At 40.5% G+C, this 144,179-nt stretch overlaps 10 protein-coding genes and 1 pseudogene across 11 annotated transcripts; 7 read left to right on the plus strand and 4 right to left on the minus strand.

The window, feature by feature from the left end:
- Positions 1-21,479: 21,479 nt before the first annotated feature.
- Positions 21,480-22,421, plus strand: LOC307111069 (olfactory receptor 1J4-like; the record flags this gene model as incomplete). Its single annotated transcript, XM_079790772.1, has 1 exon — positions 21,480-22,421. One exon carries the CDS (start codon positions 21,480-21,482, stop codon positions 22,419-22,421), a length of 942 nt encoding a protein of 313 aa, XP_079646898.1.
- Positions 22,422-36,162: 13,741 nt separating this feature from the next.
- LOC307111275 (olfactory receptor 1J21-like) lies at positions 36,163-37,161 on the plus strand (the record flags this gene model as incomplete). Its single annotated transcript, XM_079791059.1, is given in 2 exon segments — positions 36,163-36,213; positions 36,217-37,161. Coding segments are annotated over 2 exon segments (996 nt in total).
- A 1,465-nt stretch (positions 37,162-38,626) lies between these two features.
- Positions 38,627-39,885, minus strand: LOC307111070 (S-adenosylmethionine decarboxylase proenzyme-like; annotated as a pseudogene). The gene is made up of 3 exons: positions 39,750-39,885; positions 39,016-39,409; positions 38,627-38,776 (listed from the first exon to the last, which is right to left on the minus strand). The product of its transcript is annotated as an S-adenosylmethionine decarboxylase proenzyme-like (transcript).
- Positions 39,886-48,442: 8,557 nt separating this feature from the next.
- On the plus strand, positions 48,443-49,381 carry LOC307111290 (olfactory receptor 1J21-like; the record flags this gene model as incomplete). The annotated part of the gene is made up of 1 exon (XM_079791075.1): positions 48,443-49,381. One exon carries the CDS (start codon positions 48,443-48,445, stop codon positions 49,379-49,381), a length of 939 nt encoding a protein of 312 aa, XP_079647201.1.
- A 6,629-nt stretch (positions 49,382-56,010) lies between these two features.
- Positions 56,011-56,952, minus strand: LOC307111288 (olfactory receptor 1J1-like; the record flags this gene model as incomplete). Its single annotated transcript, XM_079791073.1, has 1 exon — positions 56,011-56,952. One exon carries the CDS (start codon positions 56,950-56,952, stop codon positions 56,011-56,013), a length of 942 nt encoding a protein of 313 aa, XP_079647199.1.
- A 10,494-nt stretch (positions 56,953-67,446) lies between these two features.
- Positions 67,447-95,517, plus strand: LOC307111071 (uncharacterized protein; the record flags this gene model as incomplete). Its single annotated transcript, XM_079790773.1, has 2 exons — positions 67,447-68,381; positions 94,575-95,517. 2 exons carry the CDS (start codon positions 67,447-67,449, stop codon positions 95,515-95,517), a joined length of 1,878 nt encoding a protein of 625 aa, XP_079646899.1.
- On the minus strand, positions 84,118-85,064 carry LOC307111285 (olfactory receptor 1N2-like; the record flags this gene model as incomplete). Its single annotated transcript, XM_079791071.1, is given in 2 exon segments — positions 84,118-84,140; positions 84,143-85,064. Coding segments are annotated over 2 exon segments (945 nt in total).
- An 8,259-nt stretch (positions 95,518-103,776) lies between the features above and the next one.
- On the plus strand, positions 103,777-104,721 carry OR1Q1 (olfactory receptor family 1 subfamily Q member 1; the record flags this gene model as incomplete). The annotated part of the gene is made up of 1 exon (XM_079791072.1): positions 103,777-104,721. The coding sequence occupies one exon, from the start codon at positions 103,777-103,779 to the stop codon at positions 104,719-104,721; it is 945 nt and encodes a 314-aa protein (XP_079647198.1).
- Positions 104,722-111,969: 7,248 nt separating this feature from the next.
- Positions 111,970-112,941, minus strand: LOC307111284 (olfactory receptor 1f45-like; the record flags this gene model as incomplete). Its single annotated transcript, XM_079791070.1, has 1 exon — positions 111,970-112,941. The coding sequence occupies one exon, from the start codon at positions 112,939-112,941 to the stop codon at positions 111,970-111,972; it is 972 nt and encodes a 323-aa protein (XP_079647196.1).
- Positions 112,942-125,725: 12,784 nt separating this feature from the next.
- On the plus strand, positions 125,726-126,697 carry LOC307111308 (olfactory receptor 1L3-like; the record flags this gene model as incomplete). The annotated part of the gene is made up of 1 exon (XM_079791092.1): positions 125,726-126,697. The coding sequence occupies one exon, from the start codon at positions 125,726-125,728 to the stop codon at positions 126,695-126,697; it is 972 nt and encodes a 323-aa protein (XP_079647218.1).
- Positions 126,698-142,778: 16,081 nt separating this feature from the next.
- LOC307111310 (olfactory receptor 1L4) lies at positions 142,779-143,720 on the plus strand (the record flags this gene model as incomplete). The annotated part of the gene is made up of 1 exon (XM_079791094.1): positions 142,779-143,720. The coding sequence occupies exon 1, from the start codon at positions 142,785-142,787 to the stop codon at positions 143,718-143,720; it is 936 nt and encodes a 311-aa protein (XP_079647220.1). The 5' UTR covers positions 142,779-142,784.
- Positions 143,721-144,179: the final 459 nt, after the last annotated feature.

Below are 144,179 nucleotides of genomic sequence, written 5' to 3' on the forward strand. Positions count from 1 at the left end.
CACCCATCTCAGCTCCATGTTTCAGTTACCTGTTTTGACTGTTATTACTATTTGCTTCCCATGAACCCAGTGGCTACTTCCAGGCACAGACTCACCAACTGTGCTCTTTGAACCAACTTCTTTTTGCTTTAGCTTTTTATTTTTTGTTTCTTTATGCTTCTATAAGCCTTGGCATCTGATACATACAATAGCACCATTATCTCAGTTGTCTTTAAAGCACCCAATTTCTTTTAAGTCAGGAGTAGAATTTATCATCCTTTACAATTACAGTATTTCCTTATATTAATTAATAGACAAAAAATCTTGCTTTGATACATGTTTCCTCTTTAAGGTAAAAGAAATTTTGACTGCAAATGTATTTGGTGTTTGAATTTGTTAGGCATTCTTATAAGCTGTATCCTCTCATTCTCGAAGTTGAAGAATATGGAAAATGTCTAATGTGATGTGGCTTGGATATTTTTGTAGTGTTTATGTGGACATCTTATATGAGTTTGTATCAATACTGTGTAACTCAGTGGTGTAGATATTCGAACACTTGAAATGGCTGCGTAAGAATTAATCATAATCCATATTTCAGCAATGGGATCCTTAGTTCCACCCTCAATTTGTCAAACATGTTTTTCCAGATCTAGGAATCTCAATTTAACTCCAAAGTTTAAGGTAAGGACATTCAGAATGCTGGCTTACTGAATGGAGCAGCTGACTAATTAAATGCTTCTTATGGTTTCCTAAAATCTAAACACAATACAAAACTTCTGCCAGATTACTCTTATGTGAGGCTGAGGTTGAGGTCATTTAAATTAAGCGATTAAGAGCAACACATGTAACTGAATCAAGATGCATGTCCTGAAAATAAACATCTACACCTACACTGGGGATTGCTATAGATAACTGATATGGAGGAAAATTCTGCCAAAACTTTGCAAATAACTGAAAGAACTTCATATCCTTGGGAGCCCTGTAGATAATGCAATGTGGACCAAACATAAGGAATCATCCCTTGAGAAAGCGATGGAATAGGGCAGATGTAACTCTGATCTCCAATCATTTGGATGGTGACTGGATGGGAAAAGCTTATTCTTCCAAAGGAATCTGCTCTGAAAAATAAAGATGGAGAAAAATAATATTTCTACGTTAAATTCTGCTGTGAAATACATTTGTGTGGAAAGGCTTCCTTGGTGTGAATTGTGTTAATTAAGATAATGAGAAGTGGTCTCAATGGAAATGTCTCTGATGTCTGAGGGGACCCCTGCTTCTTTCTTATTTCTTTCATTTTTAATAAATTTTTATTGCTGAAAGTATTATATATGTCCCTTTATTCTTTTTCATTTACAGTTTTATTGACATAGTTTTAAAATGTTAAAATTAATGTATTTGATATATACATGTGAAACCATCACCGCAATCATGACAATGAACATAACCTCAAGTCATCCTGAAGTTTCCTCAGATGTTTTTGTAAGCCTGCCCTCCCTCCCCTTATTTCTGACAGTAATTTGTGTCTTTTTTTTCTTTGGTTAGTTTGCTTTATCAATTTTATCATTTTTCTGAAAGAACTAACTTTTGGGTTTATTGGTATTATATATTGCCTTTCTATTTTCTATTTTATTTATTTCTGCTTTTCTCTTTATTATTTCCTACTATCTATATATATAAAGAGCCAGGGTCCATAACGTCCGTAACAACCAAAGCTTTCCCAAACACTGGAAGTCAGTGCTGTGTTGCTGTGGCGACCCAGCACTGACTGCAGCTGTTGCAGTGCAGCAACCTAGCACTGACTCCCAAGGGGGCTGCAGATCAGGCCCTGAGAGAGGCCTTCAGAGAGAGAGGCAGGGTCTGATCCGAAGCCTCTGTGGCAGCTGTTGATCAACCGTTGCCTCTCTCTTTCTCTCCAGGTTTTGCCAGCAACCACGCCTTTGGAAATGTCTCTGACATTTGTTTCTCTCTGGGCCTGAGGCGGGGGAGGGGGGTCTCCTGATCAGCTTCACCTCTTTGATCAAGCCCAGAGATAGGCCCGGAGATGCTGACTGGCATAGAAACCAACCAATCAGAACCAAATCTGGGTGAAGTGCCAGGAACCAATGGCTGCCTATGAGGTGGAGCTTTTGACACTGACTGGCATAGAAACCAACCAATCGGAACCAAATCTGGGTGAAGTGGGAGGAGCCAATGGCTGCCTATGAGGTGGAGCTTTTGACACTGACTGGCATAGAAACCAACCAATCGGAACCAAATCTGGGTGAAGTGAGAGGAGCCAATGGCTGCCTAGGAGGTGGAGCTTTGGACACTGACTGGCATAGAAACCTACCAATCAAAACCTAATCTGCCGGGTGATGCTAGATCCTGGGTCCGGGTGAGGCCGTGTGCCCCTGGATCCGGGTGATGCTGGGTCCCGGGTCCGGGTGAGGCCGTGCGCCCCTGGATCCAGGTGAGGCCACGCGACCCTGGGTCTGGGAGAGGCCACGCGCCCCTGGGTCCGGGCAAGGCCGTGTGCCCCTGGATCTGGGTGAGGCCACGCGCCCCTGGGTCCGGGTGAGGCCATGCGCCCCTGGTCCAGGTTAAGCTGAATCCTGGGTCTGGGCGAGGCCGTGTGCCCCTGGATCCGGGTGAGGCTGGGTCCCGGGTCCGGGTGAGGCCGTGGGCCCCTGGATCCGGGTGAGGCCACACGACCCTGGGTCTGGGAGAGGCCACGGGCCCCTGGGTCCGGGTGAGGCCACGCGCCCCTGGGTCCGAGGGAAGCTAGATCCCGGGTCCGGGTGAGGCCGTGTGTCCCTGGATCCAGGTGAGGCTGGTGCCCGGGCCCGGGTGAGGCCACGTGCCCCTGGGTCCGGGTGAAGCTGGATCCCGGGTCCGGGTGAGGCCGTGTGCCCCTGGATCCGGTTGAGGCTGGGTCCCGGGTCCGGGTGAGGCCACGCAACCCTGGGTCTGGGAGAGGCCACGCGCCACTGGGTCCGGGTGAGGCCACGTGCCCCTGGGTCCGGGTGAAGCCGTGCCCCTGGGTCCGGCCGAGACCAAACCAGAGGGAGTATGACCTGCATTACCACCATTTGTCCACCATCCAGAGCTGAGGGGTCAGTGCCGACATGTACACATGAGGAACCGGTGGACATTGATATTGGGTCTCAAAAGAACTGTTGGTCCAGAAAGAAACTCACTACAGACTGATTCATTTGCCTGTCAGCATAACTATTATTGCTCGTCTCACATTCAGTTCTTATAAGTATATCTCTAGTGACACATGATTTCGCTCATCTAGGGGAAATGATGAACAACATAGACTGATGAACAACAACAAAACCAGAAACAAGGAGGCATCGATCGGACTATCGGGCCTCAGAGGGAGGATAGGGGAGGGTGGGGGGAGGGGGGAGAGATCAACCAAAGGACTTGTGTGCATGCATATGAGCCTAACCAATGGTTAAGTTCAACAGGGGGTTGGGGCATCCGTAGGGAGGGGTGTGGGATGGGAATGGGGGGATGAGGACAAATATGTGACACCTTAATCAATAAAGAAATTTAAAAAAAAAGAATTGTGAGAAATTATAGAATTGTGGTAACTAAATGCCTAGAGTATAGCAACTTAATTTTTGAGAAAATAAAATGTTTTCTCTTAAATAATTAGGAATTCAAAACATGTTACTTCTTGGTCTGATTTAAAAAAGAGAATTAATTCTGCGATACAGTTTAAATTTAATTGATATTCTTTAAGATAATTTAAGTATATAATCTTTAAATCATATATATACATATATATATTATATGTTTGACCGTTCCAAGGTATTTCAAGGTTTTGAGAATAGCTTTTAAGACATTTCACAGGCCCTTAAATGTATTTCAAAAGTCTATTCTCTCTTCATGGAAAGCTTTATAAAATAATGAAAGTTTTTGCCTGTAAGAAGGGCAAAAACAATATATTTAAATATAGCCAACATTTTCAACAGCAGTAGAATTTCTAAAAAGACAAAAGCCTCAAGCAGCCTACATTTTTGGATCGGCTGGAGGTGGGACAGTGTTTATACTTTTGGATCAGAACAATAAAGTATCAAATAAGTTTACTGAATAAGCTTCTTTGCTTTTTTAATTAAAGATACCTACTTAAGTTACTTTATAAATTAGACTTTTTAAAATATAATCAAAGTCTCATATAAATTAAGTTACATGAGAAGCCAATGTTTTTATAAGTAATTGAATCCTAACTTTATGTAGCCCCCTGCATTTTTAATTAAGCTAGAGGTGGGGCAACATATTCGGCTTGTGAATTCAGACGTAAATTTGCTTTATTTTTTAAATGAAGATACCTACTTTAATTTAAAAAATTTAGCTTATTAAATTATAATCAAGGTTTTCAGCTAAATGAAAAACCAATATTTTATTTTTGACTTTCTTTTGAAAGAACAAATTGAGCAGCCACCTTGATGGCCACGTGGCTTACTGCCCGCCATCTTGCTCAGATTGGGACCCAGGCAACATACAGAGAATTGGCCCAGCTCAGATCGGAAAGAGACCCAGATAACAGAGACTTGGCCCAGCTTAGATTGAATTCCAGGCAACAGAGAGTTGGCTGTGATGGCAGCTGCCCTATATCAAAATCCAGCCTAAATCCAGAAATGCTCAGGGCTTTCTCAAGGATGCAAAATAATCCTTTTCATTGATATTTACAGCGTAAACTAAGATTGTTGTTAGAGTATTAAATTTGACAGTAAAATAGTCAAGTTTTCAGGTTAATTTAAATTGGCTAAATGAAATAAGTGAATATTTAAGAAAATTTAATTGTACAAAAAGCTGTTCCTAAAGTATTAACCAAAATTTCTATTGGTAGTTTATTTCATGGTAAAATTGCTTAACATGCAATGAACCTAAAGCAGTCATATTTTTGTGCAAAAAAATTTAAAGTTATCAAGACTGCATTATAAAAATTTTCCAAAAGCCTCCTAAAAATTAAATAAAAAAGGGGGGTGGTGGAAAATACCATGTAAGAAAAAATATCCTGTAAGTAAATTACATCTAGAAAAAATTTTTTACTTTGAAAATTACTTTTCATACAGCAGGACACCCATGAAAAACATATATGGTGTCAAAATAAACCAAAGGAAAATTGTTTGGGCAAAAAATAAAGGATCCCAAGTAAAATTTATAGAAAAGATTCCTTTATTAACTTTTGGTCGAGAATGTGTTTGTATATTTTCAGAAAACAACTCCTAGACCATGTGGATTCCTGCAACAGAGAGGAATTAACAGGAATGCTCCAGCCATGAAGACATTTGGCCCTTGGGCATTTAGAAAAATAACCGACCTTGTAAAACAGCAAATAGATTCAGCTTTAGCAAAACCCATCCAGGTTCACTATCAACGCCTAGAAATGGCCGAAAAACCTCCAGACCCAGACTCGCTCCTTCCCTACGGGGACAGCATCTTAACCAGAGGGATGCTTACCTAAGCTCTAGCCAGAGCCAGAGGTATGGGTATCAAACCGGGTGCAGAGCAAAGCATTGCAAGGGAAGGTTCAAACATTTTCAACCTCCTCTGGATTTCCCTGAGAGTACACCTGGTTTGCATAGAGGTTGACATCAATAAAAATAATGGCTCTGCCTCTCCTCCCCAAAAGATGTCAAGAGCCACACACGGTGGGCATACAACGCCCACGGGAGGAACCAGGTCAATGTCTCCCCGGTTGGTTAAGGCCCACTCCCTTCTCTTAAACAGAGAGGGAGGAGATGTCAGGAGCCAAGAGTTGGTCAAAGGATTAACTCTGACCTTCAGTAAGTTACTGAAACAGAAACTCACGGAAACTAGGCCCACTTCCTCTTGCCTGAGGACAAAGCATTCCTTCTGTAGCCGCCCTTCAACCGCCACACCCTTTATCTATAGTCAGCACCCTTTAGGACTTTAGCCAATTATCTAAGTCCACATGACCCGTTCAGCCCCCACCCCTCCTAGGCATCTCCCCTTCTAGAAACCACATATAAGGAACACTGTAAGAATAAAATTTCGAGGCTTGATCAGAAAAAAAAAAAAAAAAAACACCTAATCTGGGTGAACTGTGAAGGCAGAACCTAAGGTGGGGGCTGAGGGGGGGTTTTAAAGGCAACAGCTGTTTGGTGTAAGGAATGAGAAAGCGGTTCCATTTTTTAATGACCGTTTTGGCAGTATAGTACATATGGTTGGCTATCAGTCCAGATATAGGGATTATGTGTTTTTTTCTGCCAAGAGCATCTCCTCCTGATGAAAAAGGCTCCCTCCCCCCCCCCCCCCATTTAAGCAATCCTATCCTATATAATCTATCCATACTAATAAAAGGGTAATATGCTAATTAGACCAGGTTGACCAGCCATCTTCCGGATGTCCGACTTCCTTCCGGACAAAGCCATGGTGGTGGGGGCCGAGACAGAAATAGTTAGGGGTGATCAGGCCAGCAGGGGAGGACAGTTAGGGGCGAGATCAGGCCTGCAGGGGGTTAGGGGCAATCAGGCTGGCATGGGAGGGCAGTTGGGGGCGAGATCAGGCTGGCAAGGGAGGGCAGTTAGGGGCGAGATCAGGTTGGCAAGGGAGGGCCATTGGGGGTGAGATCAGGCTGGCAGTGGAGGACAGTCAGGGGCGATCAGGTAGGCAGGCAGGTAGGTGAGCAGTTAGAAGCCAGCAGTCCCAGATTGCGAGAGGGATATCTGACCACAGGTGGGATGGGGCCTAAACCGGTGGTCAGACATCCCCCAAGGGGCACCCGATTGGAGAGGGTGCAGGCTGGGCTGAGGGAACCACCTCCCCTTCCATGCACGAATTTCATGCACTGGGCCACTAGTATTATTATATTTGCTTACTTTGGACTTAGTTTGCTCTTCTTTTTCTAGTTTTTATAAGGTAAAATCTTAGGTAACTGATATGAGACCTTTGTTGTTTTCTGTTACAGGCATTTAGTGATATAAATATCTTTCTAAGCACGTCTGTTGGTTTATCTCACAAATTTTTATATATTCTGTTCCATTTTCCATCAGCTAAAATAGTTTACTTAGTGTATAATTTCATTTCTAATTATTTGGATATTTTCACTACATAATCTTATTAATTCTTAAATGAACTCCATTTTGGTCAGAAAGCACACTTTGTATTACTTGAATACTTTAAAACTTAGTAAAACTTGTTGAGTGGCCCAACATATGGTTCATCTTGGTAAAATTACATATACACTTAAAAATGTATATTCTGTTATTGTTGGGAAGAATGTTCTAGAAATGACAATTAGGACAATTTTGTTGATAGTGTTGTTTAAGTTTTGTTTATTATTAGTAATTCCTCTCTAGTCTTTTTTATTATTGAGAGAGGACAATTGAAATCTGTTATAATTATAAATTTGTCTATTTCTTCTTTCAGTTCCATCAGATTGTGCTTCTCTTTTAATTCAAACCTGTTATTAGGTGCTCATATGCTTCGAATTTGTATGTTCTCTTGATGAATTTACCCTTTTATCATCATGAAATGATAGTCTTTTCCCTGAAAATATTCTTTGCTCCTAAATCTAATTTAATATTAATGTTGCCACTGTAGATTTTTTAATTAGTGTTTTCATGATATATTTTTAATCCTTTAACTATTAACTTATTTATGTATTTTCTTAGTTTCTATTGAAATATTTTACTTTTAACTGAATTTATTGGGATGACAGTTAAAAAATTATACAGGTTTCAGGTATACAGTTCTACAATATATCATCTGTATATTGCATTGTAAGCTTACCCACCCAACTCAAATCTCCTTCCATCACCATTAATCCCCCTTTTCCCTTCACCTACCTACCTCCACTCCCTTCCCTCTGGCAATCACCATACTGTTGTCCATGTCCATGAGTCCTTTTTTTCCCCTTTGCTTAATCCTTTCACCCTTGTTTCAGAGCCCCCAACTCCCTCCCCTCTGACAGTTGTCAGAAAGGTTATCATCAATAAATCAACACACAATAAGTGTTGGAGAGGATGTAGATAAAAGAAAGCCCTCATGCACTGTTGGTGGGACTATAGATTAGTGCAGCCACTGTGGGAAACAGCATGGAGTTTCCACACAAAAATTTAAAGATGGAACTGTCTTATAACCCAGCAATTCCACTTTTGAGAATATATCCAAAGAAACCAGAAATACTAGTTTGAAAGAATATATGCACCCCTTTGTTCATTGCAGCATTATTTACAATAGCCCAGATTTGGAAGCAACCCAAGTACCCATCCATAGATGAGTGGATAAAAAGCTGTGGTACATCTACACAATGACTACTACTCAGCAGTAAAAAAGAAGGGAATCTTACCTTTTGGGACAGCATGGATGGACCTGAAGAGTATTATGCTTAGTTAAATAAGCCAGAGAAAGACAAGTACCATATGATTTCTAATGAACCAAATCAGTTATTTATGTCTTTATGTTTAAAGGGGGGAGGGGTTATTATGAGCTGCACATATTTGGATCTTGCTTTTTATCCATTTTGAGCATCTGTGACTTTTAATTTGGGTTTTCAAATAGCTTAATTCCATGTGATTATTGATAGGATTTGGTTTGAATCTATTATATAGGTATTTGTCTTCTATTTGTCTCATCTGTCTTTTTGTACATTTTTCTCTTCATCTCTGCCTTATTTTGGAATAATGGAGGCATCTTTTATGGTTCCACTTTATCTCCACTTTGTGAATGATTAGCTTGGTATATTCTTTGGTTGTTTTGGAGGTTACTGTAAACATTTTTACTGTATCACACTGTAATTCAAGAAATACTACACTACTTCTAGCATACGCAACTTACAATGTAGACTTCCATTTCCACTCTCCTAAACTTTGTGGTATTGTCCTATTCATTTTACTACTGCACTTGTTATAAACTCCACTATAGATTTATTATTTTAGATTTAAACACCTAAATATATATTTAATGTGACTTAAAATTAAGAGCATTTGTTTTATATTTATCTACATGTGTACTGTTTCTGATATTCTTCAACTATATTTTAATTTAATATAGTTTTATTCTGCCTGAAGGCCTTTCTTTACATGTTTTCTGTTGATGAATATTTTCAGCTCTTTTACATCAGGAAGTCTTTATTTCACCTTCTTTACCTCTTCATACTCTAAAAGATGTTGTTTCATTATCTTCTGGCTTGAATTCCTTGCAATGAGAAATATGATGTTATTCTTATCTTTCTTTAAAATGTACCCTTTTTCCTGAGTGTGCACTCAAGGTTTTCCTTTATCATTGGTTTCAGTTTCACTGAAAGTTTTTATTTATTTATTTATTTTTAATTTCTTTATTAATTAAGGTATTACATGTGTCCTTATTCCCCCATTGCCCTCCCAACCCCCCCATTCATGCCCTTACCCCCCTGTGGTCTGTGTCCATTGGTTAGGATTATATGCATGCATACAAGTCCTTTGGTGGATCTCTCCTCCTTACCCCCACCCTCCCCTACCTTCCCTGAGGTTTGACGTTCTGATGGATGTTTCTCTGTCTCTGGATCTGTTTTTGTACATCAGTTTATGTTGTTCATTATTTTCCATAAATGAGTGAGATCATGTGATATTTATCTTTCTCTGCCTGGCTTATTTCACTTAGCATAATGCTTTCCAGCTCCATCCATGTTGTTGCAAATGCTAAGAACTCCTTTTTTACTGCAGCGTAGTACTCCATTGTGTAGATGTACCACAGTTTTTTAATCCACTCATCTGCTGATGGGCACTTAGGCTGCTTCCAAATCTTAGCTATGGTGAATTGTGCTGAAACCCACTTTATTGAAGTATGATCAACTATAAAAAGTTGTATCTATTTAATATATATAACTTGAGAGGTTTAGAGATAAGAATACACCTGTGAAATCAACACCACAATATAGTCCATAAACATATCCACCCTCCACAAATATCAGCAAACCAAATTCTACAACACTTAGAGGACCATATACCATGATCAAGTGGGATTTATTCCAGGGCTTCAAAGGATGGTTCAACATCTGCAAATCAATCAGTGTGATTATTAACAAATTATTGGCACATTAACAAAATGAAAGATAAAAATCACATGACCATCTCAATAGAGGCAAAAAAAAAGCATTTGACAAAATTCCACATCCACTTTTGATTTTTTAAAAACTCAACTAAGTGGTTATAAGAGGGATAATAGTTCAACATAATAAAGGCCATATATGAAAGGTCCACAACTGACATCATACTCAATGGTGAAAAGCTGGAAATTTTTCTTCTATGATTAGGAACAATATGAGGATGCCCACTTTGGCCATTTTTATTCAACATGGTATGGTTTGGCAGTCCTATGAACAATTAGGCAAGAAAAAGAAATAAAGGGCATCACATCAGAAAGGAGAACATAAAACTCTCACTGTTTGCAGATGACATGATTGGATATATAGAAAGCCCTAAAATTTTCACCAAAATTCTGTTCAAACTAATAAATTCAGTAAAGTTTCAGGATACAAAATCAATATACAAAAGTCCAATAAAAAATCTAATAACAAACTATCAGAAAGAGAAAGTAAGAAAATATCCTATTTACAATTTCAACAAAAAGAATAAAATACCTAGGAATAAATTTAACAGGTCAAAGACCTGTACACTAAAAATTCTAAGAAATTAATGAAACAAACTAAAGAAGATATAAATGAACAGAAAGATATCCCATGCTCATGGATTAGAAGAATTAATATTGTTAAAATATTCATATAGTCCAAAGCAATCTACAAATTTTTAAAAATATATATTTTTATTGATTTCAGAGAGGAAAGGAAAGGGAGAGAGGGATAGAAACATCAATGATGAGAGAAAATCATTGATCGGCTGCCTCCGGCACACCCCACACTGGTGATAGAGCCCGCAACCTGGGCATGTGCCCTAACTGGGAATCGAACCGTGACTGCCTGGTTCATAGGCTGATGCTCAACCATTGAGCCATGCAAGCAATCTACAGATTTAATGCAGATTTAATTATTAAAATTCCAATAGCAATTTCCACAGAACTAGAACAAATAACCTAAAAATTTACATGGAACCACACAAAAAATCTGAATAGCCAAAGAAACATTGAGAAAGAAAAACAAAGCTGGAGGTATCACACACCCTAATTTCCAAAATATATTACAAAGCTATAGTAATCAGTATTGGCATAAAAGCAGACACATGGATCAATGGTACAGAATATAGCCCATAAATAAACCCATGTATATATGGTTAATTAATTTACAACAAGGAAGCAAGAATATACTATGTGGAAAGGACACTCTCTTCAATAAATGGCATTGGACAGCCACATGCAAAAGAGTGAAATTGGACCACTGTCTTACACCATACACAAAAATTAACAAAAAATGCAGACACTATGGAAAACAGTATGGCGTTTCCTTTAAAAAAAAAAATAGAACCAGCATATATTCCAGCAATTCCACTTCTGGGTATTTATCAAAGAATATGAAAATACTAATTTGAAAAGATATATGCACCCTTGTGTTCACTGCAGTATTGTTTATAAAATAGCCAAGATATAGAAACAACTTAAGTGTCCATGGATGGTGAGTGGATAAAGAAATGCAATACAAGAGTAACAAATTTGACAGTAAAATAGTAGTCAAGTTTTCAGGCAAATTTAAATTGGCTAGTTGAAACAAGCAAATATTCTAGAAAAATTAATTGTACTGGACAAAAAGGTGTTCCTAAAGTGTTAACTAAAATTTTTATTGGTACTTCATCTCATGATAAAATTGTGCACCATGTAATGTCCCTAAAACAGTAATACTATAGAGCAAAAAATTAAAATGTAAAAGCCATCAAGACTACATTATAAAATTTTCAAAAGCCTCCTAACATTTAAATCAAAAAAGGAGGGTATAGTAGAAGAATATCATGTAAGGAAAAATAACCTGTAAGTAAATTACATCTAGAAAATTAATACTTTAGAAAATTAATTGTAAGGCTAAAAGCAGGACACCCATGAAAAACACACAAGGTGTCAAAACAAGCCAGAGGAAAATCATTTGGGCAAAAAATGAAATAGGATCCCAAGTCAAATTTATAGAAAATATTCCTTTATTAACTTTTGGTCGAGAATATGTTTGTATATTTTCAGAAAACAACTCCGAGACCATGTGGATTCCAGCAACAGAGAGGAATCGACAGGACTACTCCAGCCATGAAGACAGAAGAGAAGCAGTCCAGAGATGGAAGACGCTGACTTGGTCTTCCCATACTAGCAGTTAGCAGCTGTGCATCACTGCAGGTTGCCCAGGACCAAACCAGAGAAAGTCGGACCTGCATTACCACCATTTCTCCACCATCCAGAACTGTAATGTCAGTGCTGATATGTACACATAAGGAACTGTTGGACATTGTAATTGGGTCTCAAAAGAACTGTTGGCCCAGAAAGAAACTCACTACAGACTGATTCATTTCCTATCACCATAACCATTATTGCTTGTCTCATTTTCGGTTCTTATAAGTGTATTTCTTTTTTTTTTTTAATATACTTTTATTGATTTTTTACAGAGAGGAAGGAGGAGGGATAGAGAGCTAGAAACATCGATGAGAGAGAAACATGGATCAGCTGCCTCCTGCACACCCCCTACCGGGGATGTGCCCGCAACCAAGGTACATGCCCTTGACCGGAATCGAACCTGGGACCCTTGAGTCCGCAGGCCGACGCTCTATCCACTGAGCCAAACCGGTTTCGGCTATAAGTGTATTTCTAATAGCACATGATCTCACTCATCTAGTGGAAATAATGAACAACATAGACTGATGAACAAGAACAGACCCAGAAACAAGGAGGCACGGATCAGACTGTCGGGCCTCAGAGGGAGGGTAGGGGAGGGTGGGGGTAAAGGGGAGAGATCAACCAAAGGACTTGTGTGCAAGCATATGCGCCTAACCAGCGGTTGGGGACAACAGGGGAGTGGGGGCATGTGTGGGGAGGGGTGTGGGATGGGAATGGGGGCATGAGGACAAATATGTGATACCTTAATCAATAAAGAAATTTAAAAAAAAGAAATGCAATACAAATATATATGTGTATGTATTATATGCCATATATAAAATATACATACATTGAAATAGTATCTTACCTTATAATAGAGAAACATGCAAATTGACCGCACCTCCGCTATGCCCACGATTGGGCCGGCAGGAGGCTGGGGGCGGGACTCCGGGTGGCATATCCGCCGTTGAGAAGTTCAAGATGGCGGTGCCAAGTGGCCGGGCCCATGCCGCTCCCGGGGGTGCCTGGGGCGATCCGCACCCTGGGGGGGCGTGGCCGGGCCCATCAGCACCCCGGGGGGGGCGTGGCCGGACCCATGCCGCTGCTCCCGGGGGTGCCTGAGGCCATCGGCACCCCAGGGGGGCGTGGCCAGACCCATGCCGCCACTCCCCGAGGTGCCTGGGGCGATCGGCACCCTGGGGGGGCGTGGCCGGACCCATGCCGCCGCTCCCGGGGGTGCCTGAAGCGATCGGCACCCGGGGGGGGGGGCGTGGCCGGACCCATGCCGCCGCTCCGGGGTGTGCCTGGGGCGATCGGCACCCCGGGGGGCGTGGCTGGGCCCATGCCACCGCTCTGGGGGGTGCCTGGGGCGATCGGCACCCCGGGGGGCGTGGCCGGGCCCATCGGCACCCCGGGGGGGCGTAGCCGGGCCCATTCAGCCGCTCCTGGGGGTGCCTGGGGCGATCGGCACCCCAGGGGGGGCGTGGCCCGGCCCCTCCCGCCGCTCCCAGGGGTCCCAGGGGCCGAGGCTTTCCGGGCCTTGGGCACCAGCGGGGAGCCTGCACCGATCGCAGGAAACCACTGGGGGTCGGCTCCTGTGATCGGTAGCAGGGACGCTGGGTGCGGCGAGCCCAAGGCCAGGAAAGCCTGGGGCGGAGGCTTTCCCGGCCTTGGGCACCAGTGGGCAGCCTGCACGGATCGCAGGAAACCACTGGGGGTCGGCTCCTTCGATCCTTAGCAAGGATGTTGGGTGCCGCTGAGCCCAAGGCCACCGCCCGGGGCCAAGCCCCGACCCTGAAAAAGGCAGAAGGCGGTGGCCACAGCCAAGGCCTGGGTCCCTGGTGCCGGCAGAAAACTGGTGCAGGCAGCCAGGTGAATGAAGGTCTATTGCACGAAGATTCAGGTGAATGAAGGTCTATTGCACGAAGATTTTATTCTTATTATGGTGAAACTAGTAGCCCGCTACTAGTTTCACCATAATAAGAATAAAATCTTGGCTTTTGCAACAACATAGATGGACCTTGAGGGCATTGTGCTAAGTGAATTAAGTCAGATAGAGAAAGACAAACTCTGTATGATCTCATTTATATGTGAAATTAAGGGAAAAATATGCACATAGGCACAGAGAATAGATTGGTGGGGGCAGGAGGTAGGGTGTGGGCAAGATGGGTGAAAGGGGGTCAAAAGGCACAATCTTCCAATTATAAAATGAATATGTCATGGGGATGTAATGTATATAACAATGACTATGTTAATAATAACTGTATTACATATTTGGAAATTGCTAAGAGAGTAGATTTTTAAAGTTCTCATCACAAGAAAAAGAACTATGGTAATGGATGTAAACTAGATTTATTGTGGTGATCATTTAATAACATATACAATTAACCAAATCATTATGTTGTACATCTGAAACAAATATAATGTTATATGTCAATTATACCTCATTTTAAAAATTTCATTAAATAAACAAATATGATAAAGAAAATTTATTGAAATATCTTTTAAAAAAAACAGATTTCATAGTAACATTTTAAAGATTTTTAAGGAGATGATTAATGTTATTCACTCTTATTCCCAACCAAAGCCTTGATATTAGTAGGAAAACTTGTGGTGTTAAGCATTTAATTCATATTGTAACGTTATAATCCTTACAAAGTAGTTCTGTCATGATTCTCCGCCGTGGTTACATTATGGACACATGAGATAAAGAGAAATGTTTTTATTTAGGGCACTCAGAGGCACTCTGATGCTTGTCCTTATTTAAGGCTTTGGGTTTTATTTGTTTGTTCATACTGTTTGGACAGCCTGAATCAGCTATCCCACCAATCACACTGTATTTTTGTTGCTGTCTCACATCTCTATGCCATAGTATGCTATCTCCCAATGCTTTGCTCCATCTCTATTCCATATCCAGCCACCACCGGTGATAATTTCAGCAATCAGAATGCTAACATATCACAGAGATCAGCAGTCTCCTATTCCCTTCTCATTGTCAAAAATGTGATTCGGGTGCTCTTTCAAATACATGAGCAACCCAATCCCAGAATCCTGTTTTTAGAATCTATATCAAGGGCAATGCACAGTATCAATTATTATATTATGCAGGGTCCTGACAGCAAACAATTACACACTCAGATGTTGAGAAGCAATTACCATCCATAGTTCTGAACACAAGCATTGTCAGAATACGCATGAGAGTTCTAACTGTGAGCAGAGACCGCTTCAGGTTAGCTATGGCTATAGGTAGAGAAATGTAGACAAAGCAAATGTAGACAAAGCAAACCCTAGCCTGGTGGGGAAAAGGGAATTTTGACCTCAGGTCTCCTCTCTGACCTAACAAGAACCAGAGGCCCAGGAATTTAGAAACAAGAAAACCCTAGGGTTTAAATAATGCTGAAAAAGAGTGAATGAACCTAAAAATTACTGTGTTTTAGAAGATGGAATATATATATATATATATATATATATATATATATATATATATATATATATATCTCCAAAAATTCAAAGAAAAGGAGGAAAGTCCTTGGTAGTAGTGTTAAATGATTTCACATGAAATGTAAAACCATTGAAAGCAAATGAAAAAAAGGGAAATGCTCAGAAGGAATTGTTACAATCTACTGCATAAATAATATCTGCTATAAACTGAATGTCTGTGTCCCCGCCCCACATAAAAACAAAAATTCACATGTTGAAAACTATCCCCCAATGTGATGATATTTGGACTGGAGGTAATTAGGGCACAATATTGGAGCCCTCATGGATGGGATTAGTGCCCTTATGAAAGAGACACAAGAGAGCTCCTTTGCCCCTCCTGCCATCTGAGGGCATGAGAAGCAAGAAGACAGCTATCTATGAAGTAAGAAGCTAGCCCAAGCCAAACACCAACTATGCCAGTACCTTGAATGTAAACTTCTTAGTCTCCAGAACTGTGACAAATAAATTTCTGACCTTTGTAAGACCACAATCTATGGTATTTTGTTGTTGTTGCAGCCCAAACAGAATAAGACAGGTACCCTGTGAATCTCCATCCAGATGCCCCTACAAGTACCCATTCAACTCCTGAAGGGCATCTTGGTTGCTTCCAACTTTTGACAATTACTGCATGAATAAAGCTGCTATTAAACACCTGTGTGTTGGTTTTTGTGTGGACTCTAGATCCTTGCCAGTTTTTGGTGTCAGTGTTTTGGGTTATGACTAAGGTTTTACCCACCTTGGTTTATAGGAAGGGAGCTGATCTATTGACTACATCAATTATTAAGCCCCTTCTATGTGTGCAGACATGTGTTAGGCAGTTAGGCAGGGAGAAATATCAATTAAAGCTCTCTTTCTTTGGCATGCCTACAACTTTTGGGGTAAAGTAAATGAGCCACATTATATTTGGGGGCTGAGCCTGGCCAGCGTGGCCCAGTGGTTGACCATCAACCTATGAAGCAGGAGGTCACGGTTCTATTCCAAGTCAGGGCACAAAGCCAGATTGTGGGCTCAGTCCCCAGTGTGGGGTGTGCAGGAAGCATCTGATCAATGATTCACTCTTTTCATTGATGTTTCTATCTCTCTCTCCTTCTCCCTTCCTCTCCTAAATCAATAAAAATATTTTTTTTAAAGTCCAAGGTATATTTGGGGCAGATATTTGTTTCAATATTGATATTTTGGGAATCTTTTTATATTGAGAGAGAGCTTTAAACAAGATCTAGAATATCATGAATTTTTGAGAGGTGGAGAGTGTCTGAGGCAGCCAACGCATCAGTTACAGTGGTGGCAACTATGACTGTAGGCTGACATTGAGAATGATTATGGCCAAATGTGGATTTCATACATTAGTCAATTTTTCTGTGGATTTAATAAACTATTTGGTGGAGTGTGAAGTTTCCCCTTCAGATAATAAAAGGTTAATGAAAATATTCCCATTCTAATGAACTATTTTAATTCATATCTCATCTTCTCAGGACACCTACATTGACCACCCTATTAATTCTTAATTGCTTCTTGTCCTTTTTGTACCCCTTCCCAGCTTTGTTTTACTCCATGACTCCTTTCACCAACTGCCATGTCATGGATTTTACTATTGTGATTTTTACGGTTTTGTTCTGTTGTGTATTGATTGGTTTTATTTTTTGTTTACTTCCTCTCCATAAAATGTAGCTCTACCAGATGATGTATTTCTATTTTATTCATTGCTGTGCTCCCTCAGCTTAGACTGTCACATTTAAGAAGTCTTTAATAACTATTTATAAAAAAAGAACAAATAAATTAATTAATTCACTTAATTTCCCAATGCTTATTAAGTGCCCTGTCATTATTGGTGATATGCCCTAATATTTATTGGACATTTGCATGTATTAGGCACTGTGATAAGAACTCTAATAAGCATTGTCTCATTTAATTCTTACAATAACCTCATAAGGAAGGTACTATTCTTATCACTTTACACTTAAAGGCTCTGAATGCTGTAGAATTGAATTAAATTGTTCAGGAGCTCACAGTAAGTGGCAGAGTTCAAATTCAATTCAAGACCCTATAGACTCCATCCTTTCATTCTCCTACCATTTGAGTGATGCCCAGCCCCTGCCCTCCAGGTGCCTTTGCAGGTAGCAGGGAGACCTGCTGAGCTTCAGAGGAGGCTTGTGCAGGAGCTACAAGAGCCTTGCTTATGATAAAGGAACAGGCTTACTCTACAATCATGTATAATTGAGAAGCCCAGATTGACCTTGGCTTCTCCTGCCACCCACCTGGAACTACCAGATTAGATAGAAAGGAGCCCAGAGCGCTCATTTCAGAGAAAATCGGAGACACTGCTTTCAGAGACTGCAGTGGCTCAGCCCCTCTGGCCCTTGTACAGGCTCCTCCCCAAGAGGCCAGCAGTAATTTGTTCAATTAGTTCACGTTGGCTGTTTCTCTATTGAAGATCCTAGGTGTCTTCTCCCCCGTGTCTTCTTTCTGCTATAAATAAACCACTCTTCCCCATTGTTCTGTTGCTGATAAACAGACAAGCAAATTTTGAAAGTCCTTGGGCCATGGAGGCTGCATCTTGTCCTATGGCTCCCCAGTCTCTTGGACAGAAAGTGAAGACTAAGGAAACAGCGCAGAGCAGAAGGTATTTGAGATTATCAAAGACTAGCATAGGTTAGAATGGGCCAGGATTCTGCCCCTACAAACATGTGTGTGGGAACATGAGACTAGGTATGTGTTCTGTATATTTCTATCTGTGTCACTGACACACATGGACAGTCTCCACCTGGATGTGCACTGATCAGGCCAGGCTGGAAATCTTTGAGCAATGCGTGTGCTTCAGTGGTTATGTCTATGCTGTCTGTGTGCTGTTTGTGTGATTCTGTATGTTGTGATCTGAATATCTGTGACTATCTGTAAGTGCCTATATGTATGTGCTTCTATTATATGTTATCCTTAAGTTCTTTGTATGACTGTGTATTGTGAGCATTTTGCGCATATGATTATTTATGAACTTGTCTGAAACAGTTCTGTGCCATTGCCATTTTCATCTAGGACATACATTTATCAGGAAGAAAAAAACAGCAAATCATCCTTCAACAATATGTGTGCTGGGTGTGTGGGTGAGAGAAAGAGAGCAAGAGAGCGAGAGAGCAAGAGATGGAGAGAGAGAGAGAGAGAGAGAGAGAGAGAGAGAGAGAGAGAGAGAGAGAGAGAGAGAGAGAATGAATAGAGAAACTGAGCATATGTATAGAAGTGTGTATATTGTTTTTAACAAACTCACACCTCTACTAATTTGGGTTTGAGTAGAAGAGATAGGGAGAAAGTAGAAAGTAAAGGCTTGAAACTCTAAGAGCATGTGTGTGTGTGTGGGGGGGGGGGTCTGTATATTTGCCCATATATGAAATAGTCTCCCTTTCTGATGTTCCTTTGGACTCAAGACCAGAACGTAGACAGGCACTTACAAACTGGATCCACATTAAGCCCTATTGGGGCCATTGGACTATATGGGTTGAATGTTCCAGTATTGCCCCAGTGCCCTGGGTTCATATTTCTTACTCTGGCCTTTAGCATTACCCATATTTATACTTAGGGAACATGGCAGCCTCATTAAGTATCCTGGTTCGGGTGCCCTCGAAATCTGCTAGTTGTCCTCCAATAGCTTTGTGGCTTACATTGATCTCTCTGAGGCCAGAACCTTAAACATAAATGAATAATAATAGTGCCTGTACATACTGCTGGCAACAGTTTAATACATGTCAGACACACAGTAAGCAACCAGTCACTGAGTCCAGTGTATACCCTTCTTCAGATGGAGGCTGACTTTCCTGACTGCCCATCCAGGTAGCTCCACATGAGAGAATACACTGTGTCAGCTGGGACAGCAGGCCTGTGCCAAAATCCTCTCAAACCTTAGTTTACGGCTTCATCACTGAGCACAGGTCACACTACCATTTACACACAAGATGAAGGTTCCCTTCCCACTGACAGGCTCCCTGACACCGCAGCGCCATGCCTGCACACATCAGGTTTTCTGGTCCCCCAGCACCCCCACATCACCTCCAGAGAAGCCAGAACTCTTAGTTGATGTCTCACCCAGCAATTGTCAATGAGCAGCGAGGCCTAGTAAGAGGTGAGGTCACCAACTTCCTCCTACTGTCCCATTGTCCCTGAGAATCACCCTAGTCTGGAACAAGAATCTACTATCAGATGTGAATTCCCATGTCTTATGTCAGTTTCCTCTTCCAGGCATCATAAAATATGGGTATTTTAACTCTATCAGCCACTCCCCTGCAAAGAAATGGGAAGTGACTGTTTCTAATGAGAAGAGCATTGGGAGACTTCTCTTTGACATCAAATTCTATGACCAAACACACTGTGTAAGTGACTTCACTTCTCAGGTTAGTAGAATGAAAAAAGAAAAGTCTCTGTCTTCTCTCCTTCTCAGACACAAAATGTATATTGACTGCTTGTAGTTGAAAGTATGTGAAAGCTGTTTGCAAACTATAGGCTGTAGGCATATAAATGGCTGTAGGAATGATTGATTGGCAGACATCTGAGCTGGTGATTAAGGTAATATTGAGCATAGAGATCCTCTTTCAAACACTGAAATAACATGCCTCAAAGGCCTGACTATGTTGATTAAATACAGTGAGATAGATCATGTTCAATAGGAGCTTAGACAATAAAATAGACACAATGGAAAAAAATGAAGACTAGTGGTTACTGGCCATATATATGATGATGAGCTGATTTATTAACATTTCTTAGTTTCAGCATGCTTGCATGTGCACACATGCACACACATAAACTACATAAATATATATATATATGCAAAAATCCCTTCCTTTTGCCTTCCATAGAGTTGAATACATGTTCAACAAATGTCAATTACATTAAGATTGACATAGGGAAATAGTCACATTAATCAGGTAAATATTAACTCTAATAGGCATCACCAATCTTATAGCATCTATCAGTTCTCAGGTCCCTAGGTGCCTTACTGAAATCTCAGATATGAGCTAATTGATTCACTTAAGATAGACTCAAAGAAATGACCAAAAGTAGGTAAAGAAAAATATTTTAATCCAAATTAAACAAATTTATAGATTAACACAACTTTTAGATCAGCCACCTTCTCCTTTCTAATGCCCACCTCAAATTTCTGGTATATCAGATTCCTAAAGATCAACCCAATATTTAAAAAACAACAGCCAAGATTTATCTGGACACTCACACTTGCCTGAAGATGTCAAATGACATAGCTGTGCCCTTACTACCTAAAGAACTCTGCTATAATATCGCAACTCTCATGGGATCATTTAATTATTCTACAAACCCTATGGATGGAATTATCATGCTTATTTGATAAAGATTAAAAATCAGGCTAGAAGGTAAGCTGTTGAAACCAGCTAGAAAGTGGTGGAGTCAGAACCCACTAGAAGTCTAGATTCAGATACTCAGAACCAGTTCATGAAGAGGCGATTCCTTAAAATGTGAGCTCCTAGAAGGAAGGGACTTTATCTGATTTTCTCCAGAAAACAGTTCAGTGTCTAACATGTTAGATAAATAAATAAATTTCATCTGGTTTACACTGAAGGGCATTTTGTGGACCACTGGATGTCTGATGGCTCCCTCTTTATCTCCCTACGATGTGAGAGCGAGGATTCCGGCAATAGCATGTGAGAAATACCTGAGGAATTTCTCCATAGAAAACAGATAACCCAACAGTGTTGGCCATTATCACTATTTATCATCTGAGACATTTCTAATATTCCTTCAATCTATGCAAAAAGAAGGGCAGCATGAGAAGGGAGAACCAGAGCAGCGTGTCCGAGTTCCTCCTCCTGGGGCTCCCCATCCCGCCAGGGCAGCAGGGCGTGTTCTTCACCCTGTTCCTGGGCATGTACCTGGCCACGGTGCTGGGCAACCTGCTCATCATCCTGCTCATCAGGCTGGACTCCCGCCTGCACACGCCCATGTACTTCTTCCTCAGCCACTTGGCCTTCTCTGACGTCTCCTTCTCATCTGTCATTGTCCCTAAGATGCTCATGGACATGCAGACTCAGGATCAATCCATTTCCCATCCAGAGTGTGCAACACAGATGTACTTTTTCATATTTTTTGGTAGTTTTGATACCCTTCTCCTTGGAGTGATGGCATATGACAGGTATGTGGCCATCTGTCAGCCTCTACATTACACCACCATCATGAGGGAGGAGCTGTGCATGTTTCTGTTGGCTGGATCTTGGCTCCTCTCCGGTGGCATTGCCCTGTCCCACACCATCCTCCTGGCTCAATTATCCTTCTGTGCTGACAACATTATCCCTCACTTCTTTTGTGACCTCGCTGCCCTGCTTAAGCTCTCATGCTCTGACATCTCCCTCAATGAAATTTTTATCTTTGCTACTGGGGGATTGATCACTATCCTGTCATTTACTGGGATTCTGGTCTCTTACATCCGCATTGGGGTATCCATCCTGAGGATCCCCACTACCAAAGGGATCTGCAAAGCCTTGTCCACCTGTGGCTCCCACCTCTCCGTGGTGTTTCTATTCTATGGAACAACTATGGCTCTGTACATTTTCCCATCATCAAGCAACTCCAATGACAAAGACATAATTGCCTCAGTGATGTACACAGTGGTGACCCCCATGCTGAACCCCTTCATCTATAGTCTGAGGAACAGAGACATGAAGGGGGCCATGGGGAAACTTTTCAGGAAGGAGATCCTTTTCTCCAAGTGACAATTACTTCTCCTTCTCAATTCTTTTTTTGTTTTGTTTTTTGTTTTGTTTTTGTTTTTGTTTTGTTTTTTAAATAAATCTTTATTTTTCAGATTATTACAATTGTTTCTCCTTTTTTTCCCCCATATCTCCCTATCACCCGGTTCCCTCCCCCCCCACCCCCCGTTGTCCTTATCCATAGGTGTATGATTTTTGTCCAGTCTCTTCCCATACCCCCCACACAGACATCCCTTTCCCCCTGAGAATTATCAATCCACTCCCATTCTATGCCTCTGATTCTATTATGTTCACCAGTTTATTCTGTTCCTCAGATTTTGAATTCACTTGATTTTTAGAATCACTTGTTGATAGATATGTATTTGTTGTTCATAATTTTTATCTTTACTTTTTTCTTCTTTTTCCTCTTTTTAAAGAATACCTTTCAGCATTTCATATAATACTGGTTTGGTGGTGATGAACTCCTTTAGCTTTTTCTTATCTGTGAAGCTCTTTATCTCCTTCAATTCTGAATGATAACTTTGCTGGGTAGAGTAGTCTTGGTTGTAGGTTCTTGCTATTCATCACTTTGAATATTTCTTGCCATTCCCGTCTGGCCTGCATAGTGTCTGTTGAGAAATCAGCTGACAGTCGTATGGGTGCTCCCTTGTAGGTAACTAACTGTTTTTCTCTTGCTGCTTGTAAGATTCTCTGTCTTTTGCCCTTGGCATTTTAATTATGATGTGTCTTGGTGTGGTCCTCTTTGGATTCCTCTTGTTTGGGGTTCTATGCGCTTCCTGAACCTGTAAGTCTATTTCTTTAACCAGGTGGGGGAAGTTTTCTGTCATTATTTCTTCAAATAGGTTTTCAGTATCTTGCTCTCTCTCTTCTGGCACCCCAAAAATTCGGATATTGGTACACTTAAAGCCATCCCGGAGGCTCCTTATGCTATCCTCACACTTTTGGATTCTTCTTTCTTTCCACCTCTCTGGTTGGGTGTTTTTTTCTTCCTCATATTCCAGATCTTTGGTTTGACTCTTTGGGTGCAGTGGTCTACTCTGTATATTCTTTATTTCAGACAGTGTATGCATAATTTCTGACTGGTCCTTTTCCATTTTTTTGGTATTCTCATTTAGGTCCTTGAAGGTCTCTTCAAGTTTCTCAGCGGTTTTTAGAAGATTCTTGAGTAACCTTATAAATATGGTTCTGAACACTGTGTCATCCATTAGTTTGCTTTCATCTATCTCTCCTACTTGTGACATACTTGAATGTCTCCACATTTTGGCTGCCTCCCTGTGTTGATGGAGTGGCTTTGTGTGGTCGGTGACCTATAGGGGCCGGTAGCTCAGCTTTCCCAATCACCCTAGGTGGTCGCTCTTGGTACACCCCTTTGTGGGCTGAGTGGAAAGTCTTGGTGTAGTTAAAAGCCCTGATTGCTGTTGGTACACTGGGAGGAATTGACGTCCGATCCAATTCGTTGTGAGGGCCTGCTGTGTCTATAACGGAAGAATTGCTGTGCTGGAGACACAGTAGGGCTTTGGTGCTCACTGAGTCTGCCTCTTGAATGTGTCCCTTATGAGAGTGGTTGAAATCTGGTGTCGTCCACACCGACAGAAAAGTCACTCTCACTCTCCGACCAATGGCCGAGAGTCCCGTAGGCGTCTGGGTCCCCCGCGTGTCCCCAGAAACTGGAGTTCAGAGTGGTTGGGATTGTTGGTATCACTTGCGGGAATTGATCTCCAAGCCAGTTGGCTGTGAGGATCAGCAGTGTATCTGCTGGGAGAGCTTCTGTGCTCAGCTTGGATGAGGCAGAGTCTCAGGGTGGCGCAGACAAGCTTTGGTTTCCCGTCTGCTCCGTTCTAAGAGGGGCAGTTTCTCCGTGCCCGAATTAATGGCTGCGCGCTTCTGAGAGAAGGCAGCTTTTGAGCCTCTCCCGCTGCCTAACAGACCAGTTTCTCCCCTGCTGGGGCTGGATTTCAGTGCAGACCAGAGGTTTTGTTTTTCTCCCGAACGAGAAATCCAGCCACTGGGAGGGCTGTGCTCAGCTAGGATGGGGCGGAGTCTCAGAATGGCGCAGACAAATTTGGTTTCCGTCAGCACCGCCCTAAGAGGGTCGGTTTCTCTATGCCCTAATCAATGGCTGCACGCCTCTGAGAGAAGGCAGCTTTCGAGCCTCTCCCGCTGCCAAACAGACCAGTTTCTCCCCGACCGCAGCTGGATTTCAGTGCAGTCGGGAGGTTTTGTTTTTCCCCCAAACGAGAAAACTAGCCACGCAGGTTCTGCTGCCCTCCCTCTCAGCGCGCTGCGAGCAAGCCTGCCGCGTATTCAGCCGCCCGCCCTTTCCGCGCTCACGGATCTCCACACCTCCACAGCTCCTGAGGCTCAGCGTCCCCCTCTCTTTTTTTCTCTAGTTGTAGGTTTTCCACTCTGCCAGCTTTCCGGTGGTTCTGGACAGTGTGCGCTCTGTTTTCCAGTTGTAGTTTCAAAATTGTTGTGGTAGGCAACAGTGAGGTGTTTACCTTATGCCGCCATCTTGGTTTCTCCTCATTCTCAATTCTTAGTTCACCAAAAGTCACTGTGGAAAACTATGCAGGGGATTATCCTTGCTACTGACACACCCATCTCAGCTCCATGTTTCAGTAACCTGTTTTGACTGTTATTACTGTTTGCTTCTGATGAACCCACTCGCTTCCTATAGGCACAGACTCACCAACTGTGCTCTTTGAACCAACTTCTCTTTGCTTTAGCTTTTTATTTTTTGTCTCTGTATGCTTCCATAAGCCTTGGCATTTGATACATACAATAGCACCATTATCTCAGTTGTCTTTAAAGCACCCAATTTCTTTTAAGTCAGGAGTAGAAATTATCATCCTTTAAAATTACAGGAAATACTGTAAAATTATTTCCTGTAATTTTAAAGGATGATAATTGCTACTACCATAACTTACTAACCACAAAGCTATTAGCAATGCCTATTGCACTGCTCCAATGGCTTCTTAACTAGTTTCATCAAAACCTTTTGTGTTCACTCCAATATTTTCTCCACATAGCAAAGAGTGGGATTTTAAGTGCAAATTTGATTATTTCATTGTCTCAATCTCATTTCTCTTTGAGCTCCCTAATTAGTAAATCAAATTTCTTAACATTGCCAGGTCCCTGCCTAGTCCTCTTCTATCTCATATTCTACTCTCCTCCCTCACTTTATTCCAGATATACTGGTCATCTCTCTTTCCCTTAAACATACCATGTTGTATTCTGCCTGAGGCATTTGCCCATGTTGGTTTATCAAACCAACCCCCATAATATAGCTTATTCCTGCTCATTCTTTAGATATCTTAACTATCACCTTTGATTCTGATACCTTGGAAACTAGATTATGTTCTTCATTATACAATTCTATAGTACTCAGTGCTCAGACCACTAGTAATTATTTAATTACATGTTTCTTCTGCTGCTAAAATATAAACGTTGTGAAGGAGGGAATAGTGATTGTGTTGTTAATTGTTGTGTCCTCAGTACCTCGCATATTGTAAAACTGTTGGAAATAAATTACATGTATCAATAATAAAAATAAAATAAATAAAATAAAATTACAGTATTTCCTTATATTAATGAATAGACCAAAAAAATCTTGTTTTGATACATATTTCCTCTTTAATGTAAAAGAAATTTTGACTGCAAATGTATTTGGTGTTTAAATTTGTTAGGCATTCTTATAAACTGTATCCTCTCATTCTTGAAGTTGAAGAATATGGAAAATGTCTAATGTGATGTGGTTTGGAAACTTTTGTAGTGTTTATGTGGATATCTCATGTGAGTTTGTATCAATACTTGTGTAACTCAGTGGTGTAGATCAGTGGTCGGCAAACTGCGGCTCGCGAGCCACATGCGGCTCTTTGGCCCCTTGAGTGTGGCTCTTCCACAAAATACCACGGCCTGGGCGAGTCTATTTTGAAGAAGTGGCGTTAGAAGTTTAAGTTTAAAAAATTTGGCTCTCAAAAGAAATTTCAATCGTTGTACTGTTGATATTTGGCTCTGTTAACTAATGAGTTTGCCGACCACTGGTGTAGATAATTCGAACACTTGAAATGGCTGCATAAGAATTAATCATAATCCATATGTCAGCAATGGGATCCTTAGTTCCACCCTCAATTTGTCAAACATGTTTTTCCAGATCTAGGAATCTCAATTTAACTCCAAAGTTTAAGGTAAGGACATTCAGAATGCTGGCTTACTGAATGGAGCAGCTGACTAATTAAACGCTTCTTACGGTTTCCTAAAATCTAAACACAATACAAAACTTCTGCCAGATTACTCTTATGTGAGGCTGAGGTTGAGGTCATTTAAATTAAGCGATTAAGAGCAACACATGTAACTGAATCAAGATGCATGTCCTGAAAATAAACATCTACACCTACACTGGGGATTGCTATAGATAACTGATATGGAGGAAAATTCTGCCAAAACTTTGCAAATAACTGAAAGAACTTCATATCCTTGGGAGCCCTGTAGATAATGCAATGTGGACCAAACATAAGGAATCATCCCTTGAGGAAGCGATGGAATAGGGCAGATGTAACTCTGATCTCCAGTCATTTGGATGGTGACTGGATGGGAAAAGCTTACTCTTCCAAGGGAATCTGCTCTGAAAAACAAAGATGGAGAAAAATAATATTTCTACGTTAAATTCTGCTGTGAAATACATTTGTGTGGAAAGGCATCCCTGTTGTGAAATTGTGTTAATTAAGATAATGAGAAGTGGTCTCAAAGAAGATGTCTCTGATGGCTGAGGGGACCCCTGCTTCTTTCTTATTTCTCTTATTTTTAATAAATCTTTATTGCTGAAAGTATTACATATGTCCCTTTTTTCCTTTTCATTTACAGTTTTATTGACATACTAGAGACCCGGTTCACAAAATTTGTGCACGGGGGGTGGGGAGTGGAGGAGGGTGTCCCTCTGTCCAGCCTGCACCCTCTCCAATCTGGGACCCCTCCAGGGATGTCCAACTTCCCATTTAAGCCCGATCCTGGTTTGATGAGGCCTAAACGGGCAGTCGGACATCCTTCTCACAATCCAGGACTGCTGGCTCCCAACCACTTCTGCTTGCCAACCTGATTACCCCCTAACCACTCCCCTCCCAGCCTGATTGATGCCTAGCTGGTCGCCTGCCAGCCCGCTAGCCCCTACCTACCCTCCCCTGCTGGCCTGGTCACCCCTAACTGCCCTCTCCTGCCAGCCTGGTTGCCCCTAATTGTCCTCCCATGCAAGCCTGGTCGCCCCCAACTGCCCTCCCCTGCTGGTCCAGTCACCCCTAACTTCCCTCTTTGCCATCCTGGCCGCCCCTAACTGCCCTACCCTGCCGGCCAGATTGCCCCTAACTGATCTACCCTGCTGGCCAGGACACCCATAACTGCCCCCCTTGCTGGCCTGTTCTCCCCTAACTGCTCTCTCCTGCTGGCCTGGTTACCCCCAACTGCCCTCCCCTGCAGGCCTGGTTCCCCCCAACTGCCCTCCCCTGCAGGCCTGGTCCCCCCCCCAACTGCCCTCCCCTACAGGCCTGGGTCCCCCCCAACTTCCCTCCCCTACAGGCTTGGGTCCCCCACAACGGTCCTCCCCTGCAGGCCTGATCACCCCCAACTGCCCTCCCTTGCAGGCCTGGTCCCTCCCAACTACCCTCCCCTGCTGGCCTGATCGCCCACAACTGCCCTCCCTTGCAGGCCTGGTCCCTTCCAACTGCCCTCCCCTGCTGGCCATCATTGAGGGTGGGGAAGTCAATTAGCATATTCCCTCCTTATTGGCTGTGGGTGCTGCCATATTTGAGGGCGGGCAGTCAATTGGCATATTCCCTCTTTATTGGCTGTGGGGGCTGCCGTTTTTGAGGGTGGGGCAGTCAATTAGAATATTTCTGGTCGAGCAGAAAATGGCGACGGAATAAACAGACGTGTTCCAAGCCTTGTCCCAGAGCAGAAAGAAAGAACAGCTGAGGGTCTCACGGGGAGTGTTTGTTGGCAAATTAAGGGACAGCTAAACTCCAGGATTAGGTGGGGGTCTGCTGGACGGGGTTCCCCTGACCGGGCAGCACCCACTGCTGCTGGGTCCCCTACCGGAGCTACAGGTTCGGATGCGGAGACCGTGCCATCTTGAAGGGGAAAGTGGATCTTTTTTTTTTTTTTTTACTTTTTTTTTTTATTGAGGTATTATATGTGTACATATCTTACCATTCCCCCCCCACCCCATGCCCATACATGCCCTCACCCCCCAGAGTTTTGCGTCCATTGGTTATGCTTATATGCATGCATACAAGTCCTTCGTTTGATTTCTTATCTCCCCCACCTCTCCCTAACTTTCCCCCTGTAATTTGAAAGTCTGTTTGTTGCTTTACTGTCTCTGTATCTATCTTTTTGTTCATCAGTTTATAATGTTCTTTATTATCCATAAATGAGTGAGATCATGTGGTATTTTTCTTTCATTGACTGGCTTATTTCACTTAGTATAATATTCTCCAATTCCATCCAGGTTGCTGCAAATGATGAGAATTCCTTCTTTTTTATGGCAGCATAGTATTCCATTGTGTAGATGTACCACAGTTTTCTCCTGAAAATCCACAACTGCGGCAACCACTGAACAGCTGTGAGCCCCATAACACCGGTCCCCAATTGGCACAAACACACGGATTCAAAGGAGCTCTTCACTCTATCACAGAAAGGTCAGATTTCACCTGGGATAGGTGAGGTCTCTGGTCCCCGCAGGAGAGAGAAACGCATGCTTTGCGGGAACTGGAGTACCGGGGAAGTCTGTGCCTAGAAAAATCCATGGCTGTGGGGGCTGGTGTGATCTGTGAATGCAGAAGGGGGTCCTCAGAGCTGCTAACAGAAGGGATCTCTAAAAAGCAACCTATTTTGATCTGACGTGGAGGGAAGACTAAGAATTTCAAAGGTGTGCTGGCTGCTTAGACTTGCGTGCAGACCCATTGTTCGCACACTTGGGCTTTTTCCTCTTCAAATCCTTGCTTCTGATGACTAAGCCCAATACATAGGATCACCAAGTTGGGGACACCCTGGGAGACTGCAGGGGAAAGTTGTTTTTCTGGAACCTGGGGATCGGAGCAGGGAGTAACCATAGGAGAGCCAGCTCTGAGGCAGCCCACTCCCACAAACCGGTATTGAGTGCCACAGGGAAAGAAGGATCTAAACACAGCCTAGACAGGCCAAATAGATCCAGAAGTCAATCCAGACACACTGCCACCCAGGGGCTGAATCACAAATTGACTCTTGTGTAATCAAAAATAAAGGAATATGAGAAATTTAGACACCGCCTGCTTAAAAATCAGGACTGGCTTACAACACTGAAGAGCAGTGGAATGCAAGGAACTGCAATACTGTCCGGACTGGGAAATAGGTGTGCCAAACAGAACAATAAAGGAAGTGAATAACCTTCACTACTGCACATTTTATTTTTTTGTTTTCATTTTTTGCATCTTTTACTTAAGAAACTAATTTTTTTCTTTTTTCCTCACTTGATTTTACCTTTTTAATTATTATATTTTTATTTTCAATCAGTATTATTACTACTACAATTTTACCTTTTTTTAAGTGTCATTTTATTTTCTCTTTATTTTACTTTGGGATTAGTGTTCTACATTCTATTTTCATCTTTCCTTTAGCATTGTTTTACTCTATATCAACTCTACCTCTATGCCATCACTCTCTTCCTAACCTTTCCCCTTTTGGTGTCCTGTTTATCTTATCCCTTTCCTGCTTTAGATTTTCCCTATTCTTTCTGTTTACCCCCTGTTATATATATTCTTTCACCCTATTTATATATATAATTTCCAATCCCCTGCTTCAAGTCCATATACACCTTTCTCTTCGCTGTCTTAACTATCCAAAAAATTGTTTTTCTCTCTGTCCTTTTGTTGTTGTTTGCATGAATGTTGATTATATCGAATTTTTATGCCTTTTTGTGAGATTGTTTTGCTTATTCTTTTTGTTTGTTTGTTTGTTTTTGTTTGCTTTGTTTTTGTTTGTTTTTTGCTTCTGTTTTCCCTCACCTCACTTGATATTAGTTGGTATTATAGTTTGTATTAATCACCAGCTACTTGTTGCTGGCATTTACTGGGATTAGTGGTTGTTCTATTGGAGTTTTCTCCCTATATATATACTTTATTCCCCTTTTCTTTCTTAGGCTCTTTCTCATCTCTTTTACTTTTTTTTTCCTTTTCCAATTTCATTTTGGCACTCCTTATTTTTTTCCTTCTTTTTCCTCCTCTTCTTTCTCTCCTATCCTCTAATATGCCTTTCTCTGTTGTTCACCTTTATTTTGGGTTATTAATATCGTGAATACATATCTCTTCAGTGCCTTGTGTGTTGTACCTGGTTGTGTTGTATTTTTTGCCTTTAAATCAATGCAGGAGAGAGAGAACCACATAACCAGACACCCAGAGAAGAGAGACCATGGGGAGACAAAGAAATAGCCTGCATATAACAGAAAAGCAGGCATCACCAGAAAAGCAAGTAAATGAAATGGAGGCAAGCAACCTGTCAGAGAAAGAATTCAGAGAAATGGTCATAAGGTGGCTGAAAAGAATGGAAGACAAATTCGACAATATGAGTAAGAACCAAGAGGAAATGAAGAAAAACCAAGAAGAAATGAGAAATGACATCGCTGCTGTAAAGAACTCAATAGAAAGCACCAAGAGTAGACTAGAAGAAGCAGAGGACCGCATAAGTGAACTAGAAGACAAGATGGAAAAAAATACCCAAATAGAACAGCTTCTAGAAAAAAAAAATTAGAAAGCATGAGGAGAGCCTAAGGGAACATCGGGACAACACGAAACAAAACAACATCCAAATAATAGGGGTACCAGAAGGAATGGAAACTGAGCAAGGAATAGAAAACATGTTTGAAGAAATAATAACAGAAAACTTCCCTGATATAGGGAAGAAAAAACCCACACAAATCCAAGAAGCTCACAGAGTCCCAAGCAAAATGAACCCCAAAAGACCGACGCCAAGGCACATTATAATTAAATTGGCAAACACCAACGACAAAATAAGAATCTTAAAAGAGGCCAGAGAGAGACAGTTACATACAAAGGAACCCCCATCAGACTAGCAACTGATTTCTCAACAGAAACTCATCAGGCCAGAAGGGAATGGAATGAAATATACAAAGTCATGCAAAGGAAGGGTCTGAATCCAAGAATACTGTACCCAGCAAGGCTATCAATCAAAATTGAAGGTGAATTCAGGAGTTTCACAGACAAAAAATAACTAAGGGAGTTTATAACCACCAAATCAGCAATGCAAGAAATTCTAAAGGGTCTGCTGTAAAAAAAAAGAAATAGGAAGCGAAGAAGGAACACAGGAGTAAAGAATAAAAATGGCAACAAATAAGTACCTATCAATAATAAATTTAAATGTAAATGGATTAAATGCCCCAATTAAAAGACATAGGGTAAGAGATTGGATAAGAACACATGACCCATATATCTGCTGTCTACAAGAAACCCACCTCAGAAAAAAAGACGCACACAGACTGAGGGTGAAGGGATGGAAAAAGGTTTTCCAGGCGAATTGAAGTGAAAAAAAAGCTGGGGTAGCAATACTTATATCTGACAAATTAGATCTCAAAGTGAAGGACATAACAAGAGATAAGGAAGGCCATTTCATAATACTAAAGGGAGCAATCCAACAAGAAGAAATAACTCTGGTAAACATATACACACCCAATACAGGAGCACCCAAATACATAAAAAAAAAAAAAACTCCTGGAGGACATCAAAGGAGAGATTGACAGCAATACAATCATAGTAGGAGACTTTAATACCCCACTATCACCATTGGACAAATCCTCTAAATAAAAAATCAGCAAAGAAACATCAATGCTAAATGACTCACTAGACCAGATGGAATTAATTGACATCTTCAGAACATTTCACCCCAAAGCCACAGAATATAAATTCTTCTCAAGTGCACATTGGTCATTTTCAAAGATAGACCATGTATTGGGTCACAGGCGAAGTCTCTTCAAATCCAAAAAGATAGAAATCATATCAAGCATCTTCTCAGATCATAGTGGCATAAAACTGGAAATCAACTACAATAAAAACATTCCCAAAAAATCAAACACATGGAGACTAAACAGCATGCTATTAAACAATGACAGGGTTACCAGAGAGAACAAGGAAGAAATAAAAAACATCACGGCAACAAATGACAATGAAAACACAACAATCCAAAATCTATGGGACACAGCGAAAGCAGTCTTGAGAGGGAATTTCATAGCTCTACAAGCCTACTGCAAAAAAAACAAGAAACAATTGTAATAAATTACCTAACCCTACAACTCAAAGAGTTAGAAAAAAGAGCAACAAGAAAAGGCCAGCGTAAGCAGAAGGAAGAAAATAATAAAGATCAGAGCGGAGATAAACATCATTTGAATTTACCCATGAGCTCCTTCAAATCCTGCCTCTCTGTCTTCTATTAAAAGGAAATGAATAGCCTGATTTTTATGCTTATGATTTCACTAAATTTCTACAGTTTCATTTTTATGTGTACACATCTCTCTCTCTGTTTCTGTCTCTCTTTCATTGCTTGTAAATATGCATATTTACATATGTATGCAGGAGACCAGGATTTATAGAAACCGTGGCCCATTCCCCAGGGTCCCATTGTGATGGTGGGATATAATGCCCCTCAATCTTTTGTTCAGAGAGTGAAAGTATTAGCGTGTTTCTGGTATTCTTGAAATAGCACTGGGTTCAGAAACAAGAGAGATTCACTAACACACTCAACTTCCAGTTCGGTTTGTTATGAACTCGGAATTGCATTTTCCCTGATGTCAACTGAGAAGACAAAAACCTTTTGGAATCACCATGTCCCAGTAGCTGCTTTGTGGTTATTATCATTGTTCCTCCAAGGATGAACTCTCCAAGTGCCTGTTATCAACAAACAGTTTTCCCCTCAAGGGAACCAAAGGCAAAAAAGCAATTATTCCAGTTTGTCTCTAATTTGGAGGGGGCGGTGTAGAGTTGGCCACTCACCACCCCCTGGGTTTTCTCCTTAATCTATTAAGTTAGAACCCACACCCATTGCTCAGAGTGTTAAACAAGTGTGTGTCTGCATATCTTTCCCATTTGGGTTTGAACCAAGAATTCTTCTCCCTGCTGTGATGTACTTTGAAACCTGAGAGGCTCCACCTGCTTCACTGTATTATATGTCTTCTAGAGAGAAAAAGTGGAACCTTCCCATGCTGCAGCTGAAGGTGTAAGTGCTCATCACCTAAAAGGCAGTATCAGAGCAGGAGTGGAATTCACTATTCAGTAGTGTGATTGCATGTGTCTGTGTGTTTGTGTGTGTCCAATGTAAGTTACTGATCTCTAGCCTGTCCCTGCAGCACCTCACACCAAAGTATAATAGAGAGCTCCATGTAGATTAATTTTTTATCTCAAATTGATCCTCCATCTAATTTTTCATGGAATAGAAAAAACATACTTCCTCTTATCATTCATCCCCCATTAAGTCTTATTGGTTTGGCCTCCAATTTTATCCCAATTCTGTAATGATCTTCATCTTCTGCCATAATCCAGGTATAAGCAGGTAGCACTTTTATACCTGAACTACTGCTATATCATCCTAATATTTCTGCTTACACTCTTGCCTTGCTATAATCTGTTCTCTGCCCAGGAGCCAGCATACTATTTAAATGTCTGCATTCATTCCTTTCCTTAAAGATTTTCATGAGTGTTCTGTTGCTCTGAGAATAGAATACAAACTTTCCATTATGGCAGAAAAGACCTTACATAATCTGGTTCCCAGATGAATCTCCAACCGCATAACGTTCCCATGCTGATATGCTCCTGAATTTTCTCTGTTCCTCAAACACCATAGCCCTGTCTTCTCCACTTAACTAGAATGACCATTTTTATAATCTCCACGTGACATGTGTTATTTTTCAGGACTCATCTTAAAAAACACATAAGATAAGGTTTCCTCACCACCTTAGCCTCTTGTAATTGGACAATATCTATCAAAATTGTGAATGTACATCCTCCTATTCCATTTCTAAGTTTTATCCTTCAGATATACACTGAGTGGCCAGATTATTATGATCTCTGAATGCATAATAATCTGGCCACTCAGTGTACACTGACCACAGAGTTGGGATTTTAAAATAAGGTTTTCCATGTATAAGAATTGCATTGGGTAGGTAGAAATAAGCAGAGGACTTACTAGCCAGAGGCTTGGGGCCACTATCTCCTGGTCCCTTAATATATCAAGATTTGCAAGCTTTCCCTTATACATAAGTACACTGAGTGGCTCTAACTTAAATGCATTCAGAGATCGTAATAATCTGGCCACTCAGTGTATATACTAATGGGAAAATGGCATATGAAGAACATTATTGGTGAAATATTGTTAGACACAGAAGAATATTAGAAACAACCAAAATTTCCCTCAGACAGATAGCTAGTTCTTTCATTGTGGTAGGTAAACTGATTACTATTAACATGGGAATGACTAGCAAAACTGAATGTGCAATTCATCTCAGGTAACAACATTAAATTAACAGGACTTTTAATATAATAGACTAAAAATGTATGAATTTTAGAGATAATTTCAGTCAAATTGGGAGAATTGGTAGATAATGTAAACTTTAGTTAACCCACAAGATGAATCATGAGTCCTACAGTGAGACACTTTCTCGGCTCTCAAAGAGAAGGATCTTTAGATTGAATATTTACATAATATGTGGATTCTATTTTTTAATAGATAGATCATGCTGTTTTCTTTCCCTATTATTTTGTGAGTGTTCACATGGGCAAGTCTAAGACTAATTGACCTGAAAAAAAGAGAGAGAAATGATAGTATTGGCAAAGTATAAGAAGTGTTAGAATCTGACAAGAAAAATATCAGTTATGAATCACTGGCATAAAACCTAGGGTAGGAACCCGAAATAAAGGTGGGCACTTACAAACTTTATTCTTTGGCAGATCCAAGATATGACTGGGGAATTTCCTGGTGTTCTGAGAACTTAAATAAGAGTGATCTGGTAAGAACTATGGGAATAAGGTGGGAATTTGGAAGAGGAACAGACATTTTTCTCCACATTCCATGACGATTCATTTAGAAAGAGTGATGCTAGATTGAAAATGTTGAGGAGTGGAAAGGAATTATCTTAAAGGAAGGACTGATGGCTATGTAATAAACTATTTCTCTAGATTTATTATGTTATTGACATAGATTCTTCTCCTTAATACCTTTGTGTTATATGTGATGTTTCCACCAAGCCCTCAAATTCTGATTTCTGGGAGATCCAGGGTTGTCTAATCTTAACCCAATCCAAGGAAATAAAGCATGGTATAAGAAGAACTAATGAAATAATTTCTGGAGATAGAAAAATATAATAAAAAGCCAAAGCATGTGTGAGAAGCATAAGAAGGTTAAAAAAGGAAAAGAGCCTCTGGCATGGCCTCTATTATGTTTCTAATAACTGGTTACTGACCTAGCCTTGCCCCTAATTTACTAATCTCAGATTTCTCTCATGAATTCCTAGACTTCTCAAATTTGAACCTGACCTGACATAATCATCATTCTGATGGTTCGTGGTTTTTCCAGAAAAGATTGCATTGGTTTCTAGGTGGACATATACTATCCTGATATCAGAATACCATTATCCCGTTAGTGGGCAAAAAGTATGAGTTATTTGGGTTAAAATTCATTTACTGACTAATTGTTATATTTCTATTATGTTGTAGTCATAATGATTTCACATTTTTTCACATCTCCATCTCTTTTTTCATCTACAACAAAATAGAAGATCATGAGGAGGAATAATCAGAGCAGTGTGTCTGAGTTCCTCCTCCTGGGGCTCCCCATCCGGCCAGAGCAGCAGGGCATGTTCTTTGCCCTGTTCCTGGGCATGTACCTGACCACGGTGCTGGGCAACCTGCTCATCATCCTGCTCATCAGGCTGGACTCTCGCCTGCACACACCCATGTACTTCTTCCTCAGCCACCTGGCCTTCACTGACATCTCCTTTTCATCAGTCACAGCTCCAAAGATGCTCATGAATATGCATACTCAGGATCAATCCATCTCCTATGCTGGATGCATTTCCCAGGTGTATTTCTTCATATTTTGGGGGGATCTTGATAGCTTCCTTCTCACCTCAATGGCCTATGACAGGTATGTGGCCATCTGTCACCCCCTCCACTATACAACCATCATGAGTCAGAGCCGATGTGTTTTGCTAGTAATTGTGTCCTGGGCCCTATCTTGTGCTAGTGCCCTTTTGCACACCCTCTTCCTGGCCCGTCTTTCTTTCTGTGGAGACAACACTCTCTCGCACTTCTTCTGTGATCTCTCCACCTTACTGAAGCTGTCCAGCTCAGACACCACAGTCAATGAGCTGCTTATCCTCACCGTGGGAGTGGTGATCATTACTGTGCCATTCATATGCATCCTAGTTTCTTATGGCCGCATTGGGGCCACCATCTTGAAAGTCCCCTCCACCGAGGGCATCTGCAAAGCCTTGTCCACATGTGGCTCACATCTCTCTGTGGTGTCTCTGTACTATGGAGCAATCATTGGGCTGTACTTTTTTCCTTCATCCAACAACTCTACCAATAAGGATGTCATTGTGGCTGTATTGTACACCCTGGTCACTCCCATGCTAAATCCCTTTATCTACAGTCTGAGGAATCGGGATATGAAAGGGGCTCTGGGAAATATACTCAGTAGAGGAACATGTTCCTCATGATATGCACTGTTTCTCCCTATTGATTGGATATATGATCTGCTCATCCTGCACATGCAACGTGAGCATCCTTTCCTCTCCAAATAGCTGCTTCGTAGTGAATCTCGAAGTGGCAACCAATCTTCTGTCTCTGTTTCAGCTTGGACTTAGTTTTCTTCTCTGTTTAGTTTTCTTGTTCATTTTGGAATCATGCAAAAGGTATATTAAAAACATACCTGCACAGCTATCCTTTCCTAAATGTCTTTTTTAAGTTTTCATATGATATCCCTTGTCCTACAAATAGTGTATATAGTCACAGCTTTATTTTTTATATTCTCCAAACTTTATATAGACAACACAAATATTTATTCTGGCAGTTTCATGACTTTATTTGAGTGTTTAATTTTTAATACATTTGGAATTTATTTTTTACAAATGATATTACTTAGAAATTGAGTTTTATTTTTGTTTCTAGTTTCTTATCACTTGTCCAAATTTGGGTTTTCAGTTATGTTTTTAGATTGACATTTTAAGCTAACAAAATAACTTAAAACAGTGTCAGTGAACTTCTCTGGGTTTTTTAAATTTCCAATGGAGTTCAGGAAGTTGTGGGAGCATTTGTGGTTAGTCCAATGATTGAATCTACTACCAGCATTTAGTGGTCAGTGGCCAGTAATGATGAATGGTTTGAAATGCACAAGAAATCTTGCCCAACAAAGAACTGCCCTATTCAAAGTGTTAAGAGTAACCCACGGGAAAACACTGATAGCCAAACATGCAAATATTTCCCCATTTTCTTATGATCACTTTCCTTTTCTTTTTAACAGTGTATTGCTTTATTGGGGTGGGGTTGAGAGGGGAGAAACCATAGTGAGGAACGAAATCAATTAAAGGAATACTAACTCAGGAAGCATTAATGTTAAAATAGTAGTACACAAAATGGTTAACTGCAATCACTTTCTTAAAAGGACATAATTCGTGCAAGAAAAACTTTAATTGCCATTGCAAAAAACATCTGGATGAAGTAGAAATTGTTTTCAATAACACTGGTAGAGAATATGTTCTAGAAATTGAAGGTAACTGGATGTAACATGCTGGCAGCAATTTAATAGAACAGTCCCAGATGGTTAGGTTGAGGCCAACACCTAATGAGGACAAAAGCCTTGTCTATGGGGAATTTTGGATGAAACCTGGAGAAATATTACACTGTACATAAAACAAATTGAAGAGTTGCCCCAAGTGTTGTAAAGTTTCATATAGTAAAAGTTTTTTTCAACATGCACTTCAATTTCACAGTAAGAGTGGCATAGGATGCCTAAACACAGAAGAAAGCATTCATGCAAGATACCTAACTCCTTGATATAATAATGCATACAGTTCAAAATGATTACACTATCATTACATCTAGGGCTTTCTGTGACTACAATGGGGTGGATATGGAAAGCATGGCCCCCGGTATCAACATCTAAAAAGCAGCAACCATCTTCTTTCATGTGTGTTTCCTTTTTGTGTTTTTTTCTTCATTTTTTCTTAAGCAACTCTGCTGCTGTTGCTGCTTCTTAGCAAAACTAGTAAAAACAAAGTTGTAATCATAGAGCATAGCACTCTGGCAATCAAGATATTTAAAACCTTCAATCTTCTAGGGCAATGGTCGGCAAACTCATTAGTCAACAGAGCCAAATATCAACAGTACAATGATTGAAATTTCTTTTGAGAGCCAAATTTTTTAAACTTAAACTTCTTCTAACGCCACTTCTTCAAAATAGACTCGCCCAGGCCATGGTATTTTGTGGAAGAGCCACACTCAAGGGGCCAAAGAGCTGCATGTGGCTCGCGAGCCGCAGTTTGCCGACCACGGTTCTAGGGCAAAGAAAGCACTGTGCGACATTTAAAACTCTGGTTTACAAACAAGGTGGTCACAAATTTTTCTGGCTTGAAGACGTCCAAACTTTCCTGATTAAGTCTTCATAGGAGGTCTGACTTAAGTTTGTTTCAAAGCTAACATAAGAAAATTTTGGTTCTGGAGTGATGTGAATTGTCCAATACGTTCCATTCAATTTCATGCCATTCATCGAATACCCACAAAGATTGAACATTGTGGCATCAATGACAGAACCTGGTATCAGTTCACAAATTCCACTCTCATGAGTGACATCCTTTGCAGTAACACCATCTTTCATGTAGAACTGGTCCATAACTGCTGGGTCAAGCTCACTCATCAGAATTTCCAGGGTTTGATCTGGCTGACTGATTACCCTACTCTCTGGGAAGTCTAAAGTACCAACAGTCAGAATTCATACGTCCCATGCAATATGCTGCTCCATTTGGGAAAACTGCATTAAGAAACTCTATTTCTTCCTTGAAATTCTGGTGTGGGCACCCTTGGTGAGAAGCTTTGAAATTCTTACGAGAATAAAAGAAGCTTTGAATTGAGTCAAACCCACTGTAACCTCTAGCAAGTTTCAACAGGGGAACCAGTGCTTTCAGCAAGAGGGTGGTATCACATGTCTTCAAAATGAAACATCTCTTGGAGACAAACATGTTACTCTCACTGAGTCCACAAGCTTCCTGCTTGTCAGTTTTTGTCACACTTAGGATTGAACACTGCACACCCTTCAAAAGTATGTCCCACTCGGATCTTGGGATGATGTGAATATCCCCAGATTCTGACTTACATTGAGTTGCTGCTTGGAGAACCAAACCTCCAGTAGCTTCTCAGTCCCTTTGAAAAAAATGTGCAGCTTCCATCACCATGAGACTAGCGAACAACTAACTAACCACCACAGAAAATCACTAAATTAAATCTCTTCTCCCGCTGCTGCGGATTGTTCCAGCTTCCTTTTTTTTTTTTTTGGCTACAGTTTTATGTTAACTTTTTAAAAAATAATAATTAATAAAATTTTCCCAGCTTTGTGTGTGTGTGTGAGTGAAAAGTTGAATGTGAGTCTGTTGGAAAAAGCTGATACACTTCAGTCTCTCATAGTTGGCTGTTTCCCCGTTAGAGAGAGCAGAGCGAGCACTAGCTAATACTGTGGAAGCACCTTAGGATCACTTTCAATGTTTCTTTGAAATACATGGTAGATTAAGTTAATAATCTTCATAAGATATCTCAAAAGTACTTGAAAACAAAACAGAAAAACACATGATGACCATGATTGCTCTGGAATGTATTTTTATTTATATTAGAAATATAATGTTCCAAACTCACAATTAGTAGATATTTGGATCTCCATTATAAGATCATTATGATGATCCAGAAAATGCTTATAATTTCAGATCACTGAAATGAAAACATAACTTTAAAGCATTTCTCAAAAGAAGTGAAACATACTGTATGTTGTGTTAAAACTAATTATTCTGAATCAGGGGTAAGCAATGTCTGGCTCATAGGTCATAAAAGGCCCACAAAATCATTAGGTCTGGCCTTGCCAAGGCATTAGGGGTGAATTAATTAAATGTTTGACCACATATAGCAGGCTAATTTTTAAGTTGATAATTTTGTATGGTCCACAAGTGGTTATAAATATCAAAATGGCAGAAAAAAGGTTCCATACCCCTGTTCTAAACAGGAATGGCAGGGTAAGGAACCTGGAATATACCTACCCTGACAAAAAATAAAATACCAAAAACTCCTGTAAAAAATCATTTATTTCCTGATTTTTTCTAAGGACATGGGAATGATTAGATGAATTGTGGCCTCCTTGAGCCTGGAAACCCAGAACACTTGGAGAAAAATACTAGATGAAAAAAAATATACAGTGAATTTTAAACTAGAGATCAATAGTAGAAGCATAGCTAGAAAATCTCAAAATGTTTGGAGATTAAACAAGACATATCTAAATACCACATGGGTCAAACAAGAAATCACAAGACAAACTTAAAATATTTTTAACTAAATTAAAATTAAAACACAAGTTATGAAAAATTATGGGATGCACCAAAAGCAGTGCTTCGAGGGAAATGTATAGAATTAAAAATAAGGAAATAATAAAGCTCTAAATAAATATTAGGAAATAAGAAAGTTCTAAACTGATAGTACAGGCTTCTACCTTAAATAACCAGAGAAAGAAGACAATATAAACTTAAAACAATAGACAAAAAATAACAAATATTGGAGCAGAAATAAGTAAAACTGAAAAGAGGAAATCAACAGACAAAATCAATGAAACCAAAAATTGATTATTTGATAAAATTGATAAACCTCTAGCTAGGCTAATTAACAAAAATATGGACTTTTACAAAGCACAGCAGGTGGCTCAAGGAAGTTGTAGGAAGGCCAGAGCATCAGGCTTGGGGCATTGGAGCTGGAAACAGACCCAAACCACCCCAGTTCCATAAGCTACAGGCTGAGGTGCACACAGGCCTTGTGAAGTCTGGGGAGGGAAGGACTCTGTTCCTTCATCTGTAAGACAGTCATGGAGCACCGACAGCATGCCAGCAAGGTACAGCAGACACCACCCTCGCTGTTCTCATAGAGTTTATGTTCCAGTGGGGAGGAGGTCACAGGATGCCAACAGAGAAGTGCCTCAGCCTTACTGAAGAAGGGGAGGGGTGGTCAGACCCTTTACCAAGGGTTCTCTGTGATGGAGACTCTCTGTCAGCCCCTGCTCAGTAACCAGGTCTGCCACTGCCAGGATAGCAAGACTTGGGGTCTGGGTATGAGGCTGGCCTCTGGATGGGCAGGAGCTGGCACAGGAGCCCAGCCCCTTGCAGGCATGTTGTGGGAGAAATGTGTGAAAGGAAAGGCCAGGCCTTTGACTCAGCATCATCTCCTCCATCCTAGGCACCTTGCCGGACCTCATTTCTGTCAGCCTCTGCACTTTATTGACATAAAGCCCTTGGTGATTTATGTGCATCTCAGCCTGCCCAGATTGGACCTGGAGCACCACACCTATCATCTTCTGGCCCAGCTGGAGTATCCAGAATCTACTGAGGCAAAGCCTGAGGGACAGGAAGAGTGAGGGATTTGTAAATGTGTGCATTTGAGGGGAATTAGGGAGGGGGGTTATGCCACACTAGGAAAAGCCTCCAGAGTCTGGAGCTGGGCCAGGAACACCCTCAGACAGCAGATAGCAGTCTGAGAATGTTTCCTGGGGTGGAGACTGGGCTGAGAGTTCTCTTAAAGGCAGTATAATGTTTTTCTGTAAAAAGGCAAATGGAAAGCCATTTGTCTTGGTTAATCTTTCTCCTCCTCCATTTTCAGTGCCAGGTTTAGAACATTGTCTATCACCAGTCCCAGAGCTAGAGCCAGCTACTGTGCCAGTTTCAGCAGCAGCAGCAGCAAATCTAGAGTCAGTCCACAGCTAGAGCCAGCTCCAGACATAAGAGTCAGATCCAGTACCACCAGCTCTGCCACCCATTCAAGTTGGAACTAGCACCAGTTTTAAGTTAGAGCCAGTCTCAGAGCTAGAGTTAGCTCCATCGCCCTCTCTAGCACCAGCTATAGAGCTTGAGCAGCGCCAGTGCCAGAGCTGGAGCCACCTCCAGAACTGTTTTCACTTATTGTTATAGGGTGTGGGGAAGAGGAGAGAGAGATCAACCAAAGGACTTTTATGCATGCATATAAGCATAACCCATGGGCACAGTCAGTAGGGGGGGTGAGGGCATATGCTGAGAATGAGTGGGGAGAGGTCAATAGGGGGGGAAAGGATTCATATGGAATACTTTAAACAATAAAGAATTTTTTTTAAAAGAGAAAGATAGGGGGAGATCAAGATGGCGACCAGCAGGAAGGTAGGGAGGGAAAGAGTGTGAGAGAGTGAGGAACCCATAGAGGAGAGTGTAGATGTGTGTGGTGTGTGTGTATATGAGCTAGGGACAGTTAGATTCTGCAGGTCCTCCAAGGGGCAGTCTTAGTCGGCAGAGCCCCTTGCACAAAACGGACACTTCTGGGCAGCCAGTGCGGGCACGGAGACCACGCCATCTTGAGAAACAGAGCTGCTTGAGACTAGGATCCTGGCCTCAGACACAAACCAGGACCCTGCAGCCACTGGGGACAGAGAACTGCAACCACAGCTTCAGACCAACAGACAACAAGAATCCAGACTTCCCGGCAGCAGATTTCTGTGAGTCAAAGAGCCTATCCCCCTCCCCGCAGGCAACTGGATAGCGCCATAGTAACTGATAGACCCGCCCCTCGCCCAAGCTGCAACGCCCCTACTGGGAACTTGAGAGCTGGCAGCATGGGAAGCAGCTTCCCTTCTGGAATTTGGCACCCTGGACGCAGCTTCCCTTCAGGGAATTTGAGTGCACGCACAGGACTCAGCTCCCTTTCAGGGAATTTAGCACACGGGACTCAGCTCCCCTTCAGGGAATTTGAGTGCCCTTTCAGGGAATTTAGCACACGGGACTCAGCTCCCCTTCGGGGAATTTGAGAGTGCGCGAAGCCCTAGCCGGTTTGGCTCAGTAGAGAGAGCGCGCACGGACCCCAGCACTGCTACTGGAATTTGAGAGACTGAACCTGAAGCCCAAGCAGGGCAGCAGTGCCACCTGACCTTGACTCTGGACAAGCACACACAGAAGTCAGATTTCCACAGCGCAGGCACACCACAGAGCTATTGTGCAACCCAGTGAGCACCACCGACTTGACTCTGTTTCTTACCGTGTGCGCCTGGGATCCCTGACTCACAGCGCATTCACACTAAGAGCCAGTGACTCCAATTCTTGGTACATGCACACACAGGGACCCTGATTCTCAGCGAGAAGCTGCACGAGGCAACGGAGACTCTGACACTCGATTCTTGGTGCAGACAAGGGAAACTCTGACTCCTGGCATGCGCTAAGGGACTCATTTTCGGCACATACCAACAGTGTGGTGCAGGCAGGGTCCCTGATTCTAAGTGTGCACACGAGACCACACTGAACACTGGGGACACTGACCCTGGGCAAGCCTGGTTCCCACCAACCCACGGCAGTCACACGTCCTAGTGTCAGAGCACTTCAGTGAAACTTGGGTGGTGAGAAGTTCCCATGGCAAATTGAAGGTTGAACCTTCTGGTGATAGTCAGAATGGGGAGACGACACTATCCACAGAGGGGGAAAAATGAGGAGTTACCAAGAAAGGAAATTAGTGAAATTGAAGCATGCAACATGACCGAAAAAGAGTTCAGAGTAATGGTCGTAGAATTTATACATCGGATGGATGAGAAAATCAACAAAACTACTGGAAGATATCAAGGGAGAGATCACCAATAACACAATCATAGTAGGGGACTTTAATACACCACTGACATCACTGGATAAATCCTCTAGACAAAAAATCAGCAAAGACACAGCAATCCTATATGACTCAATAGATCAGATGGACTTAACTGACATCTTCAGAACATTTCACCCCAAAGCCACGGAATATATGTTCTTCTCAAGTGCACATGGGACATTTTCAAAAATAGACCACATATTGGGTCACAAGCAAAGTATCCCCAAATTCAAGAAGGTTGAAATCATACCAAGCATCTTCTCAGACCACAATGCCATAAAATTAGAAATAAACTACAATAAAAACAATCCAAAAATCTCAAACACTTGGAAGATGAATAGCATGCTATTAAATAATGACTGGGTTACCAAAGAGATCAAAGAAGAAATTAAAAGCATCCTGGAAACTAATGACAACAAAAACACAACAATCCAAAATCTATGGGACACAATGAAAGCAGTCCTGAGAGGGAAGTTTATAGCTCTACAAGGCTACCTCAAAAAAAAAAAATGGTAGTAAATCATCTAACTCTACAACTCAAAGAATTAGACAGCAACAAGAAAAGCCCAGAGTGAGCAGAAGGAAGGAGATAATAAAGATCAGAGCTTAAGTAAATAACATAGAAACGAAAAAACAAATACAAAAGATAAATGAAATCAAGAGCTGGTTCTTTAAAAGGATAAACAAGATTGATGAAACTCTAGCCAGGCTCACCAAGAAGAATGTAGGCTATTTAATTTTCTTTCACTTTTATGAGTTAAAAAAAAACACAACACAAGAGTAATATGTGGTGATAAATATAAGAAGATTTACCTCTGGAGGAAATTACTGGGAGAGGCATGATGAAGGATTATTTCTCTATTTGGCTGCTAATTTCAGGAATGTATTTCTTTGGAATTCATCAAACAGCACTTAATGCATGCTAATTTTTCTGTATGCATGTTATACTTCCATTAATAAATATTTATTTTTTTAAAGAATCATTTGAATCTACCAATGAGCTCCTTCAAATCCTGCCTGTCTTCTCTTAAAAGGAAATGAATAGCCTGATTTTTATGCTTATGATTTCACTAAATTTCTACAGTTTCATTTTTATGTGTACACATCTCTCTGTTTCTGTCTCCCTTTCTCTGTGTGTGTTTATATTATATTTATATATGAATGCAGGAGACCAGGATTTATAGAAACTGTGGCCCATTCCCCAGGGTCCCATTGTGATGGTAGGATATAATGCCCCTCAATCTTTTGTTCAGAGAGTGAAAGTATTAGCGTGTTTCTGGTATTCTTGAAATAGCACTGGGTTCAGAAACAAGAGAGATTCACTAACACACTCAACTTCCAGTTCGGTTTGTAATGAACTCGGAATTGCATTTTCCCTGATGTCAACTGAGAAGACAAAAACCTTTTGGAATCACCATGTCCCAGTAGCTGCTTTGTGGTTATTATCATTGTTCCTCCAAGGATGAACTCTCCAAGTGCCTGTTATCAACAAACAGTTTTCCCCTCAAGGGAACCAAAGGCAAAAAAGCAATTATTCCAGTTTGTCTCTAATTTGGAGGGGGCGGTGTAGAGTTGGCCACTCACCACCCCCTGGGTTTTCTCCTTAATCTATTAAGTTAGAACCCACACCCATTGCTCAGAGTGTTAAACAAGTGTGTGTCTGCATATCTTTCCCATTTGGGTTTGAACCAAGAATTCTTCTCCCTGCTGTGATGTACTTTGAAACCTGAGAGGCTCCACCTGCTTCACTGTATTATATGTCTTCTAGAGAGAAAAAGTGGAACCTTCCCATGCTGCAGCTGAAGGTGTAAGTGCTCATCACCTAAAAGGCAGTATCAGAGCAGGAGTGGAATTCACTATTCAGTAGTGTGGTTGCATGTGTTTGTGTGTTTGTGTGTGTCCAATGTAAGTTACTGATCTCTAGCCTGTCCCTGCAGCACCTCACACCGAAGTATAACAGAGAGCTCCATGTAGTTTAATTTATCTCAAACTGATCCTCTGTCTAATTTTTCATGAAATAGAAAAAACATACTTCCTCTTGCTTATCATTCATCCCCCATTAAGTCTTACTGGTTTTTCCTCCAATTTTATCCCAATTCTGTAATGATCTTCATCTTCTGCCATAATCCAGGTATAAGCAGGTATCACTTTTGTACCTGAACTACTGCTATGTCATCCTAATATTTCTGCTAACACTCTTGCCTTGCTATAATCTGTTCTCTGCCCAGGAGCCAGCACACTATTTAAATGTCTGCATTCATTCCTTTCCTTAAAGATTTTCATGAGTGTTCTGTTGCTCTAAGAATAGAATACAAACTTTCCATTATGGCAGAAAAGACCTTACATAATCTGGTTCCCAGATGAATCTCCAACCGCATAACATTCCCATGGTGATATTCTCCTGAATTTTCTCTGTTCCTCAAACACCATAGCCCTGTCTTCCCCACTTAACTAGAATGACCATTTTTATAATGTTCACATGACATGCTGTTATTTTTCAGGACTCATCTTAAAGAACACATAAGATAAGGTTTCCTCCCCACCTTAGCCTCTTGTAATTGGACAATATCTATCAAAATTGTGAATGTGCATCCTCCTATTCCATTTCTAAGTTTTATCCTTCAAATACATATACTAATATGAAAATCGCATATGAAGAATGTTATTAGTGAAATTCTGTTAGAAACAGAAGAATATTAGAAACAACCAAAATGTCTATCAGACAGATAGTTAGCTCTTTCACTGTGGTAGGTAGGTAAACTGATTACTATTAACATGGGAATGACTAGCGAAACTGAATGTGCAATTCATCTCAGGTAATAACATTAAATTAACAGACTTTTAATGTAATAGACTAAAGAATGTATTTTAGAGATAATTTCAGTCAAATTGGAAGAACTGGTAGATAATGTAAACTTTAGTTAACCCCCAAGAAGAATGATGAGTCCTCCAGTGAGATACATTCTCGGCGCTCAAAGAGAAGGATCTTTAGATTGAATAAATATTTACATAATATGTGGATTCTATTTTTTAATAGATAGATCATGCTGTTTCCTTTCCCTATTATTTTGTGAGTGATCACATGGGCAAGTCTAAAATAATTGACCTGAAAAAAGAGAGAGAAATGATAGTATTGGCAAAATATAAGAAGTGTTAGAATCTGACAAGAAAAGTATCAGTTATGAATCACTAGCATAAAACGTAGGCTAGGAACTGTAAAAAAAGGTGGACACTTACACAGTTTATTCTTTTTCAGATCCAGATATGACTGGGGGTGAGGAGTATTTCCTGGTGTTCTGAGAACTTGAATAAGAGTGATCTGGTAAGAACTGTGAGAATTTGGAAGAGGAACAGACTTTTTCTCCACATTCCATGACGATTCATTTAGAAAGAGTAATGCTAGACTAAAAATGTTGAGGAGTAGGCAGGAATTTTCTTAAAGGAAGGACTGATGGCTTTGTAATAAAATATTTCTCTAGATTTATTATTATTGACATAGATTCTTCTTAATGTCCTTAAGTTATATGCAATGTTTCCACCAACTTGCCAAATCCTGATTTCTGGAAGATCCTGTGCAGTCCACTCAGTTGTCTTATCTTGATCCAACCCATGAAAATAAAGCATGGTATAGAAATAATGTTATTAATTAAATATTTCTGGATATAGAAATATATTAGAAATATGCTTTGGCTGAGAGTCATGGGAAGGTTAAGAAAGAACAACAGGCCCCTTGGAGGGCCTCTAGTAGTGCTTCTAATAACTGGTTACTGACCTAGCCTTGCCCCTAATTTACTAATCTCAGATTTCTGTCATGAATTCCTAGACTTCTCAAATTTGAACCTGACCCGACATGATCATCATTCTGATGGTTCATGGTTTTTCGAGAAGAGATTGCATTGGTTTCTACGTGGATATATACTATCCTGATATCAGACCACCATTAGCCCAATAGTGGGCAAAAAGCATGAGTTATTCAGTTAAAAGTTATTCAGTGAGTAAAATTCATGTACTCACTAATTGTCTTGTTTCTATTATTTGTAGTCATTAAGGTTTCACATTCTTTAACATCTCCATATCTTTTTTTCATCTACGGCAAAACAGAAGATCATGAGGAGGAATAATCAGAGCAGTGTGTCTGAGTTCCTCCTCCTGGGGCTCCCCATCCGGCCAGAGCAGCAAGGCATGTTCTTTGCCCTGTTCCTGGGCATGTACCTGACCACAGTGCTAGGCAACTTGCTCATCATCCTGCTCATCAGGCTGGACTCTCGCCTGCACACACCCATGTACTTCTTCCTCAGTCACTTGGCCTTCACTGACATCTCCTTTTCATCAGTCACAGCTCCAAAGATGCTCATGAATATGTATACTCAGGATCAATCCATCTCCTATGCTGGATGCATTTCCCAAGTGTACTTCTTCTTATTTTGGGGGGATCTTGATAGTCTCCTTCTCACCTCAATGGCCTATGACAGGTATGTGGCCATTTGTCACCCCCTCCACTATACAACCATCATGAGTCAGAGCCTGTGTATCTTGCTAGTAATTGTGTCTTGGGTCCAATCCTGCGCTAGTGCCCTTTTGCACACCCTCTTCCTGGCCCGTCTTTCTTTCTGTGGAGACAACACTCTCTCGCACTTCTTCTGTGATCTCTCCACCTTACTGAAGCTGTCCAGCTCAGATACCACAGTCAATGAGCTGCTTATCCTCACCGTGGGAGTGGTGGTCATTACTGTGCCATTCATATGTATCCTGGTTTCTTATGGCTGCATTGGGGCCACCATCCTGAAAGTCCCCTCCACCAAGGGCATCTGCAAAGCCTTGTCCACATGTGGCTCCCACCTCTCTGTGGTGTCTCTGTACTATGGAACAATTATTGGGCTGTACTTTTTTCCTTCATCCAACAACTCTACCAATAAGGATGTCATTGTGGCTGTATTGTACACCCTGGTCACTCCCATGCTAAATCCCTTTATCTACAGTCTGAGGAATCAGGATATGAAAGGGGCTCTGGGAAATATACTCAATAGAGGAACGTGTTCCCCATGATAAGCACTGTTCTCCCTAATCATTGGATATAAGATCTGCTCATCCTGTACATGCAACATGAACATCCTTTCCTCTCCAAAATCTGAAAGATTAAAAAGGATCTGCCAGTAATTTAACTATCTACCAGAACAAAACTCAGCACCTTTAAAACTAAAATATACTTTATACTAAATGAATCTTTCAAAATTTCCAGTAAACATTGAAAAATTACTAAACACGGTGGAAACCAAGATGGCGGCATAGGTAAACACCTAAACTGCTGCCTCGCGCAACAATTTCAAAACTACAACTAAAAGACAAAACGTCTATCACCCAGAACCATGGGAAAGCTGGCTGAGTGGAAGTTCTACAACTAGAAGGAAAGAGAAAAGAGCACTGAAACGTGCACAAGCGCTGAAAAGCTGAGGTACGGAGGTGCGCAAATCGGGCTGGCGGAGGGCAACTGGGTGCGCTGCTTTTTTCAACCCGAAGGGAGACAAGCTCCCAATTACTCTGAACACCAGTTTCTGGGGAGAAGCTGGGGACCCAAACTCCTACGGGGAGAAGCTGGATTATCTGCCTTCAGGTCGGAAAGTGAGGGTGATTTTCTTGTAGAGGTGCACCCAGCAATCATTGTTTACTGTGCTGGGGCGCAGGATGTGGGGACTTGGAAATGCAGAGACACAGAGACGGCTGACTGGCAGCCATGGCTGTTTGCCATTCCCTAGTCTAGTGACTCCCTGAGACCCCGCCCCTCACAACCTACAAACCCACCCAACTTCCACAGAGCGGCTTTAGCATATAAATGGCCTGCCCTATCTCAGCTTAACCTAACAAACTGCAGCTCTGGTCAGACAGCTCCAAAACCTCCAAACTCCAAGCAAAGAAGAGAAAACTGTAGTTCTCACTGTAGCTCCTGCTGGGTGGCCTCAGACAGTAGCTGACCTGCACCCCATTGGAGATCCAGAAGCTAGTGTATCTAGTGGTCAGTGTGAGATGACACCAGATTTCAACTACTCACATCCATAAGTGACACATTCAAGAGGCAGACTCAGTGAGCACCAAAGCCCCACTGAAACAAGTCCTGCCCCATAAGTGTGTCTCCAGCATAGCAGTTCTTCCATTATAGACACAGCGGGTCCTCACAGCCAATTGGCCTGGAGGTCAATTCCTCCCAGTGACACCAACAACAATCAAGACTTAACTACAACAAGGCTGTACACACAGACCACAAAGGGGTGCACCAAGTGTGTACACCTCAGGTAACTGGGAGGCCGACCCATTGGGCCATATAGGACACCTAGCACACAAAGCCACCCTACCAACTCAGGGAAGCAGCAAAAATGCGGAGACAAAGAAACAGATCACAAACAAAAGAAATGGAGGAAAACAAACGACTGGATATAGAGTTCAAAACCACAGTTATAAGGTTTTTCAAGAATTTCCTAGATAAGGCCAATAAATTTAGCAAGACCCTCAAGGATATGAAAAAGGACCAACTAGAAAATAAACATACACTGACTGAAATAAAAAATATTATACAGAGACCCAATAGCAGACTAGAGGAACACAAGAATCAAGTCAAAGATTTGAAATACAAAGAAGCAAAAAACACTCAACCAGGAAAGCAAAAAGAAAAAAGAATCCAAAAATTTGAAGATAGTGTAAGAAGCCTCTGGGACAACTTCAAGTGAACCAACATCAGAATTATGGGGGTGTCAGAAGAAGAGAGAGAACAAGATACTGAAAACCTATTTGAAGAAATAATGACTGAAAACTTCCCCCACCTGGTGAAAGAAATAGACTTACAAGTCCAGGAAGCACACAGAACCCCAAACAGTTAATTACCTACAAGGGAGCACCCATACGATAGTCAGCTGATTTCTCAACAGAAACTATGCAGGCCAATGGGAGTGGCAAGAAATATTCAAAGTGATGAATAGCAAGAACCTACAACCAAGATTACTCTATCCAGCAAAGTTATCATTCAGAATTGAAGGTCAGATAAAGAGCTTCACAAATAAGAAAAAGATAAAGGAGTTCATCAACACCAAACCAGTATTATATGAAATGCTGAAAGGTATTCTTTAAGAAGAGGAAGAAGAAAAAAGTAAAGATAAAAATTATGAACAACAAATACATATCTATCAACAAGTGAATTTAAAAATCAAGTGAATTAAAAATCTGAGGAACAGAATAAACTGGTGAATATAATAGAATCAGGGGCATAGAATGGGAGTGGATTGATAATTCTCAGGGGAAAAGGGGTGTCGGGGGTACAGGAAGAGACTGGACAAAAATCGTACACCTATGGATGAGGACAGTGGGGGGGAGGTAAGGGTAGAGGGTGGGGTGGGAACCGGGTGGAGGGGAGCTATGGGGGGGGGGAAGGAGAAACAATTGTAATAATCTGAACAATAAAGATTTATTAAATTAAAAAAAAAGAAAAATAGTCCTGATCGTGTAAAGTACAAAAAAAAAGAGAGAAAAAGAAAAATTACTAAACACATGAAGTAAACAAAAGGGCATCATGTCAAGAAAGGGTCATAAGAAACAGATCACAAGAAAGCATAGATACTGAAATTAACCAAAAAAATATGTAGAAGCAGTTATCATAAGTATGTTCATTACATAAAAGAAAAATGGTTATAATGAGTGGGGCACACAATTCATGTAAAAACATAAAAACTCAACATTTCTCAAATTTGGTTAAAAGCATCAATTTACAGGATCAAGAAACAAGTTAAGCAAACTGAAAGAAAGATAAATGTGAAAAAAAGAAATGCACCTACACACATCATAACTAAGGATAAAAAGAAAACCAAAGGCAAAGAATAAACCCATGAAGATGCCAGAGAAAAAGGATACAAAATGCCTTAGGAAGACTGTTAAGGAATTAGGCAGGATTAGGGTGAGAAGGCTGAGTTGTGCAGATACAGGATCAGTTTCTATCTTTATTTACATTTTATTATTTTGTCAATCATATATTTTTGTATTAATTTTAATTTGGTAAAAGGATGCACTGAGTTCATCTTAATTAAAAATTAATCTTTAATATTTGCTTTAATTATTGAATTTTTTAAATGTCTCAAATTTTGCACTTGAGGCCAATTTTACACATATGCTTCTTTTGCCTCACTCTAGTCTCACCCTAATCAGCAGCACCTTTTTTAAAAATCACACTTAATTTGTATGTAAGTACTAGAACTAACTCTTAGCCTTCTCCCAAAATATCTTAAGCTAACCAAATAACTTAAAACACTGTCGGTGAACTTCTCCAGGTATTTTAAATTTCCAATGGAGTTTAAGAAGGCGTGAGAGCATTTGTGGTTAATCCAATGAATGAATTTGTGGTTAATCCAATGAATCTGCTACCAGCAGTTTAAGAAGGCGTGAGAGCATTTGTGGTTAATCCAATGAATCTGCTACCAGCATTTAGTGGCCAGTAGCCAGTGCTGCTAAAGGGCTTGAAATGTACAAGACATCCTGCCCAACGAAGAACTGCCCTATTCAAAGTGTTAAGAGTACCCCCACTGAAAAACACTGATAGCCAAACATGCAAATATTTCCCCATTTTCTTATGACCACTTTCAATGTTTCTTTGAAATACATGGTAGATTAAATTAATAATCCTCATAAAATATCTCAAAAGTACATGAAAACAAAACAAAACATGATGACTAAGATTGCTCTGGAATGTATTTTTATTTATATCTACTAGATGCCCAGTGCACAAAATTTATGCATGGGGTGGGGGTGGGGGGGGCCTCAGCCAGGCCTGCACCCTCTCCAATCCAGGACCCCTCAGGGGATGTCTGACTACCGGCAGTCAGACATCCCTCTTGCAATCCGGGACCACTGGCTCCTAACTGCTCACCTTCCTGCCTGCCTGATAGCCCCTAACCACTCTGCCTGCCAGCCTGATCTCCCCCTAACTGCTCCCCTGCCTGCCTGATTGCCCCTAACCGACTCTGCTTCGCCCCCACTACCGTGGCTTTGTCTGGAAAGATGTCTGGAAGGATGTCCGGAAGATGTCTGGTCTAATTAGCATATTACCCTTTTATTAGTATAGATTAGAACTGGACTGTTCCAAGCTCACAATTAGTAGATATTTGGATCTCCATTATAAGGAAATTGTTATGATGACCCAGGAAATGCTTATAATTTCAGGTCACTGAAATGAAAATAGAACTTTGAAGCATTTCTCAAAAGCAATGAAGTACACTATATTTTGTGTTAAAACTAATTATTCTAAGCCAGGGTGAGGACTATCTGGCCCACAGGCCATAAAAGGCCCACAAAATCATTTGGTCTGGCCCTGCCAAGGCATTAGGGGTGAGTTAATTAAACGTTTGACCAAATATAGCAGGCTAATTTTTAAGTTGATAATTTTGTATGACCCACAAATGATGTTATAAATATCCAAATGGCTCTTGGCAGAAAAAAGGTTTCCCACCCCTGCTCTAAACTAACATCAACAGGAATGGCAGGGTAAGGACCCCGGAATATACCTACTCTAACAAAAAATGAAATATCTAAAAATCCTGTAAAAAATAGTTTATTTCCTGATTTTTTTCTAAGGTCATGGGAATGATAAGATGAATTGTGGCCTCTTTGAGACTGGGAATCTAGAACACTTGGAGATAAAATACCAGATGAAAAAATCTACGTATTTTTTAATTCACAGAAATATTTACTTGTTCCATCCAACATACATATTTCTTTTTACTTTTGAGTGATCAATCCCTCACTCATAAAAACCAACCCTTTTTATCACTTCTTTCTGCCAAGCAAGAATCTGAGATCCAGAAAGTTGTCAGAATGGCATATTGTCTTTTTTCTCATTTTTCTGAAGTCTAGTTGCATTTATTGTACCCACCTTTGTGGTGATGGGGCATAGGAGCAAGAGTGAGAAAGGGGTGACAATAATATGCTTCTTTGGTTGCTACCATATTGAAGAGGTTTGACTTCTCTCCACCTGGATGATGGTTAAAACTAATTCATTCTTATGTTATCACTTCCAGGCCAGGGGATATTCAGAGATTTCCATACTAGACTGCCTTCCCAAAAATCCTCTGTGATACAGCTAAAGTATATTTTCTTCTGTGACTGTTTCCCCTCATAGCCCCTGGTTCTGGGTGGTGCATCCCCTACAGATCTCTTACTCTTTCTTAGAATCTCCCAGACTTTCTAATGGATTTTCTTGGGAATAACTGAAAATGGTTGCATATCAGTTCTCTCTCACACATAATCCACCTGTGGTTCATAGGAAACATTTGTGCTTTTATTGCCCCACTATGAAAATAAGTGAAGGTGTTTCTCAAACATAATTCATTCTCTTTCTTGCTCACTCTCACTCTTGCTCTCCTCCCATTTCATCTTTCCTATTGCTTTTCACATTCATTAAAAACAGGGGATATATATATATATATATATCAAACTCTCTAAATGGTGCTGTTGAAGCTTCTCCAAGTTTAAGGTGAGGAGGAAGGCACATCCCCCCAAGGGAGATTTTGGGGCTCACTGCTCAGCTTTATCCAAAAGAAATATCTTTACAAGAACCTCTCATCTTCTCCATATCTTAGCACTTTAGATCCAGATTCTGAGGCTCAAGAGTTATGAAATTGATTATTGGGTATTTCCTATAAACACCTTTATTATGTGCCTTACAACTCCCTTTGGTATCTGGTGTCTCTGAAATCATGGTGCCTCCATTGGAACTTCCAGTTCAACATCCCGAGACATGCTGCTCCCTTTGCCTTGATCATCAGGATGAGAGAAGACTTTGTGTGTCTGAGTAATTCTGATTTGTTAAGTCTCTGGTAAAGCAGCACCTTCTCTGGGGAGTTTTTCATATATCCTCTGCCACTGGGCTGAGCTAATTATTCCTCCTCAGGACACAGCGTTCTATAGGATTATCATTCTTGGCTGAATCGCTGTGGAGTCAGACAGCCAAGATTCAAGTCTTCCTTTCACTAACTGCAATTCTAAATTGTTCTTCACCTCTTTGAGCCTGAGTTTTCTCTACATATCTCTTAGGGTTGTTCTCAGGATTAAAGTAGATGGCTTTAATGCATATTAAGCTCTCTGACTGGTACCTGAGACAATGGATGTGACATTTATTTTGTTGCTGAATATCTGCATGTGTTGGGGAGAAAGGATGTGTGAGATATATTCCTAAAGGACAAGAAAACAGTGTGTTAATTATTATGTAAGGAGTGTAAAATTTAATATGTTATAGAAGGGCTCAGAGTCCCTAGATGTGTAGGTACCTGGGGGAGCAGAAGCCATATCATCACCAAAATGAAAAATTCTTTCAAAATGAAGATGTGAAAGGCCAAACACATTTTACAACTTAAAAATTGGGGGAAGGACCAGCCCTGGCAGCTTCTATTTAATGATACCAGCCAAAGAGACATAGTATCCTCCAAGTATTTTATAATCCCCATTATTTAAAAAAAAGAGCAAATTAAGTCCTATAAAGCACATCCTGTGTTACTATTCCCATAACAAGTCCAAGAATAATGTCAGCCAAGGTTTGTGATCGATAGCTATAGAAGGAAGACAAGTGAGCTCTGTTTTTAATAAATTGTATTTACATGCTATTAAGGAAATATGATCACATGGGTGTTTTAAAAAGAAAGGTAGTATCAGCTGGAATAATATGTTTTCTTATGCAAGAATTTCCTCAGTGCCCCTTTCATGTCTTTATTTCTCAGGCTATAAATAAAGGGGTTTAGCATGGGAGTCACCACTGTGTACATCAATGAAGCGATTATGTTATTGTCATTGCTGTTGTTGGATGAAGGAATAAAATATAGACCAATAATTGCCCCATAATAGAGAGTCACTACTGAGAGATGAGAGCCACACGTGGATAGGGCTTTACGGATGCCCTTGGTAGAGGGAACCCGGAGGATGGTGGCCCCAATATGGCCATAAGAAACCAAGATGCATAAGAATGGAAGCATAATGGCTGTGAATCCTGCAGTAAAGATTACCAATTGGTTGAGGGAAGTGTCTGAGCAGGACAATTTGAGCAGGGCAGCAAGGTCACAGAAGAAGTGTGGGACAGCGTGGTCAGCACAGAAAGACAGACGGGCTAGGAGGAGGGTATGCAAAAGAGCACAAGCAGAAGCAATGACCCAGGACCCAGCCACCAGGATGATACAAATGTTCTGACTCATGATGGTGGTGTACTGAAGAGGGTGACAGATGGCCACATACCTGTCATAAGCCATTGATGTGATCAAGAAACTGTCCAGATCAGCAAAGAGTATGAAAAAATATGTCTGTGAAACACAGCCTTCATAGGGGATAGATAGGTGCTGGGTTTGCATGTTCGTGAGCATCTTAGGGACAGTGACAGATGAAAAGCAGACATCAGTAAAGGCCAAGTGGCTGAGGAAGAAGTACATGGGCGTGTGCAGGCGAGAGTCCAGCCTGATGAACAGGATGATGATCAGGTTGCCCAGCACCGTGGTCAGGTACATGCCCAGGAACAGGGTGAAGAATAGGCCCTTCTGCCCTTGTGGAATGGGGAACCCCAGGAGGAGGAACTGGGACACGCTGCTCTGGTTCTCCCTCCTCATACTGGTACCCTAGCTGGAGCAGACTGGTGGGAAAAGCTGAAGGAAAAGGTGGAATTTCTTGGAATTAAAAAAAATGATAGCTGTGACATAGCATAATAGAGTCATTCTTTTGATTTAGAGAATGTCTTCATATTTTCTTACATTTTATGTATATTTTGCTGAATAAATGTAAAAGAAGCATAGCTTAGGATATACAGCCACTTCCTTTCTCAATGTAGTCCCAGTCTCTGTAAATAATAATACTAACAGTTAATGTTTATTAAATGTTGTTTTGTGCCCTGGTCTAATAATTTATATGCAGTAACTGGCTCAACAACCTTAAATATATGAATTAGATTGGTACTGTTATTATTTCCACTCTTCAGATGAGAGAGCTGAGGCAGACACTCTCACAGCGGTAAGAAAAGGAGAAGCTGGGATTTGGACCCAAGCATTTTGACTCCAGAGTTTGTCCTCTTGAAACAAAGCAAATTATTTGACATCAGAAATCTCATCAGCCTTCATAATTTTGTGTGTAATGATCTGTTTAACTCTGTATCCCCTGCTTGTCTACATATCCCATAATTATTTCTAATTGGTTCATTGGTTGTAGAACCAGAATCTATCACAGATAATCCATGCATACACAATATAAATTTGCTGATCAAATAAAAGATGTCTCATCCAATTAAATTCATCATGTCAGTCCATTTAAGAAACTTACATCAGGCCTTATTCAAGACCCCGGTTTAGTCCTAATAATCCTAATAACATGACATCACAAAGAAGTGCATCTAAAAACCAAAATAATTTTAAAGAGGAATTCTAATCCTTCCAGTGTTTTTAAATTAGCCTACAAGAGATTTACTTCCTAACCCAGATCATTAATTATTGGAATATCACTATATATAAATTTTAAAGGTAGGAATTAACTATAACATATCAAATCTTACTATACAGCTACATTGATTACAACAAATAATGTATTTTTACAAAGGTAAACCAATAAACCAGTGGAGGAAAATGGAGTGCCTAGAAACAGACACATTTATAAAGAGGACTTGGTAACTGACAGAGTGGCACTATAAATCAGTGAAAAAAATATAGACTCTTTAAGTAATGGTGCTAAGGCAGTTGTCTTTCCATAAGGGGAAAATAACATTATATCACTACCTCACACCATACATAAAAATAATCCCAATAAAAAACTTAAATGTGAGAAGCAAATTTTCAGAAACATTAGAAAAATTTTGTAAATTATAATATGATCTTAGGGTAGTAACAATTTCTTAATCAAGACTCCCCAAAGCATACTACATAAATATAAATTTGATTGCATTAAAATAAAGTTTCTTTAGTACAACCACTACCACCGCAACGAAGCCACAAAGAGACAAGCCATGGGTGGAGAATACGCACTGCCCAAATCAGTAAGAGATTAGCACTCAGGATACATGCAGGATTCCTATGAATTAATAAGGACAAGACAAAAAGCTCAATCAATATGAGCTAGAAATTCACAGAAAAAAATGAAGTCAAATAGTCAATAAGTATATTTAAAAAGGACTTACTTTCCAAGTGATGACAGATGCAAATTAAAATAATGAAATATCGCTGATAAAAATTTTTTAAATATATATGAGAACATCATGCAATGACAGGAATGTGAAAAAAAGAAACTTTCAGGCATTGCTATTGATTATTTAAAGTAGTTCCTCTATTTTGAATATATCTTATAAAGTTGAAGATTTATATTCTCTTTGATGTAGTTGTCTTTCTCCATCTATCCTGCAGAAAAATGCTCTCACTTCTTCATAAGGATAAAGACCTCATAATTATTTGCAACTTTTTAATAACAAAGAACTAAAACAACTAATTTCCCAGTAGTAAAAAATGGATAAACTCAGGTTAGTTTATTCATGCAATCAATCCTATCCATCAGTAAAACTAAATGGACTCAATACCACATGGATAGATCTCTAAAAATTAATTTTGGGTTAAAGTAGATGCAAAATTATGCCTACAGATGATATATCAAAACACTCAACAATACTGTATTATTTATGGTATGTATATGTGCTAAAAGTATAAAATGCATAAAAAATATTAAAAGACATAAATTAAAAACTTCATGATAGTATTTAACCCTATAGAGAAGGAAGCAGGAGATAGGAATGGGTAGATGGAGCTTTGGCTGTGTCTGTACCATTCTGTTTTGTTTATTTTAACTGTTAGAAACAAATGTAGCATATTCTGAGTGTGGGTACCTGAGTCATATGTTTTATTTATTTTTAAATATTAAATAATCAGAATATTGCTCTAAATGAAAAAGAAACACTTCTAAGGTCACATTCTCCAGAAAATGTTACTGGTTGAGAGGGTAAGATAGAGGATGGAGGGTGAGGTATGTTCAAATGTAGGAAAAATCTGTCTGGGTAATAAAGTGCCATCAGTTTGATTAATGCACTGTACAGCTGGGTAATATTTACATCTTTAAAAGAATGGCTTCATAATAATCATAATAATCAATGTTAGGAAGGCAGTGTCTCCCTCTATTTTTCCTCCTCAATTTCCATGATTCCTTTAATCCTATGCTTTCCCACCAGCAGTTTAAATAAGTTTTACTATTAAAGTTTAATGCAAGTACTTTGACCAATACCTATAGCCAATGGGCAATTGTCAATCCCAAAGGCCTGTGGCAAAAGCCAAATATTCTACTCCCAGGCCAGCTAGTCAATACTAAGAAAATTATTGTCATAAAGATGCTATAAGGAAGCAGAGAATCCATACCCTGGTAATTCTCTCCCATTTAAAGAAGGGGCAAAGATTGCTTGTTTCATTCCCACCTAAACATACACTATCCAACACGATGGAAGGAAGCAGAAGCAAGAAGATAGTGTCTAGAGGTCTCATCATCACTTTGTCAACTGGATTCCGAAGGCCACCATATGCCACCAGACCTGGTTTCCCACCCCAACTGAGTGAAAGGAAGAGTATAGTTATGAACCAACTTAATCCAATAAGGAAAATTTCATTTCAAATGATAACTTTCAATGACTACAGCAAAGCAGCTGACTGGCTCCCTATATATCTGGGACCAGATATCAAATCAGTATATTAATGAATGCTTAATCATCAGGTCCCCTAGAAATAGGTTAAGATGGTTTGCTACTTAGCCCCAGAGGCAGAGAAGGCTTTCTGCACAGATTCCAACCCTCGGACCCAAACCTGATCCCACAATCTTCATGGGTTGTGGGAAATGAGTAATGGAACATACTCTTAAATTTCTTGAGATTCTTCAGATTATCTGGGTCAGTTTTTCTCAGGGGACATGCAGAACAATAGCTGTGTGGTGTGGCTTCCAGAGCATGGAGCCTTCCATATCCCTTCCCAAAACACCACCCTCAATAGCCTGCAGATACCTTAAATTCAGCAAGAGGAAAAAAGCTTTAAGGTCCCAACTACAGACTAGGTTTAACAGTAAGTATTCCTGAGAGACAGTCCTCTGTACAACACTCTCACTAAGATAGAATGGCTGGGAACCATATATTTGGGGCAGGGGGGAGCAGGTTTAGAGGGCTGAACAAGGGGTGAGGAGGGGTAGAGGTGAGGGGTGGGGGTTACAGGTAGAGTGAAAGCAGAGGCTGTAGACACTGAAAGCAAATTTACTATCATTCCAATTTGACTTAGATGGCTGCCAATGAGATGACTGTGATGGGGCTAGAAATAAATAGTCACAATTGTCAATAAAATAGGATTTAGCACCTAATTTGGACAAGGTGCTTTTCAAATACTGCTCACTTCTTCCCACATAGGCATCTAATTCTCATGTTATGAGGAGAAAATTGGGACTCAGTGATGAAACTAACCCAGTGTTATAGCACTAGTATATGGTGAACGTGGGATTTGATACTAGGTCTATCTGGCTTCAAAGACTAAATTCTTCCCACTGTATTACATGATTTTATTAACTATATTCTCAAGGAAGACAGTGCTTGCTGCCTGAAAGCACTTTAGGACTTTAGGAAATAAATCAGAAAGTTTGAGAATGAATGAAAACCTATGGTTTCAAGATATGTGCCTAGATGGTAATATCAATAATAATGACAATAACAATTATAATAAAGACCATTTATTAATCACATATTTATTGTGGAATATATGCCAACTTCTGTGACATATATTTTATATAATATCAGCCTAATAGGACCACAAAAAAAGGCATTATTCTTATTTAACCATTTGGAAACTAGGACTTAGAGAGTATAAATAATTTGCCTAAAATATTCAGCATGGAAATAGGAACAGGTCATTCAATCTCAGATTTATCAGATATCAAACCCATGTTTCTAACCACCATATTATATTTTCTCTAGCAGAGCATAATTTGACCCAAAAAAAAGACATCTGCTCCTCATTAAAGAGCAGAAGATGGGATTTGTAATTTCCCAAAAGCTTTTGGATAGATGTATTGCCTCAGTCCCTAATCAGATGACCAAAAGTGAATAGAGAAACTAGAATACCAACTACTGAATTTAAAAAGACAACTGCCCTCTGAGGTAGGGGTAAAAGGGAGAGATCAACCAAAGGACTTGTATGCATGCATATAAGCCTAACCAATGGACACAGACAACAGGGGGATGAGGGCATGAGTGGGGGGATGGGGAGGGGGTAATGGGGGAATAAGGACACATATGTAACACCTTAATCAATAAAGAAATTCTTTTTAAAAAGACAACTGCCTGCTCGGCTGGCATGGCTCACTGGTTGAGTGTTGACCTATGAACCAGGAGATCACAATTTGATTCCTGGTCAGAGCACATGCCTCCGTTGCAGGCTTGATCCCCAGTGCGGGTTGTGCAGGAGGCAGCTGATCAGTGATTCTCTCTCATCATTGATGTTTCTATCTCTCTCTCCCTCTCCCTTCCATTCTGAAATTAATAAAAATATATTTTAAAAATAAATAAATAAAAAGACAGCTGCTTATGAAGTGAATTTCTTGGGGCTCCAGGTCAGACCCTGGTCAATGTTTTCGATGGACTACCTAATTTCAGCCAACAACGGAAAGTTTAAGGCAACCATGGTACATATCCATTGGAAATAATATTATTTAGCCAATGAAATGAGTTCATGAAAAGCATATGTTATAATATTTGAAAGAACATAATAAAAAAAATTCTATACATGCATATTTACAATTATTTGCAAAAACCACAGACCACTGTTTTAAACCTGGAAGCTTGTGCCCATAGTTTGGATGCAGGCCAAATCTTCAGCAAAAATGTAAAAGAGATCATACTTTCCTAGAGATGAAAGTACAAACCTCAAGGAATTATAATTATTACATCCATCTAAGTTATTCAAGATGACACAACAAAATTATATAAAGTGTTTGACATAAATCATTCACATACACACACACACACATACTGCTGACTGCAGCCTATAAGAACTGCCCTTACCTAGCTCAGGAGTAATAAATTCAAATACTGTCAGCTCTAAGATATGCACTAATATTTCATTTTCTCTCCAAAAGGTTTAGAGCTGGGAAAGAAAGAAAAGTCACAAGCTCAACCCTGAAGTGGGAAGAAGGTACACTCTCTCTTTTAAACCAGATCTAGGCAAAGACAAGGGTATCCGTTTTTACCAGCCAGGGACAAGGAACAATTTGGGAGTAATTACTGCATTTCCTTAACCACTCCCAGTGGAGATGTGCCTTAGCCATATACTAAAGACAGTCAACTCCTTTGGGAATATAAATGAGAACTTTTATATTTGCAGATTCATTTTTTATAAAGAATATTCACACCCATGATCTCATTTAATCCTCACAATAATTCTTGAGTTAGATAGATTTTCACCATTTTATTGCATTTGAGAGTTAGTCAAAAGAAAATTACCAAAGGAGGATTCAAACCCAAACACATTAGCTTCAAATGTAAAGTCTAGTTCCATTGCACCATGAAGCCTCCCTTGTAACAGTGGGCTCTGTAGCATATGGACTTCTTCCTTCTCATATTCAATCTGGAACTGGGAGAAGAGCTGCTGTTAATCCCTGGGGAATAAAACACTTATCAAGGAATACTTGGGTTTCTGTTTCTCAGAAACAGAGATTTTTTTTCTTCCTGAAGAAATACCTGAATGCATGCAGGAATATTTTTTCACAGTTATGACACACTAGGCTCGGTGCATGAAATTCATGCACGGGAGGAGTGGGGGTCTCCTCAGCCCAGCCTGCACCCTCCCCAATCCGGGACCCCTTGGGGGATGTCTGACTGCCGGTTTAGGCCAGATTCCCAGGAACTGCCCCCAACTATCCCCCTGCTGGCCAGGTCACCTCCAACTGCCCCCCCCCCCCCCTGCCTGCCAGCCTGATCGCCCCATGCAGCCTGCTGTTCGGTCATTACTGTGACAGAATCCTGGACAATTTGTATATTCCTCTATTATTAGTATAGATAATAACAGTTGGCACATCCTCAGGGTTCAAAATCTATTCTTTAACCATACGAATGAGTGTGAGAAGCCTCTGAAACCTATTTTATTAAGACCTGCAAATACAGAGAAGAGTTACAGAATCAAGGGGAGGAGATAGCATTTTATTAATTGTTTTTCAATAATTTATTCATTCATTTACTCATTCATTAAAATAGCATGTACCTATTATGTAGCAAGAATTTTGTGAATACTGTGAGTCTATATTTGAAAACACAGGGTTGTTTTTTCTTTAAAAGAGCCCAATCTAATGAGCAGGACAGACAAAGCAGTGTGTGCTATGGGAGCAAAGAGGTGGGCTATATCAACCCCAAATTTAATGGGTGAAGCAGGTAGGCTTGTAAGATATTTACACATAAGCAGACACTCAAGACAACCAAAACAAGTAAAAGGTGACTGGACTGTGTAGAAGAAGGACATTGGGAAGGGAGAAAAATTATCACCCACGTAATGAAGCTAACTCCACAGGGAACACTAGAATCCAACCTCAAATCTGTCCACCCCAGCAGTGAGTGCACTGAGGTGTTTATGTGCCATCTCCTGTCTGTATTTAACAGAGGACAACTGGGGGTGGTAGTAGAGGGTGAACAGTATTTCTAGCACTTCTGGCCGGCTGAATGTATAAGCAAATTGAACTTCAGTGGCCAAAGAAAGTCCTCCTCAAAGAAGTAAAAACAGTTGTCATTGGGGTTCTAGCCAAAATGCACTGAAATGGTACGTTAAACAAGTATGAGCTGGGAATTTGCCTCCTGCACTGTTCAGACCCTCTCTCATGTCCTGTGACAGATTCTCCAAGATGGTGGCCATAGGTGCAAACTGAGGGATAGACATTGATGTAACATAGGTAGATGACATGAGGGTCCAGGTTACCTGGTTCTGAAATTTACTTTGGCTCTATCTACTAAGGCTTAATATCAAATTTGCTGTTGGGGCTACTGACCTTATGACTTTTTGTGCTGGGCAGCACTTACGTAGCTCCAGTCACTTAATGGCCCATAGTTAGGCATTTGGACTCTACCGCCCAGCAGCTTGGCAGCAGCTCCTACCTCCAGAAGCACAGCATTGAAGCTCTTCTAACTGAGTCTGTTGGAGGCTCCATGGGGTGCCATTATCTACCATGGATACTGCCAGCACCATGGGTTCCGTCAACTTAGATGACCCTTGGACCACAGTTTGAACCAGCCGCAGAGCCCTCTATTGCTCTATATCCTACTTAAAGCTGGCAGTCTATCAAGTCATTTGACAAATTGGCGAGATCAGTGTTCCAGGTGTGGTGGTGGTATGTCTCCAAAATCTTAAGAGGCCTACAAAGTGCTGTGAAAGGTGCAATAACTTGTCCTTTGCTTTCCAGGTAGAATCCTCTCTTTCGTCTATCCCATTGTAAGCTCTTCTGTCTATCCCGCACGGCCTGCCACAGGTCTTTCCTCTGACATTAAGTATGTCAGATCTTACTCCAAAGTGTCTCCACCCTGACTCATTACTCAATCTGTCCAAACCCCCACACACACCTTTGTCTGTGAATTGCCATCTGCTCCTGTCTATACTGCTTACTTACATCACTTCCTGTGTCTAGTACCTGAGTTCCCTAAATTCTGTATCCAAGCCTTTTTGTCTGTTCGACCTACCTACTAGCCCCACCATGTCCTCTCTGGGGCATGTCTGGTCTGTCTTTGCCAGGGAATCCAGTGCCTATAGCCAATCTAGCTTATGGCCCACTTTGAGTTTGCTAAGCTGCTACTGGCTAATATTTGGAGAATTTTCTTCTCTGGCTTTTGCCTAGAATGCTGTTGGACTTCAACAACTCTGAGTTGACAGTCTTTCCCAAGTCCTCTGCTCCGAGGTCTAAAACTTGTAGCAGTAATATAGTCATCACAGCTAGAAAGAAGCTCTGCAGGGAGAAGCTTTGCTATATTGACTACCTTTCAAACTCAGACATGAAAAAGGGCAAAATAAATACCCAAAGAGGATTATCTCAAACTATAAATACTTATTTGTTGTCCTATATATCTCACCCCTAAGAATCACTAATGATACAGCAAATTATCATTTTCTCAAATGGTCAATTTCAAAGAACCTGAAGCTTTTCAATTTTAAGAGATAAATTTTTATGGGTTGCATGTGTCAACTTTTTTTTCTTATTCGCAAGTTTGCTTTCTTTGTGGGTTATTTTTTGCCTATTTTTCAGCCTCTTTTCCTTCCTTCATTCCTTTTTCTTGCTTGAAAACTATTTTCATTTGATGTAACCAAATCTAAATTTGTCAAGAAAGCAATAAAACTTCCCAAAAAAGGTAATTATACCTGTCTCTACCCACTTTGCATTTAATAATTATCACTAGATAGAAAAAATACAAGGTTACCTGGTGGGTAGGTACCCAATGAGATCCCTTTGAATGGGATATGGTTCTACCTAAATCCTTAGAGGCCATTTAGTCTTTTGGCTTTCTGTTTGAACCTGGTTGGAGCCAGTCATTTTTTTTAAACCTCTCTGGAGTTTGACCTATGGGAAAGCAGAGCCTGGGACAGAAGGAAGACTAACGGTGCCTTGAGAGCTTTCTCTGTAGGCTCATTCTCTAAAGTTCCAGGCACAAACATCTCTCCCACAGGACACATTTCTAAAAGAATCAAGGGGAAATTGGACAATTAATCCAAGTTGATAGGTGTCTTCAACAGGAAATTACAAGTTCTTCTCCCTACCCCCTAGGGTTCTCTCCTTTGCTAGTTATACTCTTCAATTCATAGCTCTGGGACTAATCAACAGAAGTAAAAATTTGAGCTTGTAGATTCTCTTTTGATGCCCAAGAACGTCTAGGACCTTGCAAGCTGATATTTAGGTCTCCTAAAGAGAATCTCCAGATACACCCACCAAACATCGGATTATAAATGCAGGTAAGGTCAGTATTATGAATGGAATGGGTACTTTTTTTCTCTCAGCAATATATGAGTTTATATATGGGTATAGAAGAGGAAGAATCAGAAAGATTATTTTGGCATGGAAGAGGAAAGAATGAAAAAGGGGAAGGGAGGGGAGAGGAGGGAAAAGAAGAGACATGGGGTGACAGGAGAAAGAAGATACAGAGGCAGAGAGTGAGATGGAAGGAAGGAGAAAATGAGAAAGATAAAGTGAAGGGATAGACAGGAAGAGAGAAAGAGGTGAAAAGAAAGAAAAGTGACTCAAGGGATAAAGACAGAGACACAGGGAAGCAGTCTTTCAGAAGGAATCTCCACTTGCTGGATCCTAACATAGAAAACCAGGTCTGGACAGCACAGAATTTAAGCATTCCAAAACTGTTTAGGTAGTTAAGCCAGGAGTTTAAGGCAGGCTTCTTACACTTTCAAACTATTTCCCTCACTGCAGGAGGGAGAATGAATTAACATAACCCAGAGTTTCTCAGGGATCCTTTACTAAATTGAAATAAATATATATGTATATTCATGAGTTTTCTTTAAGGAATGAGGTACTATTCTTTGTAACCTTTTATTTAAATTTTTGCCTCTCATATGAAATTTAAAAATGGATACTGAAGTCAAACTAAAAGTTGTCATGCCATGGCTGATGGTTTGGAGCCTCACAGAGCATCCTTGGGACAATAACGTGGCTGAGACATCAGATTCTATAATCAGGTCCCCAATGCCACAGATGCACAAATTCTGTTTTGTCAGTGAACTAAGAAAAGCTGGCTCACATTAACATACCTCACTGACAATTTTTCTAATTCCCTTATGTGCCAACATATAAGGAATATATGAAAAACGGGTTAAGTTTCCCAGTTTCTGAAACAAAACATACATATTTTTCATATGACGGCTAAAAATCATTACTACAGAGTCCTTAATATTCTTAACCATATATATGCATATCCCATGGACACAGACAATAGTGTGGTGAAGGCCTGGAGTGGGGGGTATGGTGAGCTAGAAGGGGTCAATGGGGGAAGAAAGGGGGACATATGTAATACTTTCAACAATAAAGATTAGTTTTAATATTCTCAACAATTCTTCATCCCCAACAGACAGAGGAGGAGCATGAGGCCTGAGAACCAGAGCAGCGTGTCCCAGTTCCTCCTCCTGGGGCTCCCCATCCCGCCAGGGCAGCAGGGCGTGTTCTTCACCCTGTTCCTGGGCATGTACCTGACCACGGTGCTGGGCAACCTGCTCATCATCCTGCTCATCAGGCTGGACTCTCGCCTGCACACGCCCATGTACTTCTTCCTCAGCCACTTGGCCTTCACTGATGTCTGCTTTTCATCTGTCACTGTCCCTAAGATGCTCATGGACATGCACACTAAGTACAAATTCATCCCCTATGCAGGGTGTATTTCACAGATGTATTTTTTCATATTTTTTACTGACCTAGACAGCTTCCTTATTACATCAATGGCATATGACCGATATGTTGCCATCTGTCACCCTGTTCAGTACACCATCATCATGAGGGAAGAGCTGTGTGTTTTACTAGTGGCTGTGTCCTGGATCCTGTCCTGTGCCAGCTCCCTTTCCCACACCCTCCTTCTGACCCAGTTATCCTTCTGTGCTAACACCATTCCCCATTTCTTCTGTGACCTTGGGGCCCTACTCAAGCTGTCCTGCTCAGACATCTTTCTCAATGAGTTGGTCATGTTCACAGTAGGGGTGGTGGTCATTACCCTGCCATTTATATGTATCCTGGTATCTTATGGGTACATTGGGGCCACCATCCTGAGGGTCCCTTCAACCAAGGGGATCTGTAAAGCATTGTCCACATGTGGGTCCCACCTCTCTGTGGTGTCTCTATATTATGGGGCAATATTTGGGCAGTACCTTTTCCCAACATTAAGCAATTTCATTGACAAGGACATCATTGTGGCTCTCATGTACACGGTGGTCACACCCATGTTGAACCCCTTTATCTACAGCCTTAGGAACAAGGACATGAAAAAGGCCCTTGGGAAACTTTTCAATAAAGTAACATTTTTCTCACAGTAATATCTGTGACTTTTATTTAAATCAAACTCATTTTTGTGGATCTCACAGATCTTATTTTTTTCATTTGAGTATGTCTGAAAATTTTAAGACTACTGGAAACATAAGCCCTAAGATAAATGATGGTATATTGGATGTACTTGGTAAAAATTTGTTGATCTGAACTTCATTATCTTATTAACAATGCTCTCCTTTATTAGTAGCTTTTGGTTAGCAAGTGTTAGAACAATTTTATTACTGATTTCTGCAACTTGGAGGCATAAGATATATAATAATATACAGTTTGGTTATCTGTTATTAGAGGAGATTTCTTGGAAACTCTTATATTTTGAGTTCATAATCTCAAGCTTTATCCTAAGAATATAAAGAATTTAGCTACATTTCTCTACACAATCTTATGCAAAATAAACAGGTTTTATTTTCATCTTTATGGGCCTATTGAAAGCAAGGAATCCAAACTACTTGTCATTTATATAAGAAGAAATGTATTACCCTCCAGCAATGATATAAAATGTTATAACTCTGAGATGAAGGTCCCCTTAGGAGATCAAGACTGGTCACGGGACCCCTTTGCCGTACTGTGTGGTTGATATTGCTTAGCCCTCATACACAATAATTAATGAAAGCATGCTTCATGCTGTCATCCTTTGTAGATACAGATACATACGATCACATTACAGTGCATACTCTCTGCACACATCATCACTTTCCTATAAACGCCACTCCAGTTCCAGCACTGACTATCCTTCATGGACATCCTGCCTTCCCAAATGAAGAAAGAAAGCAAAGCTTCCCAAGGTTTAGTGTGCACAGGAATTCCTGGAGAACTTGTTAAAACACAGATTCCTGAAATCTACCACCATGAAGTCCAACTCAGTAGTTCTTGGATGGGGTCCCCAAATTTGCACTTATGATGCCCCCAGATAATGCTGATGCTGCAGATCTGTGAACTCTGATTTGAAGAGTCTGGAGTAAAGAATTAAATTATGTTGGTATGGGATGCAAAATTATAAGACCTTACATGAACTCTGGGAGTGGGGAGAGTGAAACAAGGGAATACTTAAATTATGTTAGTAATAGAGAAATCTCTGGTTTGTGTTGTTATTTTCAGATTGATTCTGCCTGCAGTACATTTCTTTTCCAATCTATAATATCAGAGGCTCTTTCCTGAGCTATTGGGTTTTCTTTTGTCTTTCATATATAACATAGATACATCAGATACTATATATCATGCTTTTTATTATCACAGCAGACTATATGTTCTATGCAAATGAAGCCAAAGCTTTGAAAAAAATTACAACCTATATCCATTAGTGACTTTTTGTATTTATGAAGCCTTGTGGGATTTCAGTGACACTTGTAATTTTGCTAATGTCACTCAAGCATATTTTGATATTTTAACTGATAATTATTTCACACACAATGCACAATAAAATATACATTTGTTATAAAGCACTATTGATTTCCAAGTACCTATATCCACAAAGGGACACTTGAGTTCTTGACAAGGCACTGAACAATTTTATGTTATAGGATGTCATTCGTGTCTAAAAGTCCTCATTTGACTTGCCATGCTCCTCGACACAGTCCACAATATAGCATTTGTCATGAGTCCCACCCATATTATTGTCATTATGGGCATCAAGCTTTCACCCCAATCTTTTTATCTCTTTTTTGTCTGCCAGATGCAAAATGCATTATGTTTACCCAACTTTATACATAAGTATAAGACTTATTACTACATAATCAGCAAAAAGAGTGACATTTAAGGTTATAGTGATGCCCCAAACTCTAGTCTGTTTGAGGCATAAAGTTAGAAATAAAAACATTTGAAAGAGTTTAATATGTAATATATGTGTTGAATATTAAATAGCAACTTTCCCCTTATTATTTATTTACTTCATTCCATAAACTTTCATTTAGGCTTATTGAGGTAAAATTGACATATAAACATTGTATGTTTTTAAAGTGTACAATCTAATGTTTTGATATGTATACATTGTAAAATGATCACCACAATCAAGCTAGTTAATATGTCTATCACCTCCACATAGTTATCCTCTTATTTACTTTTGTGTGTGTGATGAGAAGACTTAATTTAAGATCCACCCTCTTAGCAAATATCAAGTGTACAATACAGTATTGATAACACAGTCATCATGCTGTACATTAGATCTCAAGAATTATTCATACGTAACTGAAACTTTGTACATTATGACAAGTGAAATAAGTAAGACTCCAAAAGGCAAATAGTATATAATCTCACTTATATGTGGAATCAAAAATAGTTAAATTCATAGAAATGGAGAATAGAATGTTTGTTTCCAGAAGATGGGGGAGGGAAAATTGAGTGATGCTGGGAATTTCTTATTTTTATGAACTCTTATAAGATATTGGCTAATATCTTATAAGAGTTCAGGGTCACCTTGGCAGATAAAGGTTATAGAATTAGGAACTCTATAACCTTTATCTGCCAAGGTGACCCTGCTAGCGGTTCTCAATCTGTGGTTGAGAACCACAGGTTTAGAACCACTGCTATAGAGTCTAAGACCACTGGAAAACACAGATATTTACATTATGATTCATAACAATAGCAAAATTACAGTTATGAAGTAGCAACGAAAATAATTTTATGGTTGGGGGTCACCACAACACGAGGAACTGTATTAAAGGGTCGCGGCATTAGAAAGGTTGAGAACCACTGGTCTAGAGCCTCCTGTTGCCCCCACCAAATTTGGTGACTTTCTTATTTAATCTCTTTATTATCATCTCCCTGAAAAATCAATTCTACTCAGCTTAGTGACCCCAGGTTTGTATTATGAGTCCAACTAATCGAACTTGTCATCCAGTGAAGGATCAAATGGTTCTCTTTTTTCAGGCTGTACTTAAGAATAAACAGGATTACAAATATTTGTGAGACTCAGATGTAGCTGTGTAAGAGGAGAATTTGGGAAAGCTGTATCTATCAGTGTGTGTGGCCTCAGGCAATTTACTTAACTTCCTGTGCCTCAATTTCTTCTGTGTAAATTGAAAAACATCTAATATATTTTTTATTTCAAATAAGTGAAATGCTAAATTTTGCTTAGCATTACAATTGACCAAGAATAATGGATATTAGCTTTTCCTTCCTATGCATCAGAGGTGAATTTTGGAGAACCTGCATAGATAGCTCCTGAATTAAGGTGACCATGGGAGCATGGCATGTAAATTATAATCCCAACTCAAAGGCAATCAGCTGTCCTAGGATCTAGCAACACATCTTCCCTGGCTTGAGCTATAACCAAATTACTAAGGAGCAATGGATGAGTGAGTCAGTACGTGGGTAGCTGAGGAAAGATATCAGAAGAGCATTTTATTCTCTTTCCAAATATTCACTCAGAGAGTTGTCCTGACCTTGAGCTGAGGAAGCTGCCTTTTGGCATCCCAGCTTATTTTGCGGAAAAACAAAGAATGTCCTACACCCCCACTAAGCTCCAGGCATGGAGTCTCTTTGTCTGCAGGCTTAGTCTCAACCAGTCCAGAGCCAAAACAAAACTTGAATAGGGTTGGAGACTTTCTTGCTAGTCTAGAGGAAGCATGCTTTGGTTGGCCTGCACACACCCGTGATTACTTGGCTCAGTTTCTTTGGTTGCACTCCAGTTGTCTGGATACCTGATCATTTGCTGAGCCCTGTCAGGCCCATCCTCCAAAGGAGTAACACTGTCGTTCACAAGTTTAGCCATGGGTTGGTGACATTGCTCTGAATGGATTTTTCTCAAAAAATGTGTAGTCCATGTGCCTGTTGGGAAGTGTTTTATCAACACCTGCCCTGCTAGATTGGCTTTCCCTGGTTATAGATAGCCCAAGCCCAAAGCAAAAGTTCTGTGATTTCAATATGTACACAGAACTTTTGGAAGTTGTTTTGGAAGTATGCAGTTTATTTGGGCATTTCCCCTCACCATGCCAGGGTTGTCTCATGACCTTCCCCAGTGATCTCACTGGGTTTAGAACAAAGTTTGCTACATTTTTTAATAGCATGTGCAATGTGCTCACAAGTTTACAAATACTTCTGGAAGTTAGTAATCACTGACATTGCAACTGACCAGTTTGTATCCTTCTCAAATGTTGAAGGTAACATTACTCTTTCTTTTTATAAAAAGAATTGATATACAATTTATTTCCTCTTGTTTGTTTTTGATAAATATTTAGTATAACTAGATTATTCAGTTCGAAGCAATCAATTTTTATTTTTTTATCTTCTTTTTTTTTAATTGAATTTCTTGGTGACATTGGGTCACCATACAGATTTTAAGTGTACAATTCAATAAAACATCATCTGTACACTGTTTTATGCATCCATTGTAATTATTCAAAGTATAGCAAAAGACATTCTACTCACATTATACCATCAAAATGAAAAGATTTATAAATAACTTTATCTAATAAAACTTGAAAAAAATATAACAAAATATTAAGAGTAGCTATTCCAAGATGATGGAATTATACATGATCACTGTTTTTTCCTCAACATCAATTTTTAACTTATATTTTCCACAATAAAATATTATTTTTATAATCATAAATTTAAATATATTTTTAATTGTATATCAACTTATTTTAGCCAATACCTATCCTTTGGTTATCTGGAATTTGTTCTGAAGATAGAAATCAATCTTTCTCTTCTTTATGAGAGAATCACTAAGAAAGTCCATGCTGTCAACAAAAAGATACTAGATGATGTTATATACTCTGCTACCAGGGAGAAAGGCAGAGGGCTTATTGGAGAAAATTAAGTACTTAAAAAATAAAAGTAATTTTCCCTTTTGCATTAGAAATCAGTTGTGATTTCATTTTGGACTAAAGGAGTTTTCTGTCTATCCACATGAGTATAAGGGACCTGGTGTCATAATTATTCCAGGATTAAATCTACATTTTATTGTATATTTTATTAATCAAGGTTCTGGGTGGGGGGGGGGGAAACCATCATTGTTATTTGAGGCAAAAAGTAAGTTAAGTCAGGTAATTAAGTGTCAACAAAGTCATTGAAAGTGTTATATAGAATCACAGGCTATAGGATAAGTCCTCAAGAAAAATAACCTTAAGAAAAAAACAGTCTGACCCATGTAAACAAGGGTTTACACAAGGTTGTGGTGGCAGGAAGCTGTTCAACTCTACCTGAACTTCAATTTCTACATGAACTTTTATCTTCAGAGCCCAAAAGAACTGGCTGAACTCTATATCACTAACTCCAAGTTTGGAAAAGACAACCCAACTGACTCAGTTTGAATCAGCTGATTCCATGTTTCAGTCGCCTGTGTTCAGAGAGCCCAGGTCATATTTCATGCAACTTATCAGCTTGCTCATTATTTTCCAGCTACACTGGTCTTTTCATACTAGCCAGACCCTTTTTCCCATAAATCTTGGGACCTTCACCTGTGCTAGAAAGTTTATGTTGCTACTCTTCTTTCTTCTATTCCTGATATAGCTGGTCACTAATCCAGGTCCCAAATTATATTTAACTTTCTCAAAGAAGTTTTTCCTGAGCTCTAATCTAAATTAGGCCCTCCAGTTATAGTTTCTCAGTGATACCACCATTATCTCTCCTTTCCAGTACCAATCAGAGTTTCTGACTATATGTTTACTTGTTTGTTTATTGTCAGTCTCCCGAATTAGCTTGTAAGCACAGAGACTGTACCTGTTTTGATTAACTTTAAATATCCCATGCCTACTGGCATTCCTGGCATAAGATAAGCAATCGATAAGTATTTGAATATGTGAAAAATTACAAACATGGCTCCCTATACCCACTGTGGAGACATCTAAGAATGGATCTACTTCACAGTTACGTTCCCAGAGTAGTTGATAAATATCTATAGCACCCATGAGAAAATAAAGGTCTGCCTGCTTTAGAAGGTGGAATTGCATAATGGACTAAGCTCCAGGTTGGGTAGAAGAGAGATCTTAGTTTGGATATTGACTTGTCCTCTTATTAGCTATGTGATCTTAGGCTGGTCAGTTAACTTCTTGGAGCTCTCTGTATCCTTATCTGAAAATGTAAAGTAAATATACTTGGCATATAGGTTGTATGGATTAAATGATAGATGTCATTGACACATTATAAACATATCATAAATGATTTTTATATCTATGATCCTGCAAATGGTCCCTGAAATCTTTGCCTTTTTCATTCTCTCACTGCCTAGGAATAACGCAGAACTATTCACATCTCTGGCTCCTCCCCTCTTAATCTCCTATGTTTCCAGGACATTCCCAGGATTCTGCCATTTGAGAATTATAGAGATCACTTCCCTGATTCTTTTAGCTACATAACACTTAAATGGCACCTGTTGATAAAGAAAATGGCCTAATTCTTTCCTGTTTACTTCAGAGAATTTTACTATTTGTACCTCTAAGGGTGCAGATGGAGAAGTGGAATCCTTTTTCTCTAGAGCCTAGATCCACCACTTATGGTTCCTTGGGCAAGTCACTAAACTTTCTAAAACATAGCCCAAATTCACTCTGAATCCCATATGTGTTTCCCTACTCCCCAATAGAATTCTTGTCCCTGAAATCCTTCTCTCCACAGTAACAGAATGATCTCTCCATACCATAAGTCAGATGGTGACTATATGCTGCTTAAACACCCATCATGCCCATAGGTCTCTGTACTGAGAATCTGCACTCCATGGTCACATGTGACCTGCTCCTGCTCACCTCTTCAATCTCCTCTCCTATCCCTCTCCTTTGCTCACCAAACTTGAGCCACATTTGTCTTCTTTCTGCTTCTCGAAATGCATGTGCTCATCCCATATTTGTATTTACTGTTCCCTATATCTGAAATACTCTTCCACCCAATTCTTTACTTAGCTAGCTGTTCTTATTTATTCCTTCATAATGAGTTCTTTGCTGACAAATTTAAAGTAATCTGCTAGTCATCACTATATTTTGTTTTTATTTCAGCACTTTTTGTTTGTGTGTGTGTTTATTGCATGACTCCTCTGAGTTGAATATTATCTACATGAGTTCAGAAACCTTACTGTATTTGTTACCATTGTTCTGGTACTTACAGCAGGGACTGGCACATAGTAAGTATTCATTGAATGTGGAATGAACAAATGAATTAGTTTGGATGCCTCCTCAAAGCCAGATTAGTAAAGAGGTTAAGGTCAAAGGCTCTGAAGTCAGAGTTTCCAGATTTAAATGTTACCTCTGTCTCTTTCTAGAAGTCTCAGTTCCTTCATCATAAAATTGGCATAATAATAGCTACCTCATAGAGTCAAACTTCAGTGAGATAATGCATAGTTATTGATTCCATCTTTATTTTATGCCTGTGTTTTCATCAAGACAATATTAGGGCAAGAACGGGTTATCCCTTAGTTACACCAGTGGCATGAAACAGGAAACCACACATTCTGTGTCTCTGAATTCCTCCTGGGCCTATCTGAGCAGCAGGGACAGCAGCCTCTCCTCTTTGGCATCTTCCTGAGTATGTACCTGGTAACCCTGATGGGGAATGCTGTCATCATCCTGGCCACTGGATCTGATCCACACCTTTACACCCTCATGTACTTCTTCCTGGCCAACATATCCTTCACTGACCTTTGTTCATCATCTACCACGATCCCTAGGATGCTAGTGAACATCCAGGCCCACAGGCACACCATCACCTACGCTGCATGCCTCTCTCAGATCTACTTCTTCCTGTGGTTCATTGGTCTAGATGTTTTCCTCCTGGCAGTGATGGCATATGACCGGCTTGTGGCTATCTGCCACCCCCTTCGCTACACCTTAGTCATGAGTCCCAGATGCTGTATCCTGCTCATGGTCATGTCCCTAATCCTCACTCATTCATACTCTCTAACCCACACCATTCTCTTGGCTCAACTATCCTTCTGCACTGACAACATCATCTCTCACTTCTTTTGTGAACTTCTCCCCCTGTTGAAGCTATTTTGTTCCAATACTTATGTCAACCAATGTGTGCTGATATACTAGTACTGGGGAGGGGCATTAACCATCTCGATCCCCTTGCTAATCATCATTTCTTATGTCCGCATTGTGACTGCCATTGTGAGAGTCCCATCAGTTACTGGGAAGTGGAAGGCCTTCTCCACCTCTGGCTCCCACCTCTCAGCAGTTCGCCTGTCCTATGTGTCTGCCATTGGGGTATATTTCATTCCCTCTGCTGGTGATTCTGCCCACAAGGACTGAATTGCAGCTATGATGTATGCTGTGGTGATCCCTATGCTGAACCCATTCATCTACAACTTGAGAAACAAAGACATGAAGAGAGCTTTGGGGAGGCTCCTGAGCCGAAGGAATTACCTACATCCAAATCCTGCACCTGCTATTTGCTAGCTTCCCATTCTAGAGCAAATTAAATAACCTCATTGAGCCACAATTTCCTCACACATAAAAGGAGGTAATAAAATATTCTCTATTATGCAGTGTTTCTAGGAGGGTTAGGAGAAAAATCCTATATAATAAAAGCATAATATGTAAATCAACCAAATGGCCAAACAACAGAACGACCATCTGGACGACCATCCGGGACCATGCTATGACACCCACTGGTGCCAAGCCAGCCAAGGTGGGTGTGATGCAATTGGTCAGGGGCCCAGCCATCGCCCCATAATCACCCCGCAGAGGGAGGCCCAGGCCACCAGCCAACAGAGCAATCAATTGGGGGGCTCCACGATCACCCCAAAGAGGAAGGCCCAGGCCACTGACCGGCAGGCTGTGGTGGGTGGGAGGGGCCTCCCTCTGCGAAGGAAGCCTGGGTCCTGGGTGCCGGAGGGAAACTGGTGTCGGCAGTCGGGGGAAGGAAGGCCTACTCTTGCACTAATTTTGTGCATTGGGCTTCTAGTATCTATATAAATATGTAAATTTACTTCTTCCAGGTCTTATGCTTACTAGTATATCTTCATTATCTTCAGGAATATTCAACACATGCCTTTGATGTAAATACTTGCATTATACAGAAGAGAAAACAAAGGCTCAAAAAGGTTAAATTATTTGCCTGAAGTTACACAGCTAATAAGAGGAAAGCCAGAATTTGAACACAGATATCTGATCCAAAATGCATACAGTTAATGGTTACTCCGTGCCTAAATGGGCATAAATCCACGTACTCCTCTCAATTATTTGTTTTCTCTTTTCTTGCTTCCCTCCTACTGTTTACACACACAATTCCAATCAACAACTTCTTCCAATACCAGCAAATGACTAGAAGTTGAGGCGAGGCAAATAAGAAGCTAGAGGAGGGAAGAGTAAACAGCCACAGAGATTCTGGTATCCCTCTCAAGTGAGCAGGCCCTCTGCTTGAACACAAATTTCTAGTAGATATTCTGAAATGACTTATGTATCAAGCTACATGATCAGAAAGAAGGGTACTTGGATCACATTATTTGAGGTTCTCACCAAGTTTATTTTATTGAACCATCATTTTTCAGAACTATGCCATCAATAGACAAGTGGATAAAAAAGCCGTGCTACATATATACAATGGAATATTACTTGGTCATTAGAATGAGATCTTGCCTGGCTGGTGTGGTTCAGTGGTTGAGTGTCAACCTATGAACCAAGAGGTCACAGTTCAATTCCTGGTCAAGGCAGATGCCCGGTTACTGACTCAATTCCCAGTGTGGGGCATACAGGAGGCAGCCGATCAATGATTCTCTCTCATCATTTATGTTCTCTCTCTCTCTCTCTCTCTCTCTCTCTCTCTCTCTCTCTCTCTCTCTCTCTCCCTTCTTCTCTGAATTCAATTTAAAAAATATTTTAAAGAAAGAATGAAATCTTACCATTTGCAAAAGTATGGATGGACCTAGAGGATATGTGCTAAGTGAAATAAGGCAGTCAGAGAAAAACAAGTATCATATGATTTCACTTATATGTAGAATCTAAAAAACAATATAAAAAAACAAAATAGAAACAGATACAGAGAACAGTCTGATGCCAGAGGAGAGGGAGGTTGCAGGGCAGGGTGAAAAAGGTTAAGGGATTAAGATGTACAAATTGGTAGTTACAAAATAGTCATGGATGTAAAGCACAGCATAGGAAATATGGTCAATAGTCTATATATATAAAAGCCTAAGCAACCGTTATGACCAAACGACCAGAACGACCGGTCGACCAGTCACTGTGACACGCACTGACCACCAGGGGGCAGATGCTCAACACAGGAGCTGCCCCTGGTGGTCAGTGCACTCCCACAGGGGTAGCATTGCTCAGCCAGAAGCCGGGCTCACGGCTGGCGAATGCAGCTACGGTGGCGGGAGCCTCTCGCGACCCGGCGGCAGCGCTATCGAGCAGCGGCACCCAGCCCCTTGGAGGATGTCCAACTGCTAGGACCCCTCCCCCCCCCCGTGCATGAATCCATGCACCAGGCCTCTAGTATTATAATAATTATATGGTGTCAGGTGAGCACTGGAAATAATCAGGGGGAACACTTTGTAAAGTATATGATTATCTAACCACTATGGTGTACACCTGAAACCAATACAAAATAATACTGAATGTAAACTGTAATTGGAAAAAAAATTTTTTTAAGAAAATCTGGCTTATAATTTGATCATAAGAATTTGGGGAGCATAGCCCTAGGTCTCCTATTCTAAATTAAGGGTTCTGAAAGAGAAAAGGTGGAAATGTGAGACCTATCATTGGGACATTTAGATAGAGTTATTTGAATCTCATACTCCTTTAAATCCTACAGATGGGTGGAAGCATTCCACTTTCCCTTGGCAGACAAGAGTAGGGGCCCACTGCCTGATTGCCATGAAAAGGTTCGGTGATAGATTTAGCACTGGCTACAAATTCTTTCTCTCTGATTCTGCATCCTTGAGATGTGACTTTGTATCTCCTCCAAAGAGGTAAAATTTGCAACCCTAGAATATGGATTGGCCTTACATCTTCCTTTTGCCAATAGGGTAATAGCAAATTTAACACAAGCAAGGTATTGAAAAATGTTTGTTTTCTTGCTGTTCTTGGAACAGTGGCGACATGTGAACATGCCTTTGCCAGCCTGTCCTATGATGAAAGGCATGTGATCCTATATGCCTCCCACTGTTTCAGTTTAAAAGCAGCCAGGCTCCAGGAGCACTGTCACCCAGTCGATGGACTGCTGACTGCAAACACATCAGTGAGCCTACCAAAACCACTAAGAGAATTACCCAGGTGAGCTGAATCTAAACAGCTAACCCATGGAAAAGAAAACTAAGTAAATGGTGGTTGTTTTCTAAATACTAATTTTGGAGTTGTTATGGAGCATTTGATAAATGAAAAAGTTCTCCCCTGAGGTGGATTATGTGCAAGGTGATGTTTGCCTTCTTAAAATGCCTGCCTCCCTCCCTCATTTCTCTAGATCCATAACTTGAGACAGATTTAAGCATAGTCCCAACAAGGGGACAACAGTCCTGATTACATAAATATTTACCTGATTCATCAAAAGGAAGGCATATTTGGAAGAAATCCCACTAATAACTGGAGGAATGAATAACAAGTGGAGGTGGATCCTCAGGGTGCTGGACAAGAAAGTTATGGAACATAAGGCACATAAGGCTAGATAGGGTAAATTTGTTTGATGTGGGAGCCTTCTCATATGAGGAACACCTAGAACGAGTTCTCCTACACAGCTGGGATCCTTGACAGGCTTGGAAATAATGGCAGCCTACAATAAATGAAATGCAGATGCTAGAACCCCTCGGTAAAGTACTGAAGAGGTCAGAATCTTAGGTACATGGCCATATGAGAATGCATTTATTATAGGAGACCAGAGAATCCACCAGCTACTATGTTCCCCAAGAAGGAACAGAAGATACTCCCTTCACTAAAGCAATAAAGAATACAGCAATAAAGAATTCAGTGATTCTGAGGTCATCAGAATCACTGAAAAGTTGACTGGGGGATCTCTTCCCTAGGACAGACTGATAGGAAATGCTAAAATGGAGCTTGGCTCTCTGGTGTCAACAGGGATAAAGTTTCCTGGGGCATCAGAAGCCCAGGAGGCAGCACTTAACCATCAAAGTATGTGACTGAAATGGCAAATACCAAAATGTGCAACAAGGCCAGATCTCCTATAGAGATCTGTTGTAATGGCTAATACACTGTGGTATTTCTAAGGCTGAGGTAGATGAGAAGCCAATGAGGGTATTGCTTTAATTATATAATAAAAAAATAAAAAATAGTATGTGGCAAGCTGATGGTAGCTTTTGAAAAAAAAAAAAAAATCATGATCCATCACCCAGTTTTAAACTTGAATCAGGGTTTAAACAAGCAATCATACAATGGAACTATAGAGTGTCCCCAAGAAATGTATACAAACACTTTGAATAATTATAAAGGCAGTGTTTACTAAAAGGCATTTGATATTCAAAATTGAGCTATCAGCTGTTACAGAGTGTATACATTTTTTTTTTTGAAAACTCTTTGGAAGTGACAAATGCCTTACGCTGATATTATTGTTAACATAATCCTATCTAATAAAAGAGTAATATGCAAATTGACCATACCTCCGCTACACCCACAAGCCACGCCCACCATCCAATCAGGGGCAAGTATGCAAATTAACCCAACCAAGATGGCTGCAGCCACGGAGAGAGCAGGAGGCTTGGGTTTCCCCAGCAATGGAGGAAGCCAAGCTTTCTGCCTGCCCTGGCCTGCCTTGGCCTCCGCTTAAGGCTATAAAGTTTCAATTATAGAAGATAAATAAATCCCAACAAAAATGGCAGCAGCCACGGAGCTGGAGAGAGCAGGAGGCTTGAGTTGCCCCTGGCGATGGAGGAAGCCAAGTTTCCGCAGCCCTGGCCTGCCTTGGCCTCTGCTTAAGGCTACAAAGTTTCAATTATAGAAGATAAATAAATCCCAACAAAAATGGCTGCGGCCACAGAGCGAGCAGGAGGCTTGGCTCCGCTCAAGGCTACCAAGTTTCAATTATAGAAGATAAATAAATCCCAGATACCAGGGCCTCCACTTGGGTCGCCGGAGGGCATGGCCAGCCTGCAAACCACCACAGGCCCCTCGCCCAGGCCGCCCCACGCCCCAAGGGAACCCCCACCCTGATCCGGGACACCCTTCAGGGCAAACCAGCTGGCCCCCACCCATGCACCAGGCCTCTATACTACCTAATAAAAGAATAATATGCAAATTGACCATCAATCCAACATACAAGATGGCTGCCCCCATGTGGTCAAAGGTGACTGCCCCCATGTGGACACAAGATGGCCACCGCAAGATGGCCAGCAGAGGAGGGCAGTTGGGAGGGACCAGGCCTGCAAGGGAGGACAGTTGGGGGCGATCAAGCCTGCAGGGGAGGGCAGTTAGGGGTGACCAGGTCGGCAGAGGAGGAAAGTTGGGGGCGAGGGGCCTGCAGGGAAGGGCAGTTGGGGGGGACCCAGGCCTGCAGGGGAGATCAGTTGGGGGGGACCAGGCCTGCAGGGGAGGGCAGTTAGGGGTGACCAGGCCTGCAGGGGAGGACAGTTAGGGGTGACCAGGTCTGCAGGGGAGGATAGTTAGGGGTGACCAGGCCTGCAGGGGAGGGCAGTTAGGGGCAAACAGGCTGGCAAGGGAGCAGTTAGGCATCAATCAGGCTGGCAGGGGAGTGTTTAGGGGGTGATCAGGCTGGCAGGCAGAAGCGGTTAGGGGCAATCAGGAAGGCAGGCAGGAGAGCAGTTGGGAGCCAGCAGTTCTGGATTGTGAGAGGGATGTCCGACTGCCCGTTTAGGCCTGATCCAGGTAGGGGATTGGAGAGGGGTCCCAGATTGGAGAGGGTGCAGGCTGGGCTGAGGGACACCCCCACCCGTGCACGAATTTCGTGCACCGGGCCTCTAGTTAAAGCATAATATGCTAATGATATGCTAAGGCCACTCAACTGCTCGCTATGACATGCACTGACCACCAGGGGCAGACGCTCCGACTGGTAGGTTAGCTTGCTGCTAGGTTCTGGCCGATCAGGACTGAGCAAGACAGGCTGGACATGCCCTGGAGCCCTCCTGTGGTCCCTCCCCGGCCCCAACCATGCACAGGTGGGGTCCCTTGGCCTGGCCTGCACCCTCTCACAATCCGGGACCCCTCGGGGGATGTCGGAGAGCCGGTTTCAGCCCAATCCCACAGGCCAGGCCGAGGGACCCCCACTGGTGCATGAATGTGTGCACTAGGCCTCTAGGTTAAAATAATACGTAATAGTGAAATAAATGTTATTCAGAGGTAGAAAGTGTATAGCAAGTCCCAAGAATTTTTCTGGAGAGACAGAGAATTAAAGCAGACAAAGAATTAAAAACTGAACTAGGTGTAAAAGGATCAAGCCAGGATTAAGTATTTAGGAACTTCTCAGCGCTCTATTCCCACCCCCACCCCACCCCCAGTAATTTTTGTCTTCCTAATTGTTACTAGGGTAAACCATTTACCAGGTATTTTCATACCTTATTTCATCTGTCCTTTTGCTGCCAGGAAGAAAATCCCACAACAATATTCTCAAACCTGGTTGCACTCGAGTTACCAGTTTTATCATTTTGTTTTTATGAAAGACACTAGGATCTCTTCTCTAGAGAGTTCTGAAGCCCTAGGAAATACTAATCTGCAACTAGGATTCAAAAGCATTGACAATAGGGAGAGAGAGCCACAAAGAACAGAACTGACCAAGAGACTTAATGGAAACTGAACTGGTAAAGAAAGGCAAGACCCACCTTCAGAGAGATAACAGCTGCAAACATTTCCAAAGTTGGACTGCAATGGCTCCAAGAACAAGCATGACCCTCTGTAACTAGCCTGTCCCTATGGAATCTTTCTTCATCAATTCAAATGAGCTCACACGTTAAACCTCAATAAAATGTCAACTCATGGGTAAAACTGTACCTGGCACATTTTTTTCTTCCTTTTGTGCTCCAACACTTATTATGGAAACTATCACTACCTGATTTGATTAACAATAAACAGAACATGTTTCTACCATGTATAAACATGGACAGTATCTTACTTATTTGGACATTTTGTCAGTACTGTATAGCATAGTACCTGGCCTATGATACTACTATGTACATGGTAGGCACCAACATATACATATTAGCTTTAATATGAATATTTCTCTTAGTACAAACATTAGCATTGAGCAGCAGGATACTCAAGCATGTAAGAGTGTGGACTCCTGAGTCAGACAAGAAACAAATTTCAACCTTCTCTTCCACTTATAACATAGTTTCCCCATCTGTAAAATTTGATCATCATAGTACCATATCCAAGATGATTATAATTAGGGAACTAATAGTAAATGGCATAATACATTTAGAGAGATAATAAAGTGGAACAAAGTAAATATTAAGCTTTATGGAAAAATCATCACGATTGGACATATATTGTCATTAACTGCAACTATAAGTGCAACTACATAGCACATGGGGAGGTGGATTCAGTATTCCCTCTGCCTGACACAGTATCTGGCAAATGAGAGAGATTAATAAATGTTGAGTTGCATGTTTAAAAATTCACACTTTAATTAGGACAGTAAATAAATGAAGTTTTAATTGGCCTTTACCCCCTTTAGCTGAGATCACCATTCAAACCAAGGAAATAGTGACAACATTTATCATAGTATATGTCCTTTATGAAATATGCTGACTTACATACATTGTAGGATTTGGAGGGTTTAAGAGAATGATTTCTAGATCACTCTTCTCTAATAGCTAAGTAAATGTGATAGAGGATCATATTTCTTCACAAACACAGGGTTTCTTCAGAGTGTAACGTCAAAATACGGATACAAGGTTAGAGTGCCTGGGAAGAGAGTTGTGAATTCCAAAAAGCCTTCTCAGTGCAGTCTTCATGTCATTGTTCCTGAGGCTGTAAATGAAGGGGTTGAGCATGGGAGTCACCACTGTGTAAAATACAGCTGCAACCTTGTCCTTCCCCCCTGAGTGTGATGAAGGGGGGCACAGATAGACACCAATTGCTGTACCATAGAACAAGAAGACCACAGTGAGGTGGGACCCACAAGTGGAGAAGGCCTTTTGCCTGCCAGAGACAGATGGGACCCTAAGGATAGAGGAGATGATGTGTGCATATGACAGGATAATCAGGAAGAGAGGGCCAGTAAGTATCATGGAGGCCACAGTGAACAAGGCTACCTGGTTGGTGCTGGTGTCTGAGCAAGAGAGCTGCAGCAGAGGGACCACGTCACAGAAGAAGTGATGGATGGTGTTGCCTGCACAGAAAGAAAGCCTAGCCATGAGCAGGGTGTGTAAGAGGGCAGCGAGGATGGTGAGAACCCAGCATGCTATGAGAAAAAGCACGCACACAAGAGGACTCATGAGTGTGGAGTAGTGCAGAGGCTTGCAGATGGCCACATAGCGATCATAAGCCATCACCCCCAAGAGGAAGTCGTCCAATGCCCCAAATGTCATGAAAAACTGCATCTGGGCCAAGCAACCCCCATATGATATGGTCTGACTATGTGTCTGGATGTTCACCAGCATCTTGGGGATTGTGGTGGAAGAAAAGCAGGCATCGGCAAATGAGAGGTTGGCCAGGAAGAAGTACATGGGGGTGTGAAGGTGAGGGTCAAAGCTGATGGCCAGGATGATGAGCAGGTTCCCCAAAACAGTGACCAGGTACATGCCCAGGAAGATGCCAAATAGGAGAGGCTGCTGCGCTGGGCTCTCAGAGAGACCCAAGAGGAGGAATTCAGTGACACTGGACTGGTTAATTCTGTCCATGCCACCACTCTTTCTAGGAAGAGAAAAGAGATACAGGAAACTTGCACAAAAAGTAACACTTGTGGGTCCTCAATGATATAGTCATATTTTATTCAGTAGATTATACTATAAATGTCCCTAGACCCTCCCTCCTGGATCTCCCCTAATTCTTCCCTATTCTTCAGTTTAGCTGATAAGAGAGAGCAAGTAAACAGAGAGATTAAAACACAAAAGCAAAGTGGTAGGTATTGGTTGGGGATGTGAGTTCCAGGTTACTTCCATGCATGCTATATAGCACATGGGCATAAAGAGCTGCCATTTGCTGAACCGAAAGCACTATACATTGCAGCATCTAACCAAATGCTCTGTGTAGTGCATGCTTTTGTTATCTGACGTCACAGATAGTTACACAAGGCTCAATGAAATTAAGTCACAAAGTCACAAAGAGGAAATACAGCATTTCCACGTCCTTAAACACCCTGCATCACGGCCACCTCTGAGCTGAACCTCTTCCTCTGCAGGAGGCAGACCTAGGTGACTCAGTTCCCACTGCTCACCTCAGGATGTCTGGGACAGTGCACAGGGATGCTGACTGCGATCTTTGTGTGTCTCTGAGGGAAAACACAACCCTGCCTGCCCCTTTCTTGCAGCACTCACCATATTACTCTGGCCCAAACAGCATGCACCCCCAAAGGAGCCCACCCTGTTCCGGGGTTCTGCCTATGGTCTCAGAGGATCATGCTTTAAGCATGCAGGGTTCTTCTTAGCCGATAGCAGTTGAGAAGGTTGAAAGGAGCCGGTGAGGCTGGTTTCATTGAGCCAGCTGGAGAGCAGCAACCCTGACTGCAGTGATGGGTGTTAGACATCCTTTGTGCACCTTGTCACGGGAGTATTTCTAGGTTCAGAGCCTCTGGAGTATGATTCCCCTGGCTGATCCTCAGAGACAAACATGAAGTAATTGCTCTAGCCTCATACTCTGGCTCCCTAGGCCAGGCTCACCAAGGAGCATGGGAGGAGTGCAGAGCATACTAGGGTGGGGGGCGGAGGGGTTACATTTGATCAGTTTTGTGCCCAGGGATGAGAGTGTCTTTGATCTCAGGGTAGTGGTTGCTCTGGGGTATCTCCTCGGAAAGCTGGAAACTAGGGCAGAAGGAGATCAGGACAGGAGGTAGAATATAGCAAACTTTGACTCCAAACCTGGCCAAAAGGTTTTCTGGCCCCGCTACCTTGGGGGAGAGGGGGTTGTTTGACTTCTCTGAGCCTCTGGATTTCAGGTTGTTGCTAAAAGGGTCATTAGCTTAGGCTGCTGGTTCCTACCCACCAAAACAGTCCTTGAGAAACTAAGGTAAACAAAATAATCTAGGAGAAACCCATGAGGGAAAGGAAGACAGTTATGAGCTGGAATAGAATGTGGGGCAGAAAGCTAGGTTGAGAATTGGTCTAGGGAAGAGGTCTATTGCTACTCTGTGAGAGGATGTTGGTGCGGGGGGAGGAATTAATTCAAAGACCCTGACTCTGAGGAATATCGGGTGGGGAGAGGAACCATGGTTGTCTTATGGCACAAACAATTATGAAAAGTGGCCCTGATGGCTTCTTATCCTGACTCTTCCTGAGGGGCCAGAGGACATCATGACCCTGCTGGCTTAATATAAAAGGACTAGCAGTGACTCTGGGTCCTCTTAAATGCTAAAAGGCTACCCTGCTACCAGAATATGTCCTGGGTCTGTAAAGCCAATAAGGTAGCAACGATGGGGGATTCCCCAAATCCTAGTGATATAGATTGGGACTGCCTGGAAGAGGAAGCTTACCACCATGAACTGGGTCCATCCCCCTTAAAGTATGTCCTATAACAACTCAAAAAACAACAATACATGGTAAGAAACTGAAACAGAGGTCCAAGATTTGACTTGATTGAAAATTACAAATTTATTAAAGATTTTATGTAATTAGCAGATGAAAAGGTGTGCTAACTGGTTCTCCCCATATTTCCTGCTATTTGCTAAGCTCCTAAGTCTGGATCCAGTTGCATTTGGAGACAGAGGAGAGAGAGACACCAGAAAGGAAAGAATCTGGGCCTCACCTTTATAATTCTGGCTCAGAATTACCTTTAACTTCTTGCAAGATGTGCCAATTGGCTTGCATATCTCATGATCCTCAAATGAATATTGAATCCCCTCAGATTCTTAAGTAATAACAGGATCCATTAGACGTATGGAAATGGTGTGCAATGTCCACCCACCCCAACATTCCCAGGCTCATCTCCAATCTTTTCTCTGCTCTACTGGGTATTCGTGGCATGAAAAATAGCCCATGCTGCTGCTGCAGTCATTAGTGCATATGTCTCCCCAAATAGAAAACTGGAGAAGAGGGCATCAATTATTGAGGAAAAGTGGTATGATACAATGGATAAATCACTTTGCTGAGCACCCCAATGGACAGGAAGCACTAGACAGTCCTGACTATCACTAACACTTATACCTGGCAGTTATTCCCCTGGGAGCACCAGCAAATTCTAAGTCTTCCCTATTCCCTTTACTTAGTCAAGCTCTTTGGAAGGCTGCTACTTTTTAATCCTTCAACTGAATATCCCCAATCAAGGATGGAATATAAGGGTCAGCACAATTGGCCAAACCCCAGGCAGTCATTTTGGCATTGGAAGATGCCCCAGGAAATGGCTGGCCTCAATTACACATCTTCAGCAATTAGCCATTGTGATTTGGTCCAGCCAATGACATCGATTTCTCATTCAGGGTTGCCCGCTTTGAGGTAAAGAACTTGGGAATTCTTTGTTGTCAAATATCTGACAGAAAGGGAAATTTGCCTACAAAAGAACAGTAGTCATATTCACATTAGACTTCTTTTTTTGTTAGTTTTTTTAATATTGATTTCAGATAGGAAGGGAGAGGGATAGAGAGAAACATCAATGATGATTGAGAATCATTGACTGGCTGCCTCCTGCATGCCCCACACTGGGGATTGAGCCCACAACCTGGGCATGTGCCCTGACCAGGAATCGAACCATGACCTCCTGGTTCATAGGTCGATGCTCAACCACTGACCTATGCCGGCCGGCCGGGCACATCAGACTTCTTAATAGCTACACTGAATGTAAAAAGACACTGAAATTTTTTAATGCATAAGAGGGATACAACTTTGAACCCATAATTTTATATCCAGCAAGTTGCCATTCAAATGCAGACATATTACAAATATTCTTAGATATATAAAGACTCGAAAGGTTTGCAACAAAGAGACTCGTAGAAGAATCACTTAAATAAAACGATAAACATTTTTAGGAAATAATATAAGATATATGGAAATGGAAAATGGTCAAATATCTTGATAAAATTTTTGGTTTTTTAAATACTTAAACTAAAAGAAAATGAGAGAGTATATCTATTAAATCAGAATTAAAATTCCTACAAATAGTTATCAAAAGACAATCAACCTGCCCCGAACAGTTTTTCTCAGTGGTTAGAGTGTTTGCCCACAGACCAAAGGGTCTTGGATTTGATTCCCGGTCAAGGGCACATACTTTGGTTGTGGATTTGATCCCCTGCCCCAGTTGGGGTGTTTATAGGAGGCAACCAACCAATATGTCTCTCTCATGTCAATGTTTCTGTTTCTCTCTCTCTCTCTCTCTCTCTCTCTCTCTCTCTCTCTCTCTCTCTCTCTCTCCTTTCTTCCCCCTTCCACTCTGTCTGAAAATCAATGGTAAAAATATCCTCAGGTGCGGATTTAAAAAAAAATAAAGACAGCCCAGCTGGTGTGGCTCAATGATTGAGTGTCAACCTATGAACCGGGTGGTCATGGTTCGATTCCCAGTCAGGGCACATGCCCAGGTTATGGACTCAATCCCCAGTAGGGGGTGGGCAGGAAGCAGCCAATCAATGATTCTCTCTCATCATCGATGTTTCTATCTCTCTCCCTCTCCCTTCCTCTCTGAAATCAATGAAAATATATTTTTTAAAAGAATAAAAATGGGTCAACTCTTTCTATAAAGAATGTGTAGGAATGACCAATAGGTACATGAAAATGTTTTCAACATCATTAGGAATTGGGGAAGTGTTCATTAAAACCACAAGATAACACTCCATATGCTCTAGAATGACAAAAAAATATTTTTAACTCTAATATTTCTATTGTGAGAGAATATTTTGTTTTCTGGTTTATTTACTTGAGAAAACCAAAGTCCAGAGAGGATAAGCAAACCTCATAAAGTCACAGAGCAGTCATTTAGAGTTTGAGGATTGGGACTGGGCATGAACCAAGTTTTTCCCACAATGGATACTTTAGAGACTGGTATTCCCAGATGTCTCTGAAACTTCCCTCAGAGAGCTCTGGGGATTGTGCTAGAAGCTGCATGTTTTCCTGGGATCCTAGTCAGGCTGACTGACTCAGGATCTAGGATGCTCTTCTCTCATTTCTTCTTCTGTAGAGTAGATGGGGCTTCCATATACCAGGGGTCCCTTCTGCCTTAAACATAGGGGAAGATGCTATCTTTCCATTTGGTCATCAAATATGACTTCAGTCTTGACAACTGAGAACTGAGAACAGAATAATCAAACATCTACCTTAACATGAAGAAATAAGCAGCTCTTCTTGGCCCAGCTCAGGACTGACAGTAAGTCATTGGCCATATGTCAAGAGAAGCAGAATGGTCCACTGTAAATTGTTTCAGGAATCTGTTTTTGGTAACAGGTGTAGTGTTGAACTTGAACAGATTGCAGCAGCTCTTTGAGGTCTGTTTACTCGTTCATAAAATAAGACAGTTGTATTAGATGGCTTAATGTCCTTTAAGTTCCTAAAGGGTGGGGTGGTTAGGTAACTTTGATCCAAAGGACTACTGTCCCAGATTATTAATTTAACCCTTTGTTCCCTGAAACCACCGTTTCCTAAACTCCATATACCCCTGAGAGGGCTTGACATGTGAATGGAGCACATCAGATCATGTTGGCTGTTTTCAAATATATAAAAGCAAGAGAATTGGTGAACATTTCTCAGCATTGGGAAGGGGCATATGAAGATATGCTCACATTAAATCTGAATTCCAAGCATTAATTTCTTGTGCATCTTTTTAAATTAAAACAAAACAATATTTAGTTCAAATGTAAGATATAAACAAACCATGAATTCAGTACTTGTGAAAATACACAATTGATTACTAATTCAACAACCACAATACATTTCTTAAAATATGTTTTTATTTACTTCAGAGAGATGATGGGAGAGGGATAGAGAAATAGAAACATCAATACTGAGAGAGAATAATTGATCCACTGCCCCTTGCATGCCCCCTACTGGGAATAGAGACTGAAACCTGGGCATATGCCCTGACCAGGGATCAAACCATGATCAGGAGGAGATCAGGAGAATGTTCATGGGTCAACATTCAACCACTGAACCACACCAGCTGGGGCATTTTTTCATTTTCACAAACAATTTTGAATACCTTCTATGTACCAGAACATAAGCTAAGCAACTGAAAATCTTCTTTAAGAGTCATCTGTTTTATTAACTATCTCTGTAAATAAAAGGCAATGCTGGTAGCTAAACAATAACACCATACAGTTTCACTGTAGCTTAAAATGTCATTTTACTCTCTACCCATCCATTGATTTATTCAATAGAAAATTACCAAGTACATACTAAGAAGAAACAAGATGAATAAAAATGAGTCCCTGGCACTGAGGACCACACAGTCTAATGGAGATAAGTAATTATAAGGCAATGTATTAAGTGTTCTACCAGAGACCCATATACAGGACTGGGAAGCACAGAAGATAAAGCAATGAACTCCAATGTCTCCAGGTGTTAACACCTGCCTGAGCTCTTGCCAGGTGGAGCAGAGGAGGAGACATTCAGGGAGGTGGAATAGCTAAGCAGCAAAGGCATGCAGGAAAAACATGATGAGTTGTTTGAGGACTGTGAGTGATTCATGGGCAAGAATGTGGAGTGGCATGGCATGCGGGGGAAGTGTCATTGGACAGACAGATGGAGAAGGAATCCTGAAGGGCTGATTATGTCATGATAAGAAACAGCATCGACATTTTCCTGATGTGAGGCAATAAGGAACCTCCCAACAGCCTATGACACAGACTCGGTTATCCCTCTTCACAGAGAGGGAAACTATGGTTCAGAGAGGCTAAATGAATTATTCAATGCATATTAATAGGTTTGCTATAGAAGATGAATCAAAATTTTTCTTCTTTACTCTATGCAACCTAAATATTCTCCTAAGAAGCACATAAATGAGTCTAAGGCAGAGGTTTTAAGTGTATAGATACCGTGACAGTTCCATTTTGAGGGGGAGCATAGGAAATGCCCCCCATGTTATTGTGACACACTCCTCCAGCCTAGACCCTTGGCTAGGGTGTTAGACCATTTGCCATAATAATCAAATTGAACCCAAAAGACATAGTTTTCCCAAAAGTTAATTGTTTTACATTTTATTAGTTTATATGCCCAGAATATCAGAAGAATCAGATTAATTCACTTTGCACATTTTCATTTGGAATCAGTGTAACTGTTTATAATGGGTGATATGCTTCTAGTGAATAATGAGATTCCTGAAGGTTAAGTTACCCTTGAGCAAGAAAAGTAAAAACTGGAATAAATGTTCATTTATTTCCAATTTTCACTATAAATGTGATACAGTTGGATGCATATAAAAGAACATATCACTGTATTTCCTGCTATTTGCTAAGCTCCTAAGTCTAGATCCAGTTGCATTTGGGGACAGAGGAGAGAGAGACACCAGAAAGGAAAGAGTCTGGGCCTCTCATGTAAAAACCATGATTTGAGGCCTTAAGCTTTGCAAGTATAGAAACTGGATCTTATCCAAACATTGGACAGAATGGACTTATTTACATCAATTCACACTCACATAAGATTGATGCATAAGCCAATATTACAAAATATCCTCATTTGCCATGAACTGGAACTGCCCAATTGAATGAATATTTCAATTCTCTAAGGTGATGGATATGTTAATTAACTTGATTGTGGTTATCATTTCACAATGTATCTGTAATTATGCACTAAACATATTAAAACATCACATTGCACCCCTTAAATATATGCAATTTTTATTTGTCAGCTATAGCTCGATAAAGTTGGAATGAATGAATTTGCTGATGGTGCATTTTCTCCTTATTGAACATATGCAGGAAGCTGAGCTAGAGTTAGAATGTGGTTTGGTGAACACTGAAAAGCAGCATAGCAGATCAGAGAACTTAGGCTTTTGATTCGGACAATTTAACTTCAATTCCTAAATGTGTGGCTTTTTGCAAGTTTCTTAACCCCTCGGAACCTCAGTTTCTTAATAAAGATAATCACAGCATCTCTGCACAGTTATCACTTAAGAGAATCTAGTGGCCAGCACATGGCTCGTGCTCAGCAAGTGTTATTATTACTCTGACTTTTTCATTAACTCAGAGCAATGGATATGGATTGGTTAAACCTAAAATCCAATATTTAGTTATGAGGTTAGTTATGAGATTCCTGATGTATCCGAAATATGGTTGCTATGGAAAATAAAGATACCTGAGTCTCAGATCAAAACATCCTCTTCTCTGAATGGGGCTGGAAACAAACAGGTAGTTTGGGGGACGAACTAAGGATTTGACACCTTATATTTAGTTTTGCAATATATCAATCTAAATATAATAAAGCCCTGTGAGAGCAAAGGAGTCAGAAGCAGGAATATAATGTCTATTAGATTTTTAAATACAGATGAAGAGGTTCAAAGTGGGTGGGAAAGCCAGATGAGTGAGAACATCAATGTTGTCAGAGAAAAAGCACAATGATTCCCAGCCTTGTCAGAGGGAATGGGAGCAATATTTTATGTGTTTCCTACAGGCTTTTCTTCAGAAAAGTTGGGAAGATTTGAAAGGGCCTGCATGGACTGGGCTATGATGACAAATTCCTGCTCCCTCACTTGTTCTTTCCTTCACACAGGGTCAGAGGCGTTTGATTTTTGTTCTCCTACTCACTTGTCAGAGCTGCCTTTCAGAGAGTACACCCTGATCAACTTGACAGAACTCCCCCAATCTCCAAGTCTTCTGGATGGTCACTTGGATTAATTCAATGAATCAATCACATCCTTCATACTTTTAAAAGAATTTTTTCATTACAAAGATAATACATTCTGGGACGGTGGGGTAAGGGGGAGAGATCAACCAAAGGACTTATATGCATGCATATAAGCCTAATCAATGGACACAGACAACAGGGGGGTAAGGGCATGAATGGGGGGGGGGGTAATGGGGGGATAAGGACATATATGTAATACCTTAATCAATAAAGAAATTAAAAAATAAAATAAAATGTCCTAAAAAAAAAACAAAACGATAATACATTCTGATAAAACTGAGTAATGCAGAAGGTGGCACCCACAACCTTCTGACACATACTCACTTCTCAGAAGAAAATACTATTGACCTCTACACGTGTTTATTTCAGTGTCCTTACTCATATACCAACATTTATGTTTTAACTTTACAAAAATGAAATTATGAATATACATGCTGTTCTGAAATGTCACCTTTTTAAAAAATATTTTAAATAAATTGTATGGTTATTTTATTTATAATTATACTAGAAGCCCGTTGCACGAAGTTTCGTGCAATAGACTTTCCTTCACCTGGCTGTCAGCACCAGTTTTCCGCCAGCACCAGTTTTCGTCTGGCCACCCGCGGATCCGAGCGCCTCCCAAAGGCTGAAGGCGAGACTCAGGAGGCGCTCCGATGGGGGGGGGGGGGGGGGGTTGGCCAGAGGAAAACTGGTGCTGGCGGAAAACTGGTGCCGGCAGCCACGCAATAGGCCACCCCGAATTCCACCACCAGCGTCTTCCACCGGCCCCATGGGTCCTCCCACAGCACCGGCCGTTTAGGCGGGCGGGAAGAGCTGGGGGGGGGCAGGGACTCACGAGTCCCCGCCCCCCGCTCGTACCGCCAGCCAATCGGCCACCCTGAGTCCCGCCCCCACGCCTCCAGCCAGCCCAATCGTGGGCGTAGCGGAGTGATGCAATTTGCATATTACCTTTTTATTATGTAGGATATGATCAATTATTTTAATTAATTATAATTAACCCTTTCCACTCGCTTGCTTTTTTCTCGATTCCTTTATTCTAATGCTAACCGTGTCGAGTCACACTCGACATCTGAGTGCAAAAGGTTAAGCAAAATGTTACTTAGTTAATGACATAACTATTCAGGAAAGTTATAATTATTCAGTGTGCTGATAGGATGAGTGCCATCCAGAGCACCTTCCATACTCCCTGCCATGTTTCATGGGGACAGCTGAAATTATTTGAAGGAGCATTGGATATCTGGTCAAGTGCTGACACCAATCTATAACTTTACAAATCATCTGATCCAAGTGGTCTTTCCTAATGTGCATAGTTATAAATTCAAGCTCTCCCAAAGAGAATTGTCTAAAACACAGAACTTTTGTAGGGGCTCAAAAATTTTTAACACAGCTATATTTTACTTTTTGCTACTTATACTTAATACAATTTATTTCATACAGAATTCCAGACATGGAAAGAAGTAACCAGACCAGCATCTATGAGTTTCTTCTCATGGGCCTCTCTGAGCAGCCAGAGCAGCAGCCTCTCCTGTTTGGGCTCTTCCTGGGCATGTACCTGGTCACTGTGCTGGGCAACCTGCTCATCATCCTGGCCATCAGCTCTGACGTGCACCTCCACACCCCCATGTACATCTTCCTGGCCAACTTGTCCTTCTCTGACATTGGTTTCATCTCTACAATAATTCCCAAAATGCTAGGTAATATTGGCTCAGGGAATAAGCTGATTTCTTATGGTGAGTGCCTTACACAACTCTATTTCTTTGGCCTTTTTGCAGATCTAGACAACTTTCTCCTGGCTGTGATGGCATTTGATCGCTATGTGGCCATCAGCCACCCCCTCCATTATGCCATGACCATGAACTCCCAATGCTGTGTCCTTTTGGTGGCTGGGTCATGGGTGGTCACTATCTTCCATGCCTTAGTGCATACCCTCCTAGTGACCAGGCTTTCTTTCTGTGGCCCCAATATCATCCCCCATTTCTTCTGTGATCTGGTCCCCCTCCTGAAGCTAGCCTGCTCCAGTACTTATGTCAATAGCCTGATGCTCATCTTTGTAGCAGGAATATTGTTAATTGGACCCTTTGTCTGCATCCTTACATCTTATTTTTACATTGCATTGGCTATTCTAAGAATTGATTCCCCAAAGGGTAAGCAAAAGGCCTTCTCCAACTGCACCTCCCATCTGTCTATGGTCTCTCTGTTTTATAGTACAGCTATTGGGGTCTATTTATGTCCTCCATCATCCACCTCAGGTGGAAAGAACAGAGTCTTCTCAGTGATGTACACAGTGGTCACCCCCATGCTGAACCCTTTCATCTACAGCCTGAGAAACAGGGATATGAAGGGGGCTCTAGGAAAGCTACTCAGAAGAAAAACACTCTAACACTCTTTTCAGGACCTTAGGGTCCTGACTCTCAGAACTGAGAGTCGAAAATGGGCCTCTGGAGAGCCCAACAACTGTAACTTCTCTAAAACTGAGACTCCTGTTTTTCTCGTGTTTATATTTCACAGTGCAGATTGACATCTGAGGACAGGGAGAGAATCTGTGATAGCCAATCTCCAACCATCTTTGTGAAGTGGCCATGCTTTGAGTAGTGTACTACACATTTCCACAACAGTTCTTATTTTTACTGGATGACTAAGAAAAGTCCACCGGTGGGGGCTTGTATACATATAAAATGAAAATAAAAGTCCAAATTTTTTGTTTAGCTCACGTTATAAAGGAGCTATAGAAGATATATATCTCTAGCTCAAGAATAAAAGATTCATCATGTCTGGTAGAATGAAATACAAAGGAAATGACCAGATACTTTACACTTAAACAGGCAGTATTCTAGAAAAGAATAAGAACAAAGCTTTAATTTAAGTCCTGGGTTCCAGTGTTGGCTTTGCCATCAATGAACTGTGCGACTGCTAGATAATCACTTAATGTCTCTGAGACTTGGTTCCCTTATTTATAAGTTAAAGTAATTGGATTATGTTAGTCTAAGCCCCTCCACACATATACCCACCCTAGTTCTAATTATATTTAGTATTTTAGTGACAAAAACTCAAGACTTGATGTCAGAAGTTACAAGTCAGAACCGAAAGTCCACCACTTTCATACTATGTAACTTCAGGAAAGTTCTTTGTCTCAGTTATGGTTTCTTTTTCTGTAAAACTGAAAGAATAACTACATCATTGGATTCCTCTAAGTAGTAAATAATATGTTAACTAACTTGGATCACAGTAAATGCTCAATAAAAAACACCTAGGCTGTTTCCATGTCTTGACTGTCCTAAATAATGCTACAATGAACATGGGGTAACTCATATATATGGTTACTGTGAGGATTAAATGACATACAAGCATTTGAACACTTTAAACAGAATGCCTGACACATAGTAAACACTCAATATATGTGAGCTGTTATTATTGCCAACTCTGTCCATTCGATGATGCCGGTGTTCATATGTGTTTCAGATTTTTGAGCACTGACTGATATGAAATCTGATAAATGTCACACTGCCCTAGTGGGTTTGGCTCAGTGGATAGAGCGTTGGCCTGCGGACTGAAGGATCCCAGGTTCGATTCCAGTCAAGGGCATATGCCTGAGTTGCAGGCTCGATCCCCAGTAGGGGGCGTGCAGGAGACAGCCGATCAGTGATTCTCATCATTGATGTTCCTATCTCTCTCTCCCTCTCCCTTCCTCTCTAAAATGAATAAAAAAAAAAAAAAGGAAGGAAGGAAGGAAGGAAGGAAGGAAGGAAGGAAGGAAGGAAGGAAGGTTACACTACTTCCTAGGGAAACTAATGATTTGTGTTCTCAGAATGAACAGAGCATAAGTAAAAGAAAAAAGTGTCCATCCAAGCTGGATACTAAGAATAGTTAGAGAGTTATGAGTAAGATCAAGAAGGAAAGCCTAAGAGAATATCTCTTTACCCCACTATGACCCTTATAAATAAACAAAAAAACAACAACATAGCAACCATATAGAAAAGTGAGCAAGGATATAGTTGGAAAATTCAGAGAAGAAAAGCTAAAATAGTCAAAAAATTACCCCGAGCAATTAGGAAAATAAAAAGTAAACCTCTTGTAGTTTATTTTTTTTTGTCATTAGGTTGGGAAACAGCAAAGAGTTTGCAAATGGTGCTGTCAGGTCATGTGGAAAGGACACTCTCATATGCCCTTAAAGGCTGTATAAATTGGTTTTAACTTTTTTGAGGACAATCCAGTGGCACTGATGAAATTTAAAATACACATATACTTCCATCTAGCATTTTCATTTCTATAAAAATATATGTACATGAAGAGCCTGTAAAAGAATATCCATGTACCAAAACCGGTTTGGCTCAGTGGATAGAGCGTCGGCCTGCGGACTCAAGGGTCCCAGGTTCGATTCCGGTCAAGGGCATGTACCTTGTTTGCGGGCACATCCCCAGTGGGGGGTGTGCAAGAGGCAGCTGATCGATGTTTCTCTCTCATCGATGTTTCTAACTCTCTGTAAAAATCAATAAAATATATTTAAAAAAAAAAGAATATCCATGTAGTGTTTCTTTTGTAATAACTTCCCCAAAAAAGGAGATTAAGTGGCATGCGTAGGGATATTTTATAAGTTCTGGCACATCTAATAATCTAAAATATACTTTTAAAATAATGAGGTAGGCCTGATGGTGACATAGGAGGACCATGATATATTGATGAGATAAACAAAGACAGCTCCAGAACAAATGAACTCATTTCTGTGGAAACAAAATTGTACATATACATATGTGTACAGGACAATGTGTTAATGGGTACATGTCAAAACATTAACAGAGATCACCCCTGGAGAGGAATGAGAAAAGTGAGAAACAGTATCTCAGTTTTCAATACATGTTTCACAGCTAATTTTTTTAAAAAAATAAGAATGTATCACTTTAAAGAAGACTACATCCTCCAGGACTCAGGCAGGGAGACACCCATCCATGCTTTGACCATATCAAAGTTTTCCTGAGCTTTCTTCTCAGTGCCACAGTGTGGAGCTCACATCAGAGAACCCCATGTCCAGGCTGGTCTCCCAGGTCCTGGCTGCTCTCCTGGGATCAGCTGAGATGTCAAGCCACGGTCACTAACAGTGGAAGCACTGCCTCATGGGCCCCACTCCCCAGAGAAGGCAGTGAATTCGGCCAATGACACACTTGGGAAACTGTGCTGTGGGAAGCAGGGGATTCATGAAGAAACATGCTCAGTCCTCCCAGTGCTTTACCGGACACGCTTTCCTGCCTCTGACAAGCAGAAGCACCCCCAGGTATCTAGCTGTTCTGCCCTTCAACCCCTTCCTGATACCTTACTTCCTTCTGTGCTGGGCAACTTTCTCTGTCTTCTCTAAGTGGACTGCTCCGTGCTGCTGTCAAAACAAAACATGATGACATGTGCTGCCTAAGGGAGGATGGACGTACCAGTCCCAGCCCATTGCAGTCTAGTTGGGGGTCTGCAGTAAGGTGAGTGCCTGCGCTTAGGGCTGCACACCTACACAGTGCTTTCTGAGCACCTTAGACTATTCCTACATAGGCTCCTAGTAATTTCTAGAGGGAAGACCATCTTTCTCAAATATTATGCATCCTGTGAAGTTTGTCTCTGACTCCCTAAGTCATCTTCCTTTTTCTCTTTCTTTCTTTCCCTTCACAGTGCCTCTTCCCTACACCATCCTCAGATATGCTGTGTGTTCATGGACTCTCTCCCCTCCCCTTATTAAAACTTAACCACAAAAAAGAATGAATAATTTAGTCAAGAGTGTTCCACTCAGGGACATTATCCTGATTCAAAAAGAAAATATCCAATGGGATTTCAGAAAGCATCAATCAGTTGGGGAGGCATTATGGGTAATCAGGATTGGATGAACCAAAAATCGGCCCCTGGACATGGTTGTCCACTTTGTCTTCTCTTAATGATAGGCCCAGACTTTTCTTTCCACTTCTAGGAATTAACGCTCAAACAGAGAAACTCAGAGAATAGACTGCTATCCAAGTGCCTCCTCTATTTACAAAGCTCACTTTGGAATGACAGGCAGCTGTGTTATCAGAAAGTCTCTGAATCAGACTATTGGAAGTTATGGGACCTATTTGTGACAGAGAATCCAAGTTCCTACAGAAATCTAATGCGAACAATTTCTCATTGCTTCATAAGACTTGTCAAAGGGCTTTTATGTCCATGGTCTCTTATGTTTTGTTTTTTTGGGGGTTTTTTACAAAGCCTGTGGATTGAAAACAAGTACTATTCTTCCCATTTCTCTGATGAAGAAACTGAGGGCCAAAAGAGTAAAGTGATTTTAAGGTCTCAGAGAAATTTTCATAGCAGATCTGAGACCAAAGCCCAAATCTTCTGATTCCTGGATCAAGACCCATTCTCACACACCACACTACTGCTGCTGCTTCCACACCTTATCTAATGCAAGATTCTTCTCTAGTAGTTCCTCATTCTTGACTCCCCACCCCCTTGCCACGCACCACATTCTTCTCCAGTGCCCATAGAGAGCTGATATGCTGCAGTATGGGTCAAGCAGGATAATCTCTGCTGGCCACGAGGCAGACGAGGAGGACTCCAAGGTTCCAGACAACTAGCCTTCTGGGGAGCTTTGTCACAGGAGTTATATGGCATTGCCCCAGGTAGCAGCCATAGTCTGCTAACTGTCAAACAGAGTTGAGTCTCTTTCTTAGGCCTTCCCTAGAATTGAGAGGAGACATCCCATTTTTCCTGAACCAAGAGCAGGATGAGAATGAAACAGGGATGATAAATGGATGAGGTGGGAAAGAGCATTGCTTCCAAGTTAGATAAATCCATGATGAATCTGGCTCCAATCCTGTGCTCTGTGACCTTGGTGAGGGGAGGGGGAGGTTAATTCATGCCCTGGTCCTTAATTTCATGATCTGAAAATGGGAATAATAATATATAATTCCTAATTCTACAATAAGGATTAAACTAGAAAAACTATGATAGACACTTATCACAAGGTAGGCCAAATGCACAAGGTAGCACAGTGGAAAAGGAAAGTAGGAACTGCAATAGTTGGGGAAAGCTTAAAAGGTGGCATAGCCCAGTGGTTAAGAGCATGGAAATTGAGGTCAGATGGAACCGAACTTAAATTCCATTTCTACCATCTACTAACTCTGTGACTTTGAGCATGTTACAGAACCCCTCAGAGCTCCAAATTCCTCATCTATAAATTAAGAAAATAATACCTATATCACAGAATTGCTGTGATCATCAAGAAAAAACACATATATAAAGCTCTTAGAACAATTCCTGGTTTACATTAAGTGCTTAATAAATGTGGTTACAACTCTTTTTTTTTAATATATTTTATTGATTTTTTACAGAGAGGAAGGGAGAGGGATAGAGAGTTAAAAACATCGACGAGAGAGAAACATCGGTCAGCTGCCTCCTGCACACCCGCTACTGGGGATGTGCCCGCAACCAAGGTACATGCCCTTGACCAGAATTGAACCTGGGACCCTTCAGTCGGCAGGCCGACGCTCTATCCACTGAGCCAAACCAGTTAGGGCACAACTCTTAGTTCTTATTCCTCATCATACCACAGTGAAATCAATTAAGGATAGCTCAATGGCATATTATGAATTTGTACACTTTTATAATTGAACAAGCTAATGCTCACCCTCTTAAGCTGTACTATGGTGACAACCTTTAGTTTGACATATAAAAGCAGACAGTCCAGGAGTGGTGAATAAATCCATTTCCATAGGGAAGATGATAAGTAAGCTAAAGGGGAGTGTGATGTAGTCAGACACACACAATACTCAAGGTATTCAGGCATAAGTGTAAAGTCCAGCCAGACCATTTATGCTGAGTAAATCACTTCACCTCCCTATGCTTTGGCTTCCTCATCCATGAAATGAGGGTAAGTGATTGCTGCAGCTAGAAGTGCTGTAAGGGTTATGTGAGACAATGCATCTGAAAGTGCCTTACAGGGGGCAGATCTTAATTGTTTGCACTTTTTTCTTCCAACAACTTAATTGTGAAGTTTAAGTATTCTTGGGATAGCCATAGACATAGCTCACTTGTGGACTGCCAACTCTGATCTCCACCCAAAAAGCTATGATTTATGACCAGACCAAATCATCATGATTACCCTGTGATGAAAGAGCAGACTCACAGAATTTTGCTTAGTTCTGAGAGCCACATTTTATTTTTTTATTTAATTCTTTATTGTGTAAAATATTACATATGTTTCCTTTTTCCCCCATTGACCTCTCCCTGGCCACTCCTACCCCACCCCCCAGCACATGCCCTCATCCCCCTACCTATGTGTCCATGGGTTCTGCTTATATGCATGCATACAAGTCCTTTGGTTGATTTCTTACCCAACCCTTCCCCTGCCTTCCCTCTGAAGTTTGACGGTCTGTTCAATGCTTCTCTCTCTCTCTGGATCTATTTTTGTTCATCAGTTTATGTTGTTCATTATGTTCCATAAATGAGTGAGATCATGTGATATTTATCTTTCTCTAACTGGCTTATTTTACTTAGTATGATGCTCTCCAGGTCCATCCATGCTGTTGCAAAAAAAACTGCTGGAGCAGTTTCACTGGAGCGGAGACCTGGATGGCAAAACACTGTCCTCCCAGAAAAACCTAGAGACTCTGTGTAGAGAAGACTGAAAAATTGATAGGCATAGTTGCTGGCATTGAACAGTTGCCAAGGACCAGGTACTCTCATTTAATCCTCTTAACAACTTTATGAGTAATGTGCTATCAAAATCCCCCCCCCCCCCATTTTACAGATGGGAACACCTAGGCTCCTAGAGGGTAAGTGACTTCCTCAAAGTCATATGGTTGTTAAATGAAAGCACCAGGGTTCTAGCCCACTGCACAATGCTGCCTCTGTTGACTGATGTTTAGATTTAATGTTGAAAAATAGTAGACTTGTTCTTTGAGATTCCAGGGGACCAAAAGCTGTCCAAGTAATATGATAGTAACTAGTGTTACATATAATCAAAAATTATTTTTAATGATGTGCTGACAACTAGATTAGGTATTCAATTTTTTTAGAGCAAGCAATGGAAACCCCTCAATCTCAAAATATTTTTATTCTGTTCATTAAAGTAATTCATTTTCTTAATAGTTCTAATTGTCCCTTCATTTGGCTCCTTTGAGGTTTTTATATCCTGAGCCAATGCATAACACTTGGATGGATTAAAGTATGTCTTTCATTTGTTAAGTGGGAGGCAGAATAATGCATAAGGTGACATCTTGAAGATAAAATGATTTAAGAAAAGAAAAATGCAAAAGCTGAGAATCTGGATACTGATTCTCCTAAAACCATGTCTGTGTACTCTGAGAAGTCGTTGAGTATCACTGGGATACGCATTCCCCAAAATAGAAATTGCTGGACCAAATGACCTCTGAAATCCCTGTTAGCCAAAATGCCTTGGTTATATAGCCCATCAACAGGTCTTATTACCATGCATGAGATGCCTTGGTTTTAATTTGAGGAGTTATGTTATGCAGTGTCACTAGCATAGCCTCTGGAGCCAGATAAACAAAACCAGATTTTGCCCTTTTATGAACTTAAACTTTCTATAGCTCAGTTTTCTCATTTGTGAAATAATAATAATAATAATAATAATAATAATAATAATAATTGCTTCCATAGAGTTATTATAAAAATTAAATGTGGTAATGTAGCAAAGTCCCTGGTTCAAGGTAAGTTCTCTGTGAATGTTAGCTATGGTGATAGTGACGATGTTAATTATAATGAAAAATTCATATCTCATTATTTTGGAAAACAAGCACTTGATCCTTTCATAAACACCATATGTAGTTTACATTGGAGCAAAAAAGTGATAGTAACTAAATGGTCTGCTCACATGTCCAAGTCTATAAAAATAACCCTTTTTGAAAAACAGTATAGAGGTTCCTCAAAAAAATTAAAAATAGAATTACCATGTAATCCAACAATTCTACTTCTGGGTATTTATTCAAAGAAAACAAAAACACTAATTTGAAAAGATATATGCAACCCTATATTTACTGCAGCATTATTTACAATTGCTAAGGCAGGGAAACAACCTAACTGTCCATCAATGGATGAATGAATAAAGAAGATGTGATATAAATAAAGGAATATTATCCAGCCATAAAAAAAGAATGAAATCTTGCCATTTGCAACAATATGTATGGACTTTGAGGGTACTATGCTAGGTGAAATAAGTCAGACAGAGAAAGACAAATGCCATATGATCTCATTAATATGTGGAATCTAAAGAAAAAATTTATAGATACAGAGAACAGATTTGTGGTTGCCAGAGGTGAAGGTAGAGGAGGTAGGCAAAATGGATGAAAGGGATCCAAAAGTACAAACTTCCAGGTCTAAAATAAATAAGTCATGGGGATACAATGTACAGCATGGCACTAGAGTTAATAATACTATATTGCATATTGGAAAGTTGCTAACAGAGTAGATCTTAAAAGTCCTCATCACAAGAAAAAAATTGTAATTAGTACACTAGCATTTGGATGCTAGCTACTAGATTTATCATGGTGATCATTCCACAATGTATACTAATACTGAATCATTATATTGTACACATGAAACTAGTATAATGTTATATGCCAATTATACCTCAATAAAAAACTAGTAATAATCATTTTTGTTCTTATGCCAACAGATGGAAAATACCAACTGGACCAGTGTATCCCATTTTGTTCTCTTGGGCATTTCTTCCTACCCACAAGAACAGATCCCACTCTTCCTTCTTTTTCTATTTATGTATGCAATCAACATTTCTGGCAACTTTGCCATCATCACACTGATTATCTCTACTCCACATCTCCACACCCCCATGTACATCTTCCTCAGTAACTTGGCCTTGGTAGACATCTGCTTCACCTCCACCACAGTCCCCAAGATGCTGCAGAACATTTTCTCTCCTACAAAGACCATTTCCTACATGGGCTGCTTAACCCAGACTTATTTCTTCATATGCTTTGCAGCCATGGAAAACTTCCTCCTGGCTATAATGGCCTATGACAGATACATCGCCATCTGCCACCCTTTCCGCTACCATATGATTCTGACCAGGATGCTATGCTCACAGATGGTGGCCCTGTGCCATATCCTCTCCCATCTTCATGCCCTGTTGCACACCTTTCTCATGGGCCAATTGATCTTCTGTGCAGATAACAGGATCCCTCACTTCTTCTGTGACCTCTACCCTCTGATGAAGTTATCCTGCTCCAGCACTCACCTCAACACCCTGATGATTCACACAGAAGGTGTTATTGTCATCAATGGAGCTCTGGCCTTCATCATTGCCTCCTATGCCTGCATCATCTCAGTGGTCCTCCGGAGTCCCTCAGCCAAGGGCAAGTGGAGAGCCTTTTCTACCTGTGGCTCCCACCTCACTGTGGTGGCTATCTTCTATGGCACACTCACATGGGTCTACTTCCAGCCTATTACCAGCTATTCAGTGGCCAAGGGTCGCATCCTGACAGTCATGCACACAGTGGTGACCCCCATGATGAACCCCTTCATTTACAGCCTGAGAAATGGGGATGTCGAGAGAGCCTTCAGGAAATGGAGGAGCAGATCATGGATTTCTTTCTTTAGATGAAACCCCAAAACACTGTTCCAAATTTTATCTGTGATTCTGGGGAAACAGTTTTGTGCCTCGTATGTTTTTCTTTTAGAACTTCCTAGAAGTATCTATATTAAGTACATTTCGCAGATTTTCTTATTGGATATTGTCCTGAGATATCCCTTAAACCCAAAGCACATGAAATTATGTATTTAGTGTAAAACAATAGCATGGCTTTGGTTATAGTTGAGGCTGTTTTCTGGACCTGTCATTAAACACTCGGGTTCTAATGCTCAGAGTTACTTACATGCAAGGAACAGAAACCAATTCTCATTGATTCGTGAAGGTAATATGGTTATTGAAAATGTACATGGATTGTCCAAGAAGACTAAGCAACGAGGCTCAATAAAATGGAAAAGAAACACAGTCAAAATCATATCTCAGATTGGTCTAATGAGCTCAATGCTGTAATCACCAAACTGCTCACTGCCACTTGTATCCCCACCAACAATAGTTACCAGCAACAGTCACTGGGCATAGCCCTTGGAGGCCTAAAGACCAGATGCGACCACCTCCAGAAAGAACTACCCAGTTCTTATTCTTTGCACCAACACATCCAGATTCAAATAAGGTGGTACAGGTGATTGGCCAAGTCTTGATCACTCACCCATGTTCTAGTTCACAGGGAAGCTGCAAGAGCAACACAGCTGCTTTTATTCTCTATAAGATAGAATGAGGTTCTGTCTCTGACCAAGATAAATGAAATGGGGGGATTATTTCAATATAGGTGGAGGGATATAATGACTAATATCCATTGAATAAGGTTACAGATGTTCCACAATTAAGCCACTGTCATAGTTCTCCAACTTGCATTTTCTTAAATTCACAAGTTGTACCATTCAAGAACAACTTAAACTGCTTTGTCTCTGTACACTCCTGATTTTTTCTATAGTTGATATATGGAACTTGTCATTTTACTGGTTATTTGTCTGCTGACCAATCAATGCTGAAGATGAGGAAAATGTCCAAGAGCCGTTATGTCTATTACAATATCAGTTCTTCAGTTTCATGGGTATAGGATCAAAAGGAAAAGGTGAGAGGGGCCTTCAGGGACATGGGGCAGAAGGTGCAAGTGTGACTGATTTAGTCTATTTGGAAAAAGTTTCAATTATAAGATATGCCTGGTTATGGCACTGAGAAGGAACTAAAATTGTGGTAATTTTGTGTAAAGGGCTAGAAAAAAAAAGTGTCTTATAACCTATATATGTGTTGGTCAAAATTTACACCACTGAAATTGGTTTAAGAAGCTACACTTCCTGTCTTTGGCTACACTAAGATAATAAATATTTCCAAGATGAAGGAGGTCCTGGCACTTATAAAATGATAATAACAAGGAAATAAATCCAACTTTTGGTTAGTTAATTAGCTCTTTCCATTTAACAGAAAGTATCTTACATACCCAATATTTTTCTTCTGGACTCCACCGTTTCCTCTAATTTTATCTTTCCTGCCTCCTTGACCTACCTCCCTCCTTTCTCTGTCTTCACTGGCAGTTCAATTACTGATCCTCTTTAGTCTTGACCAACTAATTAGCCTCACTTCTTAGCAATGTAGCCTCTTCTAAGAAGCCCCCCTATTCCCATTTAAAGAACTTTCTTAAGGTAAAGAAATAGGAATGTAAAATAATACATTTTTGAAGAGCAGATGGACAATTCTATTTTTAAAAATTTGTTTTTAGATGATACCTTTCCTCTTCCAGGAGTTTTCTCACAGTTGTAAGTACATAAGATAAAGGGTTAATAAAGCTATTGTAATAATCATAACCTGTATGTTTTTCCATACAAACAACTATAAACCTACTTTTGCCAACCCCTATATATCATGAATGAATATATATTATATATACAAATGTACATGTATTTTATGTTAAACACAGTCTATGACAGTGAAAAATTATAAATAATCTTTATGCATATTATTGGAATCTTGGCTCATTGTGTTGAGTAGTTAGATAGATAGTATTATCTGTTCACAATTCTTCCTTCCTTTCCTGTCCTAGCCATGGCTTCACTGAAGGAAAAATATATATCTCCATCTCATTGACTTCAGACTTGTTTTAGCCAGCAGTTTGTGAACAGACATAACAAATGCTGCTTCCAATAAAAAATAAAAAATAAAAAAAAATAAAACCTCTGAATGGGTTTAGACTGTTTGGTTGCCCTCGTGAGCTTTGGATTTCAGCATGGGAAGATAAGCTCATCCATATGACTAGATCCCCTTAGCTTGGGTTTCAGAATGAGAAATACATAGAACAGACTTCAACTTGACCCAGAGTCTGAAGCACAGTTGCCTCTTTCAACCTGCAGACTTTAGACTGAGAAGTAAATGTCTGTTATTATAAAGTACAGAGGATTTGGATTATTTTTCATTCAGTGCTTTGAAGAAAATAATAGTCTCTAGGTACAAATACTAGTAGATACCCAAGCCTTTACCTAGCAGCTCTTTGTACTTATCTCCCATTATTTCTTCATCTGTATGCTAATAATGATAATAATAATAATAGAATATACATATATGGTACTTACTATGGGCTGGTCACTCTTTTTTTTTTAATATATTTTATTGATTTTTTACAGAGAGGAAGGGAGAGGGATAGAGAGCTAGAAACATCGATGAGAGAGAAACATCGACCAGCTGCCTCCTGCACACCCCCTACCGGGGATGTGCCCGCAACCAATGTACATGCCCTTGACCGGAATCGAACCTGGGACCTTTCAGTCCGCAGGCCGACGCCCTATCCACTGAGCCAAACCGGTTTCGGCGGGCTGGTCACTCTTATGAGTGCTTTACATAATACAGGTTAGAGCAAAAGTAAATTTATAATTGTTCGTATGGAAAATAATACAATAATTAATAAATAACAATACCAAAATAAACTGTGTTTCACACTCACAACTATAAACTTACTTTTGCCACACCCTGTATATCAAATCATCATGTTCTAAACTTAAATTTATACTATTTTTATTTTAAAAAATAAAATAACATAAATAAGGAAACTTTCTGGTGTTTCACCCTCGCTCCTTGATGACTTCAGCATCTGATTCTCTAACTCTCTCCACCACTATTTAATTATCACTTTGGAAACACTAATGCCCATATAACTGGTTTATCTTACAAATAAATTGGGTTCTCAGTTCCTAACCTGTTTAGCTTCAGCAATCTTTTACTTTATCCCATCTTAACCACCCACTCAGATATGGTCATATCTTAGACTTTGCCATTTTAAATAACTAGATGCCTGGTGCACGTAATTCATGCACTGGGGGAAGGGAGGCCCTCAGCCTGGCCTGTGCCCTATCACAGTCCAGAAGCCCCGCGATTGATCACCCCAAAAAGGTAGGTCCCACCCACCCACCACAGCACCACCACGGGGTAGCCTGGGCCTCCCTCTTTGGCACGATTGATCATGCCCTGATTGATCACCCTGCCGGCCGGTGGCCTGGGCCTCCCTCTGCAGGGCGATCATGGGGCAATGGTCAGGCCCCTGACCAATTGCATCACACCCGCCTTGGCTGGCCTGGCACCAGTGGGTGTCACAGTATGGTCATCTAGAAGGTCGTACAGATGGTTGTTTTGCTGTTCAGTCGTTCAGTCAATTTGCATATTACACTTTTATTATTATAGATTACACCACAGATGAATCTCAATTTTAAACTTTTCACTTCTTATCCGCTTCTATATTTTCCACCTTATTTAATTTAGTTCTTCAACTGCAATTCTCTGACATCACTGAGATCTATTGTCCCTTGAAATTGATTTTCATTATCCATCACCTAATTTATGCCCTTACTTCCCACCTTTACAAGAATACATTTTATGGTCCAGAACTGTAAACCACCTTCTTGTAAACACCCTTAATTCTTTTGTTCCCTTTAGCTCTACCAGCATTTTGTTTATTCATAATTGTACTTGATTACCTGATCATTGTTGCAGAATATCACCAACCATGCTGACTTGACTAATATTAAACTTGTAAATGAAATGCCTAAATGGGCACTCAATATTGGCAGAATTGAGGCTTACCAGAACATTTTTCTAATATTTCACTTACTCAAACTCTAGCATATTTCACCTAATTTCCTTCTACAATTCTCAAAAACAATTCTGCTCCCCACCACTCTCAACTGAAGTCTTTTCAAGTATATGCCATCTTCCCACCATCAAATCAACCAGCCCATCTGCATACTCTGACTTCCTTTTTGTTACAGGGAAAGAAGTGGCTCATCTCCTAGATAAAAACATCCCCTTAATAGATATGCATCCCATTTCAAGGACTCTATTCCTGCAATTAATTACTTTCTTTCTTGAATCCTGAATATTTCATTATATACTGAATTATTTCTACCAGTAAAGGATGTTTAATGTCATCAGTCTTTACAAAAATTAGAAGAAATTCTGCCTTGACTCTTGTCCTCCTCAAGTTACACACCACTTTTATAATCTATCTTCTTTTTTTTTTAATTATACTTGAGAAATGTCTATTATCACAGCCTCCACTTACTCACTTGCAACCTATCCTAATATATAAAAAGCCAGGGGCTGTCACGACCAAAATAACCAGACAGACGACTGAACACAGGCTGTGTGGGGCAACAAGGCTGGCAGGGGGGTTAGTAAGGGACGACAAAATGACTGAACTGCAGGCTGCGTGGGGCAACCAGGCCGGCAGGGGGGGGCAGCTGGGGGTGACCAGGCCGGTGGGGGTTGGGGGGAGTTGAGGCGACCAGGCTGGCAGGGGGGCAATTGGAGGCAACCAGGCCAGCAGGGGGGGCAGTTATGGGCGACCAGGCCGGCAGAAGGGGGCAGTTAGGGGCGATCAGGCCAGCAGGCAGAGGCAGTTAGGGGTGATCAGGCTGGCGGGGCGGGGGGCAGTTAGGAGCAATCAGGCAGGCAGGCAGGTGAGCAGTTAGGAGTCAGCAGTCCTGGATTATGAGAGGGATGTCCAACTGCCGGTTTAGGCCCGATCCCCGGGATCAGGCCTAAACCGGCAGTCGGACATCCCGAGAGGTCCCAGATTGGAGAGGGTGCAGGCTGGACTGAGGCGACTCCCTCCCCCCATGCACGAATTTTGTGCACTGGGCCTCTAGTATATATATAAGCCTAAGCGACCGTTACAACCGAACGACCGGAACGACTGGAGCAACCAGTAGACCAGTCACTATGATGCACACTGACCACCAGGGGGCAGACGCTCAATGCAGGAGCTGCCCCTTGGTGGTCAGTGCACTCCACAGCCAACCTCCCATGGACAGCCAACCACCTGTGGTCCCTCTCCCCGTCCCTCGCCCCCAGCTGGCAGGCCCTGATTGGCCCACCACCTGCTTGCCGCGGTGGTGGCGCAGCAGCAAGAGAAGAAGGAAGGGGGGAGGTGGGAAACCATGCAGTGGTGGGGCGCCAATGGCAGTGGCGTCCAGTGTCCGTTCCTTCCACACCCAGCCCAGTGACCATCGCCTCCTGTCCCAACCCTACCTGGGGCCTTCGGGCCCCAGGCTGGGACAGGGAACCGGGGGTGGGTGGCAGCAGACACAGCCCCTTTCCCAGGAAGGCCGAGGGCCAGCTCCCTCCGAGGGCCGGCGGCCAACCTCCTGTGGTCCCTCCCCTGGCCAGCCAACCTCCCATGGTCCCTATCCCCATCCCTCCCCCAGCCAGCAGGTCCCAATTGGCCCTGATTGCCGGCCAGGCCTAGGGACTCCACCTGTGCACGAATTCACGCATCAGGCCTCTAGTTGTATCATAAAATGACAGTAATTGTCATTTCCCCCTAACACTTCACTTAACTGGCTTTACCATAGTTTCCAATAATCTATATCTTGTCAAATCTAATAATTAATTACCTGTTCTCATTAATGGCTTCTTAAATGCATTTGAGAGAGTGACCACTCCCATTTTCCAGAAATACTCTTTTCTAGGATCCAGACATATCAAACTTACCTTCTTTCTTCCTGTAAATAACCATTTCTCAGTTTCTTTGCTGTCTCCTCTCCCAGACCTCTAAATGCTGGAGTGATCAACCATCTTGGGACTCTGTTCATAGTTGTCTTTTCTATATTTTCTCATTAGGTGATTTTACCCAGCCCCATGGCTTCGAATATCATCTACATTTTGTTGTGACATGTCTATCTCAAGACAATGCCTTAAGCTCAAAAATTATGTATTTAACTGCCTATGAAATATCTCCACTTGGGTAGATATCACAAAATATGGCCAAAAACAAGTTAGTGATTTTGCACCCCTCTCCCACCATATCTATATGCCCCCACTTTCACAGAGTCTTTCACATATAAATAATTATTCCACCCATTTTCACAGTCCATCCTTGGTTCTTCCTTTTCCCTTACATATTGTGTCTAGTTTCTCAGTATGTCTCAACAGCTCTACTTACCATATGCCCCATATCTGACCACCATCTCCTGGTGTTAGAGCCACTATGAAGATTCCCCTCCACTCTTTATTATTAGTGACCTACACTGTCTTTTATGAAGTGACACAAAATTTCAGATGAAATAATTCAGTCACTATATAAGTATTAAACTGCTTATTATTACTGTGAGTTTGGAATAATGAGAAACCATAAAATTATTACCATTTTAAGAGAGGTTTAAACTACTCTATGGTTTACTGAAAAATATCTCTTCTGTATAGTGGTATTGTACCTCACTTTGACTTCTCTCTGGAAAACAGTACATGCTATATCATCACAAAAATGATCAAATTTCTTAAAGTACAGCACAGGAAGTACAGTCAATAATGCAATAACTATGTATGGTGTCAGATGGGTACTAGACTTATGGGAGTGATCACTTCCTAAGTCATTTAAATGTCTAATCACTATTTTGTACACTTTAAACTTATATGATATTGTGTGTCAACTGTAATTGAGAAAATAAATTAATTTTTAAAAGAAAAAAATAAAATATAAAAAAATGATCAAATTTCTGCAGACCATGCTGATCTGTAATAATTCGGCTTAGTAATTCCCCCATGCCTCATATTAGATCTAAAGATGAGAGGTTCAAGTTTGATGATTTAAAAGTATCTTTTCAGTTTCAAAGTGATGAGATTCTAGGTCAGTCAATAGGGACCAGAACTATTTATTCAAAAACGTGCTTCTTGTCAAATCCAAATAAGAAGGAGTCACAGAAAAGATTATCCCACAGGAATGTGACCATACCAGTTATCAGGAGTGCAACCCATCTATTCGAAGCATCGTTAAGTTAGATCTTAACTTTCCCAGGTGGCCTGGGAGCCAGGCTGGAAGTTTCCTGAGATGCAGAGTTTCCTGGAAAGCCTTTGCAGAGCTCCCTTGACCTCCTGGTTCCTCAGGCTGTAGATCAGTGGGTTTAGCATCGGGGTAACTACTGTGTAAAAGATGGCGACCTGGCGATCCTGATCCAAGTCATAGCTGGAGGAGGGCCGGAGGTACATGCGGATCACAGAGCCATACAGGAGCAGCACAACCAGGATGTGGGAGCCACAAGTGGACAGAGCTTTGCGCAGGGCAGCAACTGAGTGCATACGGGCTATGGCAATACCAATGCGGGCATAGGAACCCAGAATGAAGAAGAAGGGACTGATCACCACAGCTACCCCTTCAGTAAATATTAGCATTTCACTGACTACTGGTCGGGTGCAGGAGAGCTTCAGTAAGGGTGTGATGTCACAGAAGAAGTGGGTGAGCTGGTTGCCACAGAAGGTTAAACGGGTGACCAACACACTATAAAGGAGGCTGTTGAGGCTGACAACCACCCATGAGATCAAGGTTATGTATAGAAAAAAGCGACGGCTGATTATGGCAGAGTATCTTAAGGGGTCACAGATGGCAACATAGCGGTCATAGGCCATGGCAGCCAACAGGTGGCCTTCCATGCTGCCCACAGCCATAAAAAAGAACAGCTGGAGCATGCAGTGATTAAAGGAGATGGTTTTATTCACAGACAGTGTGTGGACCAGCATCTGGGGAACAGTGATGGTTGTGAGAAATATGTCAATAAAGGAAAGCTGGCAGAGCAGGAAATACATGGTGGTCTGAAGCTTGGGGTCTGAGAGGGCAAGAATTACTAACAGGGCATTGCCCATAACTGCCACCAGGTACATAGCAAGGACAATCCCAAAAATAACTGGCTGCATCTCTGGATAGCTGGACAGGCCCAATAAGACAAAGTCAGTTACTTCTGTCCTGTTTCTAGTGGCCATAGACACAATCCACATTCCCTGCGAAAAGCAAGTGTTAAGATCAAATAATGCTGAAATTTACTCTGGGATAACTATTAGGAAACATCTTTTCTTGCATGAATGACTAGTTTCCAAAAGAGGTTTTTTTTCCCTTTAATTCATTTCCCTTGCCATGATCTTTCTATCCAACCACTCACTCATCCACTCTTTAGTTTATTCCAGGTTCTTTATTGATCACTGAGAATCTTTCAATTTGATAGATATGAAGGACAGCAAGATAAATTACACATAGTCTCTGCTTTTAAGAAATTCACTATATAACAAGAAAGGCATCACACTATCCACAGAATTTCCTTGATGCTTGTTATGAGCTAAAGAGCATACTAAATATCACACATTTGGTTCTCACAACAATCCCATATGATAGAAACTATAGTACTTTCAGACCAATATTACAGATGAGAAAAGTAAATCAAAGAGACTACTATATTAAAGATCTGAGAGACAAAAACTGGGCTTGACCCTGTATAGTTTTGTTGGACTTAAGCACCACACTTGGCTAGCTGTCAGAGTTGGAGAGGAAAGGGAAAGATGTCAAGACTCCAGCCAGATGTCAGTCTCTACATCCTTGATGGGGGCACTGGAGTAAAGATCTGGTCCTAATTTTGTATGTTCTTTTGGGAGGGGAGATTTTATTCCATTAAGTCAACTAAATTTACCTGAAATGAGAGAAGCGATTAATATAATCATTGATTTTATTAATGATTAATTTTCCATTAATAATAAAATCTTACAGGGATAGAATTCTCATGTCTTTTCAGCTCGGGTTTTCCCTACAGGCAGATCTAAATGATACACCAAAGAGGTAACTTTCTGAGGCTGCTATATGGATAAGGATATTTTGATGAAATATTTTTCTTTGTGAATGTGAGAAAATAATTTTAAAATAGTAGAGTATAGAACATATAATGAAAAGCAGGGTTCTCTAACTTTGCCCACCTCCATGTTTAATTACTTTTAACTCTTCTGGTGTTTCATAACATTAATGCCTTTATTTTTTTAATAAATTTTTATTGTTCAGATTATTACAGTTGTTCCTCTATTTTCCCCCCATAATCCTCCACCCGGTTCCCACCCCACCCTCTACCCTTAACCCCCCCACCCCCCGCTGTCCTCATCCATAGGTGTACAATTTTTGTACAGTCTCTTCCCACACCCCCCACACCCCTTTCCCCCAGAGAATTATCAGTCCACTCCCTTTCTATGCCCCTGATTCTATTATATTCACCAGTTTATTCTGTTCATCAGATTCCTTATTCAATTAATTTTTAGATTCACTTGTTGATAGATATGTATTTGTTGTTCATAATTTTTATCTTTACCTTTTTCTTCTTCTTCCTCTTCTTAAAGAATACCCTTCAGTATTTCATACAATACTGGTTTGGTGGTGATGAACTTCTTTAGCTTTTTCTTATCTGTGAAGCTCTTTATCTAACCTTCAATTTTGAATGATAGCTTAGCTGGGTAGAGTAATCTTGGTTGTAGGTTCTTGCTATTCATCACTTTGAATATTTCTTGCCACTCCCTTCTGGCCTGCGTGGTTTCTGTTGAGAAATCAGCTGGCAATTGTATGGGTACTCCCTTGTAGGTAACTAACTGTTTTTCTCTTGCTGCTTTTAATATTCTCTCTTTGTCTTTTGCCCTTGGCATTTTAATTATGATGTGTCTTGGTGTGGTCCTCTTTGGATTCCTTTTGTTTGGGGTTCTGTGTGCTTCCTGGACTTGTAAGTCTATTTCTTTCATCGGGTGGGGGAAGTTTTCGGTCATTATTTCTTCAAATAGGTTTTCAGTGTCTTGCTCTCTCTCTTCTTCTGGAACCCCCATAATTCTGATGTTGGTACGCTTGAAGTTGTCCCAGAGGCTCCTTATACTATCTTCATATTTTTAGATTCTTTTTTCTTTTTGCTTTTCCGGTTGGGTGCTTTTTGCTTCTTTGTATTTCAAATCTTTGACTTGATTCTTGCTATCCTCGAGTCTGCTGTTGGATCTCTGTATATTATTCTTTATTTCAGTCAGTGTATGCTTAATTTCTAATTGGTCCTTTTTCATGTCCCCAAGGGTCTCACTAAATTTATCAGAGGTTTCTAGAAAATTCTTGAGTAACCTTATAACTGTGGTTTTGAACTCTATATCCAGTAGTTTGCTTTCCTCCATTTTTGTCATTTGTGACCTGTTTCTTTGTCTCCACATTTTGGCAGCTTCCCTGAGTTGATAGAGTGGCTTTGTGTGCTAGGTGTCCTATAGGGCCCAGTGGCTCAGCCTCCCCAGTTACCTGAGATGGACTCTCTTGGTGCACCCCTTTGTGGGCTGTGTGCACAGTCTTGTTGTAGTTAAGCCTTGATTGTTGTTGGTATCACTGGGAGGAACTGACCTCCAGGCCAATTGGCTGTGAGAATCAGCTGTGTCTACAATGGGAGAACTTCTGTGCTGGAGACACCCTTATAGGGCAAGACTTGCTTCAGTGGGGCTTTGGTGCTCACTGAGTCTGCCCCCTGAGTGTGTCCCTTATGGATCTGAGGAGTTGTAATCTGGATGGTCCCACTCTGACCATTGGGTACACTGGCTCTTGGATCTCTAAGGAGGTGCTAATTTAGCCTCTGCCTGAGGCCACCCAGGAGGAGCTACGGAGAGATCTGCAGATTCCTCTTCTTTGTTTGGGGTTTGGAGGTGCCCAGATGAGGCCCAGCTGTGAAGCAATGCAAGCTGCTGTGGGGCCTTGGGCCTTCTTTTGGATGTTCTGGGTCTCTCTGACCCAGCTGAAATTTGTTAGGTAATTTTAGATTGCAAAGAGCCAAGCCATTCATATTCAAAAGCCTCTGCACACAGCTTGGGCGGGGCGGGGTCTCAGGGAATCCACAGGGCGGAGCAAACAGCAATGGCTAATCCTCAGCCCTGCCCTAAGAGGCCTCCGGGTCTCAGTGTACCGCAGTAATCGCTGCAAGTACCTCTGAGAGAAAGCCACCCTCGAGTTCCACCCAATGCCAGACAGTCCAGTTTCTCCCGGTATGAGTCTGGGTCCCCAGAGTCTCCCCCAGAACTGGAGTTCAGAGCAGTCGGGAGCTTGTGTCTCCCTCCCAATTGAGAAAGACAACTGCATACTCAGTTGCCAGCCCTTTCCGCACGCGCGCCTCCGTACCTCTGCACTTTACTTCCACAGCTCCTCTGAGTCTCGGTGTGCTTTTCTCTTTCCTTCTAGTTGTAGAATTTCCACTCAGCCAGCCTTCCTGTGGTTCTGGATGATGTTCATTTTGTCTTTTAGTTGTAGTTTTGAAGTGGTTGTGCGAGGCAGCAATTTCAGATGTTTACCTATGCCACCATCTTGGTTTCTCTCTCAATGTTAATGCCTTTAAATAATATACTATTTGTTTATAGTCTATGTAACAATTTTATCAATTTAGGATTATCTTTTGACTTTATTATGAAAGATGAAGTTTTATCTTGTTTACATAATCCCCACTCTTTTCTCCACCCTTTCCCCCATTTTTGGATGATTATTTTAGTTCTACAATTAGTTACTTTTTTGCTTTTAAATAACATACTTAAATCTGTATTTCTTATTCCATCAACTTAAGGCTATACCTATCGTCTTCAACCCTGCAACCTCCCTAACTTTGGAAAGCTGTACCATATTTGTTTATTGTCAAGATTGAAAACATATAAATTAGGAGTTATAACTATAGGTAACTTCTTCCAGGTAAAAGAGAATCAACAGACAACATTTACATTAGTATAACTATGTAAGCCAAATGGTGTGCTATAGTTGCATTTATTCTTTGATGAGACCAGTATTCCACCCAACTAAAGGAGAATACTCCTAACATTGAGATAAAGAATCAAAACCATTTAAGGACATCTCTATTGGTGCTTTCTTTACTCTAAAGATCACACATAAAACAGAAACTTAAAATGTAAAACTTACCTTTTGTCTTTATTTCTCCCTGTATCCTTCTCTGTGTCCATAGATATAGCTCAACTATATGCTGTTGTGGTCCTATTACTCTTTCAAGGCAGTGGCCACATAGGGATGTCTATATTGAGGTATAGATGAAGGTGAAAGGGAAAAAGAGATGAGAAGAAAGGGAGAGGGAATAAGTCTCTTCCTGGGGAAAGGGAGAGAAAATGGTTTCCAAGGCGCAAAAAGAAACAAAAAGTATAGATTTATCCACTATGAGGATAAGAATGTAATAACATAGAGTCCATTTTTCCCAAGTACAGCAAAACTGTATTTTTAAAACAATTATATGCAATAAAAGTAATAAGCAGTTGGAGTGCTCTTACTGGCTGACTTCATCAAGATTCATCTCTTTATCTTTCCTATTTTCTAATATGTCAACATGCTCCCATCAGAGCCTGAGCTCTGTAGATCCTGTTCAGACAACTTTGAGGGATCAAGGATGCTGATGCCAGAGAGAAGAGTAATTTGTTAGAATAAATATGAAGATATGCACATGTACAGATTTGAACATCTTAAGATAGTAACCTAAACTAAAATCTGGCAAACAAAAACAAAAGGAAGAATCCCTGAAATTAGAACAAAAAGCATCTCAGGTCTTCCAATTCCCACCTGGTGCTTCAGGGACATCTAGAGTAATAGATAAGGGAGGGAGCTAGAGTGTCAAGGCCTAAATCTGCTTACCGGTATTCTTGTCTTCCTTCTTTGATGAAAGCACAAAGGGACATATGAGTCTTCACTATTTTATCAATATCTAAATCGTAGGAATGTGCACTAGTTAATGTCTTTTTTGGTATAAATTCTATTTCTAGTCCATACCCTGTGTTGATGAACCACAAATATTGAATCTGAGATATGTAAATTAGAACTTCCTTTTTCTCTGTCTCAAGAATATATCTTTCAAATTCTCACAAAATAAATTGGATCCGCTGTCACACATTTCTTGTACCTGGAAACTATGAAATGTCTCTCCATACCCTACCTAATTGCATGATTATATTCTCCATCCACACCCTCATTTTTTCACTCAAAAACCGACCCCTTCATGTTATTATTGACAATTCCTCCATCCCATTGCTTACCTTTATTTTAATACTTTTACCACATTCTATTCATTGGTCTTCTTGGTACAACTACCATGTGATTTTCTATAAGAGGATTATAATGTCTTATTTCCTATTCCCTTTTTATTTACTATTAGGGCAGATTATAACCTTATCCTCACCTTTACTCTGTATCCAACACCGTACACTCAAGTTAGAAAGTCTGAGCTCCTAGCTACATTCTCACAAAATTAGAGATTGCCTTTGTGTAATTTTCCATAAAAGCCTTCTATAGGACAACTCATCCCATTGAAGCAACCTTGCTTACACGTATGCACTCTGAGACTCTAGCAACCCCAGAAACCTCCAATTGAGTTCGGATGAAATATTGATTAGAATGGGCTGAGCCCTTCTATCTTTCTTTATAAACATGGACTGTAGCTCAGGAGTCTACTCCTCCTTCCTTGTACCTAGATCTCACTGAGGCAAAAAAAAAAGCTTCTGAAAACAATTATGTCTGCATGTCTGTAGGGAAGGTCTACCCTGTGGGGATCACCACAGCTTTGCACAATGTCAACAGGTAGGCAAGAAAAAAACCCCAAGGAGAAATTTATTCTCATTTTATCACCTCAAGAAACCATCTTTTCTAACCTATCATTTCTGTAATTATTGAGTGTTTGCTTTTTAAATTCAGTTGCATTAGTTGCAAGGCATGAGGCTTTATGAGATAGCAATAGGACAACTCTGACCACTCTCCAATGACTTCCTCATTTCCCACCCTCATCTAATTGCATGCTTTTGCTGGATTTCATCCAGCCATTTTGCTTCTCTAATTTTAGGAACTATCATCCTCAGAATACTTGATTTATACAAGTCTTTGAGTATAAAAGAAAGAGCAGGATGTAGAGCAGCACTTCAAAAAATATGAGACTATGCAAACTGGAAAAATTTTTGGTCTCATTTTAAAATATAGTAATAATGACATATGGCTTATTGATATAGATTATATATTATGGAAATGGTTACAAACTGAATACATACCAGTATTTTCCACCACTGACTTGCACAGAAGAAACTCAGTCCCATGCTAACTACTAATTAGTAAATATGATCAAAATTCACTGGAAACACAAAGAGATTCTAATCAAACAAAATGTAATCAATTTCCTCAAAAAGTGTAATACATTTATTTTTGTTTGCAGAGCAGCTATTTGATTTTCTAACAGTCCTGCTTACTTTGGGGGAAAAGTAAGAGGACTGAAAATGGTTGGATGAGATTCATTTCTACCAGTCTCACCCTAAGCAGACAGTCCTGAATTTTAGGCTGTTTTTTACTCCCTCTACTTGAGTCGTTACCCCTGCCTATACGTGTACAGTCCATGTTTATTAAGTCTTCCAATCCAAATAATGGATTGGAAGACTTAATACTAGTATTGTTAAAATGGCGAGTGTCCACAAATTGATCTACAGATTCAATGCAATCTCTATCAAAATCCCAATCAATTAATTTATAGAAATGGAAAGGGAATACTAATATTCACATGGAATTGAAAGGGGCTGGGTAGAGATAGGCAAAGGGGGGAAACGGGAGACATCTATAATAGTGTCAACAATAAAAAATTGATTGACACCCGGCCGGCGTGGCTCAGTGCTTGAGGGTCAACCTATGAACCAGGAGGTCATGGTTCAATTGCCGGTCAGGGCATATGCCTAGGTTGCAGGCTCAATCTCTAGTGTGGGCGTGCAGGATGCAGCCAGTCAATGATTTTCTCTCATCATTGATGTTTCTGTCTCTCTCTCCCTCTCCCTTCCTCTCTGAAATCAGTAAAAATATATATTTAAAAAATCAATTGACAAAAATAAATGGGTTTATTCCTGGACTCTCAATTATATCCCAGTGATCTGTCGGTCTATCCTCTCGCAAGTACCACATTATTTTTATTGTGGTAGCACTGTAATAAGTTTTGAAATAGGGATGCATGAGTCCTCTAACATATTTTCTCCCCAATAGTGTTTTGTGTACTCATGGTTCCCCTGGTAATCACCATACTGTTGTCTGTACCTATGAATTTTTGTTTGCTTGTCTTGTTTGTTCATTTATTGCTTTGTTTTATATCACACATATGAGTATTTCACTTTTTCTTATGTCTGAGTAGTATTCCATTGTATATATGTATCACATCTTTTTTTATCCAATCATCTATCAAAAGACACGTCGGTTGTTTCCATGACTTGGCCACAGTGAATAATGCTGCAATGAACACAGGGTGCATATATCTTTCTGAATAAATGTTCTCAAATTTTCTGGGTAGATACCCAGTAGAAGGGTTTCTGGGACATATGGTAACTATTCTTAATTTTTTTAGGAACCTCCAAACTGCATTTCATAGTGGCTATACCAGTTTACATTCCCACCAGCAGAGAATGAGGGTTCCTTTTTCTCCATAACCTCTCCAACACTTGTTATTACTTGTCCTGTTGATAACAGCCATTCTAACAGGTGTGAGGTGGTATCTCATTATATTTTTTAATATATTTTTGTTAATTTCAGAGAGGAAGGGAGAGGGAGAGAGAGAAACATCAATGATGAGAGAAAATCATTGATCAGCTGCCTTCTGCACACCCCCTACTGGGGATTGAGCCCACAACCCGGGCATATACCCTTGACCAGAATCGAACCTGGGACCCTTCAGTCTACAGTCCAATACTCTATCCACTGAGCCAAACTGGCTAGGGCACTCATAGTTTTTTTTAATTTTTTTAATTTCTTTATTGATTAAGGTATTACATATGTGTCCTTATCCCCCAATTAACCCCCTAAAATCCCCCACACTCATGCCTCACCCGCCTGTTGTCTGTGTCCATTGGTTAGGCTTATATGCATGCATAAGTCCTTTGGTTGATCTTTAGTTTTGATTCTCACTTCCCAAATAGCTAGTAAAGTTGAGCATAAGATGTATTATTTTAATGTACCATTGTAGGATAAAATGCTGCCAACTAAATGCTGCCATATATTTAAATTCACCCCATATAAGAAATGTTAAAATGTGGGAAAATATTAGTCTCTCAGATACCAGCTATCAATAAAATATGAGAGCTGGATCATAGAAAATATAGAGTATAGTTTCTGGAATCATGCCTGCATTTGAATTAATGCTCCAAAGAAAAGTAGTGCTTATTCTTAAAGTACATACTTTCAAGTTTAATCTGGCAAAGTAAGGCAAAATTTTTGCTCCATTAGTCATTTGAAAGCTGTTCCTTAATATAAAATTTTAACTTTGTCAGAGAAAAACAGAGAGTTTCAACTACATGGTTTGGATTCAAATGGCCTTTGGTTCAAGTTATGTTTAATAGTTACCCTGTTTTTCTAAGTCACTATAAAAATGAAGACAATAAGTACACATGGTATGAGGTGGTTGTGTGGGTTGCATGAAAAAAGCTTATAAATTACTGAAGACGTAAATGTTAGTTGTCTTCCTTTAAGTGAAAAATTATGTAACAATGAACGTGATTTGTGTTTAATGACAATTCACATACTAAGGGAGCAGAAAAGGCATTCCATTAGTTCATCAAAGAAGTCTTTTTGTAAGAGGCTGTGTTTGAGCTTGAAGACCCAGGTGAAGGGAGAAATATAAGAAAGTGAAGTGAGTGGTGGGAGGAACCAAGATGGAGGCACTTGTATTTGCTGCCTCGCACAACCACATCAAAATTACAACTAAAAGACAAAACGGATATCATCCAGAACCACAGGAAGGCTAGCTGAGTGGAAATTCTACAACTAGAAGAGAAAAGTACACTGAAACTGGTAGGAGGTGCGGAGGTGCAGAGGTGCGGAAGTGCAGAGGTATGGGGGCGCGCTCGGAAACAGGCTGGCAACTGGGTACACTGTTGTCTTTTTCAATTGGGAGGGAGATACAAGCTCCCAATTGCTCTGAACTCTAGTTCTGGGCGAGACTCTGGGGACCCAGACTCATACGGGTATAAACTGGACTGTCTGACATCGGGCCAGAATGCCAGGGTGGCTTTCTCGCAGAGGTGCTTGCAGCGATCATTGTTCCTGCACGGGGCCGCAGGACACAGAGACCCCGGGACCTCTCCAAGGCAGAGCAGACTAGCAGCTATTGCGGTTTGCTCCGCCCTGATGATTCCCTGAGACCCCTCCCCACCCAATTTACAACCCCACCCACGCTTCCAGCAGAGGCTTTTGCATATGAATGGCCTGCTCTTTTGCAATCTAAAACCTAACAAACTGCAGCTGGGTCAAAGAGCGCCAAAGCTTCCAAAAGAAGGCCTAGACAGCAGCCTGCATTGCTTCACAGCTGGGCCTCATCTGGGCACTTCCAAACCCCAAACAAAGAAGAAGAATCTTCAGATCTCTCTGTAGCTCCTGCTGGATGGCTTCAGGCAGAGGCTAAATTAGCAACTGCTTGGAGATCCAAGAGCCAGTGTACCCAGTGGTCAGAGTGGGACCATACCAGAGTACAACTCTTCACATCCATAAGCGACACACTCAAGGGGCAGACTCAGTGAGCACCAAAGCCCCACTGAAGCAAGTCCTGCCCCATAAGGGTGTCTCCAGCACAGCAGTTCTCCCATTGTAGACACAACTGGTCCTCACAGCCAACTGGCCTGGTGGTCAATTCCTCCCAGTGATACCAACAACAATCAAGGCTTAACTACAACAAGACTGTGCACATAGCCCACAAAGGGGTGCAACAAGAGTGTCAACCTCAGGTAATTAGGGAGGCTGATCCACTGGGCCCTATAGGACACCTAGCACACAAAGCCACTCTATCAACACAGGGAAGCAGCCAAAATGTGGAGACAAAGAAATATGTCACAAACAAAAGAAATGGAGGAAAGCAAACTACTGGATATAGAGTTCAAAACCATGGTTATAAGGTTACTCAAGAATCTTGTAGAAACCTCTGATAAATTTAGTGAGACCCTCAAGAATATGAAAAAGGACCAATTAGAAATTAAGCATACACTGACTGAAATAAAGAATAATATACAGAGATCCAACAGCAGACTCGAGGATCGCAAGAATCAAGTCAAAGATTTGAAATATGAAGAAACAAAAAACACCCAACTGGAAAAGCAAAAAGAAAAAAAGAATCTAAAAATATGAAGACAGTGTAAGGAGCCTCTGGGACAACTTCAAGCGTACCAACATCTGAATTATGGGGGTGCCAGAAAAAGAGAGAGAGCAAGATATTGAAAACCTATTTGAAGAAATAATGACAGAAAACTTCCCCTACTTGGTGAAAGAAATAGATTTACAAGTCCAGGAAGCGCAAAGAACCCCAAACAAGAGGACCACACCAAGACACATCATAATTAAAATGCCAAGGGCAAAAGACAAAGAGAAACTATTAAAAGCAGCAAGAGAAAAATAGTTAGTTACCTACAAGGGAGTACCTATACAACTGTCAGCTGATTTCTCAACAGAAATATTCAAAGTGATGAATAGCAAGAACCTACAACCAAGATTACTCTGTCCATCAAAGCTATCATTTAGAATTGAAGGTCAGATAAAGAGCTTCACAGATAAGAAAAAGCTAAAGGAGTTCATCACCACCAAACCAGTATTATATGAAATGCTGAAGGGTATTCTTTAAGAAGAGAAAGAAGAAGAAAAAGGTAAAGATAAAAATTATGAACAACAAAGTGACAACAAATACATATCTATCAACAAGTGAATCTAAAAATCAAGTGAATAAAAAATCTGATGAACAGAATAAACTGGTGAATATAATAGAATCAGGGGCATAGAAAGGGAGTGAACTGACAATTCTGTGGGGAGAAGGGGGTGTGGGGGTGAGGGAAGAGACTGGACAAAAATCATACACCTATGGACGAGGACAGTGGGGCAAGGTCATGGGGTGAGGTGGCAACCAGGTGGAAGGGAGCTATGGGGGGGGGGGGGGGGGAAGAGGGACAACCGTAATAATCTGAACAATAAAGATTTATTTTTTTAAAAAAGAAAGGAAGTGAAGTGAGTGAATTGTAAGATGTGATTAGAAATCAGTGACAGGAAATAGGCAATGTGCATTTGGCAGGGCATGTTGGGACCCTGATGTATGAATTCTGTGTGCTTTCATGAATTAAAAAGAGTAAAAGATCTGAAGAGGTGGCTTCCCCTAGTTGTAATAGCAAGGAATGAGGGTTGGCTAACAAGGGAAGGGAGACCTGAGGCCAGGTTCAAAGGTTACAACACACTCTTTTGTAGGAGGATAGCATCATAAAGTCATACCTACTAAACTAGCAAATGTATCTAAACTTGTGAGGAGTGGAACAGAAGGTACCCAATGCTGGGCTACACTGAGTAGTTGTCCTTCAGAGAAATTGAGACACTAAGGGGAGGTCTTATCAAAGCTTTATAAGTTCAAGAAAAAACTGGATCCTGGTGTCCTGCCTGGTACTCTGTCCTCAGTGCTACATGGGATGACATCTCCCAGGTAAGCCCCCAGAAAGGTTGGAAGAACCAGGGACAGAAAAGTATTGCCTGTTTCCAACACCTACTCCAGGCTAAGCAGATGTTGCATTATACCCAGAGTCAAGGAGAGGCATGTAGGCCACCTGAAAAGGGAGAACACTTGTAAGTTCCTCTGGCTCCTTGGAGACAACCTTGTACTAAGTTAATAGATGTTTGTTTTCTTACTCTCCCCCTCATCAAACATCAGAAACTTAGTGAGACAGTCTCAGAGGATATTCCCATGAGAGAAGCAGGGCATATGAGCATCTACACCTATGAAGGATGATAAGAATCCAAGGAAAGGAACATTTGGATTCAAGAAGCATTTGGAGATTTTAATCAGGTACCTTTCTGTATGCTGTTTCTTGGCAGAGTTTTGTCTTCTTTTTGACAAATCATTTCATGGAGCATAAAGGAAGGGAGTGGAATAAATAGAACACATTACACAAGAGCTCAATGTCCTTTCTAGGTAAGAAATCAACTTTAAGAATGCCTGTTGAGAAGTGGGAATATCTTATCTCAGAGAGACACTAAAAAAGAGAGCTAACTTATGTTCATGCTAAATGTTGATGTCTTTTGCATCTATACTCTAAGTTCAATCTGCCTTTGCCCTAGTTTACTTGTGAGGCACAGTTCCCCGATCTCAGGATATAAATTATCAGCCAAAAAGTAGGGAAATTTGAGAAAGTATTTTTTCACACAAGTTCACTCCCTTTCTCTCACTTTACCTCCCTCCATCTTTCTTTTCCCTGTAACTGTTTACATTCAATTCAATGTTCTTTAAATTACTTTCTTGTTTCCATTGTAGATATGTGGAAAGAGGCATCTTGACTTAAAATGATAGTTATTCATCAACCACAAGCTAGGTGAGATAGCTATCATGATTAGCTGGATATGGATTAGCCACTGATAATCCTTAATCTAAAGCTGAACAGAACCTGATTCAAAGCCTGCATCTGTGGGGCCTGTGATTTATCGGCCCAGAGTCAGGAGGCAGAAAAGAAAATCCAGCTCTCCAACCTATTCTCTCTCTCTTTCTTTCCTCCTTCTTCCTATCTTTTTCTTTAGATTTCTATCTCAAATATTTTAAAAGAACAAGTTAAAACACACTTTCGGCTCTGATTTTTCCATATTCAGGAAGAAAAACACTGGAGTAAATGCTCTATTAATAACAGCTCAGTATAAAAACAAGATATAAAATACACATTCTAGATTACAAGAATCATTTATTGACAGTGTTGCTTACCTTCAGGTGCATATAAGTCCACGGAAATGTGCAACCTGACAAGACTTCCTGAATTCATCCTCTTTGGACTCTCCTCTCGCCCTGAGGACCAGAAGCCACTCTTTGCCCTCTTCCTTATCATGTACCTGGTCACCTTGATGGGAAATCTGCTCATCATCTTGGCTATCCGCTCTGATCCTCAACTCCAAAACCCCATGTATTTCCTCCTGAGCATCTTGTCCTTTGCTGATATTTGCTACGCAACAGTCATAGTCCCCAAGATGTTAGTGAACTTCTTATCAGACACAAAGACCATTTTCTATGCTGAATGTCTGGCACAGATGTATTTCTTCCTGGTCTTTGGAAACATGGATAGTTATCTCCTGGCAGCTATGGCCATTGACCGCTATGTAGCCATTTGTAACCCTTTCCACTACGTCACTGTTATGAACCAAAAACGCTGTCTGTTGCTAGTGGTCTTTTCCATAGCTTTCTCCTGCCTCCACTCCCTCCTACATGTTCTCCTGGTGAATCGACTCACCTTTTGTGCATCAAATGTTATCCATCACTTCTTTTGTGATGTCAACCCTGTTCTGAAACTGGCCTGCTCTTCTACCTCTATCAATGAAGTTGTAGCCATGACAGAAGGGCTGGCCTCTGTGATGGCCCCATTTGCCTGCATCATCATTTCTTACCTAAGGATCCTCATTGCTGTCCTTAATATTCCCTCAGCTGCTGGAAAACGCAAAGCCTTCTCCACCTGCAGCTCCCATCTCACTGTGGTGACTCTGTTTTATGGGAGTATAAGCTATGTCTATTTCCAGCCATTATCAAACTATACTGTCAAGGACCGAATAGCAACGATCATATACACTGTATTGACATCAATGTTGAACCCATTTATCTACAGTTTAAGAAACAAAGACATGAAACGGAGCTTAGAGAAACTGATAAACAGGATTAAGTCTGAAATGGATAGGCTTTCTACTACAACAATCAACAAAATTCATGGACCCTAATTGCAAGGTATGGTGTGTTTGTACACACACACACACACACACACACACACACACACACACTTGCACACTAACGTGTACACACAAACACTCGCGACCAGCATCTGAGGCAAGTCTTTGGTGGAGAAACATTCTTTCATCTTTGTAGCTGCACCCTGTGGTTCTCCACCCTGTGGTCTCTGTCGTGCCATGGCAGGACAGTTCCACTCAGTTTTAGTACCTGGGCTATGATTGCAGACCTACCCCATAATATCTCTCCATTCCAGAAAATCACATTCTCTTTACTCCTTCCATATTTATTTGGAAACTTCCATATTTCTATCTACTTATGAAGTCAGCCCTGTTTGGTCACTGAATATCCAGAAAATTTTTATACATATCTATACAGAAAGTATATATGTGCAGAGATGTTTATGCATACATAACCACTCTATTCTATTTGAAACTGTTAGAATTTTTTCCAGGGGTGTGTGTGTGTGTGTGTGTCAATTTCCTATAAGACTAGAAGCTGCCCAATGTAGAGTCTGTTCCCTGATCATACCCTTTCTTTAAATTCTCCCAACAGCTGAATATCCTGGGTTCTGGTCATTAGATTCCCAACAACTGACATCAAGCACCTACTTCACTATTAGTGAGCCAGCTCTAGCTTCTACACATGTTTTGGTCTCGACTCTTCCTCTCCTTCATATGCTCAGAGTGCATCCATCATATGCTTAGAGTGCATTCATCACCTGATTCTCCCTGGGGCTACTTGCCTGTGTGCTCTCCTCTCTAGAGATAGATACATGTATTTCCAGGTGTCTTGTCTGTGTCATTTTTTTTAAGAATGAAAGATTTATTCCACGTAATCAGAAATGTTTTCTGCGGCCACTGGAGAAAAGAAAATGATATAAACTACTAGTAAGAAGATTTGTTGAGAATGCCTGATATAAAACAAGCTTCAATTTAGTTGGAGAATGAATTATATAGCAACGCAGCCAGATGAATTATATTGTTTTGTGTTGTGAAGAAAATCCGCAGTTTATTGTGATTCTGTATCATTCTCTCCTGGTGTTTGTATCTTAATAGATGGAAATGTCTAAGTCAAACAAATTAATCTTTCATGGTATTTTAGACAAGGAATAAATGGATGATCTTAAAGATTTTAAATGACAGAATAAGGAGTCTTTAAATGCCTTTGATTTTGCCTCAATCATGCCAAACCTAGGGTGAGACAGTCTGGGTGAGTATATATTGCCCAATTTCATTCCTTTGTTGCATACATGGCAAATTAGTTTTCACTTCCATACCTACTCTGATAATTTAATAAGGACTTCCTGAAATGCTGTAGTGAAAAAATCTTTTCCCTACCTCTGGGCTGAATGAAGAAGGATGAATAAAGATTGATTACAATGTATCCTATGGCCATGGGAGCAGAAAGTACTAGTACATATTAACCATTTGTTTACTATATGCATTTGCAAGTATTTTCTCCAAATAAACCATTTGCATTCAGCTTCAATGATAAAATTAGCTTTTTTTTTTACTCTCTGCATTCAGATTCTGTGCTGCTTTGCTTCCACTTTGCCAAGTTTCCTTGGGCAACTGAGTCTTAGAGTGAGATCCAAATTTTCCTGAGTTTTCTGACCACAATGCCCTCTCATAATTTCCATCACGTGGTGAGCCAGCATATACTACTGTCCCCTGGATTGCTTCCAGGACCTCCCAAAAATACCAACATCCATGGATGCTCAAGTCCCTTGTATAAAATGATGTAGTATTTGTATATAACCTATGCACGTCCTCCCTTATACTTTAAATAATCTCTAGATTACTTATAATACCTAAGGCAATGTAAATGCTATGCCAATGTTGTTATACTAGTTATACTGTTATATTAGCATTGTTTAGGGAATGACAAGAAAAAAATGTCTGTACAAGTTCAGTACAGACACAACTATTGTAAGCCTAATTACATAGTCCATGTCATCAATAGGTAACATTCATTTTTAATATTTTCTATCCACAGTTGCTTAAATCTGCTGATATAGAACCCATAGGTACAGAGGGCCAACTGTACTTTTTATCATATATTTATACTAGAGGCCCAGTGCATGATTGAATCATGCACGTGTAGGGTCCCCTACACGCTTTCGCTTTTCGCGGTGGAACTGGGTGCCTGTCCGCTGGTGCACCAGGCCTTTCAGAAGCCTCCGGATCAGCGGAGGCTTCTGAAAGGCCTGGTGCCGGAGCAGACAGGCACCCAGCTCCCCCACTTTTGATGGTCCGCGGCCACTGAGGGGGGCTGCCGTGGACACCTGGCTACCCTGCCGTTGAGAGGCGCAGCTGGGTGTCCGCGGCAGGCCCCCTCAGCGGCTGCGCCTCTCAACAGCAGGGTAGCCCCCCTCAGTGGCAGCAGATCCGTGCCTCTCAATGGCCGGATAGGCCACCCTGAGTCCCGCCCCCCAGGCTCCCACCGCCCAATCGTGGGCGTAGCGGAGTGATGGTAATTTACATGTTACTCTATTATTAGATAGGATGTGTGTGTGTGTGTGTGTGTGTGTGTGTGTGTGTGTATAAAACTCTGTGTGTGTGTGTGTGTGTGTGTGTGTGTGTGTGTGTGTGTGTGTAAAGCACGCTTCTCAGACTAGACGGTGTGATAAATGTGCCTTGGTAGTCTGTTTCTCTTTTTTATCTTTATTGTTGAGAGTATTCCAAATGTCCCCTTCTCTTTCCCCACTGCCCTCCTTTACCCAGTTCCCGCCCCACCCAAGGCCTTCACCACCCTATTGTCTGTGTCCATGGGCAATGCATATATGAATATAAATTCTTTGGTTAATCTCCCTTCCCCTACCCTTCTGAGATTCATCAGTCTGTTCCATGTTTCCATGCCTCTGGTTCTATTTTGTTCATCAGTTTATTTTATTCATTAGATTCCACATATAAGTGAGATCGTATGTTATTTTTCTCTGTCTCTGACTGATTTATGTCACTTAGCATAATAATCTCCAGATCAATTCATGCTGTCACAAATGATAATTCCTTCTTTTTTACAGCTGCAAAATATTCCACTGTGTAAATGTACCACAGCTTTTTTTATCCACTCATTTACTGATGGGCACTTGGCTGTTTCCAGATCTTAGCTATTGTAAATTATGAACATAGGGGTGCATATATTCTTTCTAATTGGTGTTTCGGGTTTTTTGGGATATACTCCTAGAAGTGGGGTCACTGAGTCAAACACCAGTTCTATTTTCAAATTTTTGAGGAAACTCCACACTGTTTTCCCTAATGGCTGTACTAGTCTGCATTCCCACCAGCAGTTTACTAGGTAGGTTTCCTTTTTCTCCACATCCTTGCCGGCACTTGTTTGTTGATTTATTGATGCTAGCCATCCTAGCAGGGAGGTGATACCTCATAGTGGTTTTAATTTGCGTATCTCTGATGATTAGTGATGTTGAGAACATATGTCTTTTGGTCATCTGTATGTCCTCTTAGGAGAAGTGTCTATTCAGGTCCTCTGCCCATTTTATAATTGGACTGTTTAATAAACTTAAAGGTGCCAACACATGTACACAAGGTTATCATGGTAATGGAAAGGCAACTAGCACAAATCAATCATCCAGAATTCTGACTGATGGAAATTAATAACCTCATTTTAATGATGAGGAAACTGAAGTTCAAAGAGGTGAACTGACTTACCCAAAGTCACCATCAGGTAAATAGTAAATAGAATTCAAACTCAAAATTGACTAACTCTAAATCAGAAGTGCCTACCCAAACACCACGGGGAGAAGTGGGAGCTGTCTGAGGCTACATTTTAACCTGTGTGAGGATATCACCAAGGACAGCCATGACATTCCCCACAGTCCCTTCTTGGCTCCTCCTTCAGAATTCTGAACCAGATGAGCCCATGTCCTTCTGAACAGGAGATCGACACTTTTGCTCTCAAGGTAAAGCACGCTTCTCAGACTAGACGATGTGATAAATGTGCCTTGGTAGTCTGTTTCTCTGACCAGGGGCTGTGTTGAGATCAGTTGTAGCCATGGTTACCTTGAGACTGATCTGATGTGCTAAGAGACAACTGGTTTAATTCCCAACCAACCATTCACAAGGAGGAGCCAAACTTTTGCACCTGGATTCTATTCAATTGGTCTGTAAGAGATGCTCTGAGTAGTTAATTATCATCCAAGTAAAGGAGCCTGGAGGTTCGCCCGCAAGAGCTCCCCAGAGCCTCGTTAAGAAAGCTGAGATTGGACCTCATCCCTCTGAGGAGCTTCTGCAGTGACAGTGGCTCAGGAACTTTTCAACGGGATGTTTCCTGGTTTCCTCCTGAGGCCAATCCTCCAAGGCTGGCACTGGAGGGAGCTACTGAGTAACCTGTTTTAGATGGAGGGGATTTTTTTATTACTAAATTTTTAGGGGTGACATTGGTAACAAGATTATATAGGTTTCAAGTGTATTGTGCATTGTGTACCCACCACCCAAAGTCAAATATTCTACCATCACCATATATTTGACCTCCTTTACCCTTTAATACCCTTCCCACATCCCTTTTCTCTGGTAACCACCATACTGTTGTCTGTGTCTATGAGTCTTTGTTTGTCTTGTTTGTTCATTTGTTTCTTTCAGTTTTATATCCCACATATGAGTGAAATCATTTGGTTCTTAACTTTTTTATGACTTTTTTCATTTAGCATGATATTCTCAAAATCTATCCATGTTGTCGCAAATCGCAAATAGCAGTATTTCATCTTTTCTTTTCTTTTTTTCTCATCTTTTCTTATGGCTGAGTAGTATTCCAGAATTTTAAGATAGTTCTAGCCAGATTCTTTTCCCTTGTATTCTTTGAATAACATTATCCTCCACATATTTAGCATATAAGAAGATCCTGATGCTCAGGGCCACACCCAGATTAATTAAGTCAGAATCACTGAGATGCAGCCTAGGTATCAGTAGTTTTAAAGCACCCATATGATTTCAGTGAATAGCCAAGGTTGAGACCACTGATCTCTTTAGAGGACCCCCGTTGGCTTGTGAAATTTGTTAGAGCTGGTATTGTAATTTTAGGGTTCAGCAAATTAATTAACTTCTTCCTTGTCTCCTAGGTATGTTTTTATATATCATAAAAGTTTTATATATCATTAAAGTTTTCTGTGTGTCAATACTTGATAGCAAGAAGACACAATAAGGCACTAAGTTAAAGATATTTTAATTCTACTTTTCTGGTCTTCTATATTTCTATTTTCTATTTCCTAAGTATACAGATAACACATGAATACACTACAGTTGTGAAATTTAAAACATAAGTTATAAAGTAAAAACTGAAAGTCTCTTGATCCTACCTGAAAAACTGTTATTTATAAAAATATATCTTTATATTTACAAATATGAAGATTAATGGCACTGCCCTCGCTGGTGGCTCAGTTGGTTTGAGTGTCATCCCATACACCAAAAGATTGCAAGTTCAATTCCTGGTCAGGGCACATCCCTAGGTTATGGGTTCAATCCCAAGTTGCGGCACATACAGGAGGCAATCAATCAATGTTTCTCTCTCACATTGATGTTTCTCTCTCCCTTCCTGTCTTGAAAAGCAATAAAAACATATCCTAAGGTGAGGATTTTTTTTAAAAAAAGAATGTTCAATGAACTTAGGGGAAGAATAGATGAACTTAGTGAGAACTTCAACAGAGATAGGAAGCATAAAAACAGAACTAGAAAACACACAAAAAGAACCACTCAAAAATGAAGAATACATTACTGAAATGAAGAATACATTGCAGGCCCTGGTCAGAGTGGCTCAGTTAGTTGGGCATCATCCTGTGTACCGAAAGGTTGCCAGTTTGATTCCTGGTCAGAGCACATGCCTTGACTTGATCTATGGTAGCAGGCATGCAGGAGGTAGCCAATCAATGTTTCTCTCTCCCTATTCCTCTCTCTCTAAAAAATCAATTTAAAATATATTTTTTAAAATCAATACATTATAGGGAATCACCAGTGCAATAGATTAAGCAGATGATCAAATCATAGATTTGGAAAATAAGGAAGCAAAAAAAACAATCAGAATAGCAAAAAGAAAAAAGAATCCAAAAAAAATGAGGGGTAGTATAAGGAACCTCTGGAACAACTTCAAGTACACCAACATTCACATCATGGGGGTGCCAGAAGGAAAAGAGAGAAAGAAATTGAAAACCTATGTAAAAGAAATAACGATGGAAATTTTCCCTAACCTGGTAAAGGCAACAGACATATAAGTCCAGGAAGCTCAGAGTCCCAAATAAGATTAACCCATAAAGATCCATACCAAGACACATCATAAATAAAACCAAAGGTTAAAGACAAAGAGAGAATCTTTAAAGCAGCTAGAGAAAAGCAATTAGTTACCTACAAGTGAGCTCCCATAAGACTGTCAGCTGATATCTCAACAAAAATTTTGCAGACCAGAAAGGATTGGCAAGAAATATTCAAAGTGATAAAAAGCAAGGACCTACAACCAAGATTATTCTACCCAGCAAAACTATCATTTAGAATCAAAGGACATATAAAGAGCTTCCCAGACAAAGGAAAGCTAAAGGAGTTCATCTCCACCAAACCAGTATTACATAGGTCTTCTTTAAGAAGAAAAATTTTTTAAAGATCAAAAATTTGAATAATAAAATGGCAATAAATACATATCTATCACCAACTGAATCTAAAAATAAAAATAAATGAACAAGCAGAACAGAAACAGACTCCTAGATATAGAGTACATTTTTACAGCTTCCAGATAAGAGATGGGTTGTGGGGATGGGTGAAAATGGTGAAGAGATTAAAAAGCACAAATTGGTAGTTACAGAATAGTCATGGGGATGTAAAGTACAATATAGGGAATATAGTAAATAATATTGTAATAACTATATATGGTGTCAAATGGGTGTAAGATTTATCAATATGATCACTTAGTAAGTTATATAATGTCTAATCATTGGATTGTATATCTGAAACTAATATAATATTTTATGTCAACTGTAATTGGAAAAAAAATATTTAAAAAGAAAAGAAATCCTACTGGAGTTTTGAGTTTTGTGAGTCTACTGACTATATATATATATATTAATTTGGAGGACTTGAAATTTTTATTATATTATCTTCCCATCCAGGAATAGGATTATGTGACCAATTGGTCACCCTCTAAAACTTACTACTTATAGGGCTTTGTTGTCCTGATGGAATCTGTTAATATACATCCTTAAGCAGTATTTGTTTGAAAAATAAAAGGAGATGACCTCGGTCACACTTTGTGGTAAAACAAGCCAAAGAGAACTACAGCAGCAGCAGAGTCACAACCTTATGAGAAGGCCAGCAAGGATATTCAGTCTTAGAACATGGGGGCTTGGCCCCAAGACTGCTGACTTTTCAAGAAAGAAGAGACTCTGCTGAAGGATGAGAAACTTGTGAACATTCAAGTTACATATGCTCTACCACTAAAATTCAGCCAAAACTCTTATTCCATGCCATAAATATTTTTAAATGCTTCCTCTTACTTCTTAAAAAATGAGTAAAATGGACATTCTTCCATATTAATTCCATTAAGTTATATACCATGACAAACCACTTTAAAAACAAGCTGTCAACAAGCGGGGAGGGGGGGTTGAAGGATGTAGAGCAGAGAAGTGGCCAAATAATTACAAAATTATTTCTAATTTATAAAGACCACTCTGGTCACCAGATGGAAGATGAATGGAGTTGTGAGGACAGATTCCATTTTTCCATTTACTCTTCTCTCCACCCTTGTCCACCCTACTCTATGCTCCATGAGACTGAGATATGTATCAAAAGGTTTTCTTTCTAAAATTTAACAATAATAAAACAAAAAAACTGATTAGAAAGTGGGCCAAAGACAATAAAGACATCTCACCAAAAAAATTAATAGGAAGAGCACAGAGGATTTTTAGGGCAGCATATGAAACAATTCTCAGTATCATATGTCATAAAGGAAATGCAAATTAAAACCACAGCATGATACCACTACACATGTATCAGGATTGCCAAAATCCAGAACACTTATAACACTGAATGCTGATGAGGATGTGGAACAATAGGAACTCTCACTCATTGCTGGAGGGATACAAAATGGTACAGCCACTTTGGAAGATAGTTTAATGGTTTCTTACAAAACTAAACATACTCTTACCATATGATCCAGCAATCACTCTTCTTTGTATCAACCTAAAAGAGTTGAAAATTTATGCCCACATAAAAACCAGATATTTATAGCAGCTTTATTCATAATTGCCAAACTTGGAAGGACCAAGTGTCCTTCAGCAGATGGATGAATAGAAAAGGTAAAGCTATGGAGACAATAAAAAGATCAGTGGTTGCCATGAGTTAGAAGGAAAGGAGGAATGAGTAGGTGGAGTACAGAGAATTTTTAGGGCAGTGAAACTATTCTCTATCTTACATAATAAAAAGGTAATATTTAAATTACCATCACTCCGCTACGCCCACGATTGGGCCAGCGGGAGACACAGGGGGCGGGACTCGGGGTGGCTGGGGTGGTGATTGGGCTGGCAGGACGCTGAGTTCGCATTGCCAGCGGTGATGCGAGCTCAGCGTCTGCGCCATGGCTGTGCTGCGGCACAGACAGGCCTCTGGGGCAGCAGGCCGGCATTTTGGAGGTTTGGAGGCGGGAGGGGGGGGGGGGGGAGGCGGGCAGCGCGGCTCCCCAGAGAGGAGTCTGGCGGCAGTTGGGCCGCAGGAGCACGTGGCGGCGGCCCCAGCCTTCCTGGGCGGGAGGCAAAGGCAAGACCCCGGCCTGGGCTCCGGCCACAGGAGGACCACGCCCCCGCCCCGCCTCGCCCTAGGGGCCCAGGGACTTCGGAGCTGCCGACCAGCGGACAGACAGCTTACACGTGCATGATTAAATCATGCACTGGCCTTCTAGTGATACTATAATGGTGTCAATATACATTTGTCAAAATCTACACATGGTACAAAGCCAATAGTTAACCTTAATGTGAACTATGGACTTTGGGTGATATGTCAATGTAGATTCATCATTTTTAAAAATGTATCATTCTGGTGGGGACATTGATAGTGGGGGAGGCCATATGTATATGGAGGCAGCAGGTACATGGGAAATCTCTGCACTTTCTGATCAATTTTGCTATGAACCCATAAAAAGGGCTCTAAAAATAAAATATTTATTTAAAGGACAATATCTATCTAAAAGTTATGATTGCTATGCCATTTGTACATGAGGACAATGTTGAGTTGGCAAAGCTAAATATCCTGCCCTAATTCACCCACTTAGTAACTGGTGGAATGGGCATTTCTTTTCTTTCTTTTTTTTTTTTTTTTTTTAGTAGTGAGAGAGAGAGAGAGAGAGAGAGAGAGCGAGCGCGAGCGCGAGCAATTTGTTTTTTTCCAGTTATTTATGCACTTATTGGTTGCTTCTTGTATGTGCCCTGACCCAGGATAGAACTCGCAATCTTGGTGAATCAGGAGGACGCTCTAACCAATTTAGCTACCCAGTTAGGCCTGGAACTGGCATTTAAAAACAAGTAGTCAGGCCCTGTCCGGTGTGGCTCAGTTGGTTGAGCATCGTCACCCTGCACTGAAAGTCGCCAGTTCGATCCCAGGTCAGGGCACATACCCAGGTTGCAGATTCAATTCCCTGTCAGAGTGCATATGGGAAGCAACCAATCAATGTTTCTCTCTCATATCAATGTTTCTTTCTTTCTCTCCCCCTTCCCTCTCTCTCTAAAATCAATAAAAATATATTTTAGAAAAAGTAATCAGGCTTAAAAAATGGAAGCAATAAAATATTTGGGAAAGGCAAACAAAACAACAACAAAGCAAAATGAAGTTAAGTACTGCAAAAGCTCACACAGCTTGAAAGTGGCAGTGCCAGTATCCTAAGCTATTCTGTCTGTCCCCAGAGCTAGTATCTCAATCCCTTCCCCATAACACTACATCTGCAGCTAGACAGTCATACATACATAATGTATGAACCTCAGAGGTGTCAGAAACCATCACCTCTCCTTCTAAGCAGATACTCAGAAGCCTGCACACAGACATGTACAGGAGCCCTGCATGTACAGAGAGTACATGTGCACATGAACACATATGTGCATGAACACAGCTCCACCCTGCTGCTGCATGGCCCTAATTCCCTTCCCAGGGATGAGGCTACACTTCTGGAGCCCAGGTTCCCCACAAGCTCCTGGGCACAGAGCTCAGTGCGGGCATCAGTAATGTTTCCTCTCCTAAGAACGCAGGGCCAATGCCCTCGGGGCTCTGGCTTGCTGGGAGGACAGGCCCCTGGGTCTCCCTTTCTATCATCAATTCCCACAGTAGATGGAGAGAAGAGCTAGCAAATTTCTGAAGTTATATGAGCACTTCTAGCAGCCTTTGTCCTCAGAGATTAAGAGCCTGATCTTAACTCCCTGGCAAGCCCCAAGTTCAGGACACTGAATCTCCTCTATCAGCCTACAGGTAGGCAGGCTGAGGGTTTGGGGATCAGAGACTGTGTCATCAATATATTCATGTTATCTTCCTCCCTTTCCTCATGCTATCTTCTTCTCTCCTCCATCTCAAAAGCCAGGAAACAAGTAAACAAGAAAGTCAGGATAATACAAGAAGGGGTTCAAAGCACGCACCCCGAAGCTGGACTCCACTCCATCTAGCTATGTGGACTTAGGCAAGTCACTTCAATTCCCTGTACCTGACTTTCATTATCTATAAAGTGGAGGGCTGTAAAGACTAAATGACCTACTGTGTGTAAAGTTCTTAGAGCAGTGTCTGGCATGTGTAAGCACTGACAATACACAGGGAAGAGGCTGCAATGAAGTGGGCATCTCCAACAGGGAACTTCTGGGTGAGGTGCTGCCAGCTCAGCAGAAAAACACAAGAGATTAGTTTACAACGTTTAAGCCCCTCCGGTTGATCAGATGGAGACTAAAGATATGTTGAGGCTGAGGGAAAAGAATTCCAATGGGCATATTTTACTAATAAATGTCCACTTCCTTGGGATCTACAATAGCTGGGAAGGAAAAGGTAAATATCTAAACTGACATTTATAAAAATAAAAATAAATAGACAGAAAGGAGAGATTTCAAAGAGCTGAAAAAAAGGGTCCTGCACAATCCCTAGCTGGTCAGTCATACCTATTCAAACGCAAACAATATAATATAAAGTGAAATATGGAAAGAACTCTTCACACCATCCCTCCAATCTCACTTCAGAAGGAAGCCACACACACCAAAACGAACACAAGTATAAAGGTTTTTTTTACCAAAATAAGATTATTCTATATGCATTGTTCTGCAACTTGCTTTTATCACTTAAACAAATATCCTAGACAGTTCTGTAATGGAGATAACATAGCTTAGCAATGAGTAGCTTCCACTCTTCACATCAGACTGCCTGAATTAAAACCACAGCTCTACCACCTCCACACTGTGGGATCTGGTGAGTTACTCAACTTTGCTAAATTCTATTACTTTATCTGTACAACAGGGATAATGACAGTGCCAATATCAGAGGATTTGGAGGAAATAAAATTATAAAAGATACACAAAGTGCTTAGTTCAATGTGTGGCATATATTGAGTACTAATATATGATGGCTAATGTTAGCCAATATTTCTTTGAGACTGCATGATATTGACTAACAAGAATGCACTACAAATTGTTTAATAATTCACCTATCTTGATATTTAGGTTGCTTCCTCTGTGGGTTGTTTTTCGTATTTGTACTGTTTGATATTATAAACAAAGTTATAATAAAAATGTGTACACATCTCTGTGCTACACATATGTGACTATTTTAAAAGGATAGATTTATTCAAGAGGAATTATTGGATATAGATTTTCAATTCTGATAGAAACTGCCAAAAGGTTTATCCTGATTGCACTCTCATTACCAATGTATATGAGGGTATTTTTTCCTTTAAATATTGTTCAAAAACTGTACTGATAATCTGATGGGTGAAAATTGTATTTCAGTCTAATTTATGTTTTCTGATTGCCAGTGGGTTAAACATCTCATGTTTTCTTTGGTAAACGTGTTGCAGATATTTTCTTTGAGTCAACAGTTTATATTCCAGCTTTACTTATTGTCTATTTTGGTGCAATTTTCACATTTTTAGTACACTATTTTGTCTTTATTGCCACTATATTTTTTAATATATTTTATTGATTTTTTACAGAGAGGAAGGGAGAGGGATAGAGAGTTAGAAACATCAATGAGAGAGAAACATCCATCAACTGCCTCCTGCACACCCCCTACTGGGGATATGCCCACAACCAAGGTTCATGTCCTTGACCGGAATCGAACCTGGGACCCTTGAGTCCGCAGACTGACGCTCTATCCACTGAGCCAAACCAGTCAGGGCTATTTCTTGCTTGGAATGGCATCCCCATACTGAGACCATTAAAATATGCTTCTTCATTTTTTGCTAAAACTTACTTTGGAATTTTACTTTTAGATTGTTCATTCATATGAGTTTTATTTTTATGTGTGGGTTAGATAGAAATTTAGCCATATTTTCCAGAGATTCAGCCAACTATCATAAATATCACTTATTTAATACTCTACCTTTCCTACATTGCTATGAAATAAATCTTTATTACATACTAAGTTCCATAGAATTTAAGATCTGTATATATGTATAAATACAGATATACAGAATTTATTTATGTTGGTCCATTAATTTGCTTTTCTCTGTATGTTTTTCTTATTGTTTTTCATTATTTGTGTGTTTTGATTTTTAGATTAGAAAAGTTTTCAAATTAGAATAATCTTGTCTTTATTTAACCATTTACCCCTTTAGATAAATTTAGAATGACCTAAAGTGACAGTAAAAATTCCCTTGGGGTTAATTAGAAGGGTGAATGGGGATGGGAGGACGTAGAGAGGGAATAGGGGGGCTGAATGGTGACAAAAGGAGACTTGACTTGGGGTGGTGAACACACAATACTATATTCAAATGATATATTATAGAACTGTACACCTGAAACCTATATAATTTTATTAACCAATGTCAGTCATTCTAATAAGTTCAATTTTTTTAAAATTACCTTGGGGTATCACTGTTTTACATTGCTTAAATGTATATATGAAGAAGAAATGATGGGCAAGATACTATCATTCAAATTAGCTAGTAAGTTTTAAAATATGGTATTGTCAGAGGCAGTAAAGCATCAAACAGTCTGTCAAATTACAGCAGGAAGGTTAGGGAGAGGTGGGGAAGATAAGAGATCAATCAAAGGACTTGTATGCATGCATATAAGCATAACCAATGGACGCAAAACTCTGGGGGGTGAGGGCATATATGGGTGTGGGGTGGGGGGCCAATGGTAAGATATGTACACATATAATACCTTAATAAAAAAATTGGGAAAAAATAAAACATAAAGATAGATTTTTTTCACTTAATAAAAATAAAATAAAATATGGTATTGTTTTACCAAAGCTGCATAAATTGGTATAATCTTGTAATGCCTAGGATATAGCAAGTTTTTTGTTTGATTTACATTGTAATCAATTCTGAGTTCTTATGAAAGGAAATAAAGCTTAAGATAAAAATGCTAAACAGGTTGTGAAGGGTTAATCTAAAATATTCTGACCTAGCAAAATAATCAACACATTAAAAATTCCCTTTGGATGTTATTATAGGTGCATTGAATTTTATAATTTAAGAAAAAATGAGTTTTCTCCAGCTTTACTGAGATATAATTGACACATAACATTGCTATAAATTAATGAGTATAGATGATTTGATACAGTTATATACTGCAAAATGATTACCACAGTAGGGTTAGTTAATACCTTTATCACCTTACATAATTACTATTTCTTTTATGTGCTGAGAACATTTAAGATCTACACTCTTAAGTAGAAATTGTGGTTACCAGGGGCTGGGGAGGGTGGGTGGAGAAAATGGGGAAATGTTGTTTTGAGGTACAAACTTCTAAGCAGTAGATAAATTAATCCTCGATATCTAATGCACAGCACAGTGACTATAGACAATACTGTACTATAAACATCAAAGTTGATAAAAGACTAGATATTAATTGTTTCCACCACAAAAAATGATAATTTTGTGACTTGTAACATAATATATGTGTTAGCTAATGCTATGCTGGTAATCATACAGCAATATATAAATGTATCTAATCAACATATTCGACCCCTTTAAATTTACACAACATTATATATCAATTATGTCTCAATAAAAATAAATATCTATTCTCTTAGCAAATTTCAAGTATGTAATACAGTAATTTTTTTACTTCAAATGTACAACCTTGACTTTATTGGGGATTTTATTTTTGTCCCTTTTATTTTATTAGGGTGACACTGGTTAAAATTATACAGGTTTCAGGTGCACAATTCTATAATACATCATTTGTGCACTGTGTAATACAGTAGTGTTAACTTTATTCACCCTACTCTACAGTAGATTCCCAGAACTTAATCATCTTATAGCTGGAAAATTATACCTTTTGTATAACATTTCTCCATTTCACTCATCTCCCAGTCCCTGGCAACCACCATTCTACAACCTATTTCTGTGAGTTTGTCTTTTTTAGATTCATGCATGAGAAAGAAGGAAATCCTGCTATTTGTAACAATGTGGATAGATTTCAAGAACATTATGCTAAGTCAAATAAGTCAGAAAGAAAAAGACAATTACTATGTGATATTACTTATATGTGTAATCTATAAGTTGACATTCTTTAATATTGAATCTTTTTTAGGAACAGAATATCTCCATTTATTCAGATCATAATTTTGTATTCTGTTATAGTTTCTTCAGATAGATATTTTACATTTCTTTTTATTTTCCCTTTTAGGTTTATTCCTAAGTATTTCTTAGACTTTCTTAGCATTATCAATTGAAACTTTTTCTCCATGCATTTTCCTAATGTAAGAAAAGTATTAATATTTGTGTATTTATCTTGTAAATTTTAGTGAAATCTTCGTATGTTTAAAGTCTTCAGATATGCATTAGCACTTTTCCAGATATACAAGTCACTTAAAAATAATGACAATTTTACCTAATCTCATGTTTATGCTTCCTATTTCTTTAATTTTGCCTCTTAATTGGCTTTGGCTACCATCTGAGCAATGCAGTCCAATAATGGTAACAGAGGCCATGCTGACTTGTTCTTTCCATGATATTGGTGGGAATCAGACTTCTATATTCACAGTTTTATATTCTGGTATTTTGAATGTTTAGAATAAGGACTTCATAGTTTTTAATCAGAAAAATTTACATATTTAAATAATCTCTGTAACATAGGCTATTCCTGGTAACATTTCTATTTTGAGTGGCATCCTTGAACAAAAACTTATAATTTAAGTGGCCAGATTTAATTAGCCAAACAGAAATATTTAAATATATATTAAGAAGATTTTGCTCTTAAGATTTAAATATTCTCATCTGATTTCTGTGGATACCAAGGAGCACTGATTAAATCTGATGCTCACTTTTTCCTATCCCAACTACCATGACCTCTGGAACTATCAGAAGAGGATCCTAATAAGATGACCTCATTAACCCCTTCTTTGAAAGCATCATGATTAAATGTGGGACCCACCAGCCTCTTCCCATGGGATTAAGAAAAAGGGGCTAAGTCTGACACCTTGATTTCAGATTCTGGTGTCCAGAACTGTGAGACAATACATTTGTTGTTTATGTCACCCATGTTGTGGTACTTTGTTACAGAAGCTACAGGAAATTGGTATACTGGTTAACAATTACATTAAAGTCTGTTAAAATAAAAATTAAAAAAAAGAAGAAAAAGGGGCTAAAAGTTGATCAGGAAACAACCTAAGAAGAATCTTTAAAAAGAAAATTGGGGGGAAACTCAGACACATTAGGCTACATAGAAGGTCCTAAGAGCACATGAGAAAAGTTTAGTTTCTCATCTAGGAAGCAACTTGAAATTTTCAAACGTTTCCCTTGTGAGATTTTACTCCCTATTTCTCTACAGTTTCTTGAAGTAAATGATCTCTAAAATCCTAACAAATATCAGTGGGCTTTTTTCATAGGCTATAGGTTAGGGAAGACGCTCATATCTCTTCCACTGCTTCTCCAACCCTGTCCAAGAAGGCAAGAGACATGGAGATAAAGAACGGCAGCAGCAGCACCTCAGGATTTATCCTGCTGGGCTTATCTTCCAACCCTCAACTGCAGAAACCCCTCTTTGCCATCTTCTTCATCATGTACCTGGTCACTGTGGTGGGAAACGTACTCATCATCCTGGTCATCTACTCTAACTCCCGGCTCCATACACCTATGTACTTTTTTCTCAGCAATCTATCCTTTATGGATATCTGCTTCACAACAGTTGTTGTGCCCAAGATGCTGGTAAATTTACTATCAGAGACAAAGTCTATCTCCTATGTGGGCTGTCTGGTCCAGATGTACTTTTTCATGGCATTTGCGAACACTGACAGCTACCTACTGGCCTCTATGGCCATAGACCGGCTGGTAGCCATCTGCAACCCATTCCATTATGATGTGGTTATGAACCTACGGCGCTGCTTCCTCATGCTGCTGGGTTCTTGCACCATCTCCCATGCGCACTCCCTGCTCCGTGTGCTACTCATGGCCCGCCTGTCTTTCTGTGCCTCTCGCGTCATTAAGCACTTTTTTTGTGATACCCAGCCTGTGCTGAAGCTATCCTGTTCTGACACTTCCTCCAGCCAGATTGTTGTCATGACCGAGACACTGGCAGTCATTGTGACCCCCTTCTTGTGCATTCTCTTTTCCTACCTGAAAATCATCATCACTGTACTCAGAATCCCCTCTGCAGCTGGGAAGTGGAAGGCCTTCTCTACCTGTAGCTCCCACATCACTGTAGTAATCTTATTCTATGGGAGTGTCATTTATGTCTACTTTAGGCCCCTGGCCATGTACTCAGTGGTGAAGGACCGGGTAGCCACAGTTATGTACACAGTAGTGACACCCATGCTGAACCCTTTTATCTACAGCCTTAGGAACAAAGATATGAAGAACAGTTTGAGGAAATTAAGGGACAGAATTCACTCATAGAAAGAGCAATACAATGGAATGTCATCATGGGGAGGTGACCTAAAAGGTGATAGGTTATCCTCCTTCCTAACTATTTTTCACATGGCACCCATAGAGGTCATGGCAGGTGGTGTTGAATAGCAGTAAGAGCATTGACCTGGAAGCTAGAACATTTAGTGTCTATCAGTGAACTTGACCAAATATTTCATCCCAGAGTAGGTACTGCTAGGAATTCAAATTTCAGGAAACAGTTTCTTCAACCCAGCTGGTAGAATAAAGCTTTCTCCAAATATGTCTTCTATAAGTTTGACATCAGCTAGTCCTCAAGGAATTATAAAATTCAATTCGTTTTTAGAATATGAAATTACATGGAGTTGGTCAGGAATTAGCAAAGGCTCTTTGAGGAATAACCTAAAATTGTCTTTAAGGCTGGGTTGAATTTTGACAGATAGGAGTTCATTAGACGAGGAAATGAGCAGA

The sequence above is a fragment of the Cnephaeus nilssonii genome, assembly GCF_951640355.1.
Source record: "Cnephaeus nilssonii genome assembly, chromosome: 14".
Lineage (NCBI taxonomy): Eukaryota > Metazoa > Chordata > Mammalia > Chiroptera > Vespertilionidae > Cnephaeus > Cnephaeus nilssonii.